The sequence below is a fragment of the Acomys minous genome (genome assembly GCF_964271855.1).
Source record: "Acomys minous genome assembly, chromosome: 1".
Lineage (NCBI taxonomy): Eukaryota > Metazoa > Chordata > Mammalia > Rodentia > Muridae > Acomys > Acomys minous.
The window spans coordinates 38,808,166-38,941,421 of NC_140483.1; the positions used below are offsets into that span (position 1 = coordinate 38,808,166).

Genomic DNA, 133,256 nt, shown 5'->3' on the forward strand with positions numbered 1-133,256 from the left:
GCCTGTGACCACACACACACATAACTCTGCTTCTTGGGTCAGTCTCTTTCTATCCCTTTAAGTGTGTGTAATACTGTGGTCGTGGAGGCGCCATCCATCTCAAACAGGGTTTTTGGTATGCTTTGGACTGGAAAGGCACCTTGCAAATTCCGTGTCACACTCAGTGCTGTGTGGAACAGTTTACTGTGATGGTCAATAGCTGGGTTTCAGTCAGACCCAAGTTCAGATCCAAGGCCTCACCTTTGCCTCCATGCCTTAGCCACAGGAAGCCTCGGTCTTAGCATCTGTAGCAGGGATAGCGGTGGGGCCTGGGACATGATGAAGAGTGTTTAGAAAACACTATCATCTCATGGGTCAATATAACCTGAAGAGAGTAGGTCATTTCTTTCTCCATGATTACTGCGTGTGTGTGTGTGTGTGTGTACACGTTGCATGCATGTAGAAGTCAGAGGCTGACTTTAGGTGTCTTCCTCTCTACCCTCTCTCTCTCTCTCTCTCTTTTTTTTTTTTTTTTTTTTTTTTTTTTTTTTGAGGTTGGGCTTTTCACTGAGCCTATAATTTACCAGCTTAGATAGACTGGCTGGCTGGTGACTCCCAGCATGAATTACACGAATTACACTTACCTGCTATTGCACCTGACTCTTTACATGGTTTCTGGGGATGAACTGGGGTCCCCGTTTTTATCAAAAGAGCACCCACCAACTGAGCCATCTCCCCCCCCTCCCCCATGACCACTCCTGAAATGCAACTTTCTATGTCCGTCCCACGCTGTGCCACTCCACTGTTTTTCTTTTGTTCTTGTTTTGAGACAGAATTTCTTTGTGCAGCCCTGGCTCTCCTTGACTCCCTTTGTAGACCAGGCTGGCCTTGAATGTACAGACATCCGCCCGCCTCTGCCTTTCTGAGTGCTGGGATTACACTGGCCCAGCTACTGCACCATTACTTTAATAAAGGAAGTAAGTTTTAAACCCAACAACAGGGTAAACTGTCTTTCCAGCTCTTTCTCCTTTCCTTCCTTTCTTTCTTCTTAACTCTTCAGCTTAGGTGGTTGGAAAAGGGGTCATAAAAAGGGAGAGGTGATGGGGCATGGGGTGCATGCCTTTGATCCCAACACCAGCAGGGGTAGAGGCAGGCGGATCTCTGTGAGTTCAAGGCCAGCGGTTCTACAGTTCCAGTCTAGGCTAGCCAAGGCTACACAGAGAAACCCTGTCTCGAAAAACCAGCCAACCAAACAAACAAAAAGGGAGAGGGATGTTCTGATTCTAGAAGACAGCCAATTCCAGATACCAACTGCCAAAGCATAAACCAGAGCTGTCAGCACTCTTCCCCACTGTCCCAAGTGGGGCAGTGGTCGTAATAGAAGATGCAATCTCTGGGAGCAAATGTGTTGCTTCTCCTAGGTTCCTTGTATGTCTGCTGTGTGAGTGCTTACTTCCCTTGCTAGACAGATGACCTCCTTGGCTGCTTACTCACTTCCACATCCCCTGGTAGCATCCAGGCAGAGTGTTCAATAAACAGTTATTGACCACACAGAACAGTCAGCGGCAGCATCAAGAGAGCATTTGCTCTGTTTCCAAGAATAGAAGTGGATTTGCTTTGATCTTTTCATGTGACCGGGGACATCTCACAGGACCACAGACTTTCAGGGGTAAACAAGAGGCTTTGCCCCCTTGGGCAGCCCCACGTAGGTTTAAAGTGACCAAAGTCGGGCCCAGACAAGTCCAAGGACTGGACTGGGGAACTTTGAGTGCACCACGGAAGAAAAAGCAGAACCGACTCCTTTAACTGGTTTGCCCTCAGAAAAAGCGACTTATACTTTTAGAGAAGTTAAAAGAACAACCTGTTCCTCCACTTGGACTTTGCTATGTCTCTGTCCTTTATTCTTCCCTAAATTGCCACCCCACCTCCAAATTTCTGCCCCCTCCTAAAAGCAGGGAACTTTTCAGTCTAGGTCCACACAGTATCAAAGCCAATAGGGGCCCTGATGGCAAGCACTTTGAAGTGGAGGTTCTCACTGAGTGGAGTTCCTCTGTCGAGAGGGTTTGTGGAGTGGGAGAGCAATAGTGCAGGGCCAGACAAAATTTTCAGAAATAGCCCAGAGCTAAACACATTTCATCAGCGGTGTTCAGACACCTAAACTGATGTCTTTGTCTGGCTGGGCTTTCTTTGTGAATAATTCTTCTTCTTCTCCTTCTTCTCCTTCTTCTCCTTCTTCTTCTTCTCCTTCTTCTTCTTCTTCTTCTTCTTCTTCTTCTTCTTCTTGGTTTTTTGAGACAGGGGTTTCTCGGTGTAGCCTTGGCTGTCCTGCTCTCACTTTGTAAACTGGGAGAGCCTGGAACTTACAGTGATCCACCTGCCCCTGCCTCCCAAGTGCTGGGATTAAAGGTGACCACGATGCCAGGCCTAGTTCTTACTACTACTTTCTCTGCAAGCCTGAACCTGTTAGTCTGGTGTCATAAGAGTACAGCCTGCCCGGTTGCCTTGTACCCGCGATGCAAAGTTTAGCATATGGCTCCATTGAAGCCAAACCTTCAACTCCAACATGCCTCTGGGACGCGGGGTTTGCTGCAAGTGTGGCTGATTTCCACGGGAGAAAGCTGTAAACCAGGCTACGGAAATAACCATGGGGACTCGGTTGCAGTTACCCTGAAAACCCAACCCAGAATGTAACCTGTTTTGTTTCTTATAAACCCAAATTAACTCCGGCCAAAAGAACAGAGTATAACAGATGTCCAGTCAAGCCCAAACAAAGACTAAAGGGAGAACACTGGAAGCCGACCGCATTCCTGGACCCTGTAACATGTGCTTTTTTGGGGGAGGGAGGAGGAGGAAGTTGTATTAAGTCAGCTTTTCAAATTCCACTCCACACAAGGAAAGAAGGCAAGGTCAGCTTATACTTTGAACTTGATAACCTAAGACTGAGTGTGATAGGGAGTTTTCTTTCCATAGCTTGATACTTGATGCTCGTCAATTTTAGAAGCTCAATGTTGGAATGTCAACTAGCTCTCACCTGATCTGAGTTTTGTCAAATGCGCCCCATTTCTCACCCTGCACATTAGGGTGGAAGGTTTAGGTCTGCTTGAGCTCTCGCTCACATCTTACCTCTGCTAGGAAGTCACGTTGAAGGCTTTGGGAAGAGCAGGGCTCATGTGCCATAGAGTGGGAAAGCGAGTCCTATTGAGACCTCTGAGATCACAAGCACAGCTGTGGAACTGGACCCTCACGTCCGTCTGTCTATCCCACTTGTTTCTGGGCCATGACACACAAGTGATCTATTGCTGAGCTGTATTCCCAGCCCATTTCTTATTTTTCCCAGAGACATGGTTTCTCTGTGTAGGCCTGGCTGTCTTAAAACTCACTCAGTAGACCAGGATGGCCTCAAACTCAGAAAGATCCACCTGCCTCTGCCAAGTGGTGGGAAGACACTGTGTTGTCGCTGCCGCCACCTCCGCCTCCACCACCGGGCTTTGACAAAGATTAACTTTTCAGCAAGTTTTCACTTACAATAACCTGTTCTTAATTAATTTACTGTGTGTGTGTGTGTGTGTGTGTGTGTGTGTGTGTGTGTGAGATGAGGGGGCACACATGTGTGGTGCATGTGTGTCCGTGGTCACAACTTTTGGGAGTCAGTTTTTTCCTCCCACCATGGATTTGGGGACTAATGCTGTCAGGTTTGCACAGTGAATGCCTTTGCCCGCTGAGCCATCTCACTGGCCTGTACGTTTTTTGTTTTTTATTTCCCGGTGGATACATAGCTCTGTTTTTGTTCTCTAGATTGGCTGCTAGATGGTGTGGAACCTTTACTGAAGCTTACTTACAAGTTTAGGAAAGTTGCCCTGTGGTAGAAAAATTACTCAGATCAAAATGTGTCCTTCAGTTGGTACTTGTCTCAAAGGAACCCTCAGCTGGACCTACATATAGCCTTTTATCCCTCACCCCTGACCCCATTAGCTGGTTTGGATCCCTGTTTATTTCGTGTTTGTCAAATTTTAACTGGAAACACACAGCCCTGTGGTACGTGTTTTGGATTCTTGAGCAACATCTAGCCTGCTCCTGGACTTTTTCTCCCGTCTTCTCTCCTCCCCCATTTCTTTTAAAACTGGTTCTTGAGAGGCTTGTTTACTGGGACTGTAGCACTAAGTGCTTGGACAGGGTGATGGTGCCATACTGCCCTCTGGTGGGCACTTGGGAGAATGTCAAACAACTCCCCAGAAGGCTTGAGCGTGAAGGAGGCTCTTAACTTGTCTCTGTTACATATTATATATGATAATTTAATAGTGCCCAAGTGACGCCTACACTGGCTGTTGGAGAGACATTATTTTGGCATTATTGCCTGATTACTAGGAGTTTAATCATAAAACTAGCCTAAAGATACCCAGAAATGGTCACCAACTGTGCTTGCTCCTCACCCCACATCAGGTCGCAAGGAAGGTGAAGAGGAAAGGACTCTTTGCAAAATTAATTGAGAAGATCCTAGGAACCAAGAATAGAGGAGAAATGGGCTCAGACGCTTGGCTGTAAACAAGCCTTATCCTTACCCCTCACCTGGATCTGAGCCCAGAAACCTAAACCAAGCCAACAGTTGAGCGTATGCCAGACTTTACTCTCAGGAGGATAGGAGTTGGTCAGGGGTGCCACAGATATACGAGCCATGCCATCTTCTCTACCAGGATCTCTAGTTATCCCTTCATGTCCTCCGTCCTCCATCCTTCTCTTCAGTCCTTGCTTAATATTGGGGGGCCATTTTTTCTCCATTGCTATTAGGGAGGGACTAATATTATATTATATTATACTATATATTATTATATTATATTTCTCACTCCATAACCTGGGTGACACTGTCATAGACTGAGGTCGGACACAAGGCTTGAACTGATGGCTTCTCTCTTGCCTCCAGCAAGCGGACGTGCAGCAGAGCCAGCTTCCTAGAGTTTCCCCTAGAGAAGCACTTTATGATCGCAGTGACAATGGTGAGGACTGGCTAAGGGTGTGGCCCTGCGGGAGAGCAGGAGCAGGCTCAGGTCTAAACAACAACACAACCAAAGCACCAACACTGACATCAAAAGACTAAACACTTTGGGGGAAATCTGGGTTGTTGTTGTTGTTTTTTGCTTTGGTATGTTTTTGTTGTTGTTGTTGTTGTTGCTGCTGCTGCTGCTGTTGTTGTTTTCACTCTTCCCCAAGAGCAAAGAAGAGAGTAGGCCGTGACCAAGAAGATGACCTTAGGCTTTAGGATGGTCAGGAATGCCCAGAGGTGGGCAACGCCTCTTACCTGTGGAGCAACACAGTTAGAAGGAGGGAGAGAGGAAGGGGCGGGCCTCTGGTAACCAGGAGCTGTCACACAGATGGGAGACACACGGGGAATTATGAGGCTTGGACACAGCTAAGTCCTTGTTCTTCTGAGACCTACATGTTAGCTGGTGAGGGAAAAACACCCCGAGGGAGATTCTTTCAAAACCAGGACAAAGACAGATGTGTCAGCTGTTTAGGAAAAAATAAGGCAGATTTCCTGCAAGCGCCCCAGTGCTAGAACAAGAGCTCTGTTTGAGCTCTCAGAGAAAGCTGCCTTGTGGGTGTTCACTGCCTCCGGTGGCTGAAGGGGTTACAGCCTGTGTATCTAGTGACAGGCAGAATTGAGACTGTGGGATGGCTTCTTGTGAAATGCAAGGCAGAAAAGTTGCCCAAGGGTAATGCGTAATAAAGCCCATGTGTAAGGGGGTAAAGCTTGCTTTTGCTATAGTACTAAAACTCAGGTTTGGGAAGGTACCCAGCATGGGCATTCTATAAAAGCTTGGATAATGCAAATTTATGCTATTAAACTATTTTAAATTACTATGCAAAATTTGAAAGGAAGCCAATCATTAAGGGGGGGCAGTAAAAAAGAGAGATGAAATGTATTTATTAGTTCTAAGGTAGGATTTACCCCAGTTGGTCTCAGATTCAATATGTAACCAAGTATGAGCTTGAACTGTTGATCTTCCTGCCTCTATCTTGAGGGCTGAGATTGTTCGTGTGACCCACCATGCCTGCTTTTTGTGGCACTGGGAGTTGAACCCAGGGCTGCGGAAATGCTAAGCAAGCAGTCTGTCAACAGAGCTCAAATACCAGCCCACAAGAATATCCTCCCAACCTGTGCCATACCAACCTGTTATCCGAGCACTCAGGAAGCAGAGGCAGACAGACCCCTGAGTTTGAGGCCAGCCTGGTCTACAAATATATGGAGTGCCAGGCCACCCGGGGCAATGTCATGAGACCTTGGCTCAAAAATAAAATAATAAAAAGAATCAATCTGCTTTATCAGAATAAGACAACTGACTCCAGTTTCGAGCTGTGACACGTCTTTATTCACTCAGGTGAAAGCAATCAGTGGTGCCCACGAGAAACAGCTTTGCGTGCAGAATTCTGGGTTCTAGTGGAGGCTCTCACCCTAAAGCCACGCTGTTGCGTTCTCTTCCACCCGGCTTTACTTCCATGCTCATATTTTCCCCAGTCTTCTTCCCTCCCGTTCCTCAAGTTCCACCAGCATCCCTTTTGTCGAGGGTGGGGGGGATGCGGGGTGGGGGGGAGGCTGCGCTTTTCTCCTCAGCATCTACTGAAAGCTCAGAGACAGGAAGTGCAACAGCAAATCGGAACCAACCTCCACCAAGGAACAAAGAGTATAGACTAAAAGTGCTCAGGAGAGCCCGGAGGAGGAAGACGAGGGCCACATGTACCCAGATAGTCTAGGCCCTGTCACAGGAAGAGCTCGTTGGAAGGAGAAGAGCCTGCTCATCTTTGTCCTGCTGCTTTGCCTCCTGCAGCAGCTTGTAGAAGCTTCCCGAAGAGCTCTCGTGATACAGCGCTTCCTTGGGCCCCATCAGCCTCCAGCTGGGACTGTAGCAATGGTGCCAAAAGGAAGAGACGCCATAGATTCCCAACATGCACAAGGCGTCGGTCATCACATGCCAGCAGAAGAAGGTGGTGACAAACATGATGTCACTGATGTCATCATCCTCCCATGGGAAGCCAGAGACCGGTCTAAATAGGATAAAGCCTGCCTGAATCAGCCACGAGCCCATCACCAGGAACAGGAAGGTCTCTATCATCCAGAGGCAAACCGCCTCGGGGGCCCACAGCTCTGCCGTCAGCACCAGCAGCAGCAGGAACACCACCAGGATGAGGAGAGAGTGAACCTGCAGCTCCACCCCAGATGAATCTTTAACATGAGACACCAGCAGCAGTAGGAGCACGTAGACACCCAGGACCGTGGTAACTCTTTCTAGGACCACACACCTCTGCCGCAGGACGTTCTTGCTCGCCACTTCTATACAGCCGTCAAGGGTGAGGAGGGTGAACATGGTCAGGTGCTGCCACTCCTTGGGGTACATAAACCTTGGTGGCAGCCCTTCGGTCATAAACTTTAGCCCTTCCTCAACACAATTGACCTCATAAACTATCAAGAGGGAGCCAGCCACTATCTTCAGCCAGCCTGCGTGGGCTATTTGCCACAGCCTGGCCCATCTTCCCTTCTTAGAAAGGTAGGAAGGATACAGAAGAGAGTCATTGACTAGCACGGCTCTGGAGACTGTTACTGCTTGATACACTCCATAGAAGAGCAGAAACAAGCCTGGACATATATGGCCAATAAAGTCTCCCATGGAGCTACCAAAATGTAACAAAGTGCAAAACCTGGGCACACGCGCCTCAAGTTCTGGGCTGCGGGAAGGACTGCCTTCTACTTGGTTTTATCATCTCACTTTGCCCACTGCTTCCCCCACAGACAGGAAACGTTTCTTGAGTCAAGCCTACATGTTTGGCAGAACCATGGCCTCACTGTCCCGTTCCACTCTGGTGCACCGGGGACTGAGTGGGGGTTTCGGGGCCTTCTCCATAGCTCCTGAGCAGCTTTGGCTCATGCTTGGCCCCTGCCTCAGGTTCTCCTTCCTCTCCTCCCACCCGGTGCTCAGTGGAAAGGAAGTGGTGGGGTGGCCTGCAGTGGTATCTGCAGAAGGCCTGTCTGTGCTCGCTCATGCTCCCAAGTGTCTGCTAGTGTTGCCCAGACTTCAGTCTACTTGTAAAGATGGATGCCTTTGCTCTGGTCACAGGCATATAAGCATTTAGATATGAGACCATACATTGGTGTCCACCTGGCTTTTCTCATCTTCTGCAGTTGACAAATCTTGAGGACCACTCCCCTTCCTCTACCCTCCTTCACCTCTCCCTGGCTGCCACCGCCAAACCACCACCATCTTGGTGGCCTGTAGACAAACCTGCAGAAGTACATTTTGAGTTTTGGGGACTGTAGTGGTAAACCTGTGCCAGTAAAACTGACTGGAATGGTGGTTCCCAGAATTCCCCTCCCACCCCCCCACCCCCCATGGCTCCGAGCGAAGGTTGGCTACTAGTGGAGTTTTCATAAGAGTCTGAAGCCGGGAATGGACCGGAAGGCAAGTACACTGAAAAGAGTACAGTGCCAGGCACTACTGCCACCCACGTATCTTGGTAGACCTGTAGCTCCCCCAGACCCTGCTGCAGTCTGCCTGCCATCGAGTGACAATGCGGGTGACAGGCAGACGCTGGCTGCGGTTGATCTTGAGGGGTTTCAGGTTGTCCTTTCCTTCCTTACTGCCACTCTGTTGGTCTGAAATTACCTCAGGCCCACCACACAGCAGAGTAGCCGCAGCCTTCCCTAGGTTTCATCACCAGCTTCCACAAGTACACAAAGCCTGCCTTTTAAGAAGACATCCACTTCCTACAGCATTCTGTATTCCTCTGTTTCTATAACCTATTTCTAATGTGAGAAATTAAGGCACAGTTCCTATAATGTGGATAATATTGACAGAAGTGACCCCAGCAAGCGGGAATTAGCCATTTATAGTGTTCAGCTGCTTCGTTTCTCTCTGACACTGGTTAGTGGCCAGTGAGCATAGGCAGAGGGAATTGTGAGGAGCCAGGTACAGGAAGTGGAAAGTATGTGCATAGTCCAGGATTTATTGCAGAGGGTACGTGGAATAGGAGTGTCCCAGGGAACATAGGTGTCCTGAGGGAGAAGGAAATGCATCACAGAGCATGTATGGGGGGGGGGCTCACATTAATCATTTGCATAAGCATTTATCTCCACTCTCCCAGCCAGTGCAGACCAGAGGCTACAGCATCTGGGTGCTGGCAAGGAGGAAGGACATTTATACTCACATCACTCCTGAGCCTTCACTCCTATCCAAATACGACATTCCTTAACTTCTGGTGGAGTCACATCCTGATAAACCTACCAGAGCAGGAGTGAACCCTATCTCAAAACAAACAAACAAACAAACAAAATGTAAACCATACCAAACAAAAAAACAAAAACAAAATGGCTGGTGCCTAAGAAGCAACACCTAATATGGCCTTCACAAGCACCTGTGCTCATGTAGCTATATGCACACACACACACACACCCACACACACGCACACACATACTACAGAACATCATAGCCACAAAGAGCACTGTGGGTATCATTGTTTGACCCTGTGATTTCAAACTGACTAGAAACTGTCAGTTTACCCAATGTTGAAAAAAAAATTCCTACCTGTAGGAACCAGGTCCGACTGGGCTGCCTGCCTGTCTTGCTGTTTCATGTCCTGTTTCTAGCAGCTTCCGTGTCTGTGTTTATGTTGGTTAGCTAGTCATGTTTACTGCTCTGAGAATGCACTCCTCCCCTCCTTGGGACTTTTCCTCCTGTGTGCAATCACCTCTTGAGGGATTTCACCTGCGAGTGGCATTCCTGTTTTGCTGCCTATAAGAAGGCTCTTTGAACACTGAATAAATGTTGAAGCTGCTGCTGCTGCTGTTGCTCTCTTAGCATGAAGGACCCACTGTGTTAGTGTGTGTGTGTGTGTGTGTGTGTGTGTGTGTGTGTGTGTGTGTGTGTGTGTTTTAAATCCGCAGTCCTTCACCCTTGACTCGGTATCATGGTGGTGTGGGCACCACACCTACCCAGCCATTTTAAAGCAGGAAGGACCTCCAATCTGCTCTTTCTCAAGGTGGCTTAATGCCTGAAAGCTGAGCCATCCCCTAAACCCTTAAAGATGGCTATAACACAGATTGCTTCTGCCTGCCTGCTGAGAGCTTCCATAGGCTGGGGAAGTGAGTGTGAAGACAAATGGGGAAAATAAAGCTTCATTCTGCCTTCTTAGTGAACCTACCTTCCTTATTTGAATTTAAAATTGCTTACTGTGCAGTCATTGTAGAACAATCAAGGAACCTATATAAGCAAAAGGAACATTGCAAATTGCCCATAGGGTAACTCTTTTTTGTTTGTTTGTTTGTTTGTTTTTCAAGACAAGGTCTCTCTGTGTAGCCTTGACTGTCTTGGATTCACTTTGTAGATCAGGCTGGCCTCGAACTCACAGGGATCTGCCTGCCTCTGCCTCCCAAGTGCTGAGATTAAAGGCATGTGCCACCACCACCCGGCATAACTCTTTTTTGTTTGTTTGTTTGTTTGCTTGCTTATTTGTTTTTGTTTTTGTTTTCCAGCTCTTCTGGTTACAGGGAATTTCCTTCTCAATCAACTTTTCTTGTTTTCCTTTCAAAAACACAAAAACCACCTGTAATTTTTTTTAAGATTAATTTATTATTATGTATACAACCCTCTGCCTGCAGGTGCAGGCCAGAAGAGGGTGTCAAATCACATTATAGATGGTTGTGAGCCACCATGTGGTTGCTGGGAATTGAACTCAGGACCTCTGGAATAGCAGTCAGTGTTCTTAAGTTCCGAGCCATTTCTCCAGCCCCCACCTGTAATCTTAAAACCTGCTTGTAACCATTGCCACCAATGAGGTGATGAGGAAGTGGGCACAAACAAGTGGAAAATGCATTTGTATATTTGGAAGTCAGATTTTGGATTCTATTATTAGCTCTCTCTTGTATGTCTGACAGGGTCTGACTATGTAGCTCTGGCTAGCTTGGAACTCAATATGTAGACCAGGCTGGCCTTGAACTCACAGATATCTGCCTGCCTCTGCTTTCCACATGCTGAGATGAAAGAGGAGGAAGAGGACGAGGAGAAGGAGGAGGAGGAAGAGATGGTAGGTTGTACTTGATTTTCTGTAAAGTGGAAGTAAGGTACGGATGCTGCCATGTAGAGGTGAGCGGTCTTTTCTCCCTTTTGGTGAATTACCAAAACACCCAACCAATGGTAGACCCGAACCTGCAGCAGGAGGCCATTCAAAGGGAAAAAAATCGATAGTGACACAACTGAAATTAACCAGGGGGAGGTGACTCCCTGATTCTCTTCAGCTCTTGGATTCACCTTGGAAGAAGCACAGAGCTCATTGCTCTGAATGTCATCAAGGTCAGGTCAGGGCCTGTGGGGGTTAGGGTCCCACATAGCCCAGGCTTGCCTCAAACTCCAAATAGAACCAAGAATAGCCTTGAACTTCTGGTCCCTCTGGCTCCCTCCAGGGGGTCGGGATTGCAGGCGTGCACCACCAGGTTTATGTGGTGCTTCATAAATGTTAGGCAAGCACTCTACCAACTGAGCTACATGCCCAGACCTTAACGTTGCCTCTCATCTGCCAGGGCTGTGGTAAGATGGGAGCAGCTGTGAGCTGAGCATCAGCAGTCAGAGGAAGCAGCCCTGTCCTCACAGCAGTGAGAGGCTGGGCTGGAGCCTGCATGTATGCAGGGCACATTGTCCCTATAAGCTCCCATCTGGGGTGACAGGATCCCCCATTTTGGCCTAACGCCGAAGGACACATTCTACTTATTAACATATGAGCATCCTGCTCTCAGGACTTCAAAGAAAGACAGGATTTGTCCATCCCAAACTAGACCTGCCCACAGAAGTCCAAGCAAGCCAAGTGTGGTGAATGATTAGCAGGCCGTCCAGACAGCCCCACAGTCTGGGAACACAGAGTACCTGAAAACTTGTTCCGCTGGGGAAAATGCGGCTTAACCACAGGAACCTGCAAAGGTCTGCCGTGGTCTAGCTGCGCCACACTTAGACTCACCCCAGACCTAATGCTTCTACCAAAGGGTCTCCACTTCCTGAGAGACCCTCAAGTGGCCATTTATACGACATCACGAGTACAAGCAGGAGGGCCCTCAGGAATGATTGACTGATGGAACACGTGTGTGTGTGTGTGTGTGTGTGTGTGTGTGTGTGTGTGTGTGTGAAGAACTGGGTGGTATAGTTCTTACCCTCAGAGCTTACAATTCAGCTGAACGCACAATACAGTTCTACACATGAGCATACCTTAAGACCATGTAGGTTGCCTTTAGAATTCAACTATTTTAATTTTCTAAATATAAAAGCTAGAATTAGTGGGATATTATAATTGTTTTACTTTATTTTAAGTTTTAAAATTTGTTTTATACAATGTATTTTGATCATTTTCCCCCATCCCCCAACTCTTCCCAGATCTTCCTCACCTATCCAACTTCATGTTCATCTCTCTCTCTCTCTCTCTCTCTCTCTCTCTCTCTCTCTCTCCACAAACACAAACTCGGAGAACCCTGACTTCCCCTTTGCCAGCAGCAGGCATCAATTGCAAGTAGCCTCTTGGTTAGGGGTGCGACCTCCATGTCTGCTCTTCCTTCTCGGTGCTGTGGCCCCATCTGGCTTAAACATGTGAAGCTTCTGTGCATGCTGCCACACACAGTCTCTGTGAGTTCACATGTGCATCAGTCCTGCTGTGTCTGGAAGACTCTGTCACCATGGCATTATTCATCACCTCTGGGTCTTACAATCTTCCAGTCTCCTCTTCTGCCTAAATCCCCGAGCCTTGAGATGGAGGATTGATAAAGACATCCAAAATCCCCCACTCTCCACTCATGGTCCAGTTAGGGGGTCTCTGTGTTAATCCCCATCTACTGAAAAAAAATCCTCTCTGATGAGGATTGAGCAATGCACTGATCTATGGGTATAGCAATATGCCATGGGGCTATATTTAACATATATTTCATTGTATAACATTATTTCAACAAGTAATTTATATATACATTAAGAACTGGTTAATGTTAAGTTTCTGAATTCTGGTACTTCTACTTTATACTCTCCACACATCTCAACACAGGTGAGAGCTCAGGATTCCAGTCACATGTGTGCTCTCGTGTTGGTGAGCAATATGTATCCTTTGATGTCTGGCCAGACTGGGGACCCGATCACCCCAGACAGCAGCCGCGGAGGGTGGTGTGCCCTGCATACATGTCGGTTCCAGTCTCTCATTGTGAGGTTAGGGCTGCTGTCTATCTTCCTCCTCTGACCACGGATGCTCAGTTCACAGCTGCCAGGCACACCTCAGGAAATGAGGACAGGACAAGGGTAAGCTCTGGTACCCCATTTCATGTGGACCGTGGCCCTGAAAGATGAGAAGCAATATTAAGAGTGATTGCCATAACGGGCTGTACACATTTAGACAAAATAACACCCACGTTAAGTGAAATGTGTGTTTTAAATTAACAAGGCAGGGTATAGTGGTGCCAGCCTTTAAATCCAGCATGAACAAGGCAAAGGTGGGCAGATCTCCGTGAGTTTGAGGCCAGCCTGGTCTACATTGTGAGTTCCAGGACAACCAGGGCTACACAGAGAAACCTTGTCTCTGGAAAAACAAACAAAATGAAGAAACGAAAGTCCCTGATTTTTAGTTAGCAAACCCGAGGATGTAGCTGAACTGCCAGAGTGTGTGTCTAGCATGCTTGAAGGCTGTTCCTGTCCATGCATGAAAGTTCTGTCTTTAGCATCTCATCATCTGGGCATGGTGGCTCATGCCTCCACCAGCACTGGAGAAATAGAAGCAAGAGGATCCGAGGTTTAGCAGAGATCTTATCCTCTGCTACATCGCCAGGTCTAGGCCAGCATGGGCTACATAAGCCCCTGCCCCATGAAACAGCAATGACAAAAACAGCAGCCAATGTTTCAGTAAAAGGACCAGCTCATTGGAAAGGTAGACGCTTGGTCAGAAAGGGCATCTTGAGAACCGGACTATGTAAACTTAATGGATACTGGATTCTATTTTAACTTAACCCTTTTATGTTTAGGGGTATGTCATTATTATTTTAAAAAATTTTTTTGATTGCAATCCAGCATGCTACAAGGCCAAAAGACACCCAGGAAAAAAGAAGGCAAGAAAATGTAGGCTTGAGCGGTTCACAGGAGCACAGAGTCCTTCGACACCAGCACAGGGCCTGAGGCAGCCCTTCTGCTCACTTTTATTCTACGTGAGGCTTACTAACCTGTGAGGTTTTTAACTGCCGAACTGAGGCTCACAAGATGTGGGTCCCACTTCAAAAGGGTCCACAGCTTTGACTTTCCCCCAACACACCAGCTCAAAACTCTCTTTCCTCAGTGAGCCTGTCAGTCATTGCATAACCATGACTGAGGCGGTTTGGCCACCTCTAGCATTGATCTCAAGTACTTTCCAACTACTGTACTCCAACTGCTGCGACTTTGCTTTTACTTCCTGAAACTACAAGCCCTAGCCGCTCTCCCCCACACTGTTTCTCCCTGTGTCTGCATTATCCCCCACACAGCAGGATATAACAGGGTACACACCCTTACATTAGGACTTAATCTTTGCTCTTTTTTTTTTTCCCTTTTCAAGACAGGGTTTCTCTGGGTAACCTTGGCTGTCCTGGACTTGTTTTGCAGACCAGGATGGCCTCAAACTCACAGCAATCAGCCTGGCTCTGTCTCCTGAGTGCTGGGATCAAAGGCACGTGCCACCATGCCCGGCTAATCATTGCTCCTTTTGTACAGAATTATTTTGGCCATATTTAGGATATTGAAAAAAAAAAGCTTGATGTAAGCTAGTGTACGTATATATGTACATATGTATATATATATATATATATATATATATATATATATATATATATAGAGAGAGAGAGAGAGAGAGAGAGAGAGAGAGAGAGAGCTTACATGAAGCTTTATATATAAGTATATATATTTATATATACTTTTTTGAAGCAGGGTCTCTCTATTATCTAGCTCTGGCTGTCTTAGAACTCAACATGTAAACTGGATGGCCTCAAAAATCACAGAGACCCACATGTTGCTTCTCCCCAAGTGCCAGGATTATAGGAGTGTGCCACCATACCTAGCTAGCCTCAAACTTGTCATTCTCCTGTCTCAGCCCCCTGAACATTGAGATTACATGCAAGTACCCCTATGCCTAGCTTTCTCTTTTTATTCAATTTTTAAATTGCTTAAAAGCTAAAGTAAAATAAAATAAAAGAAGGAAAGAAAGAAAAAGAAAAGAGAAAAGAAAGAGAAATATCTTTAAATCACAAAGTAAGTAGTATATGTGTATTCCATAATTTTTATCAGCCTCTCAGTTCCCAAACTGAATCATGCTGTTCTAAAAAGTACTCAGTCACTGATGGTGGTGTTAGTAATGGGAAGACTATCAATGACACAATCCCAACATAGCAAAGCCTACTTGTGTTGCCATGGCAACACTCTGGAATTCTTTTCTATCAGATTTGGCACATCTTTTAACCGGTTAAATCTAGTTCTTCCTAAACTGCGGACATGGGATTTGTTACTGACTTACACTACTAGTCCCGACCCACGCCTGCGTGGCCCAGCATCACGTCGGAGGCCAGGGGACTTTCCAGGAGTCTAAATTCTTCAATGTGGGAACCCTAAACTTGAAATTCCTTGAGGGAAATACAGCCCCCTGTCTTCCAAAGAGTCTCAGTCCTTCCCGTGGGGTGGCTTGCTGCTGGGAAGCCCGTGCACAGGCAAGAGCAGTGTCCCCAAACCTCCCAGGGAGGGACACCGTGTGAGCCACCCAGGGAGTCTCTTGTTCAGAGCCAACTGATTAGTAACTGCTTATAAGAGCGATGCCCCAGGGCATGGGGGTGTAGATCAGTCGGTAAAGTGCTTGCATGGGGCTGATTTGATAAAAGGATCCAAACAAACCTGGTGTGATGATGCCTCCTTCCAGTCCCAGCTCTTGGAGGGGTGGAGGTAAGAGAATTTAAATTCAAGATCATCCTGAAACTGCTGTTTCAGGTAGGGGGGCACAGGAGGGAATACATGGAAACCCAAATATATAGTTGCTTGGAGAACATTTGATAACTACTTCTTACATAGGGAGAGTAATAAGACATCCCTGACCCTGTCTCAACCCTCCCTATCAAAAAAAAAAAAAAAAAAAAAGGTTATGCTCTGTTTCAACAATCCTCCCACACTCAGGAGGAAAGTGTGCATGCTGGGAAGAAGCTTGCAGGTTGTCTTAGAGCCACGCTGGCTGTGCCACGCAGGTCTCTATTCACGGCCATCACTTGTGATATAATTGTGCATCTCTGTTTCTCATTATATTGTTGATCCTTGCACACCAGAAAATAGCTTCTAAGGATTTCCTAAAAGATGAATTCATCACTCAGGCATTTTGATAGGCTGTCTGTGTGGAATATTTTAATTTATTAACCGTGTTTCCAAACGAGCCTCCACTGTGGGTTCACCTTTGTGAAATGTAGCTGTAAAAGGCAGCCTTCCTGACAGTGGCTCGTCAATCTTGTTGACGGCTCTTGCTTTTCAGGTAGGAAGCCCAGGAGGGACTACACAGAACCCCAAACGGTAGTTTGGAGAACATTTGATAAATCCTTCTTTCTTATATAGAAAGGGAAGAATAAAGACAAGGGGTCGTTGAGTAGCAGATAGAGCTGTTACCGTCTCTAGGCCCCAAGGGACATAGGACACAGGAGGGAGAAACTCCTGGTATGTGTGAGGATGGACTAGCAGGTTCAATGGTGGCTCTCAAACCGATAAGTCCTAAAACCCAAACATTGTATGCTTATCCTTTTCCTTAAAGCTCCCTTTCAGGTCTAGTTAAGAGTCTCAAAATGAGATCATCCTGGCTTTCTTGTGAGTCCTGAGTCCAATGGTAGGCATCCTCAGAAAATACAGAGGGACATTTAAGGCACAAAGACACATAGTGATAATACAAGGTAGAGATAGTGGCAGAAACCGGAGTGATATGTCTAGGAGCCAGGGTGTCAAAAATTGGCAGCAGCCACCAGAAGCTAGGAAAATGTGCCACAGAGTCTACTTTGGAGTCTCCTCCTTCATTGCAGAGTTCTAACACTCAGGGATGCCAGCGTTTGCTGCCTGGCTTGTGCGGTTTTCCCACCAGCACTGCGGCAGTGCAGTGGGGTCAAGTGAAAACGTCACAGCTGGTGTCATGGTGGCGGGACAAGATAGTCACATGCTGAGAATGCCCCTCCTTAGTCTCCTACTTATTTCTAGGCTCCTGTTGGGGCTCATTACCGCCAAAGGCCTGCCACAGGCTAGAGGATTGGGTAGCTCACCGGTGTGCTAGAGGGCCAGTCAGCCTGCTGGGAAGGTGGCTCTGCAGGACAAGCAGAGGATAAGCTGTGCAGCTCTGCTGTGTGGGGAGTAACCAGAAGCCCCAAGCTGTTTGGAGCAGTTTGGCTTTTTCATGTTTTCTCAGTTCCCCCAACTAAAGGCTGTTTTTTTGTTGTTGTTTTTTTTTTAACTCTAAGTGCCCAGGATTAAGTAATTAATCACAGAGTCACAGGCCGGGCGTGGTGGCGCACACCTTTAATCCCAGCACTTGGGAGGCAGAGGCAGGCGGATCGCTGCGAGTTCGAGGCCAGCCTGGTCTACAAAGGGAGTCCAGGACAGCCAAGACTACACAGAGAGACCCTGTCTCAAAACACCAAAACAAACAAACAAACAAAACAAAAAAAAACACAAAAAAAACCAAAATAATCACAGAGTCACTTTAGTTATAGGTTACAATTCAATTGTGTCATTATTTAAATAGAGGCGGTTTGCTATAGGATATGGTGAGTCAGATGACCACAATCACCAAAATACACACACACACACACACACACACACACACACACACACACTACATACACACATTGTCTCTTCTGACTGCCCTGCAGTATTCACCTTTTTTTGATAGGTGTTATGTCTTGGAGGTAAAATATTCTCTCTATGCTAAGATGTGATACCCAGTGATGCTATTTTGGGAATTGGTGACTTTGGAAAGTGGTGCCCAGCTGGAAGGAGTTGGCCACTGAAGGCACGGTACCTTTGCCCTTTGAAGGGTTTCTTTGTCCTGGCCTGCTCCTTTCTGTTCTCTGCTCTCTGGCTGCCATAAGGTAAACAGCCGCACTCTGCTCTCTATGATTTTACATTTTGCTTCGCAGTGGCTCAGATGCAAGGGAGCCAGATGCTCATGGACTAAAACCATGGCCCCAAGTAAACCTTCCTTCCTTTAGACTGTTTCTCCTCGGGTATCAGTCACAGGGGTGAAAAGTGTGGCTAACACACATGAAATGGGTGCCAGGACTGGGGTCCTTTCTGTGACTGCCTTCTCATGTGAAAAGAAGCATTTGAAGTTGTTTAAAAGAAGGGTTTGGAAGAATTTAAAGATAAGGGCTAGATAAGCATTAAAATGTACTTAGTTCAGCTTAATAGGTAATTCTATTAATTCTTGATTCTAGGTCATTTAGATCAGAAGACAAGAACACAGCTAAGAATGTGAGGCACTCATGGATTACATATGGGAATAAGGACTCTACTATAGATTTTCAAATATAGAGTTTCAAATATATCATAGAGGCCATGTATTTTACACTGTGGCAGGAAACTTGGCTATTTTTTGTATGTGCCCCATACCTTGCCTTTCAGGAGATGAGACTGATTTGCTTTTCTAGACCAGGTCTCATCTAGCCCAGGCTAGCCTTGACTTTACAATGTAGCCAAGGCCGGGATTAAAAGTGTTACCTGGCTTCTCTCCTTTTAAGTCTATAATTCTGGCTGGTGGTCATTTATTATTGAAACTTTCCCATGGAAACTGTTTTAGCAACCATTCTGCTGCACTCTGTTACATGCCTTGGTGTGTGCAGGTATTTCTGGAGTAGATATATTAGCGCTATCAGCTACAGACGGCAGGAATCTATCCTGGCTACTTTAAGAGAAAAGGACTTTATTAAAACAGACTAGTTAGCAGCATCATTGTGAGGGCTGGATAGGGTTAAGTATGAAAGTCCATTGTCTAGCACCTCACTGTTGAGTGGACCTAAGCTGCTTTCTCTGCTGGCCCCATGGACCACTTTGTACTATGGACAACCTCAAGAGGCTGCCACCTTTGTCTTTCCTGTGTGGCAGAACTGAAGTCCCGTGCAGATCCCGTTTCCTATAACGCTTACTTCTAGGTTGAAGTCTTGAGTAGATTGTATAAACAGATTGGTCATGGGCCTTTACGCTAGCTAAGACTATTCTATTAAGAATAACATTCTACCAATGTGTTCCTTTCCATCGCTCTGCCTGGATAGATACCTGACTGAACAGCCTGACAGAGGAAAGCTTTATTTTGGCTTATGGTTGCTCAGCTCACGTGCACAGGACATCACGGCGGTGGGAGCATACAGGGAAAGAAGGCGATTTCACAGCACGATGGACAGAAAACAGAACGTCAGACAGGAAGCAAGCTTGGACTGAACCTTCAGAAGATGGCACAGTTCTCTATTTTCTCCATTGAGGTTCCACCTCCTTAAAAAAATTCAGTCCCCGAAAAGAGTCATTTAAATGCATGAGCAGATACATCGCAGTCAAAGCAAACAAGTTCTTTTTCCTTTTTTTTTCTTTTTTCTTTTTCCTTTTGGTTTTGTTTTTGAGACAGTGCTTCTCTGTGTAGCCTTGGTAGTCCTGGAATGTAGACCAGGCTGGCCTCCAATTCACAGAAATCCACCTGCCTCTGCTGGGATTAAAGGTGTGCGATCCCAGCATGCATGATCCCAGCATGTGCCACCACGTCCGGCGCAAACAAGTTCTTAACCAGGAAAGTGGGCCTGGTGGTGTACAGCTGATCAAGAAATGGGACTGTTTACTCAAAAGATGTTTGTACTTAACATTGTGACATGCTGTCACACCGATTTTAAAAACTGTGGGCCAATTTCCATTGCTGCCTACACTATATGGCTTCCTTTCCCTACATCTTCTCCCATGATAAATATAATTTCTTTAGTATTTTGACTGTGTAATAGAAAAAAAAAACCCCAGAGATCTCAGTTTATTAAAATCTGTTTTCCAAAAAATAAATTATGCTAAAATTCTTAGCAAGGCCTGGTGATACAGGCCTGTAATATCAGTTGCTCCCGAGGCTGACGCAGGAAAATCATAAGTTAAGAAGACAAGCCCAGTAGAATGAGTGGAAGGCCAGTCTAGGCAACTTACTGAGACCCTAAGTGAGAAGCAGGGAGATTAAAAGTACTGGGCATTAAGGTGGACTCGGAGAGATGGCTTAGTGGCTAAGAACTTATTGGGCTCTTACAGAAGACCTGAGTTCATCTCTCTGCACCCACATCTGCCATGGGCATCTGCACTCAAGTGTACACAGCCCCATACAGGTATATACCCATTACACATTCTTAAAATAAACTGTGGAAACGAATGACTGAAAAAGCTGGGAGTGTACCCCAGTGGTGGAGTGCTCGCCTAACCTAACCTGCGCCAGGTCCAGGCCTGATCTTCCCCATCAGGGCAGCAAACAAAGGGGCCAGTGAAAATTGTCACTCTTATGACACATCTACTTGCATCTTTTTACCTTGTTTGTTTGTTTTGTTTTTCAAGACAGAGTTTCTCTATGTAGCCCTTTCTGTCCTGAAACTTGTTCTGTTAGACCAGGCTGGCCTTGAACTCACAACGATACGCCTGCCTCTGCTTCCTACGTGCTGGGATTAAAGGTGTGTGCCACCATCACCCAGGCTCTTTTTGTCTTTCTTAGGTTACCTTTCTGATTGTTAATGTTTGAACATATCTATGCATTTGGAGATTTTTTTTTTTTTTTTTTTTGGCCTGCTGTGTATGGTGTATGGTGCAAAGCATTTCTTCACAGTGCCCCTGGGATCTTTTTGGTTTGGTTTGGTTTTGAGACAGTGTCTCATTATATAGCATAAGTGCCCTCAAACTCACCATCTAACCCAGGCTGTCCTCAAGCTCACAAGCTTTTAGCTCTGTTTCCCAAGTGTTATAATTACAAACACTGTGCTACCAAACCCAGCTCTAACCATATCAAATTTAGATAATTTTTAAAAGTCTTTTTTATGGTTATTATATTTATTGTCAAGTGACATACATTTATCAAAATTCATACAATTTATTTTAAAATATATTTATCCTCTGACAGCATTACACGTGTGTATATAATGTATTTTGATTATAATCACACATCCTGACTCCATCTTATCCCCCCTCAACTGCCTCAGGACCCCTTTTCCTCTCCAACACATGCCCTCCGACAACACATCCCCTCTGACAACACAACTTCTCCGACTTTCAGTACACTTTTGGTAAGCCACCACATGTAATTTTGGCTGCTTGCATGCTCATCGTTATGGGGTTACTTACTGGAATATAAGAAATTTGCCAATGGCTGCCTTCCTGGAGAAAGATGACCCCTACTCCACCAGAAGCTGACTGCCAACAGCTCCTGAGCGATGGACAAGCCTGCCTCAGTGTCCCTTCCCTGTCCATTCTGTAATGTTGACTCCACCTTGGTCAGGTCTTCTGCAGGTAACCGCAGGTGCTATGGCCTCCTTAGGAAATGTGTAATCTTTCTTATTATTCAAGAAGACTTTTTCGTGCTTTCTATTATAACATAAATACTCTCCAGAACATATTTAGAGGCTGGTTGCTCGTTTTTAACCTTTTGACCTACCTAGCATTTACTTTGTGCATTTTTATGAGACAGTCATTGAGGCTGGATAGAAATGCACAGAAATTGTAAGGACATGAGGAGAGAGAGGAGCCACTCAGCCTGGGGGGCTGGCTGAAGCCTCCAGCCAGCTGACAGGAGTTCCAGAACAACTCACAACACTTGCACATACAGAGTTAACATTTCTTTCAGATGCTGATATTTTATGTTAAAATAGCAATGACATGAGTCTAATTGTATAAATACATGACCTTGGGTAGGGTCTTACTCTTCTTCCCCGATGTGCCTGGGAATTTCAAACTAAACAGCCTTGTGTACCCCCAAAAGATATCCTAACTTCCTGAATCTCTGCTGCTACTCAGATTTCTACCTCAGTTGTAATTCCATCAGGTACCCCTCCAGGACCACCCAGAGATAAAATAGCAGCTGCTGACCCCTACCCAAATCTTGTGTATGACCACTGGAGAAACACTGAGGAGTCCAAACCCTTACTTGGGTTGGTCTTACTCTGGGACAGCCATCTCTGAGAAGCCCACACCGTGCTCCTCTGTGTGGCTTGCTTACTTTCTTCCAAGGGTAGTTTTGTTGTTGTTTTTTTTCTTCCCTCCTAACCCTTGTGCGTAAGCCTATATTAATACATCTGCAATAAGATCTCTTACTCTGTTCATAAGCCGCCTGGCTCTCAAATTTGTTTCAGCACTAAAACCACGAGTCCTGGTTTGATCTGAGTTGAGGCCTCTGACCTCTAGGATGTCTCCCCGCTGCTGAGGGTGGCTAGTGGAGAACACTGCACATTCTTTAGGGCAGCGGTTCTCAGCCTTCCTAGCGCTGCGACCCTTTAATGTTGCATTCATGTTCATGTTGTGGGGATGCGTCCCCCCCCCCGAAACATAAAATTCTTTTCGTTGCTACTTCATAACTATAACTTTGCTACATCTGTCTTTTCTGATGGTCTTAGGCAACCCCTGTGAAAAGGGTATTTCAACCCCCGCCCCCTAGTAGGGTCATGACCCACAGACTGAGAACCACTGCTTTAGGGGTGCCTAGAATGATTTCATCATCCAACTTCTGCAAACTAGTGCCTTTGCCACCTGCTTTCTACCCACTCTGTTCTGTAAATCAGTCACAGATCCATTCTCAGCAAAGGAGCCACAACAGAAGGGCTCGAGTCATATACCCATCCCAGACCTGACCATAGGTCCTTGTGCAAATTCACCTGTTGGAGTCTTTGATTTTTTTTTCATGACCTTTATTGAAAGTCAACTTGGAACACCTCAAAGAAGTGCAGTAAATGGTAGTACAGTGGAGTGGAAGACATCCCAAGCAAATCAGTGGAATTCATTTTACACGTAAACAAGGAAACAAATGGGCCTCGTACTTACACTATTTGGGTTATATTTTGTGAAGAGAGTTCACAGAGCAGTCAGACATTACATTTCGAAAGGGAAGAAAGGAGGGCCCTGTAAATAAACTTTATGAAGCATAAACTACATAGAAAATAATGGTGCTGGGCATGGTGGCACACACCTTTAATCCCAACACTCGGGAGGCAGGCAAATCACTGTGAGTTTGAGGTCAGCCTGGTCTACAAAGTGAGTTCAGGACAGCCAAGGCTACACAGAGAAACCCTATCTTGAACAAAACAAAACAAAACAAAACAAAACTGTGACTAGAAACAGGTTTGGTTGTTTGGAAAAGACTCTCCCACATAAGGTTCTGGTGGAGTTGGTCATACAACTATCACTTAGCCACTTTGATTTGGCCTGATTGGGTTCAGGAATAAGAAATAGGACAGGAGTCCACGGAAGCCTTAAAAAACGAGTTATGAAAGAATTATTTATTTGTATTTGAAACAATGCTAATCTACCCACATTAAATTATACACATGGGATTCTTATAATTCCATCCAACTGGGGTAGTGAATTGTACAATATGTTAAGCTGTTTCCACACAGTATCCCCACTCTAGTTGGCCAACAGGGACACCCACTTCTGTCATTTCTGTTTGTGAGAAGTCTTTATTCCTTTGCTAACTTCGAGCAACATTAGTGGTAACACCCTGCTGAAACACCCTCTCCTCAGAGGTTTCCTGCCATTATCTTTCCACTATGGATAGTTCTGGTAGCCTGCTCATCTCAACCTTCTCCGGCCTTTGCCCTCCTCACTCCTCCTGACCTGCATAATACAGGCTATTTCACGTCCCCAGATCATCCTTTTATTGCCTCAACACTTATAGGGTCAATGACAAGCCTAATAGTTAGGAATAATCATCATTTTCCAGGGCCATTACCTTCACCAAGAAACAAAAAGTACATTGCAAGTGCATAAGGGAGCCCACAGGAGGAAGATGGAATGGTATGGGTGCCCAGGTATTCTAGGCTTGTTGTAGGGAGAGCTCTTTGAAAGAAGAGGCTGCTCATCTTTGTCCTGTTGCTTTGCCTCCTGCAGCAGCTTGTAGAAGCTTCCTGAAGAGCTCTCATGATATAGCGCTTCCTTGGACCCCAATCAGCCTCCAGCTGGGACTGTAGCAATGGTGCCAAAGGGAAGAGACGCCATAGATTCCCAACATACACAAGGCATTGACCATCACATGCCAGCAGAAGAAGGTGGTGACAAACGTGATGTCACTGATGTCATCATCTTTCCATGGATAGCCAGAGATCGGTCTAAATAGAATAAAGCCTGTGTGCATCAACCAGGAACCCATCATCAGGAACAGAAAGTTCTTCATCAGCTGGAGGCAAAAAGACCCATGGGCCCACAGCTCTGCCGTCAACACCAGCATCAGCAGGAATACCACTAGGATGAGCAGAGAGTGCACGTGCAGCTCTACCTTTGATGAGACCTGAACGTGAGACACCAGCAGCAGCAGGACCACGTAGATGCCCAGGACTGTGACACCTCTTTCTAGGACCAGACACCTCTGCCGCAGCACGTTCTTGCTCATGACATCTACACAGCCATCAAGGGTGAGGAGGATAAACATGGTGAGGTGCTGCCACTCTTGAGGGTACATAAACCTCGGAGGCATCTCTTTGTTAATCAACACCATGCCATCATCAAGACAGAAGACCACATAGAATGCTAGGAGGGAGCCAGTGACTATCTTCAGCCAGCCTCCATAGGATATCTTCCACAGCTTGGAACATCTCTTTTTGTTCTTGAGAAAGTATGAGAGAGATGCGGGAGAGTCATTGACTATCATGGCCTTAGAGACCACTGTTGCCTGATACAGTCCATAAAAGAAAATGTATAAGCCTGGGTAGAAATGGCCACCAAACTTTCCATTCCCCATGAAATTATGGGTCTGTTTGTATAAAAACTAAAGAATGGAACTCCAGGTTTCTCAGTCTTCCTCTCTCTCTCATGGGCCCATCAAGTTTTGGTTGTATACACGGAGATAATGGCTACCTATTTTTATCATCTCCTTCTGCCCACTTCTCTCTCCCACAGAATGGAAAGTTCTGGACAGGAGCCCTATGCTTCGGGCGAGGGGCGCCTCAGCATCTCATTCCCTTCTGGTACATGGTGAATTGGCTGTTTGCCGCCAAAGGAGGAGGCGTGAATGTTCCTGAGAGGGCACCTGTGGGATTGTGTGCTTGCATTAGCTCTGCTCTGGGGCCCTGCTGGAGACTCTACCAACCCGTGTCCCCTCCCCCATGGCTTGGCCTCTCCTGAGACTGATGTAGAGGTACCTGAGCATGGGGAACATCCGGGGAAAGACTGACTGACTCAGCCTGTGCGTACCCCTAAAGATTCCTGCTCATTTATTGGTCCATATACTGAAGGCAAATATTCGTAACTTTTGTTTTGCAAAGGCCTCTCTCCTCTCTGTGGCCCAGACTAGCCTCTAACTCCTGGTTTCCCTGCCCTAGTCTCTCCAGTGCTGGGATTACAGGTGTGCACCACCACAGCCAGACAATATTTGGGTTTGTGCTCACATAAGTAAATCTCCTCCTGAACTCCTACTTGGCATCTTCATTCTTTTGCAGCAGGAGACGTAAGGGCCACCAGGAGAGCTGCTCCCCTGCCCTTCAGCGTTTCTCAGCTGGATCATAGATGAACTCGCATAGCCAGCCTCTGAGGACAATTTTGGGGCACTGTGGTAGAATAGCTTAGTAAAAGGAAGATGCACATATCGTGGGACATGTAAGTCTTGTCAGCTCGGCTACTTATATTTTTAATGTGAATTAATGCCTCTCTTTAATTATAATTGTTTTGTGTCTAATACCTACTGTACCAGGCACTAAATGTCAGCTGGCTGTATACATGGAATTTCAACCAAGCCAAGAGTCTTTGTACTTTTTGTCTTGTTTTGTTTTTGAGATAGAGTCTCGGGCCGGCCTCAAACACCTGATCCCACTGCCTCTACCTCCTAAGTGCTGAGTCAACAGGTATGGACCACCATGCATTTGTGTGTGTGTGTATGTGTGTGTGTGTGTGTGTATGAATTAAGGTGTACAATCTATTATAACACACACACACACACATATGTAATGGCATAGTTACTGTAGCCACCAAGATAAGCTGCCCACCATCTCACATAGTCATATTTGTTTGTGGCTAAACCGCTAAAATCTACACTCAGCAAATTTCAACTGCACACTATACTATAATGAAATATGCTGTATATCAAAGCTCTAGCACTTATCCATCTCCCCTTATTGAAAGTCTGCAGCGTGACTGACATCTCCCTGTTTCTGAACCCTTCCCTCTGTCCCTGGTACCTGTCATTTGTTCTCTGCTTCTGTAAATTCAACACATAAAAAGATGCTTCTTCTAAGTGAGATAATACAGTATTTGCCTCTGTCTTGCTTATTTGACTTTAACACGGGGCATTCTGGGTTCATTTGTGTTGTTAAAGACTCTCCTAATTGGGGGCGGGGCTGAATACGATAGCACTTCTGTAAACTAAGCTTTAGCGTGTATAAGGCTTGATTCTATCTATGCCCCTCAGATTCAGGCATCCACTAAGAGCAGACCCCCATGGGCAAGGTGAAACTTATAGCAGGGAAATTCAGTCTCCTGATGCCCGGTAGTTCAGGCCTTCTTTTTCACCAGTGAAACTCACCTCCCTTATTCCATCGTAGCCTTGAATTTCTTTCTTTCTTTCTTTTTCTTTTCCCATTCAAGTGTGGTGTAGCCTAGTGAGCAAGCTGAAGGATTTTTCTCTCTTAAAAATTTTAAGCTGGGCATGGTGGCACATGCCTGTAATCCCAGTACTCAGGAGGCAGAGGTGGGTGGATCATTGTGAGTTCGAAGCCAGCATGGTCTACAAAGGGAGTTCAGGACAGCCAAGCCTACACAGAGAAACCTGTTTTGAAAAAACAAACAAACAAAAATGTTTATTGTTTTCAACTATATGTATGTATGCATGTCTTCTGAATGTGAATATGTGCATGTAAGTGGAGGTGCCCACAGAATCTAGAGACATTGGACCCCCTGGAGTTGGAGCTACAGAGGGTCATGAGACACCTGACATAGGCTCTGGGAACCACACTTGGGTCCTCTAGAAGAGGCTGCGCCATCTCTCCAGCTCTTTACTTAAACATACTATGTTGGGGGCTGTTCACACATGTTACAATGCACATGTGGGCCTCCGTGGGTAACTTGCAGTCTCCTTCAACCACATTGATCCCAGAGATTCAGCACTCAGCCAGGCTTGCCAGTCAGCGCCTTTATCTAGTGTAGTGGCTTTCAACCAGTGGGTCTCAACTCCTTCAGCAACCTACCATCTCCAAATAGATTCACACTGTGACTTCTAACAGTATCAAAATTACAGTTATAATATAGTGACAAAAATGATTTTATGGTGGTGGTGGGGATCACCACAACATGTATTAAAGGGCTGAAGCATTAGGAAGGTTGAAAACCCCAGAATTCAAGTGGACTGCCTTGCAGACTCCCAGGATTCCTTTTGTATATTGGTTGACTACATCCTTTCCCTTTCACAGTTACATGTATCCCCACAGCTGAGTTCCTGCCCACAGAATATGAGTGATCTATATTACTGTCTGGCCTCACTTTCCTTTCCTTTAGCTTTATACAAAGCACCTCAGAGTTAGATGCTGAGCTCATCACGTCTGACAAACAAATGTGAATAAAAGCTCTTAGTGGGCCAGGCATGGTGGTGCAAGCCTTTAATGCCAGCACTCAGGAGGCAGAGGCAGGCTGATCTCTATGAGTTAGAGGTCATCCTGGTCTACAAAGTGAGTCCAGGACAGCCGAAGCTATGCAGAGAAACCCTGTATTTAAAAAAAAAAAAATCTCTTCTTTGCATTGTTGAGGAGTGAAAATTATCACCAAATTAAACTCTACTCCTAAGTTCTCCTAACTAGCAGATGTTTTTCTTACATTTTTAAAAGATTCTGTTTCTTTACCATAGAAAAGTAAGCGTTTTGACTTCTGTGTTCTCTGAGTGAGAAGGAGTGTACTTCTGTTTTGTTTTGTTTTGTTTTTGTTTTGTTTTGTAGCTGCATCTCACTGTCCAGGCTAGTCTAGATGTCACGGGGTAGACCAGGCTGCCTTCATCTTCCAGATCGAAGAGATCCACCTTCTTTGCCCTTTGAGCTCTGGGATTAAAGTTGCCACATGCCCAGCTATATAAGTGAGTATTCTTAAGTGTCCTTATGGAACAAAAAATGGAGAGAGAATAAAATGTAGTGTTTATAACTCCCCACAAGTTTTTGTTTTTAGCCAATGAAAAGATATTAAGAAAAACCTCACTGGGCAGTGGTGGCACACGCCTTTGATCCGAGCACTCTGGGAGGCAGAGGCAGGGGGAATCTCTGTGTGTTCGAAGCCAGTCTGATCTACAAAATGAGCCCAGGACAGCCGAGGCCACACAGAGACCCCCTGTCTGGAAAAAACAAAAACCAGCAGCAACAACAACAAACAAACAAGCAAAAGAAAACCGCATGATCATAAATAGCCGAAAGAAAAACAAAACAAAACAAAACGCTCCAAAGGGTGCTTGTCCAGATAGAAGAGGAACAAAAGGAATCTATAACGTCTCCTTGGCTCTTGTCTTTGTTCTGGGAAACCCTGAGCTACTCTTGGTGAAACTGGCCCCTTGTGGTCTGTGCTTCCACTGTTTTCCATGAACAGAGAGCCAGATCACCCTTCAGAGTGTCCCAGTTCTAGCTGAGACAGGCTGTAATGTGAGGAGTGGCAATGGCACTTCTTGTGCCCTGGGGCTGTAGGTCTAGGGCCACAATGAATATAGGGGCAGAATCAGATAGCATCCATCTCTTAAGCGCCACTTCCATCTCCTAACTTCCTGAAGCCTGGGATGAGGGTGTCAACAGTCCAGAGGAGGAGAACAGAACATTCTCCACGACACCAGAAGTTCAAGGTTGAAAGCAGCACGTATGCAGAACAAGTAACCCCACAGAAGGTTCCGTTTGTGAAATGCAGCCCTGCGCATTGGCTTAACATCAAGGCTGTGTACTGCTCATTAAGACATGAGCATCCTGATCGGGACTTTGAGTCACTCATCCCAAACCAGACACAGCCCACAGAAGCTGAGAAGGAAGCCAACCATGGTAAATGATTAGTAGAATGGCCAGACAGCTCCAGGGGCTGGGATGCTGACGACGTGGAAGTTATTTTGAGGGGAAAACCAGCCTGACCACAGAAGTTCATGGAGGCTCTTCTCTCGAACTTGCCTCCCACATCTGAAGGTCTCCCATATTTCTGAGTAGCCCAGGCATAGCCAATGACATTTTTCTGACTCCATTAGGTGAAAGAATGGGGTGAGGGAGTCCCTCAGAATTCAGTTCAAATGACTTTATTAACTGCAATGACAGATGCTTGTCCTCACAAAGCCTAAATAAAACACACACACACACACACACACACACACACACACACACACACACACATAAATGTACATTAAGACTTCAGAGTTAGGGAATAGCAAGCCAGGTGTGGTGGCTCATATGTGTAATCCCAGCACTTGAGAGGCTGAGGCAGAAGGACTTGCATAAATTTCAGGACATCTTGAGCTACACAATAAGGTTTAGGCCTGCATAGAAAACAAAACAACACCACCAAAACCAAAGCAAAACCAGGAAGAGGAGGACAATCACAGCGTGTCGTGGGTGCTGTCTAGAATACATTTTAAGAGTATTTCTCAGGCCAGAGTTAATCATGGGAGAGACACAAGGTCAGAATCACCGCCAGATGTGCATGCAAAACTGATTACTTGGGGTCGTTGTAGCATAAGGTAGCTCTGTCTTCCAGTCTGCCTTTGGTGGCTTGGCTTGCCATCATTAGCATCACCGCGGTCATCAGGGTTTCATCTGGAAATTGTTCCAGTGGCAGGAAGACAGGCTGTGTGGCCAAGGCTTGGTGAGGGACCCATGGGTGACATTTGATGAGGACTCTAAGCCGAGATTTTTCTGAACAAAGGGATGATAAATGTCTTGTCTACTATTCTAGAACCCTCTCCCTCCAGTCTGTTTGTGTACCTCAAGAGTCAGTGCTTATGGAGAGCAGTGATGGTCTTCACTCTGTGCTTCCACTTGGGTTTGCCAGTGAGAGGAATGGGCAGGACTCTGGTAAACAGAAAACAAGTGGGCCTGACGCAGCCTTTGCCTGGAGCCCCTCCATACTGGTCCCTGGTAGGTTGGCTCTTTCATGTACAGAGAAGGCCATAGCTCCAGCAGGAGGCCAGCTCCCATAGCTTGAGCTGCCCACTTCCCTGGTCACCAGGTAGATGTAGTTACTAGCCACTCACCATGAGTGCTTTTAGCAGCCAGACCAGCATGCCTAAATGGTTCTTTAGTTAATGTTTTTAATACTTTTGCCCCATCGGAATTATCAGCAGATAATACAATAGTAGCTATCTAGAGTGGCCTCAGGAGTGACCCTCAAGAGAGAATTCTGGGACGAGGTCAGGGTTATTATTGCTGTGATGAAACACCATGATCAAAGCAACCTGGGGAAGAATGGGTTAATTCATCTTATGCTTCCACAGCACAGTTAATTTCAAAGGAAGTTAGGACGGGAACTCAAACAGGAAAGAAAACTGGAGGCAGGAGCTGACGCAGAGGCCTTGGAGAAACGCTGCTTGGTGGCTTGCTTGCTATGCTTGTGTTCTTTTCGTTCTTTCTTTTTTGATTTTTTTCAAGACCAGGTTTCTGTATGTAGGCTTGGCTGTCTTGGACTTGCTTTGTGGACCAGGCTAGCCTTGAACTCACAGAGATCCACCTGCCTCTGCCTTCCAGAGTGCTGGGATTACAAGCATGAGCTACCTACCATGCTCGCCTTCAGCCTGTTAGAGAACCCAGGACCACCAGCCCAGAGATGGCACCACCCACAATGGGCTCGCTAGTTAAGAAAATGCCCTACAGCCACGTCTTATGAAGGCATCTTCTCAACTGAGGCTCTCTTCTCTGTGATGACTCTAGCTTTCAAGTTGACTTAAAACTAGCCATTTATCGTCCCTCGTATATCTGAGAAATACACATATAATCTTCTCAGAGAAAAGTGAGACTTTTAACTTTTAGCACACAGTGACATCACAATTCCCCAGTAGGCTGCGACACTTGAGTTGAGTTGAAAATGAGAGGGCTGAGGGCTGAGAGAGGAAATGACTCTGGCAACAGTGATTACAAACATTTGGTATCAGCTTCTCCTGTCCGGCCTCGTGCTATCCAATATGGGTACACACGAAGTGACACTATTTACATTAAAACTAATTAAAAATCAAATAAAACGTACGAGGAAGGGGGGGTGAGTTGGAACAAAGTATAACGATACTTATGTATAAAAGTGTCACCATGAAACCCATTACTTTGCACTTTAACCTAAAACATTTATTTGGAGCTGGTGAGATGGCTCGGCAGATAAAGCACCTGCTATGCAAAGCCGACGGCCAAGTTCAATCCCTGGGACCCGCGCAGAAAGGCCAGAAGTAACTCTGGAAAGTTGTCCTCTGACTTTCACACTCAAGTAAATAAAAAAATAATAATTTAAATGTGAAAAAAATACAAAATTCAGTTGCCTTAGTGACAATCAAATGGTCAAGTGAGCATCATGCTACAGCACAGCATAGACACACAACGTCTTTATTTTTGCAGAGAGTTATGCTGGGAAATGCAGTCCAAGACAGTGCATGGAGCAAGGAGACAACGTGAAAGCCTCAAACATACAACTTCGAAGATGAGAATGATCCCAAAGGAATTGCTCACTTCTCTTTTGTTTGTTTTTGTTTTTGTTTTTCTAGACAGGGTTTCTCCATGTAACAGAGCCCTGGCTGCCTTGGGCTTGTTTTGTGAACCAGGCTGGCTTTGAACTCAGAGATCTGGCTATCTCTGCCTCCCAAGCCCTGGGATTAAAGGTGTGTGCCACTATGCCCAGCTGGAATTGCTCACTTGTAGTTAGTCATACGACAGATATGGTAAAGAATAATGTCATGTTATATGGGGTATATACAACAGATCCAATTAAGTGTTTGTCTCTGTCAGTCTCTCTCTTTTGGGGGTGTGGGAGAGTTTCAAGACAGGGTTTCACTGTGTAGCCTTGGCTGTCCTCGACTCACTTTGTAGACCAGTCTGGCCTCGAACTCACAGCAATCCACCAGCCTCTACCTCTTGAGTGCTGGGATTAAAGGCATGCGCCACCACACCCGGCGCCTCTGTCAGTCTCTTAAAGTTAAGTCAAGGGTATTGGTGGGAGAAGAAAGAAGATTTTTCCTGCCCTCCCCTACACACACCCTACACACACAATTTTAAAATATTTTAAACAATGAGATTAAATAAAAAATTATGCCTCACTGTCCCCCCTAAATTGGAGGGACAGCACAAAACACAGCCATTACTAGTTAGTGTCTTTGCTGTCACTGAGAAAGACTGAACTATTCTTAGACACCCCAAGAATCAATGGAGAGAGATGGTGAGTTGTGCCTACTCCGGGAGTCTACCCATATGCTAGAATCCCACCCTTATCACAGCAGCTCTGTAAAGACCACTCAGCAAAACCCTTGGCATACCAGAAGAATTCTGGGAGTGGTGACTGGCATCAACATTAAGCATATTAGCCCAAGCCCAGGATGCTGGACATGACCATTTTCACACAAATTCCCCAAGCAGGAGAGCTGTGGAGCTTCTTGAAAACTCATACTGTCTCTGTGAAGAGACAGTCCTCAGTGTGCCAGCATCCCCTAGTCCACTGAAGATGCAGCCTGTGTGTGACAGAGGGTCTGAGATTTAACCAGGTGCGCAACTGACTGACTTTATGCTTGCAACTTTTGCCCTATTTTTTTTTTTTTTTTACCTGTTTCGTCTTCAGTGGCTGCATTAGGAAGACCTGGCCTTAATGAAATATTCAGTCCCGGCCCCTTTTCATGTTCCAAATTAACTTTAATGAGCAAACAAAGAGAGATCAAGAGGACCCGGCTGGGACTTGGGGGAGCTTTGAAGCAGACGCCAGGATGGGGTAGATGCCCTCTGGCAATCGACCAGCGTTTGCTTTTGATGACAGCAAAAACCCTCAGATCTCCTCCATCTGAGCTGCAAACAAGGGGCTGTGTGGTACCAGAATACCAGGACTTCATCTTTTGCAATGCCCTCTGTGTGCCGCACTCAGCAAACAAAGGTCAAACATCTGCTGCAAGCAAGGTCTTGATCTGGTGCTCCAACTGAGCGCAGGAGGTAGTAAGTACCTGATGATGAAGACATGGTGTCAGCTCTCAAGAATCGCATGATCAGGAGAGGCAATAGGATGTACACAAATAGCAACGCGGTCCTCCCCAGGAATAGGGGGCTATAGTAGATCATAAAAGAGATTCAAGCTTCCATCAGACAGAGGAAAGCACAGATGCTCCCACTTTAGGGGGACTGGTCTATGTAGGAAGTCAGAGGGGCAGCTACCTTTTAGGAATACAAAATCGGAGGCAATGTGCCAGGTGAAATGCACTGCCTCAGAAGTCCAGAGAATGTTCTGTGAACAATGAATGGTACCTCCCTGATTTCCTCCTTCCTTGCATTTTGGTATGTGTGTGTGTGTGTGCGTGTGCATGTGCGTGTGCGTGTGCGTGTGTGTGTGTGTGTGTGTGTGTGTATTGGAGCCAGGGTCTTGCTCCATAGCTCAGGTTGGCCACAAGCTCGTTATCTTCCTACTTCCAAGTACAGAGATCATGCGTGTGTACCACCTGGCTCTATGCGTAGTTTCAAAATATTTTGACATAAATGTATACGGTATATGCCCGTGTGACGTATGTGCATGTGTACACATGTGCAGAGGTCAGAGAACGATCTTCTATGCTAGTCTAACTACTCTCTTTCATTCCTGTGAGGCAGGGGCTCTCCCTGGAGTTGCCTGGCAGGTAGCAGTCCCCAGCAACCCTTCTGTGACCTCTACCACCACCACCATAGCATTAGGGTTGCAGGTGCTCGGGTAGCCATGCTTGGCTTTTTGGATGGGTTCTGGGGATTTGAACTCCGCTCCACTTACTTATACAGCAAGTGCACTTACCCACTGTGCAGTCTCTCAAGTTCTTTATGTTTTTATGGGTAACTTTGCTCGGTCGTGCTTACCTTTGGTTTCCTCATAAGAAAGATGGGGCTAGGTCTATCTTTATTGTAAAGATCAGGTGATGTGTAGCATAATAGCTAAACTCAGAGGATATTGATAACAAAAAGTAAACAAGCAGTGGTGTGTGTGTGTGTATGGTGTGTATGTGTGTGTATGGTGTGTATGTGTGTGTGTGGTGTGTATGTGTGTGTGTACGTGTGTATGTGTATGTGTGTGTGGGTGTGTATGTAATTAGGTGCTACTAGTAGAGAAAGAAATCAAGGAGGGCCTTCAAGATGAGAAATTACTCCAGAATTTTGAGCTATAAAATCACTTAATAAGATGAAATTTTAAATAAAATCATTGCGAGTGCTGTGTTTTAAAATGCTTTTAGCAGCTAGAGAGATGGCTTGGTGGTTTAGAGCACTGGTTACAGAAGACCCAGGTTTGGTTCCTGGTGTTGACATGGTGGCTCACACCCATCCATAACTCCAGTTCAAGGAGAGCCAATGCCCTTTTCTGGCCTCCTCAGGCACTGGGCATCCAGGGGGTGCATAGATACACTGCATACACATAAGATTTCTAAAAATATAAAAAATTACATATATATATATTTTTTTTTTCCACAGGCTTTTGGTGAGCCAGAAAGAAAACAGGGAGATCAGTTGGGAGCTGTTGGCAATTAATTATCTAGAAGGGAACCGTTGCGGGGAAGGGGAAGACAAGTACCAAGATGAGGGAGATGAGGAAGGAGAGTGTTCAGATTCTGTGTGGTTTTGAAGGCAACGTCAAAAAGACAAGCAGCTCAGTCGGCTGTTTGGCATGGGTGACAGAGCACAATAAAGGGAATGGCGAAGCCTTTAGGGCAAGAGATGGAAAGATGAATCTGCATTTTTTTTTTAAGATGGAAAAAGAAGTAGTATGATTTGGGAGGTTACAATGTAAACCCATCCATATGAGATATTTTAAGTCAATTCAGGTTTTGATAGCAAGCTGCCATAAATGCCTGGGACTTGGGAATAGGCTAAGACAAGGCTAGACCTTGGGGAGGTAACCTATACTTCTCATGAGTCTGTCTTTGTTAGGTTTTGGCTTTTTGAGGCAGGAGCTTGCCATATAGGCCATGCTGGCTTCAAACTTGCTTCTAACTTCCAGTCTGTGTTTCATACTAGGATTACAGATGTGTGAGACCACAACTGGCTCTGGAGATTTTCAAGGAAGCAGTTGTCTAGAACCCTAAAAGAATAAACCTTTTATTTTTACCCTGTTTGCAAGTGGAAAATTAGCCTGATGCAGTCTTGTGCGTGTTTGTAGTCGACAAGAGGCTCCTAGTTCACAAGCTGCAAACTTTATGCCAATAGCAGAAAACAGAGCACCCTCACTTTTCTGCCCCACTCCCGAGCCTCAGTTCTCAGGGACAGTGTGAAGAGCATCAGAAGACGCTTAGCCACACAAGAGGCTGGCCTTTAGGAAGGAACCCCAACCTTAGCAACACCGGGTCTTCTGCAATAGCCAAGCAGCATGCTACCTTCTGCTCTGAGAGGTCACAGACCCAAAGCTGTTTGCCTTTTAATCATCATTGAAAGAAAGTTCATACCTAAGCCAGTCAGTATGGATTAGAACCCATAAAAAGTGCCTTGAGCCAAGCACTTGGGTAGCAGAGGCAGGCAGAGCTTTGTGAGTTCAAGGCCAGCTTGATCTACAGAGCTAGGTCTAAGCCAGCCAGGGCAACTTAGTGAGGTTTTATGTCACAAAATAAAATGTTTTAGTTGGGCATGGTGGCACATGCCTTTAACCCCAGCACTCGGGAGCAGAAGCAGGTGGTTATTTGACTCAGGCATTTGTAGCCATCGCTAATCCATGTGCACAAAATATACTAGAGTTAAAAGTAGTGTGAGCTGCCTAACATGGGTGCTGGGAGTCGAACTCAGGTCCTCTGCATGCGCAGCAAGCACTCTCAACCAAGCACTCTCTACACCTCCCTGCCCAGTTCTTTTACTTTTAAACTTCATGCCCCCATTCACAGTGCAAACTGGAGCGGCAGGGGGAGGGTGGTGGTGAAGGGGGGAGTGCAGCTGGAGTGTACCCTTCTGGAGGAGGACAAAAAGGCACATGATATCTTTATCATGGTTTCGTAAGCATCTTCGTCTTCAGTTTTCATGACGTCCTAGTGACTACGAATTAGCACTCAAAGATCTGGCTGCTTTTACCTCCCAAGCTGGGATTAAAGGTGTGCGCCACCACACCTGAATTAGCACTCTTTTTAAATAGGTGCTGACTACCACATTCAGATCACCTATGTTGCTTTCCAGGTTTATGTAGTTTTAAAAAAAAAAATCAGGAATTGAACTTCGTGGTCCAGCCATGCTGTCAGCGTGCACAGAAGGCACAGGCCAGTGTTAGATGGGAGACGGAGTACACGGAGAAAGGACAAATGAAAAGGTGCCCCTAATGGACTCTTTAAGTTAGATGTTAAATAGTAGGACATTTGAGGGGAAATACAGTTCTATGCTTCCGTGATCTGGTGGGTCATTTTCAGGAAAGTGCACAGAAGACGAAGAACGTCCAAAAAGAACAGAAGGCCGCCCTTACACACCTCAGTGCTCCTAAGTTGTAAGGATGAAACCTGTGCAGATGACCACATAACTTACAAACGGTCCACAGTGTTAACCATTTGCCCAGATGATTCATTTCTAAGACTATGGAAAACTGTAAGAAGCATACTAATTGAAGAATAGGGTTAAAATTGACAGCAGGAAGAGTTAGGTAGTATACTGACAAAAGATTGAAAAACTCTAAACATGACTAAACGTTTGGGATTTCATGGAGATAATCACAGAACACCCCCCCCCACACACACACACACAGACACATACACACATAGACATACGCAGAGAGAGACACACACGGACACACAGAGACAGACACACACACAGAGACAGACACACACAGACAGACCACACCACACACACACACACACACACACACACACACACACACACACACACACTGTCCTGCTCCCCCTCACTGCTGGTCCATCCCTGTGTCCATTCCAAATAATGGAATAGGACAAGTGAGTGAGACAGAAGGAACCGACATTAAACTAGATCCAACATACTTTATTAAAGGTGGCAGGGAAGGGGTACAGCACTTGCCTGGCATTCAGGAAGCCCCAGTACTGCCAGGAATTACTAGTGGAGGGGCTGGAGAGATGGCTTAGCAGTAAGAGCACTTGCTGCTCTTTGAGAGGACCCCAGGTTGGGGCGCAGCACCCACATCAGATGGCATACAGCTGCCTGTAATTCCAGATCCAGGAAATCTGGCGCCACCATCCTGGTCTCCATGGGTGACCACCTACCTGCTTAGATTCGGCGCACAGACACCTGTAGACACAAACACAGAAAATAAATCTTTTTAGAAACAGTGGCAGAGATTTCCAAATAACATTTTAGCAACACTTTCCTTGAAACTGAATTAAATTTAAGGAAAAAGAAAAAGACGGCCTTTCGCCTTTATTCTATCTCCGATCTAGTCTTTTGAGCAATTTGGTGGCAGGTAAGTTGGCTTTCCCATCACTAAGAAGCTTGCTCAGAGGGCGAGCCGAAAGGGAAGCCCTCCAAGTCACGGTCCATCGTCTTCCACGTTGATGCAAGTGGAGAGCGCTCAAGACTTTGAAGTAGCAGGCGCACACACACTTCCTTTTCCTTTTGTGAGAAATCACACGAGCAGATTAACTCCTGCTCGAAGTGATGTTGACAAGAGAGAGAAGGTCTCCTAAGTCATGATCATTAACAGATTCCAGGGTTCAACCGATACAATCAAGACGGCTCCCATGCTGACTCCGGAAGCTTGGACATTTTGTTCTCGGTTTCTTTAGTCTCTCTTTCCAAGAGAGGAGGCTGAGACATCCCTTCCAGATGACCTGGGACTCAGTAGCTATGTGTCATTCTTCTCTGACTCCCTGAGTACTGATGGTCAATGGAGGAAACATGGGAAGAACCTCGGCCCCCAGAAGTAGCTCTTTCCCATAGCCCCTGCCCTGAGAAGGAAGAAGAGACCCATATAAATGTGAAGACTGTCCCAAGCCCAGGATCTCCATCCTCCCTAGAACACAAGAGCCTCTTAGGTCCCACGCCAAGGACCTATGCTGAGCTAACCTGCCGCCTTCCCCTCCTTCAGGAAAAGACATGCTAGACTGGAAAAAAAAAAAGACAGTGAGAAAATTTGTTTTTAGTCAAAATCAAAAGAAAACTCCAACCCTCATATGATAAACTATTAAATAGTACTGATAATTAGATGTCAATCTTCTGGGTTGATTCCAGGGCAAGCCAGGAATCATGGGAATTTAATGTTAGTATGGGAACAGGATTCCTACATAAAGGCTGGATTTGGAAGCGTGGGCCTCTCAGCATGAAAAAGACTACAGAAACCCATGGGTTCACAAAAGACAAGGAAGCTGCTCCCTGCTAGGTCAAGAAAGAAATTGAAACAAGGCTGTGATTATAGCTCACTTGGGTAGTTTGCTTACCCAGCATGCATGAAGCCATGGGTTCCATCCGCAGCACTACAAAAAAAAAAAAAAAAAAAAAAAAAAAATCCAGCACAGTGACACACACCTATATTCTAGCACTGTAGAGGTGGAGGAGGATGAGGATCAGACGTTCAAAGCCATCCTTGGAAACATCGAAAGATCAAAGAGGGGGGACCAAGGAACAAACAAAGCAGGCTTCCGAGAGATCTGGAACATCTCCAAAATCATGGTATCCAAGTGTAGGCAATGCAAAAACTCCTACCAGTGATGTAAGTCTGACGCCAGATTGGTAAAGTTTTGGGAGTGCCTTGCAAGAGCAGAGGACGCTCCCAGATGGCAAGGCATCCTCGGTTGCAGTGGGTTTCCGATGCATTTGCTACGGCTGTTATAACAAGATACAAAAGGCTGAGTGACTTAAACAATAGGAAGTCTTACTGTTAGTTCTAGAGGCAAAGAGTAAGAGAGCAAGGCCTCAGCACACTGACTCCCGAAGGCCATAGAAATACAACATAGATTGTTTGCTGGTCCACGTGTGTGCTGTATGTATGTACAAATCCCCTGCCTTCCTCACTTTCTCTCTCTCTGGTTTTTTGAGACAGGGTTTCTCTGTGTAATGTTAACTGTCCTGGAACTCACTGTGTAGACCAGGCTGGCCTCGAACTCACAGAGATGTACCTGCCTCTGCCTCTTAAGTACTGGAATCAAAGATGTGTGCCACCACTGCCCAGCCCAAAAGTTATACTGGATCAGGGCCACGCCCTACCCCAGTAGGGCCTCAACTTAAGAAAACAAAAATCATATCTGTAACAATCTCTTTTTTTCCATGTAAGATTATCTTCTGTAGTATTAGAGCCTTCAGTCTATGAGTATACAAGTCACCCCATAACAGAGTGATGAGGAGGCTCAGCTGGAAAAGAAAAGAAACTCCCCAGTCATGAAATACAGTAATCTGTCCAGGGCAAGTCTCTGGCACTCAGGCTCAGACTCAGTTTCCCCAGCTGTTATGGAGAGGGAGCACCCTTCTCTTAATGCAGTTGTTACCAAGGTCAGACTTCATAAGAGCCTCACGAGCTCCTTGCAAACTGTGGCATACCATGCAATGTTTTAATTTTAAATTTAGTTCACTCAAAATAATAATTTCTACTACTTCAGCGTTGTGATAACCCTACATATTATGGCAGGGAAGGGCCTCCCCTGGTCAGTCATGTGATTTCCCTCACTGGTGAGGAGTTCAGGAATGGTGCAAAACGAAGACTCTATCAGAGAAATTGCAGGGGTAGTTTGCAACAGGGCCTCTGAGTAAGGCCTGCCCCTATCATATCATATATAATATATATTTTATATATATGTTGCATTATATCATATATATATGAAGAAATATGCATCTATATAAAGACAGCCACAGGTATGTAAAGTAAAGCTGAGAGGGTATGGTATCTCAAAGCTTGGCCATCTTGAAACTCGCAATCTAAAGACAAAGGCCAGTAAGAGCAGCTGAGAGAAAAATTAGAAATGACATGGGTCCTAATCACTTCTTCCTCCAGATTAGCCAGCTCAGATGGTGTGTTTTCTCTAGAACTCGTGTTAAGTTAAAGTAAATGTTTGTTTTGTGTAAAAATAAATAAATAAGTAAATTCTTGCTGGTTGATGGTGGTGTATGCCTTTGCCTTTGATCCCAGCACTCAGGAGGCACAGGCAGGCAGATCTGTTAGTTCGAGACCAGCTTGGCCTACAAAGTGAGTTCCAGGACAGCCAGGCCTTCACAGAGAAACCCTGTCTCAAAAACAAAAAAAAACAAAACAAAAACAAAAAAAAACAACGAAAAACAAAAAACAAAACAAAAAACCAACATGGAATAAAATAGTAAAAGAGCCAGGTGGTGGCAGCGGCGGTGCACGCCTTTAATCCCAGCACTTGGGAGGCAGAGGCAAGTGGGCCCCTGTGAGTTCGAGGCCAGCCTGGTTTATAAAATTAGGGGAGACTGCACCATGGCCCTGGACCCCTGGTTCTCCACATACAATTCTACTTGTCAAATTGCCCAAGAACTTGCCGAGAAGATTCAACAACGAAATCAATGTGAAAGAAGAGGTGAAAAGACACCTAAGCTTGCCTTGACAATCAGAACTTTGCTGAAGAATCTGAAGAAGAAATCGACGTTTTGAAGGACTTACTGCTAAGAGCTGTATCAACACGTCAGACGTATCCACCTAAACACTTCCGCCTTTTCTGGAGTGGGAGGAGAAGCAGTCTTACGTAAGAGACAAGGCATCTGGGCCGCCCAGATTTTCCCACGGCTCAAGGAGGACTTGGTCTCGACACTTTGAGCTTGCATTCTGTCTTAAGTCTGTTCACTGTTCTACAGTGACTGTGCTGGCAAGGGAAGACTTACCTAAGGAATGAATCTGTCCGGGTGTAACCTTGGCAGGCAGGAAGCTAATGCTTTCAGTCAGTGCTCTGTCTGTGCAGCTGCCCACTGCTCTGTCTCCTGCCGTGAGGATGGCTAGCTGCTGCTCCAGCCACAAGGACTTCCATGATAATCCTGAGCAGAGATTCCCTGCTGGACTTTCAGAACGTTTCCCCCGCCTTGAGACAGAGTCTCGGTAGCCCAAGCTGGACTCGAACTCACTTTGTAGCCAAGGAAGGTTTGATCCTTAGCCCTCGCCTGAGAACTCAGATGAAGGCACACTCCAGTGCGCCCAGTTTTGTGTGGCGCTGGGGATGGAACCCAGGGCCTCGTGCATCCCAGCCAAAGGCTCAGGAATGTGTCAGCCCTCGGGATGGCTGGTAATCGTTTTCACTTCGTAAAATTTCAGCTGCAGACTAGTGAGATAGGACTTTGCCTACTCGATTCTCTTAGGGACACAGATAAAAGTCCCTAGTTTGGGAGTTTTGGGGGTGAAGAGTGTGTTGGGGTTTTGTTAAGGCAAGTTGGTCGTCTTAACCTCTTTTGAGTTGTCAAGCACTCAAGCTTTTTTTTTTTAAGCTATGTGTGATTGTACACACCTGTAATTCCAGTACTGAAGAGTGAGGCAAGATAGAGCATTAAAGGCCAACCTAGGCTACAGAGGGAGCTTGAGGCTACCCTGAGCTACATAATTAGGCACCCTACCCCACCCCACCCCCGTCTCAAAACAAACATTTAAAAAAGAAATCCACAATGTGACCTGTTACCAAACTAATTCTTCAAACCTAGTTTATATTGAGTTGAAAATTGATCCCACATATTTGCGGTTTTGTTTTTTTTTTTTTTTTTTTAATTGTCTATGATTTAGGCCAAAGATCTGACTTTTAATATCAGGAAACCGTGTGTCCTGGCTTTGAATGTAGGGAAATGTAGAAATACAGCTTAAAAAAAAAATTGAAGGTGTTTCAGAAGTTTGTTGTCTCCTGAATAAACCCTTTTACATTAGCAGGAAATTCAGCATGATTTAGTTGCATGGTTTTCCAAGTGTTCAATTATTAATCTACTAAGGTTTCAAATAAAAGTCTAATTTTAGTAAAAAAAATAAAATAAAATAAAGTTAGTCCAGGACAGCCAAGAACAAAATTCCCCAACCCAGTGCAATCAGGTTTTCCTATTATTTCCCAACATCGTCCACAATGAGTTATTTCATAGATTTGTGTGGAACGAACAAAGTATTTCCTATAAAGTGTTTAGCTTTGTGAAATGTTAGAATTGTTAATAAAACACTTTATTGTGGAAATTTTCTTAGCTTGTTTACTAATAAGTTTCTGACTCTTCCCCAAAATGTACATCAGAACACTTGGCCAGAACATTCTGTTTCCAAACAAACACTGTGGGTAGGTTTTTTTTTTCTTTTTAATTTTTATGAATAAAAGGGATATATTTGCTCCCTAGATGGTTAATAACCAACATATCATTAGCCAACAGAGTTCCCCCAAGAAGTAACTTCAGTGGATGCCCCCAAGCAAACACTGCCCTTGTGATATGGGTGGAGACCGTGTCCCACAAAAGAATGTTATAATTTTGACACTTGTAAGTGAATTTAAAGAAAATGCAAGTGCTTTGAAAAAGAGAAAAATGGCAGACCTTCCCAAAATTGTCTAGATGATGCCAGAACTCTAGGCTGTCAGGGTTGGACGGGACACATGCTCCCAAGCAAGCGTTCCTTTCCCATATTTTTTCACTACTTTTCTACTTTCTCTAGAGCCAACTTCTCTTCTGATCTGTATGAGAGGAAACCTTCTCCACATAGGCTGTTTAGGCTGCCTGGAAGCCACGTGGATCCTGCACCCACATCTTACCACATCCTCAGAGTTGCTGCCAGGGACCGGATGGCCTGGCACGAGATCTGAGACTTGGTACCCTTTGCTGATTGCAAACATTAGCCCCTTCTCCCTGAGGGGTCACTGAGGGTGAGGATCTGGGAGGCCCCTCCTCATCCCCACACTGAACAGCAACCAGCCAGGAAGTCAGGTGACAAGGGACTTATATAAGTCAGTGCCAAGGATATATGGGACCTACCGGTTGGGCAGTCCTGCCTATGCCAGATAGACATTTGGGAGCTCTTGAAAAACTTTTGTCCTATTCTGACAATGTGATCTGTTGGGTGTTGCCCCTGCACCCTCCCCCAATGACCCTTAACACCAGAAATCGCCTACCTTTACTGACCCCCATGCAACCAAATGCTCGTCTATTCAAATCCAATTTCAACGCAAATGCTGACTACGTTATAAGGATTATCCTAACCCCTCTCATCAGAAGTAATCCCATTTGTTTGTTGGATTGGCACCACCACCATCATAAAATTTAAATAAAGACCACTTGTGTTAAATATAAACCAATGGTTTTCAAATGTCTCACACACCTGAGTCAAACAGAGAACTAACTTGGTCAAACACAGATTTGGGTTCAGTGGGTCTGTGATTCTACATATCCCTCTTCCCCTGGGTGATATTGACACTGGGAGGTCTGTGGACCACTTTGCGTGGTGACGCTACAGCTTTTGAGTTCCTTAAAAGGCAGGTGGAATGTCTTCTGTATCTACTACCTGCTTTCAACACAGGGCCGGCTGATAGCAGGTGGCTCACACATCTTTGCTGAGTAGCAATGGAGAGGCCAAGGCTTCCGGGATGTCTCTTTTAAGTGAAAAATATAAGAATTGGACAGTCTCAGAGTGTTCTTACAGCTGAGACGGCAGAAAGTCAGACTGTGGGGGCTGGATGAGGTTCACAAGAGCAAGGATAAAATTTTAAACAAAATCGGCATGGTTACTTGACAGATCCAGAAACCCTACTAAATTGCTGGTCTTAGACTGTAAACAAGGCCGACTTATTAGTCAACACTGAAGTCTGCTTTTCCAGTAGCTGAACACTCATGACTGCTTAGGAAAGTCCCTGACTCCTATACCTATCACATTTTCCTCCTCCTCAAACCCTGGGTCAAGGTTATTACTGTTAAAAAATAATTTGTAGGTGGTCACCACTGAGGTTAGTGGTTTGGTCTGAGCTAGTACAACAGGCCCAACAGACCAAGACAAAATGGAGTCAACTGAAGCTGAAGTTCCATGCTATCACTCTGTCTGATATCCCAAGCGCTCTGGAGAGATAGTTGTCAGTTTAAGCTGACATGATAATGAAGCTTACAAAGAAAGTGACCACGAAATGACTATATATATATATATATATATATATATATATATATATATATATATTTGTTGTTGTTGTTGTTGTTCTATTTCTGCTGTCCTCAGCCCTTTTGTTTGCTCCGTTCTACTTTATAGAATGAGATGTTCCCTGATTCTAGACTTGTGAAATCTGACTGAGATGCTTAAATTCATTTTCATTTTGTCCCTTTGATTGTGTGGGTAACTTGGCCTCACACTGCCTTGGGACATAGATGAATGGATGGCCCTGTGGAAGAATTACAGCAGATGAAGGAACAGCTTCAGAAGTTGTCTCTCCTGCAAAAGGAGCTCACTTCTGTGGTACAGACTTTATTTTTCTCCCGAGCAAAGCACTCATGCTTGGGCAGCACCAGGTGAAGTCTGATAATGTCTTGCCTTTTAAGTACCTGTGTATCTAGGCTGCTGTTAGGCAGCTTCCTGCCTCACTTCGATTTGCATGTATCTGTTCTGTCCTGAGAACTACACTATGAGGTATTTTATGGTGGAGACCATGTGTTCGTATCTGATGATGTACTTATTCATCATCCATGCTCACCTCCAGACTTAGAGCCCATGAGGATAAACACACACTAAAGATTTCCCAGGTAATCAACGGGCATGGAATGGCGAGACAAAGGCAATGATAGTTTGCACAGGGAAGTGCCCTGTTCAGCTGAGAGGAGGTGGAGCTTACGCTGAGCTTTGAAGGACAAGTGAGGAAGCAGAGCAGGATGAGCTGGGGACAGAAAGAAGCAAGCTGACCTAAAACTTCAGACACACGTGCAAAGGGACTGGAAATGAGACCAGGCCAAAGCGCCAGGCCTTGAAAGTTACTCAAGTATGGATCTTACCTGTTAAGCCATGGGATGCCACGGGAGAATTCAAATCTGTCGCTTTCTTTCCTCAAAGCTCACCTGACTGCAATAGAGAGAGAGGAGTAAAGGGGGCTTTGAGAGATGTTTTAGTAACACAGAGTTGCTGGTGCCGAAGCTAGGGAAGTTGAGTGAAGATGAAGTAGACAAAACTGACTGGAAAGTTATTTGGGAAGAAAAACACATTGATTAATAGGCTGTGAAGAGTGGTGCAGGACGGTGCCTGCCACTCAATGTACCACATAGGTACGTCAAGAGTCCAAGGGTAGCCACTGAGGAGCAAGACTGAAGTGAAAAAAGAAATTAAAAAAAAAAAAGTGACTAGTGAGCTGTCAACACATTCCTCAAATCAATATTGGCTAAATTGATCCCATTCAAGCAACGAAAGGCACTAACTTCTGTTCTTCAACTGGGGATGTTGCTCAGTGGTTAGAGCACTTGCTTATCATGTGGCAAGCAACGGGGATAGGGGTAGGTAGGAGGTAAATTAAATTCTGGTTATTATGCTTCTTTCTTCAATACATTACATATGGATGAATAAAATAAAAATAGAAAGCCTGTTGCAAATGACATAGCAACAGCTGATGCTCCAGAACAAAATGCATTTTGATATTTTGAGGGAGAAGCTCTCTTTCTCTCTCTTTCTTGCTTTAAAGTAGACTTATCAGGTATTAACTCTTGCCTACATATGAGTATTGCTTAGGTTTCTTTCTGTAAAAGTAAACTTTTATGTGCCCGATGCAATTGTCATCTCAGAGGTTTACTGATGAATCAGCTCACCCTTTATAGCTCTTTCTGAACTCTGGCTGGCTGGTTCAACTCAGCTGTTCTGGCTCAAACTACTCTCTCCAAGCTGAGTGGTTTAGACTGGCTTCTCAGTTTCTGACGGAATTGTTCTGTTTGGCCTCAAATTAACTCTAGCAATATGTTCTAATCTTCTGGCTGCTTCTCATTCTCTGGCTTGTTCTGTCTTCACTTCAACCTGTCTCTGTAAAACTCTCCCAGTAAAACTGCCTCTGAACTGAATTCCACTGCACCATCTCTCAACCGACTCTCAACTGACTGCCTTCTGCGTGACAGGTGTCGGTGGCCAACTGATTCTCTCTTCACTGCTCTCTTAAGTTTCTTTTTCCGGTCATGAGAGCAGAGCATATCCCATTCTGTCACTCTTTCTCTGACTCCAATTATACATCACTTTCAAGCATGGCTGCTTCCTTCTACAAACTAACCTTCCCTACATTGTTTGGGATTAAAAGTGTGTACGAAGGGCGTGTCTGCATTCCAGGCATACGGTACTGCAATCCAGGACACATCTGCACTCCAGCCAGATCACATAGAGCTAGTAGGTCCTTGGAAGTGATCTCTCATCAAAGCAGCCATGTTGCTGGATTAAAATTCCTCGACATCTTTCTAATTAAAAAATGAATAGATATAAAATAATATTTCTAGAATGTATATAAACTATACAGTTGTAATCCTATCCATACTATCACATTCCCCACTAACTCTAAGAACAGGAAAGTCTTTGTCTTCAAAGTCTTTGTTTCCCTTTCAAATCTCTCATTCCCCACCTCCCCTTAGAGGTGACTGTGTCCTTGTTATTTATCTTTGTACGGTTTTTAAACTTTACATATGGAATCACACAGGGTACAAAAGAAAGACAAAAGTACCTCACAAAGGAAGTGCATTTTATTCTTTGAAGATGGTATGACTTTATTAAATCATTGAAAATTAGGACAGTGATAATCCAACAAGAGGATTAATATAAAGATCAATATAAAAACATAGCTTTTCATATCAGCAATGATTACCAAATAAAATAAATTATTCTCTCTCTCTCTCTCCCTCCCCCCCCTCTCTCTTGACACAGAGTTTCCTCTGTGTAGCCCTGGCTGTCCTGGAACTCACTCTGTAATCCAGGCTGGGCTTGAACTCAGAGATCTACCTGCCACTGCTCGGCTAAAATAGAACATTCTTTACAGCAACAAAACATAGTTTATCAACTGATAAACCGAAAGGGAAAGCAGTGGAATTTTTTGTGAAACAAAACTTGAAGCCTCCCAAGCTCCCTCCCTCTCCCATATTTGGTTGGCTGTCATGAAGGGTAACATTCTAAATAAATGTTTGCTTTATAAGAGAAACTATTTCACAGCAAACTCACACTAAGTCTTTACCTTATAGGATTTCATGCATGCTAGGTAAGCATTGTGTCCACTGAGTGACAGCCCCAGCCCTCAGTAAGGAATCTCAAGGAACATACACTGTAGTGTATCTTTATTCTGTGAGTTTAGAGCTATCACGATCAGAAGTTTGTGTCCCTTAAAATTCATGTATTGCAAGAGCGAGACTGTCAACGATCTGTCACAGAAGAGGGAGGACTCGTGAGGCCTCACCCCTGAGAACTACAGGGGTTACAGATTGATGATGGAGGAAGAGACCTTTTCTTCAATGTACTAACCACTGGTAGGTGCCATTGGATCACATCCACCAGAAAGCATGAAAGGAGAGATGAGGCCAGCTAGGAAAAGGGAGATTAGCTCAAGTGAGAGGAAGCTGGAAGAGAGTGATGGAGTTAACATGACTGAAATAGTATGTGCATGCACAAAGATGTTATCATGAAACCTGTTGCTATTGACAAATAATTTGTGCTAATAACACATTTTTTGGAAAATGCATGTGTTGGTACAAGATGAGATTAGGAACTGAGGTTCTCTGGGGGAGGTGATTAGGTCATGAGGGCAAAACCTTTTAATAAATGGTATAGTCACCCTAATTAAAGAGACTCTGGAGAACAGGATTGCTGCTCAGAAGATATGAGGACACAGTGAGAAAGTGCTGTTTGTGAGAAAGCATGCCTCACTAGGTACTGAATCTTCTGTCATCTTCACCTTGAACATCCAGCCTCCAGAAATTAAATATTCTCTGTTGTTTATAAGCCAAAAATGGTCTAATAATTAGTGCTATTCATAGTATTTTGCACCCTGAATGAACCAAGACAGGAAGAAGTCGAGGAAGGTAGCAAAGGAACCAAGGTCAGATGGACAGAGAGACAGGGGGCCCAAGTCATAGTATCTGAGAATAGTTGATACCCAAGCATTGAGTTGGAGACATACTGATTTCATTGTTTGTCAGTGGTTAGCTGGTTATCAGTGAACCAGAGCAGAGGACAAGAACGGAAACCATGACACCCACCCCACCCTAAGTTTGGGTTTTCTCCAAAACCATTTCCCTTCTTCGAGTGGATGCACTGGGGTGGGTAGAGGTTATAAGTAAGCTTTGGAGAGCTCCCACCATGCTCTGGAGCCCTGTGTGAATAGCCATTTGCTTTTGCTTCTGCCTTTGGTCACATCTACCTTGGGATCCATGGGAGGGTTTGAGGGGCATCTGTTCCCAGGCCTGTCCTTATTCCTCTATGGACTTTATCAGGCAGGACTTCTCTCCAGGGCCATAGTATGCAACTCCCCTGTCCAATACCCGCCGCACCGTCCTTGGAGCAAAGGAGGATGGGCAAGGTTACGGCAAATGTATTATATCGGCTTTCTGAAGATACTGAGTTCTTGCATCTTAGTAGCCCAGGAGTTGAATAGCATTCATTGGCACTTGATACTCATCAGCAAGAAGTATCACCAGAGAAACTTCATGTACCGTAAGCAGTGGCAGCATCTTACTCTCTACCTGTCCTTCTTTCTGAGTGGGTGTACAGATGTGGTCAGCCAGAACCTGCTGCCCAAGAGGTGTGTGGTTCTGGAGCAAGGCGCCCAAGCGTTGAGCATGTGTCTGTTTTTGCCCCTGATGGTGTCTCATATGCAGGACACAGAAGGAGTGGAGCTACAGACTCACTTGCTGCTCATCCAGGCCATGATTTTGCTGACCCTCGTGGTGACTGTAGAGCTGTGGGTGCCCAATGTGCTGCTGGTCTGGATGCTGAAGGCCTTTCTGTACCTTGTCACAGGCTCCTGGCTGATACAGATAGGCTTCATGCTGTACAAACCAATCTCTGGCTATAAATGGATGGACGATGACCAAAATGACATAGCATTTGCCACCACTTTCTTCTGCTGGCACGTGGCCTCCAACGCTCTCTTGATGATCTGGATCTATGGTTTCTCCACTTTGTGGTATTGTTACCTTGGTGCTGATGCCTGAACCTGGACTCGTCCAAGTGGTTTCATATTGCCTGCACACTCTAAGGACATCTGGATGCCAAGTCATGAGAGAGGAGCTGCCAGAAAGGAGGATCAGACATCCTTTAGAGGTGCTCCATCTTGAGGCAGTAGACTGTAGAGGGATGGACATATCTTTTCTCCCCTCTGGCTTCTCTTCATCTAATTTGCTGATGGACTCAGATGAAAGAGGAATGAAACAAGGGAGGCACACAGCTATGACCTTCACTCTTAGCTCCCCACAATCCTCTCCCATTCCCACCTCCAACCACAGCACCTGCTTGGCCTGCACCTCTTTGCACCCTTCCCTCCTCCCCCATGAGAACACAACACATTTACTAAACCCTGCCTTTGGAACTTTTCATTGCTATCTTTTACTTTGTCCCGCAGAACATTAACCAGAAGTCACGTTTAGCACATCATAATCCAGCCATCATAATAAACATCTTCTCGTCTCTTGTGCTTGACTTCTGTGATGTTCATTCCAAATCTAGGCTGTCTCTTTGGCTACGTGAAGCTCAGAACTGTCCCTGGTTCTTTCCTCTGACCACTCTGTGGTTTGTCTGACTCAAAGTCAGACCCCTGTGAACAGTGCCTTCCTTTGCAGGGTCTGGTATAATGCATCAAGCCCCTACACATGGGAGAAGGCCTCAGGGGCCTCTCCAAGAAGTCAGGCTCACTTAGGCATCTCATCCCATTGCTCTGGACTCATCTCAGTAAGTTTCCAAATAGTCCATTTGCCCAGCCCCAGCCCTCTATGGTTCCATGGATAATATTGAGTGGATTACTTGTTCAGCCTCACAGCAGTCCTGTTGGTGAATGTCACTGTTGGTGAATGTCACTGAAAGTGCCAAAGCAGCTTAGTACTAAGTTCCATCATGCTATAGCTGGGTGCCAAGGGACTGAAATCCCAGTTGATCTAAAGCACTGGTTGTGGGGGTGGTGGTGAGGGATATGGTAGGAATGCCATCTGCCACACTGATGGAGAGTACAACATCTAATTGGGACAAAGTGGACTTGGAGCAAGGCTTCCAAAAGTCATCCTATTTATTATTGATTGAATGGCTGGCTGGCTGGCTGGCTGGCTGGTTGGCTATTCTAGTTTCTAGAAGAACTAGATGTGTCCTCTGTTTCTGATCCATTCTTTCTGATTAATTTCTTGTTTGGAAGTCAAGGTGTATCAGCAGTAAGTTGCTTTCTGGTGGTCAGGAACCCTCATCCTCTGGTTTGGGGGCCTTGTGAGAAGTCTAAGCCATTGCCAAGAGGGAAGTTGGATTTCCAGAGCCACTTAGGTGCAGTCAACCACATCTTTGCATGTGCTCAGACATCTAGCTCATGGCCAACAAGCCACAGTGGCTTGTCCTGCATCAGTAGAGTCATTAAGCCAAAATGCTCCTCTCCAGTGGAGGAGAGGGGGGCCTGGTGTGGAAGTGAGGGATGCCTCAGACTTAACTCAGCTTCCACGCTTCCACATAGTCCTAGGGACACTGGGGTACTACAGTGTCCTAAAAGGATTTTTCCAAGTTGTCACAGCTAAGTCCAAGTCCCTTTTTGCTCCTTCACATCATGGATGTCTTTGAGCCTTGTGCTTTATCAAGTGTCTTGAGTTTGGGGTGCTAGGTTCAGAACCCACTTTTCTTCCACACATTTTCCTATTGATGTAGCACAATTCGTATTTCTGCCCCACTGGACATCACTCCTTTAGAGAAAGAGCAACTTTTGAAGTCAGAAATAATGGTACATCCTTGTAGTTCCAGCACTTGGGCGGCAGAAGCGAGATGCTTCCATGATCAAGGGGCAGCCTGGACCACACAGCTAGACATGGTGGTAATGTACTGTACCACCTAGTACTGTGCTGTAATCCTAGTACCTGGGGAAGTGAATGAGAGAGAATCAGGCTACATGAAACAGAGCCCCAAAGCAACAACAAAACAAGTAACCATTTGAGCTATGTAGTGAGTCCTATTTAAGGGGGGTTAGGGGTATAGCTTAGTGGCAGAGCACTTGCCTAGCATGTACAAGGCCCCAGGTTCAAACTCTAGCATTACACAAAAGCATTTTTAATTTTTCTCATTTAAAATAAACTTTTTTCATTGATTATAATTTGATCTCACCACACACATACATAATTGAAAGATCTCATGGACTGAATTCTGTACATACTCATGTCTCAGAGTTATTTTAAGATGATATCTTTGGCCAAACAGACAGGAGACACCAAAACCAGTTCATGCTTAGATGTGTCCAACACTGAATCCTTTGGTAAATACTGACAAGCAATACTCTTGTAGCAGATTACTGCTTCCAGATCCTTTGTCTCAACACATAACTTCTATGTAAGGTAATAAACTTCAAGGCCACAAAAAATTCTACTTGGTGCCTGATAAGGTTGAGGGATTAATAGGTAGGTTTGCTATTTGATTGACAGGGATATTCCTTTCATTTAAATTTTATTATTTTTATTATTCTTTTTTTTTAAATACCTTTTTATTAATTTATACATATTACATCTCAGTTGTTAGCCCATCCCATGTATCCTCCCACTCCTCCCTTCCTCCCACTTCCCCCCTACTCCCCTCCCCTCCCCTAAGTCTGTGTCTGAGGGGGACCTCCTCCCCCTGAATATGCTCATACGGTATCGAGTCTCTCCTTGGTGACCTATTATCTTTCCTCTGAGTGCCACCAGGCATCTCCGTCCAAGGGACATGTTCAAATATGGGGCACCAGAGTTTGTGTGAAAGTTAGATCTCCTTCTCCACTCAACAGTGGAGAATGTCCATCGGCTAGTCCGGGTAGGGGTTCAAGGTTTTTACTGCCTATTTTTTCCTTGGCTGTTGCCACAGTTTGCGGAGGGCCCCAGGGCCCAGACTCGCCTGTAGTTTTCCAGGACCCACTGGGTCCTTCCATTTCCTCTTTCTCCCAGGCTTCTCACACCTAAAGTTTCAATAGGATGTCCTCCCCTCTTACCCACTATTCTGGTAGGTACAGTTTTTCATGGGGACGTACACCTTGGACTAGTGTCTCGATATAAGTGAGTATATACCATTTAGCTCTTTTTGCTTCTGTGTGAACTCACTCATTATGACAATTTCTAGTTCAATCCATTTGTCCACAAATTTTGGAAATTCCTTGTTTTTAATAGCTGAGTAGTATTCCATAGTGTAAATGTACCACAGTTTCTTTATCCATTCTTCTATAGAGGGACACGTAGGTTGTTTCCAAGTTCTGGCTATTATGAATAAGGCAGCTATGAACATGGTTGAGCATATGTCCCTGTTGTGTAGTAGTACATCCTCTGGGTATATTCCAAGGAGTGGAATAGCTGGGTCTTGAGGAAGCCCTATTCCCATTTTTCTGAGAAAGCACCAGATAGCTTTCCAAAGTGGTTGTACTAGTTTGCATTCCCACCAGCAATGCAGGAGTGTTCCTCTTTCTCCACACCCTCGCCAGCATGAGGTGTCAGTTGAGTTATTGATCTTAGCCATTCTGATGGGTGTAAGATGGAATCTCAGTGTCGTTTTGATTTGCATTTCTCTGATGACTAAGGAGGTCGAGCATTTCTTTAAGTGTTTCTCAGCCATTTGATATTCCTCTGTTGAGAATTCTCTGTTTAGCTCTGCGCCCCATTTCTCTATTGGGTTATTTGGTTTGGTGGTGTTTAATTTCTTAAGTTCTTTATATATTTTGGATATTAGACCTTTGTCAGATGAAGAGTCGGTGAAGATCTTTTCCCAGTCTGTAGGCTGTCGCTTTGTTCTCTTGACAGTGTCACCTGCCTTACAGAAGCTTCTCAGCCTCATGAGGTCCCATTTATTAATTGTTGATGTTAAGGCCTGGGCTGTTGGTGTTCTGTTCAGGAAGTTGTCTCCTGTGCCTATGAGTTCCAGACTCTTCCCCACTTTTTCCTCTAATTGGGTTAATTATTTTTATTATTCTTAATATGTCTAAGTGTGTGCATATAAGTGCAGGTGCCTGAGGATACTGGAGATATCAGAGGCCCTGGAGTTGTAAGCCACCTGACGTAGGTACTGGGGACTGAACTTGGGTCCTTTGGAAGAGCACTAAGTGCTCTTCACCACTGAGCCATCTCCCCAGTTCTGGCTGTGCTTTCTATACTCCTCTTGTCACAGTTGCTAAGAGCACCAATGAATGCTAATCTACGTTGACAGTAAAACTCTAAATTACAGGTTTCAGAAGAACGGCATAATGTTTGTCATCTTCCACCAGAGGGCACCATCTTCACGTGAGCTGGAAAGACGTGTGCTCTCCAGTTGGGATTAACCTACCTATTTTTAAAAAGAGACAGGAGAAAGTCAGGAAAAACACATAAGCAAATGTGAAAACATCCAGAAACATGGTGTTGATTTGTTTCACTATATATGTGTGGACACAAATAAGCACAAAATCCTACTGATGAGCTGTGTGTGTGTGTGTGTGTGTGTGTGTGTGTGTGTGTGTGTGTGTGTAACCTCCTCTTGGTCATTTAGTCTCTGACAATCCCTTATAACTTGTATTAAAAATAATGGGATGAGTTTTTAAGAAGAAGAAAAAAATCCATCATGCTGTGGACAGCAGAGGGAATCATTGCTTTCCTCTTTTAGTAGTAAGGGTTTGGACAAGTACATCTATCCTAGATGCAGAAGCCACTGGCGCAAACCTAGACTATTTCATCTTAGAGAAGAGGTACCAAGATCAATGCCAGTAGCCATGACTACTCAGCACAGTGAGCTCGTGGTAGTAACACAGTGGGGAGACATGCCGGGAGAACATGCAGTAGCTGAAAACTGGCTCTGATTTCCATGGAAAGGTGGAGCTGACTGCTCAAAGACAAAAATCACGATTATAATAAGAAAAGGCTATGCAGTGTAGAAATGAGAATGATTCAACACAAGTATTATTTCAGTGGTGACTGACGATGGCGGGGGAGAATGGCACAAGTGACCCAATAAAATCATTGCAGAGAATATAGCTCTGTGGTGGGAGATAATTTTGACTGTTCTTTTCTTTGGTGCATCCAAAACATATTGGAAAGTTTCTGAAAGATGGAGTGCTCAGTAAATATATGTTGAATGGGTAGACTGACAAATAAGAAGCTAGCACAAGCAATCCTAGAAGAGGAGGCCAGAACCAGGACCTCCATCCAGTTTACAGCCTTGACTCTGACTTTAAATAGAAATAATATTTCCCTTATGCAGAAGGCTTTCAATATCTTTTCATGCATTTGTTATGAATTCTCTTCCTAATATCTGCTGATGACTTCCTGTCACTTCCAGGAAAAGTGTGCACTGGGGTAAGAAGATGCCCAGAAGTTTTGAGAAGTGTAGGAACCTGTAAGGAACCACACCTGGGAAGTATCTGAGCTGAGAGGTAAACTCGGCCTTATTTGCCTGATGACAATAGTTGCCCAGGATACTTGCAAATCAAATAGGCTGCTGGGTCTCATCTCAACACATAATCAAGATTGCCAGGGAAAAGCTGTGGTGATGATGAGTGAGAAGAGAGAGCAGAAACCAGTCAGGTAGCGAAGGACCCTGAGGCAACAGTCCTAGGACTGTCCTTGCCAGAGGGAGGCCAGCATTGCCAGAAGAGGGTTCTGCCTCCACATTCCTTGAGATCTTTTCTTCCAAGTAAGCATTTCTGCCTAGAGGCTAAATTTCGGGGTAGGACTGAACCCCAGCCTGGATACCAATCCCTCTGGTATCCAGTTTTAGATCTTCATAGGGAAAATGGGTTATATCCACTCCCAAATTTCAACCTGTCATATGAATGATTTTTAGAGTTTCCTCCTCAGAAGGGGGATAACACAGTAGCCATGACCAAGGGCTCCATTGAGGCCATTAAAGCAAAGCTACTGACTCCTGGTCAAAAAGAACCCAAGTTCTATCTTTGGCCCTGGGTAGAGTCCTAACATTGCAAGCTACACCAAACACAGGAGTTAGTAAAGCTGTGCGTGTCAATCACCCAGCAGAGACCTCCCCTCAGGAAGGCTGAGTCTCCCTTAGCCATGTTAAAACCATAGGAGGAATAATTAGCCCTTAATGAGATTATGTACTTCTCCTTCCCAATACAGTTGTGTAATTCTTTCCCCTCCTTTCTGTCTCTTTGCTTTGGATGCTGGCCAAAGCCCATGAATGCTTTCTTTGGTCCTTTAGTCTTTTTCTTTAAAACAAAACATTGTTTTTATTTATTTGTACAGTACTTTATTTATTTATACAATGTTCTGTCTGCACGTATGCCTGCGGGCCAGAAGAGGGCATCAAATCTCATTATAGATGGTTGTGAGCCACCATGTGGCTGGTGGGAATTGAAGTCAGGACCACTGGAAGAACTGCCAGGTTTCTTAACCATCTCTCCAGGCCCCTTTGGTCTTTTTCATTCTCTCCCTGCAGCTACCTCACGTTTGCTGTGTAGCTATTTGTTGAGCCTCCACACCAAACTCAAAAAAGGTGTGGCTTTCTCTCCTCCTCTTCTCCATCCCCCGCCTCCTGGCTCCTCCAGCTTACAACAATGTCTGAACTGTGCTTTTTTGTTTAAGCACTAACAAACTTGTCGCTGAGCTTCCTCCTGTGTTTGGTCTTCAATTCTTTTACTAGTGAGACTAAGAACCCTGAGGGGGGGTTCCAGTTTCCTTGGTAACGTGTGGTATCCTGGGGGACTATTTCTGGCAATAGTAACTTATGTTTTTAATTTTAAAAAGAAAGTTGTATACATCTTCCTGTGTCTCCAGGGATATGTGGAAGGCAGAGGTCATGCTTCAGTGCTTCGTCTGGAGCTTAGACTGGGTCTTAGTATGTCGCCTCAGCTGGCCTGGAACTGTGAGCTGCCAGCCCTTTTACATTCTTGGAATTTCTCTTAGGGTTGATACTGAAAAATGCTATTCTCAGGCGTTTGGGAGACATTCTTGGTTATATCCTTGATGTATAGAGGCCTCATGGTCTTTCATTGTAATGTCCACTTCCTATCAGAAACAGACAGTGAGAGGGAAACAAAAGTTGTTTTGTTGTTTTGTTTGTCAAGACAGGGTTTCTCTGTGTAACAGCCCTGGCTGTCCTAGACTCACTCTATAGGCCAGGCTGGCCTTGAACTCACAGAGATCCACCTGCTTCTGCCTCCTGAGTGCTGGGATTAAAGGTATGTGTCACCAGAACAAAGAATTGATGAACACCAAGTGCCCGATGAACTTTCAGATGTGGAAATTCAAGACTTCGGAAACTTGATGCTTTAAGTCAGAGCTTCTCAACCTGTGGATCCCGACCCCTTTGGAGAGCTGAACAACCCTTTCACAGGGATCGTATATCAGACATCCTGCACATCAGATATTGACATTATGATCCATAACAGTGGCAAGATTACAGATACGAAGCAGCAACGAAAATAATTTTATGGTGGGAGGTGGTCACCACAACATGAGGAACTGTGTCAAAGGGTGGCAGCGTTGGGAAGGTTGGGGACCACTGCTCTTAGTGGACTGGTTATCCAGGAGAAACATTTTAGGAAGGATGCAAGCCAAGTTCAGCAATGTGACCATATTCAGCTGACGGGAGGAGATAAGACAGACTCGGGAAGAAGTTTCCAATGCACACACGAGTATGGACCAAGTATAGGATGGGTCTGGTTTCTTCAAGGGGATCCCAGAGATGAAGAAAGATAGATTTACCTTCACACTGAGGTCCGCCCGCGCCGGAGATGAGTCAAACGGAACGGAATTGGGAATGGAACAGTGGAGTGTGCTCGCGTTCTGTTCTGTTCTGTGGTAGGAAGAGCATGGCAACATGAGCAACGCTGGTGAGTCTCTGGGCCTTCCTGGTGAACATCAGTTGAGCCATTCAGGGGCACCTCCTGGGACTTCGGTGTCATTCCTGGGCTTGGTTTTCCTGTCCTCTTTCCTTCTTCCCCACTCCTGACATCACACCCGGAAGGACAGGACAGGAAGGCTTTGATCCTAAGCCTAAAACAAGAGGGAGGAAGTCAACTTTAGGTCCAGTCATCTGTGCCTTACCTCCTCCTGGGAGGAGACCCCATATGAGGCTCAGGATTAGCCAGAGATTTCTTTTGTTGTCAAATTTATATTGCTAAGGTGTGAGGTGACCGCAGTTGTAAGTCTGAAGGCAGAAAGGGGGGGAGGGGGGCTGGAAAAACAGGAATGCGGAAACGTCAGGGTTGAGAAGAGTCTGTCTTGCCTGTGGCAATGAACTAGGAAACCTGTGCCAAGCCTCACTTTCCTGCACTCAGATGGCTTCCATTACATTCTCATCCAATAAACATCTGCTTAATTAATAGAAATGATTAGTATAAAGTTTGAAAAACAGAAGAACCGAAAATTGTATTAGTGTGTGTGTGTGAGTGAGTGAGCGAGCACACGCTCACATTCATGTCAGGTCACATGTATAGAAGTCCAAGTGAAAACTTCTGGGAACCATTTTTTGCCTTTTACCTTGGGGCAGCATCTTTCTTGTTTCTGCTAATGAACTGTGGATCCCAGGCTGGCTGGTCCAGGAGCTCTGCCAGATACTCTTGTCTCTTCCTTCATCTCTCCCCGATGCTCTGGGATCATTGATGGGTGTTACCACACCCAGATTTTACGTGAGTTCTGGGGATTGAGCTTGGGCTTTCAGGCTTATGAAGCACTTTTACCAGGTGAGCCATTTTCCCAGCCAAAACCAGATTAATGACCATCTAATGGCGGGGGCAGAATTCATTCACAGGGCTGGAGAAATACCTCTGCAGTTGAGAGCATATACTGGCATTCCAGAGGACTTGAATTGATTCCCAGCACCTATATAACCCTAGTGTCAGGGAATCTGAGTCCCTTTCTAGCCTCCACGGACACCTATATATCATAGCATGTGTGTGCACATGTGTGCAAATCCACACAAATAAGTGCTTTTTAAAAATCACACATCTGTGGCAGATCTTAAAAAAAAAAAAAACCAAGTACTTTTCGTGTCTGAGAGTATAAGGATGAAAAGATCAATGCCCGGTGCCCTAGTGCTCAGTTTGGTGAGAAACTTGCATACATAAATGGAGAAAAATAAGGTTTACTGCCTGTAATAATAATGGTGCAGCAGGAAGTGAGCCCTTGTACCACTGTGGTAGATTCTGTAGGAAGATTACATGTAAGCCAGTTCTTTTTATTCTCTCTCTCTCTCTCTCTCTCTCTCTCTCTCTCTCTCTCTCTCTCTCTCCCTCCCTCCCTCTTTCTTTCTTTCTTTCTTTCTTTCTTTCTTTCTGTTTTTCATGGCAGGGTTTCTCTGTGTAGCCTTAGATGTTCTGGATTCACTTTGTAGAACAGGCTGGCCTCGAACTCACAGAGATACAGTTGCCTCAGCCTCCCAAGTGGCGTGTGCCACTGCTAAGCAAGTTCTCCATGGCAGCTGATACTTTGGGAAGCCATTTGGGTTGAGAGGGTATTTTGAGCAGTGAGAATCTGGAACAAACCCAAGGAGGCTTGAAGTGTTTCTGCAGCATGCTCAGGAGGCGACAGTGGCTTGGTTTGGGCTTTTAAATGGAGTGTGGAAACATGGCGGGAGGCAAACAGCACGTAAAACACCCCGAGAGACCACGCCAAGGAGTTTGTATTTCATTCTGTAGGACACTGAGGAGGCTTCGAGGGGGTTTAACAGTAGTAATGCTAACATGCTCTGGTGACTGTGTGAGGGTCTTTGGGGGACGACCCTGGAACTAGGGAGACCATTTAATAAACTGAGGTAATAAACAGAGAGATGGTGGAGCATCTCTCCACCATGAGAGGACTCTGAATGGAGAAGAGAGAGAAGATGCCAGAAATACGCAAAAGAGGAGAAGCCACACAGCACGGACTACTTCTGTGGGGGATGGGGGATGGGGCAGCAGGACAGACTGAGGCACAGGAAGAGAGAGAGGAGAGAGAGTTTCTCGAGTTAGATGATTAATTTAATGCTCAGTGGAGTATTTAAACTAGATGACTGGGTTAAGAGCTGGAGTTACAGCACAGCCAGTAGAGGGCATGCCTCACATGCATGGAGCTCAGAGTTCAATCCCCAGCATCCTACAAAGAGGACATGCTCACCCCAGAGGATGGTGCCACGCCCCTGCACACAGGGAAAGCACTAACCGGACTCAGCTGGTTACTAAGAACAACAACAAGAAGGGAGACATGAAGTTGGGAGATGGAGAAGGGGAATTGGAGGGAGGTAGTGGTAGATGGACATGATCAAAATGCATTGTACAAATGTATGGAGTTTTCACAACAAAAGTACTGCTTTAAAAAGTAATTTAAGCACACGCCTATAACCCCAGCACTGAAGAGGACCAGAGCTTCAAGGTCATCCTCAGGTTGCAATGTAAACTTTGAACCAGCGTGGGATACATGAGACTCTGCAGGAAAAAAAAAATAAAGAAGAAATAGGATAAAATAAAATAAGACAAAAAGAAGAGAGAAAAAGAAAACAAAACAGAAAAAGGAAAAGAAACGCTGAGCCAAAAGGGAGACACACCCAGCCTGAAAATACAGGCCCCATAATAATGTGTGTCGTAAATTAAACAAACTAGGGAATTCTCCTGAAAATCAAAGAAGGCCTAGTGAGTGACACAGGCCAACACTCGTGAAGTGTACGTTGCTCGGGAAAAGATGGCTGTCGAGATAGAAGAGTCGATGCCAGGTCCACTGCACACGCCATATTTGACTAGGTTTCTACTTCTGTCAGGCAAAGACAAGCATCATCTGGTATTAGTCATGGGAAATGCCAGAGGCCGCTACTCAGTTTGTATTTTTGTTTGTTTGTTTGGTTGGTTGGTTGGTTGGTTTTCTTCAAGACAGGGTTTCTCTGTGTAGCCCCATCTGTCCTGAAACTCACTCTGTAGCTCAGGCTGGTCTTAGACTCAGAGACCCTCCTGCCTCTGTCTCTGAGTGCTGGGATTAAAGGCCTGTTTCACCATGCCTAGCTATTTTGTTTTTACACTTATTTTAATTATGATTACTATTACTATTGTTTTATTATTGGGGAGAAGATCTTGTATAGCCTAAGCTGACCTCAAACTTGTTACGTATTTTCCTGTACTTGTTTATTAATTTCCTCTTTAAAGGCCTCTTTCATCTTCATAAGATTAGATTTAAGGTGGTTTTCTTGCACTTGAGCTGTGTTAGAGTATCTAGGGTTTGTTGTAGTAGAGGATAGCTGGGCTCCAGTGGTGCCATATTGCCCTGGGTTTTGTTGAGTGTGCTCTTACGCTGGCCTTTAGCCATCTGGTTGTCCCTGGTGTTGGCAGACTTGGATGTCCCTGATGGTAATAGCCCTCTGGGATTGCAGGCAAGGAATTGTGGGAAAGGTCTCACCTGATAGTCACTGATGGCTGCCACCTGTGGGGTTGCAGGTAGAGCTGGGGCCTGGGGCCTGGGGTGCAGAGGGCATGGGGCAGCCCTCACTGCCACAAACTTGCTTTGAACTTCTGATTCTCTTGCCTCCACTCCCTAAGAGTTGGGATTAGAAGCATGCAACATCATGCTTGGTTTATGCATGTCTGGGGATTGAACCCAGAACTTCATGTACTACCAGGCAAGCACTCTCCCAGCTGAGCCACGTCTTCAGCTCTTATGTTATCAAAACTGTGTTACACTGACATCAATTTTACTCGTCAGATGCTTAAGGATGCCGAGACAAGGGCCTAATTTGGGCTATTGATGCACTGATTAGTTCACTAAACTTCGATATCTAACGAGCATACATAAACCCTGGCATGGTGGTCCACACCCATAATCTGAGCACTTGAGAAGCTGAGGCAGGAAAATTATTGAGTGTTATTTTAATAATAATTAGTATATATTGTTATTATTACTATTATTAATATTGGGGTTTTGGGGACAGGGTTTCTCTGTATAGCCCTGGCTGTCTCAGAACTCAGAGACCAGGCTGACTTCAAACTCAGAGATTCACCTGCCTCTGCCTCTGCCTCCCAAGTGCTGGGATTAAAGGCATGAGCCATGACTGGCCAGATGATTATTATTATTTGAGGCCACTCTGAGCTATATAGTAAATTCTAGGCCAGCCTGAGCTAGATTGCAAGACTTTGCCTCAAAAATCAATTAATCAACCAACCAATCAATAGTTTAAACAATGAATTGGAACAAACTTAAAGGGATCATCTAGCCTCGTGCTGGGCTTTATGACATTTATCATGTATTTTATTATTTCACCGTTTTTGTTTATTCTGTGTGCTGCACACATGTGTCGGTCAGAGGACGATTCGCAGGAATGAGTCTCCCTCCACGGCCTCAGACGATCAGGGTTGGTGGCCAGTGCCGCTGCCCACTGAGCTGTCTCATCAGCCCACATTTAGCATCCATTATCTTCTGACTCGTTTGAGCAAAACAATGATCAAATTTGAGCCGAGGAACAAATGACTCACAGGTCCAAGTCAGTATCCAAGAAAGCTGGAGTGCTCAGCTCAGACTATCCAGGGGAAATTCCATTGGAACACACACACACACATTCTTCCTTTGTCTTCTGAAAGGCAACAGATTAAGGAAGGCAGAGGTAACACTGTCATGTGCCAGCCCTCAAAGTCAGCCCTGAGTCAGGAAACACTCATGTCACATGCTTGCACATAGGCAGCCCCACCCCGGGAAGCACTTATGGTGCTTGGGTTAATGGGGCAGCTCCAGGCAATGAGAGAGGACGTGGGTAGAAAAGAGGTGAGCATGAGAGATGGAGGTGAGCAGACGGCTGGGGGCGGGGCTCTGAAAGGCTGGAGTCCTGTAAGGGGATTTAGACAAATTCCATTACTTTGCAGAGGGAAGAATGCCCACAAAAACAAGGTAAAGGCAATGCGCATTAAAAAACAAAAACAAAACAACAACAAAACCCTCTTGGTTCTTATCTCTTCATAAACAGAATAGGCTCCTGTGTAAGGTAGTGAGTTCCCCACAGGTAGGAGTATGGAAGAGAGTAACAGTGAGGAGGGACACAAGGTCAGATCTGAAGGCCACTATGCTGAGACTGTCTCATCTGCCCATAGGCTTAGTTTTTTTCCCCATCAGACACAACCCCATCATGGTCTCTTTTGTTTTCTTTTCTCTATACGCAGAAATAATCGCTTCTACAAACCTTATAATTCTTTTGGAGGATGAAAACTTTGCTGACTTTTTCAACACATTTCTTTCTCTCCCGGTAAGCATTCTCAGGCCTGAATCCAAATGTTCCACCAGCGTGCCTAAGTGTCTGGTTTGTTCTGTTAATTTCCTTTTCAAATTGAGAAATTTTTTTTTCTGTTTTTAAATTTCTTTATTATGTTTAGTTAGTGTGTTGGGTGGGTGGGTGGGTGTGGTGGGCATGTGGGTGTGTCTGTCTGTCTGTCTGACTGACTGTCACAGTGTATGTGTAGAGGTCAAAATAAAACTTGTAAGAGTCAGCTCCCTCCCGCCATCCTGTGAGACGCAAGGATCAAAATCAGGTCATGAGACTAGGTGAATAGCAACTTTGCCTGCTGAGCCACCTTGGCGTCCCTGAAATTTAATTTGAGTAAGTAAACAGGAACTAGAATCCGTTCTCAAGCTTCCAAGAACTTCTCAATGAAATCCTAAATGCAAAAGCGTACCTTTCTTATCCAGAACCATCCTGTGCCTCTGCCTCTGCCCCCGGGGCTCAGGAGCGACCTTAAGACATGTTAATTATCCAGTTCACTGATAGTTCGTGTGATGTTATGTAGTTCATGATAATGTTCTAGAAACAATAGTACGAGAGGGTGACATTTCAGCCAGGGATACAGGTAGATATAAAGCTATTTCTAAGGGGTGGGGCAAGCGCAGCCCAAGATGGCCGCTCTCTGCTACTCCTTAAGCTCTGTGAGAAATGGCCAGTGGATAAGACCAAATGGGGCGGGGACTTGGGTGCTTACCCTTGGCAGCGGGTAGCACAGGGCTTTCGGGAGAGAGAGACCACCCAGCTTGCAGAACCTGAGGCCTGTGATCAGGTGTAGGAAAGCTTAGCACGACTGAATCCAAACTACTATAAACACAAGTACCCACAACCCAGAGACACCAATTTTAGTGGCCTGTCCGTGGAAGAGTACAAGCTGATCCTGTCCACAGACACTCTGGAAGAGTTTCAGGAGATGAGTAAGAGCATGTGGAAGACACTACCTGCAAGTTTGCAGCCACAAGGCCAGAGGAAAAGCCTAAAGCTTGGGCTGGGGTCTTGTCCCGCCCATGTACCTCATCTCCTGATACTCATCAGTAAAAATGCCTACCTTTCCCTCCAAAAAACCAAAACAAAACGAACAAAAAAAAAAAAAGCTATTTCTAGTTAGAAAAAGGATTAGACCTTTATTTTCTAAGTCCACAAAAAGGTAAATATAGCAATATTGGTAGATGTATTCTACTCTCAAGGGTCTTAGCTTTTACACACAGCAAGAGGACCCCCAGGTTATCAACTTAATGTTCTTGTGCAGGGTAAGCTGTTAAAGTGGAAAATGTCGTTTGACATTTCAAAGCTGAGGAGCCTCTCTTTCCTCATGGCTGAAGATGAACCTTACTATATGCATGAAGGCTCCTTTTACATTAGCAGGCTTTGTTGTCATTGTCTTGTTTTGTGTTGTGTTTGTTTGATTTTTAGCTTTCTGGACTAGTTGCTTTTCTATTGCTGTGATAAAACCCCATGACCAAGGCAACTTAATAAAGAAAAAGTTTATTTTGGCTTATGGTTCCAAAGAGATTCAAGTTCATCACAAGTTCATGATGGTAAAGCAGAGGCAGCAGGTGGCAAAGCATTGTGGGTGGCTAGGGAAGATGCTGAGGGCTCACGTCATGAACCACAAAGACAGAACAGAGAGGGGGCGGGGCAAGTGAGCCAGCCGTAAAGCCCACATCCAGTGACACACTTCCTTCAACAAGACCACACCATCTAAGCCTACCCAAACAGGGCCACCACCCGGAGACCAAATATTCAAATGCAGACTTTTGGTTACTTCGTTGGGTTCTTTTTTCTACCTCCCCACACCACCCCATCCCTTCCGACTTCCCTAACACTAGGTAGGAAAGAAAGAAAGTTAGAGGGGAAAGGGGGCATCAGCATCGTTAGACTACTTCCTGCTGAGTAGGGGCTTCGAGTTCCTTGGGGCAAGTATGATTGATCTTCATTGTCAGGATATCTCCAGCCAGCAGCAGCAGCAGGAGGGGAAGCAGCTGCCAAGCCTCTCAGAGCTCTGGCAGTTTTACACCCTCTCCAGAGTTCCCTAGAATTCCAAATGTAAACTATTTGCCCCTGGCAAAATCACGCTCCTGCTAGAGCACGAGACTAACTATAGTCAGCTACTGTGGACAGTCTGAAGCAGCCCATATCCCACACCTGGAATTAAAGCGAAAACATAACATTTCTATGTTCTTAAAAAAAAAAAAACAAAAAACAAAAAACAAAATTCTCACTGCATTCAAACATCTGAGTCTATGAAGGCTATTTTGTTTTTTTTTACATTTTTTTTCTTTTTTCCCCTGAGACAGGGTTTCTTTGTGTAGTCTTGGCTGACCTAGACTCACACCAATCCACCTGCCTCTGCCTGCTGAGTGCTGGGATTATAGGCGTGTGCCACTGAACCTGGCTGAGACTGCATTTTAATCACAACATTTCTCCCTTCCTTTTCCTCCTTTCAAACCCTTCCATATACCCTTGCCCAACTTCCTTCAAATTCATGGCCTCTTATTTCTTATGAATTGTTTTTTGCACATGTGTATTTGAATATTCATAAATACAACCTGTTCAGTCCATAAAATGATACTTGTATGCATATTTTCGGGGCTGATCATTTGGCACTGGACAACCAATTGGTGCGCTCTTCTCCGGAAAGGACTGCCTCTCTCAGTCCCATGGTCACTCAGTTGTCTACAGTTCTTTGTGTGGGTTGAAGGCTGGTGGACTTCTTGTCCAGCTTGGCATGTCCATTGTCATTTTCCTTGTACAGTTCACATTCAGGCAGTTGTTGGTGAGACTTTGTGAGTAGGACTTCAGATATCACAAGGAGACTCAGTCTCACAGAAAAGTCCTTCATCCTCTGGCTCTTACACTCTTTCTGCCCCCTCTTCCACAATGCTCCCTGAGCCTTAGGCGTGGGAGTGTTTAGTAGCTCTATCAGCTAGCATGGGGTTTTTGGAGATATTCTTATTCAAATCACATTTTCCTTTACAGGTCTTTGGTCAGACACCATTTTATAACGTTGAGAATTCACAATGGAGCTTATGGCCAGAAATACCTTATGACTTGGTAAGATTCTTTGTGTGTTTTGTTTTTCAAGACAGGGTTTTTCTTGGCTGTCCTGGACTCACTTTGTAGACCAGCTTGGCCTTGAACTCACAGAGATGCACCTGCCTCTGCCTCCCAAGTGCACCACCACTGCCTGGCCTTGGTAAGATTCTTAATGGCAAAAGATTCAGGGCAGAGGACAGGGGTGGTTATCTGAAGAATTTAGAGATGGGGAGAAAGAAGATGACTAGAGGGTGGCCATGGAAGAAGATGTAAGACAGGTGAGTAGGAGTAGCAAAGCCAGGGAGACAGTTCACAGTCTTAGGTACCTGAGTACAAGTAATTGCTGCTAAATTCTTTCTTTATATTCTAGTCAACAGTAAGGAAATTTCTCATGTCTGTTGTGATTGTTCAGTAGTAGATGCTTGCACCCCTCTGCTGAGAAATCTGAGATCACCCAGCTAAGCAAGAAAGAATGTAAAGTGTAGTTGGCATAGTGTGAGGCAGGAAACTGGGGCCATGGCTGTGATCAGATATGAGCTACAGATACTGACCAAGGCCAAATGCCTCTTCTCAAAGCATGCCTTTCTCTTCTCCTTTTCCATTATGTGGACTTAGATCTGACAGTGGCTTTCTGTGCTACAGTAGAGGTGGGTGTTACTGGAGAGATCACTCTAAGACAGTGGTTCTCAGCCCCCCCCCCCATCCCTGTGACCCTTTAATACAGTTCCTAATGTTGTGGTGGCCCCCAACCATCACATTATTTTCTTTTTTTCTTTCTTTCTTTCTTTCTTTTTTTTTTTTTTTTTTTTTTTTTTTTTTTTTTTTTTTTGGTTTTTCGAGACAGGGTTTCTCTGTGTAGCCTTGACTATCCTGGACTCGCTTTGTAGACCAGGCTGGCCTCGAACTCACAGCGATCCGCCTGCCTCTGCCTCCCGAGTGCTGGGATTAAAGGCGTGCGCCACCACGCCCGGCCATCACATTATTTTCATTGCTACTTTATAACTGTAATTCTGCTTCTGTTATGAACTGTAATGTAAAATACCTGCACTTTCCAATGGTCTTAGGCAACTCCTGTGAAAGGTTTGACCCGCAGGTGAGAACCACTGCTCTAAGACAGCAAGAGTTTGTTTCTCTGTGGCTTCTAGAGATTTATTTTAATTACTGTATTTGGTTTCTTCTCCACTTACACTCAAAACTTCACTTTTTTTTTTTTAATCTCTCTCTGGTGGATTATCTCTCAGGGTGCCCTCCTCTCCTCTAAATGGTGCTATGTTTATGTTTTTCTTATGTGTATTTTGTGTAGTTGTTGAAAGAAGAGCCTGCTATGTAGCTTAACTAGGCTAGAGTTCTGAATTCTCCTGCCAGGAGCTGGGATTAGAGTTATGTACCATCACACTCAGGGTTTTTTTTGGGGGGGGGGTTGTTTGTTTGTTTTTTTGAGGGGGTTGCATCTTTTCATACATGTGCAGTTGACATAGGTTGGGGGTTTTATGAGAAGTTATTTTGGAAAAAAAAAAAAAGGCAAGTTAGTAGAGCTTTCCCTGACATCACAGAATAAGACTTTTGCTCCTTCTTTTTCTGTCAAACAAAACTTAGCTGTTTTCTTACATCCATTTGGGAATAAGGAAAACTTTCTGGGGACACGGGTTTTGTTGTTGTTTGGTTGGTTATTTTTGATTGTGTGTGTGTTAATTTTTTTTATTTCTAACTTAACAACCTTCATCTTGGGGAACCTCAGCTCAAGTCTCCACTCCCCTTAGGTACAACTTTTAATCAGCACACTTCTCCTTCCAGCCAGGTATTACAAATGCATCATGACTTCACACCCTTTCCCATGCTGCATTTCTTAACCACCGAGCCACCTCTCCAGGTCCCTTTTGCTGCATTTCTTACGGGTTCAGTTCCATTCATCTTTCTCTTATTTTGTTTGAACTCTAGATTTCCAAGTACAAAGGATTATTGACCTGGTTGGAAAAATACCGGCTACCTTTCTTCTGCAAAACAAACTTGTGTTTCTATTACATCCTCTGCCAGGAACTCATCAGCTTTATTAAGTCCCCGGAAGGAGGTAAGCGTAGGTGTGAAAGCGTGCGGAGCACTACGGGAAGCCATACCGCGTAATGATCCTATGCTCATCAGTTCTGTGGTGTGATACAAATACGGCCTGCATTAGAAGAAATGTGGAAGAAGCCCAACATCCTTTGCATTAAGCGGTGACACCACTAGCTTCCATAAGCATCCACCTTCATATGCATTTACCCACACATAGATACTTGCATATACATAATCAAAAATGTTTTTTTAAAAAAAGATAATCTTTTAAAAAGATAATTGTGAAGAGAATGTAATCTTGCTTTAGTCTGGGCCCAAGGTGAAAACAGTCTTGGGATGCTTGATCCCACTGAGACGTTGTCTCTACAAACTGATAAACATCTTAGAATAGACTCAGAGGAAGGAAGGATCAGTCCAAGACAAAAGACAGGGGTCCATGATTCCAGCTGGGGTATTGTATTGCAGAAATGACCACTGATTGGGCAGAAGACAGACCAGGGAAGAGAGGAGAAGAAGGAGGCCATCATAGGTTAGGTGGGGGAGAAGCACATGGCTGGTGTGGATGGAGGATTTGACCCAGATGAAGAACATTAACAAGTATTTGGGATTATGGATGGGAGGTAGCTTGATAGAAATTATTAGAAGCAGATGGCATGGGATTGAAGCACCTGCCCCACTATGGGAAGTAGTTTAGGGGATTAATATCTGATCTGCCCCAGGTTAACTAAGGCTATTTTAAAATATAACAGGTGTCTGTGTCATGATTCATTGCTAGTGGGTTAGAAAACACTGCTGTAGTAATAATTATGGCATAATAATAATTATTATTATATTATATAATTATATATAATATATTATATGTAATATATTATATTATAAAAATAATAATAATTATTATTTTTTATTATTATTACTACTACTACTACTAATTACTGGTAAATTAACCACAACAGATAATTCTCTTAGGGAAGAAAGAAAAAACTGGAGGATAGTGTCAGGATGTGACATACTGTCTTGAGGAATAGCACAGCTATTACCAGCATGGACTTAGCAGCCTCAGCTACTTGCTCTAGACCTGCTCAATACTGACCCTGGCATCAACTATAGTTGGAAGAAGGGCTCATGAGGCCTTACCCCTTACCACTAAACTATTGACTATTGAAAGATTATGGGAAAGGAAGAGATTGTCTTGAGTTGTGTAACCACTGCTGAACTCACCGGACTCCAAACTTGTGGTCACAGAGATGCTTGTGGTTAACTACAAGGGGTCACAAAACAAGACAAGTAGACAGAAATGTGAAAAAGAGATCTATAGAAGGGCTGGAGAGATGGCTCAGCAGTTAAGACCACTGGCTGCTCTTCCACAGGTCCTGAGTTCAATTCCCAACACCCATATGGTGGCTCACAACCATCTATACCCTCTAATGCCCTCTACAGGTAAGCAGATAGAGCAGACAAATACATAAAAAATTAAAAAAAAAAAAAGAGAGAGATCTATAGAAAAGGGAAGTGGAGGCAGAGGTGAGAGGGGAATAAAAGAGTGGAGGTGAGAGTAATCAGTATGCAGTATGTACATGTATGAAATTATCAAAAAGTAAGTTTAATCTGTAATAATAATAATTCTTTCAGATGTGCGTGATTGAAAGTGAGTGGATGGAGCCCTTCTGGTGCCACCATAGTTATGACCCAAACCTAAATATTGAGAGAGGCTCCAGGTAGCTAGCTCTTTATTGTTTTTTGGACACTGATCTTAGGAGCAGTTGTGAGGACAATACTGGACCTGGAAGCAGAAATGGAGTCTGTGTAAGTTGGGCAGTGATGGCACACGCCTGTGATTCCAGCCCTCAGGAGGCAGAGGCAGGTGGATCACTATGAGTTTGAGGCTAGCCTGATCTACAAAATGAGTCCAGGACAGCCAAGATAACACAGAGAAATGCTGTCTCAAAACACACATGGCGGGGGGGGGGGGGGGGGAGAGAAGGAAAGAAAAAGAAAGGGAGTCTGTGACCTTTGAAATGGGATTATGAACTTTACCTGGAGGGACGGACTTTGTTGGACCATTCTCAAGAGGACAAGAGGACCTCCACCGAGATGTGATACAGAAAGCCTTTAGGGCCTGGATGTTATTGGAAAAAAAAATACAGGAAGACCAGAACACCGAAGATGGATTCAACAATTCAAGAGAAATTAAGACGTCAAATGGAGAAAAGATTATGTGAACGCAATGAAGATAGTCAATGGGGAGAGAAATCCAGTTGTGTTCTAGATCCTCTTGTCAACAACAACAACAACAAAATCCTTGTGGAGTAAAACAGTGTAAGAAGGAAGGTGTGTGGAGGTGTACTCAACGTTCATTTGTTCCTAAGTGTTCCTAAGTGTCACATATTAGAATGGTCACAAACCAGATGAGAGTGTCATGAGTATGAGGAGGAACTATAAACGCAAGGGACGTGGAAACAGCCTTAGTTCTTTCCAGGGACTTCTGAAGCATGAGAAGACTGACACTGGAGGAAAACTATCGATGCAAGCAATGTAGAAACACCTTCAGCGTACATATCCGTGTCCAAAAGTCATCAAAGAAACTATGCTAGCAGGAAACCTTCTGTGCCTGGGTCACGTGACACACAGCAGAGCAGGATCACATAAGTACCTCTGCAGGAGCACTTGCACCTTTCAGTCATGAAGGAAGTTGCAGTGGGAAAAATACTTTATATATGTAAGAAATGTGAGAATGCCTTTGCTTATCCCTTTCCCCCTCAGAACTTTGAAGAGAATCACTGGAAAGAAACCTTGTGAATGTGAGCGATGCAGGGAAAGAATTCACTTGTTCCATTTCCTTCTGACACCAAGGGGAAAAAAACAAAAGCCATAATGAAGAGAGAACCTATGAGTGAAGAAATTCCCTTATTCCAGGTTCTCACCTCTATCAACAGAGCCACAACAGAGAAAATTCCCTATATACGTAAACAATGTGAAAAGCCTTTGGTAACCACACTTAATTTCCCATACCTGTGGTGGTTTGAATGAAATTGGCCCCCAGAGTCTCATGTGTTTGCATGTTTGGTCCCCAGTTAAACTACTTACTGTTCAGAAAGATTAGGAGGTGTGGAGTGGGTATGGCCTTGTTGGAGGAGGTGTGTCCCTGGGAGAGGGCTTTGAAGTTTCAAAAGCCTACACCAGGCCTAGTGTGGCTTTCCCGATGGACCAGTGCCTGGCTGTGTGCCACCAGTGCTCCCCTTCATGGTGACAACGGAGTGTGCCTCTGAAACTGTAAGCAAGCTCCTAATTAAATGCTATTTAAAATAAGAGTTGTCTTCTTGGTCATGGTGTCTCTTCTTAGGAATAGAACAGTGCCTACCACAATGCTATGGAAGGATTCCCACTGGATTCAAACACTCCGTGTGTGTAAGCATGGAGGTAAAGCCTTTAACAAGCTGCAGTTGCTATTGATACCATGAAAAGATTCACAGAGGAGAGAAGTGCTGTGTGGAATGCATTGTGGGAAAGCCTTCACTCACCACAGTTGCCTTAGGTGCCACCAAAAGATTCACAATGGTGAGAAACCCTATATACATAAACAATGCAAGAAAACATTCATCCTTCCCAATGTTCTTCAATGTCATAGAGCGATTCAGCGTTGGGAAACGCTGAGTGTTAACTAATGTGGGAAAGCCTTAACTATCACAGGTCAAGTCCACGAAAAGCTTCACAGTGGAGAAAAACCTTAGGGTGTATGAGATGCGGGAAAGCCTTCCATCCTTTGAATGAATTGTGAACATATGAATCTGAGTATATTAAAGATCAACCATATGGGCGTAAGCAGTGTGGGAGAGCCTTCCTCTTGTCTAGTTCCCTTTGAAAATATGTAAAAAGTCACAACCGAGAGAATCTCTAAATATACAATGTAAGTAGGCCCCATTATCACAACATATTTATAGAGACATGACAATGCATAACGACAAAAACTCCTATCAACATAAAACATTCAGGGCAGTCTCTAGTTAACTCAGTTTGAATGCAAATATGAAAGAGTAGACTGTGGTAAGAAATGGAGATGTACAGGTCTTTAAGCCCACAGATGTGCTACACACTGAGTCAGAGCTGTGCAAAAGTGAGAAAGAAACGTGTCCATTATGTCAAACAGCTCATAGATTTAAAGAAAATCTTTCTGTAGCGGAATAGTATCAACATAAGTAATACAAAGAACATTATGCAGCATAGTTTGTGTAGAATGTTCTAGAAATAACATAACCCGCAATAAATGTTATAAAAAAAACTTTAAATATATTGCTTGTCAGTCACTCATTTCTAAGGTAAATCTCTGGACTATGCAGCCTAATTTCATTCTTGAAAATAAATGTTGAAGTAAGGCAGTTTTATAAGTGGAATAAAAATGCCAAACACACTGAGAGACATTATTTTTATGTACCTTTTAAGTGCTTGTGCCTAAAGGACATTTGATTGGGCTCATGTGATAAGTAAGCACTTATCTTTTAAAAATTTTTTTATTTAATTAATTTATTCAGATTAGCAATTATGCTTTATATATGTACTTTGCCTTTTCAGATCAAATGATATTATCATTAGCTTTTGCAATTGCTACTATTGGATTATCATTTTTTCATAGAATATATATTATATATTTATTATGAATATATAATAAGATAATGTTTATACTATAAACATATAATAACTAATAATAAATTAATAGTATATTTAGGAGTTTGTTAGCTGTTTCATACACTATATGAATTAACATATTGTCTTAGGGTTTCTATAAAAAACAAGTTAGGGAGGAAAGGGTTTATTTGGCTTACACATTCACATTGATGATCAACTCCAAAGGAAATCAGGACAAGAACTCAAATAGGGCAAGAACCTGGAGGCAAGAGTTGATGGAGAGGCCATGGAGGGGTGCTGCTTACTGGACTGCTTGCCAATTCTTGCTCTGCCTGTTTTCTTATAGAACCCAGGACAACCAGCCCAGGGATGGCACCACCCACAATGGGTTGGGCCCTGCTCTATTGATCACTAATTGAGAAAATGCATTACAACTGGATCTTATGGAGGCATTTCCTCAACTGAGGCTCCTTTCTCTCTGATAACTCTGGCTTGGGTCAAGTTGATACAAAACCAGCCAGCACATATATGTTCATGAATTACATTCAAGTTTACAAGGTTTTTTAGAGAAATAAAGGTGAATGAATGAAAAATATTACATACAAATAGAAGCTAAAAGAGAGCTGGAGTGGCTAGAATAAAATCAGACAAAACAAACTTTATATCAGAAAAAAGAGACACATAAGGACATTATATTCAATGCATGCAAAGTCCAAAATATCAAGATGATGTAATAACTACACACCTTTACTTCTCTCTTGGAGACCATCAAATATATGAAGCAAAATTTTACATAGCTAAACACAGAGGCTGATAGCCCATCTACAACTGAACCACCCTGGATGCCAAACCTCACCTGGTCTCAGAGGCTATGAAACACCCAAGGTCCTTGGTCCTTCTCAAACTGTTCCAAGGATTTAACAAGATTACTTAAAAATTCATTCTATGAAGACAGTATTACCCTGATACATAAGCCAGACAAAGCTGTGAGAAAAAACCCCAGCTCAGTGACCTTTATCAATATTGGTACAAAAATCCACAATAAAATAACAAGCTACCCGAATTTGGCGTGATGATGAGAGGCTTCTGCACTGTGAGCAAAGAGAACTTATTCATGGAAGACAAGGGTGGGTCTGTGTGGAAAAATAATCACTTTAGCATCCCACAATAACAGAATGAGATAAGATTCCCATGACCAGTATTCCTAGTCAGCAGAGTAGTGGAAGTCTTTACCAGAGCAATTAAGAAAAGAAAGATTTTGTTTCTAGAAGGTAATACAAAGCCAAACATAAAATTATTCACTGTTCACATGATACGATGTTTTATGTTTAAAAAAATCTCTAATGTTTATGCAAAATTTCCTGTTAGAACTAATGAGTGAATTCTGTAAAATAGTAGGGTATAAAGTCACACAAAAATCAGTTGCAATTATATACACTCACCATAAACAATTGAAAAAGAAATGACAAAACAATTTATAAGAATATTAAAAATGACAAAGCATTAAATTTTTAGGAATTAATTTATCCCTATGGGTGAAATACTTGCACAATGAAAATTACAAAACTTTTAAGAGATAACCTAAGGAATAAATAAATATAATCACCTCCCATTTTCATAGATTGAAAAACAATATTGCTAAGACATCAGTACTCCTTAAAAACCACAGATTCCCAAAATCTCTTTAAAAATCCCAATAGCATCTTTTACTGAAAAAGGAAAGTCAGTTCTAAAATTCATATAGCATCTCAATGGATCCTGAGTAGCTATAATAATTTTGAAATTAGAAAGAATGGAGGTCTCATACATCCTTGGTTTTTTCGAGACAGGGTTTCTCTGTGTAGCCTTGGCTGTGCTGAACTCATTTTGTAGACCAAGCTGGCCTCAAACTCACAGTGATCTACCTGTCTCTGCCTCTTGAGTGCTGGGATTACAGGTGTGTGCCGTTGTGCCTGGCATGAGAAGAGTGCCAAAATTACTTTGTGGGGTGAAAGAACAGTCTCCCATTAGGCAATGCTAAATGCTGGGCAAATGGCCTAGTCAGCAAGATGCTTGCCTTACAAGTGGGAGGGCCTGAGTTTAATCACAGAAACATGTAAGCCAGCTGGGCACAGTGGTACATGCTTGTAATCCTAGTCCTGGGGAGGTGGATGCAGGTGGGTCTCTGAGGGACTCTGTTCAGTCAGCCTGTCCTAGTAGGTAAGTGCCAGCCCAGGGAAAGATCCTGTCTCAAAATCACAAGGTGGATAGTGTCTGAAGAGCGGTACCAAAGGTTGTCCTCTGGCCTCTGCATGCACATGTGTATACACAAATGTGTGCACACCTGGGCATATACACAGAGAGTAAAAGAAAATGAGACACTGGGACAAATACATAAGAAGGAAGTTGGACCTATATAAAACTTGGTAGATAACTAACAAAAATCAAAGACCTAATATTCTATCTAAAACTATAAAACCAACAGAAAGTACAGGCCCAGGGGTGCACATCATTGGATTTGGCAGTGACTTCTTGGCTGTGGAATCAGTGACAGAGTTAATGACAGAAAGTTGAAATATATATATATATACAGCCTTAAAATTTAGACTTCAAAAGATATTATCAACAGAGGAAAAAGGAGCAGCATAGAGTAGAAAAAATATTTAAAAGTGGCATAATTTGGTAGAGGACTGAGACCCATAATATATTATATATATTTCTACATGGTGGACATTGAAAAGACCGTTCTACATGAACTAAGTAATTAGAAAAGAAAAAAACACTCCATTTATACAAGATGCTGAGTCAAAAACAAAAAAATCACAAAAACCAGAAGTGCCTTGGTACCTGCCAGGAGCTGGGGGGACTGAGAAGCGCAGAGTGACTGCTTAGTGGTTACGGTTTTGATTTTTACAGGAAGAAAAAAAAAAACGTTTAAGCTAAATGGTGATTTTAGTTGCATGTTACAAATGTATTTTATGTGACTGAAAGGTACTCTTAAATAGTTAAAATAGTCATTTTTGTTAAATATATTTTAATGCAATAAAAATGGGAAAATGGGGATGGAGAGATGGCTCAGAGGTTAAGAGCACTGGCTGTTCTTCCAAAGGTCCTGAGTTCAATTCCCAACAACCACATGATGGCTTATAACCATATAATGAGATCCGGTGCTCTCTACCGGCAAACATGTAGGCAGAATACTGTATAAATAATAAATAAACAAATCTACTCTTTTAACGGGAAAATGTAATTCAGAACAGACACACATCTGCTAAATGCCTGTCTCCCCTAACCCCTGCATGCCACACACACACACAATATCTACCCACACACCCCAATACTTCCTGTCTCTGTACAAATCCAGCACCCCTGCACCCTTAGGGGCTTACAGACCAGTCTCCCTCTTATCTTGGACCTCATCTCGTCTCCTCACCCCCAGTCACTCTATTCTAGCCTCACTGACTGAGCCAGCAGCTCATCAAGCATGCCAGACGCCTTCCTGCTGCTCTGTTCTGCACTAGCTCAGCCTCGGGTGCTCTCCACCAGATAGCCACAGGCCTCACCTGCTCACCTTCGCAAACATTCGTGCAAATCTCAGCCTCCAGAAGGCTATCCTAATGATCCCATGGAATCCTGTTCATTCTGCTCACCTAGAATTCCCGGCATGCTTTATTTTGCTCTACCATGTTCTAGCAGTTCTTTCTGTCTTACTAACCAATGTGCGCATCATACATATTTATGGCACGTCCCTTTCACAGGAGCGTAAATCCTCAGGACGGGGGGGGGGGGGGGGGGGGGGACGGGACGGGGGGGGGGACGGGGGGACGGGGGGACGGGGGGACTTTTGCTTGATATTGCAAGCATCTGGGCTAGGGCTTGGCATCTAGTGGTCATTTTAAATCAATATTTGTTGAATGAATGAACAACATTTTTGTATAGGGTTGAATTGACAACCTTTGGCTCACTAGCCAAAGAAAGCTACGTTCAGGGACATCTGTGAGATTCAAATGGATCTTAAGGACAATGCCATTATCAGGTGGAGGCTGCAGTGGGGAAGAGGGTATTTTTGAGCTATGGATTATACCCATACATGGAGGCACCCAATAAGGCCCCGACACTGACCACAGGGCCCAGCGACTAGTTTCAAAAGCACCACAGTCAGGACCCCCATTCATCTAGCTGACTTACACTGAATGTATGGCGCTCCGGTTGTGCGCAAGGCTGAGAAGGGGGAGGGGAGGAGTCACGCGCCCTCTCTCACGGACTTTTTCTGACAGCTAAGATGATGAGATGGAAAGTGGCGGACCAGTGGCTTCTGGAGAAATGCATCGCTGGGGTCAGAGGGATATGGCGGTTCTGCTCCTACCTCACCGGCAGTGCGGGTCAGTTTCTGAAGCTCTTCCTGAAGTCTGAAAGCTCTTAATAGTTTCCAGGGTGTTGGAATCCCAGATGGCAGTCATGTGATTCTGTGGAAAATCTAGGATATGCTTAATAGTGCAGCTTGGGTGAAAGCCTTGGGAAACTGGGATCCATAAGATAAGTTACAGAAATAGCAATCCAACCCCTTTTATTCATCCATGTAACAGTATTTGTTAACCGTCTCTATGTAATAACCACTGTGCTAGTCGGATGGAATATAAAGATGCACAAGGCCATAAGTTCCTGCTTCTTAAATCTTCCACAATGGTAGGAAGCAGACATGGAGCCTGTGGTGACAGAGTACTGCTTCCTATTCTATTAGGTCCAGTAGTGTCAGGGTGCTGAGAGGCTGTTGGCCCAGGATGACACTCCAGCCCAGTACGGAAAAGAATTCTTTCCCCCAAGGAAAAGAATTTTTCCCTTCTTTTCCTAACAACACGACAGCCCATGGTTTGTACTGCCATAGTTTTCCCTAAAGTAACTTTGTTTTTTAAAAGCAAAAGCAAAGAAGGACATGAAGGACACTTTCCCATTGAGAACCTTTCCCTCTGCCTCCCATCCTCACACACTAGAGACCTTGTGGAGACACTCTGTGTAGCCTTGGCTGTCCTGGACACACTTTGTAGACTAGGATGGTCTCGAACTCACAGCGATTCACTTGCCTCTGCCTCCCGAGTGTTGGGCTTAAAGGTACGTGCCAACACGCCCGGCTCAGGGAGACATGTCTTAACTGGAAGTAGGCTAGTGATGGATGGTGTTTGGTGCAGCAGAGCAAGCCTTGGGAAGGCATGAGCAGCCGCACAACGATTCATTCACCAAAAGGGGCGGGACTAGAGTACAGCTCTGACTCTATCTCTCCTGCCTGACTTGTAGGTGAAGAGTTGCTGGACTTCTGGATCCTTGCCGAGAAGATCCTGAGCATAGATGAGACAGACTTGTACATGAGAGACTACTACCTGTCCCTCTTGCTCGTGCTCAAGGCCACTCATCTGCAGGAAGGCTCCAGAGTAGTGACTCTCTGCAACATGAACATCAGTAAGGATCACAGAGGGTGTGTGAAATGGAGTTCCTGTGGGATGGAATCAGCAAAAGTCACTCTGGTATCTGGTGAACACCCCCCCCCCCCATCTTTTGCTTTCCACGCTGGTACCCTTCTCCATCTACTCAGTATCAGGGTGCAAGTGGAAGTCATAGCCCGTAGCAGAAAAAAAAGGGTTGAAAGACACCAGCCGTGCTTAGGGTGGAGCTCATTGCCTTCCTGAGATACAGCTGGCCAGTGCAGGTTGCCTAGAAGAATAAGAATTGAGACAGGATCGCTGAGAAATCACTGTGTCTTCTGAGTTTGCCTAGCTTTGCTGTATTTTTTTTTCAAAAGATGTATTTATTTTTAAAGATGTATTTATTATGTATACAGTGTTTGCCTGCAGGCCAGAAGAGGGCACCAGATCTCATGACAAATGGTTGTGAGCCACCATGTGGTGGCTGGGAATTGAACTCAGGACCTTTGGGAAAGCAAGCAGCCAGTGCTCTTAGCCTCTGAGCCATCTCTCCAGGCGCCCCCCTCCCCACTTTGCTGTATTTTTATATAAATGAAATCCTTTAGAACAAATAGCAGTTGGGCCCAAGGCAGTACTTGTGACCGCCCTTTGCAAGCAAAGAATGTCTTAAATATTGAAAGAGTTCAACAGAAATTATTTGTAGTTTAAAGAGCTTAAGATAATTTCCTGTTTGGCCTACTGTCTGAGACATTGTCTACTCTCTCCAGACTATTGGGTTCATCCCTCTTAGGCACTTCCAACCCATTAGCACTATGTTCCAGAAGATATGCTGTCTGAGACTAGCTGTATTCTTCTCACTCCTAAGAATAATTAAAAATTGATAACATCATCTGGGTGTGGGTGCATATGCCTGTAATCCCAACATTGGGAGGTAGAGATGGGAGGATCACAAGGGTCATCTTGGCTACATAATGAGAGTAGCCTGTGCTCTAGGAGATACTTAAAAAGCCCCATACTATTAAATCCAGGGCTAGCAATGGCTGGCTATTATTTGAGGGCTTTGATTCCTTGGGATTATCCATTCTAATTTTTTTTTTTTTGGTTATTGTTTAAAATCATGAGCCCTAGTTTCATTTATATAATCTTGGTTTTATTTTTACCACATTTTCTTGTATCTTTTGCTTTTGTTTATAATACATTCTTTTAAAAAATGTGCTCAAGAAAGTCCACAAACTGTGTTGTCTCCATTGGGAAGAAAAAAAAAGTAATGAGAGAAAAGCAGTTACTGTCTACTAAGTAGACATCAAAGGCATGCCACAGCCAGGTGTGGTGGCACACATCTTTTACCCCAGCACTTGGGAGGCAGAGGCAGGCACATTACTGTGAGTTCGAGGCCAGCCTGGTCTACAAAGTGAGTTCCAGGACAGCCAGAGCTGTTACACAGAGAAACCCTGTCTTGGAAAAAAAAAAAAAGCTTGCCACTGGGTTCTTCTTGCTTTTACCTTGAGGACTTCACTCAGAATGAGCAACATGCTATACATAAAGACATTTAGAAAGCCTCCAGCCTCCTGCTCACCATCCCCACCACTTCATCCTTGGCCTTTCTCTCTTCTTTCAGAATCCCTCCTGAACCTCTCCATCTGGCACCCCAACCAGTCCACTACCCGAAGGGAGATCCTAAGCCACATGCAGAAGATGGCTCTGTTCAAAATCCAGAGCTACTGGCTCCCCAACTTTTACAACCATGCCAAGACGGCAATGGCCAGTGAGGAAGCATGCCACGGCCTGATGCAGGAGTACGAGACTCGCCTATGCAGCGTTTGCTGCACGCATGCAGGGGGCCTCCCTCTAAACATGAGCATCAAGAAATCCCACTGCTCCCAAAAGAAGTATTCAAGCAGGAAGGCCAAGAAGAAGATGTGGCAGCTGACTGATCCTATCTTGTCCATGGAAATAGACTCTAAGCCAGAAGCCTCCACAAATGCCCAAGAAGAGGCGAGTCTTCTAGAAAAGGTAGTTTTACAGACGCCTTCCCTGGGGGGAGGAGATTCCTCAGAGGAGACAATAATCCATGTTTTGAACAAGGATACTCAGTGGGCCAAGAAACCCACTGTGAAGAAGAAACCGAAGATCCAATTCCACATGGAGGGCCTCTTTGAGACAAAGTTCTCCACCCACCTGAGAGCTTCCACCCCCATCATCAACCACCCTGCCCCACTGGCAGTCAAGAAGTCCCTCAAGCGAAGCCTCTCCTTTGGGTACACTCACTGGGCCCTGTGCGCTGACGCCTGCGCAGGGAGTCCCTTCCGGTTTCACCTGAAGAAAATGAATTTGAAGGTGGAAGTCCACCTCCTGGACCTTTGGCAGGACCTGCAGCATTTCCTCGGTGTTCTGATGAATAACAGGAAGAACGGGAATGCGCTCTTTCGCCACATGCTTGGTAACAGAATCTGCGAGCTCTACTTGAATGAGCAGATCGGACCGCCGTTACCACTCAAACCTCAGATCGTCCAGGGCCTGAAGAAGCTTCTGCCATCTGGGGATGTGAACCCCTGGATCCCCAAAGCCCAGATGGAGATCTGCAAGGTAGGCCCCATGTCTCAAAGAAATGAGTTAGCATCTGGCAGATTAGCTCAAGACTGATTTTTAAAAAAAAAAAAAATGGTGTCTGGTCCTCTCGACTCACCTTGTTGAAGGGAGAATTGTCCACGCAAACCTTCACACGTTGGGGATCTGGCTAATCTTCTAAGGTAAAAGTACAATGGATTCATGTGTGGTCAGTAGCCATCTCCCATTCCTTTTCATGCCTTCCTCTGGTGCACCCTTCCCAAACCACACAGCTCAGAGCATCTTCCTGAAGTCTTTAAGAACTCTGCACTAGACATTACGAAGCAAGGGCCTGTCATTCGAATTTTGTTTCCGCTGCTGTGACAAAACACCCTGATAGAAGGCCACACGGGAGGAAAATGTTTGCTTGGCTTACCGTTTTAGGTTGCAGTTTCCTGTTTCAGGAAAGTCAAGATGGGGACTTAGAACCTCCCATCCACAGTCAAGAGCCAGAGAGGACAGTTGTACCCATGCTGCCTGCTTGCTTTCAGGAGCTTTCCGCACCTCCAGTTAGCCAGCCTAGAGGACCCCACTCCTGGAATTTATTCTTTGACCAGGCCCAGAGCTCACAGACAGAGGTTACAGCATGGCTTCTGCCACGTGCCTCCGCCTCTGTGGATCTTCCTTAGAACAGCAGTATATCAGAGAGTACCCATCGTCCTCCACTAAGCCCTTTCTCTACTCTGTGCCTTTGCCTAAGCACCTCCTACTGCCCAGAATGCCCTTTCTTTGCCTTCCCTCTGTCAAACCCCTACTTATACTGGAAGGTGCAAACTTGAAGTTTTCTTGCCTTTGGAAACTCCTCTTGGGTTTTCCTGACTCAACCACATACAACAGTTCCCTTCTCTCTCTTCCGGGAGAACTCTGCCTACGTGTCTGTCACCCATGTGCCACATATGCCACACTGCTGCTCACCCTGCTGGGAGGTGAGCCCCTTGGAACAGGTCTGAGGCCAGCAATTTGGACAGCGCCCGGCACATGGGAGGCATGTGGAGAATATTTGCCAAGTAAAGAATGTGGGCGGATAAATTCAGCTTAGGTTTTGTTTGCCCGCTCCTCCCAAGCGGGAGGTGTGAGAGCAGAGTTGACTGGTTTTCATAGCCATTTTTGGAGAACCAAAGCTAGAGCTCCGGGAAGACACTTAAATGCTCTGAGTTACTTTGCCCTTTCAAAGAACTTTTCATTGCCATTTTCTGATGCTTACGGAGAGGTTTTGAGAGCTGCTGTATTAAAAACAAAACAGAAAAACAACAACAAAGAAGGACTGCCCACTGAATGTTGCAGCACTAGATCTCCCACTGTGGGAAGTCAGACTCTGGGTGGGTTGGCCACAGTCACTCTGCTGTGTGGGGTGGCCACAGGGAGCTTCGGCCAGCTGAGGGCCTGTCCCCTAATGCCCGCGCTGTGCTTGCGTTCCAGGTGCTCAGCCCCTGGTATGACGAGTTCCTGAGTGAAGAGGACTACTGGTTCCTCGTCTTCACAGTAGGAGGGACTTTGGGTTGTGGAGGACACAGGAGGGATGGGGGAAATACTTCTGTGTTAGAGGCTCAAAGGAAATGAAATTAAGACTGTTTTCCTGGAGACAACTGGAGATGGGTGCATTCCTTGATGTTTAAAGACTATAAACTTAAGGGCTTGGAGGGCCGGCTCAGAGATTTGGAGTGCTTGCTGTTACTTCCGGCGGACTCAAGTTCCCAACACTCACATTGAATAGCCCATGACTATGTATAACTCCAGCTCAGAAGTTTCTGAGGCCTTCTTCTGAACCTCTCTCTCTCTCTCTCTCTCTCTCTCTCTCTCTCTCTCTCTCTCTCTCTCTTTCATGTGTGTGTGTGTGTGTGTGTGTGTGTGTGTGTGTGTGTGTGTTTGTGAGAGATTGAGAGAGAGGGAGAGGGACAAAGGAAGGGGGAGGGAGAAAGAGAGGAGGAGGGAGGGAGAGAGAGAAATTATTATTATTATTTTTAGCATGTAAAAACAAAGAGTGTTTGTTCTGCAAAAACAGCTTGCATGCAGAGGTCAGCCAACCATACAAAATGGCGGCATCTGAGAAATTACTTTTTTTTTTTTTAAGAATATAAAACTTTCAAGGAAAAAGACTTGGTACATATTTAACTCTAAGGAAGTTATATTCCTGTAGATTTCTCAGAGAAAATAAAATACATTGGGAGGATGTAGCATATAAAGGTGCAATAACTCCAAAGACTTATCAGACTACGTCTATGTGACCAGGATCCGTGGGGGACTGAGTTCCCACAAATCGCTTGCTTCTGCCTGACTCCTGCCACCATTGTTCTCTCTCCCTTCTACTCCCAATTCCTTTCAGACTCAAACGCGGTTCATCAAAGCCCGATGGCATAAAAGAGAACCTACAAGCAAAGAAGAGTATATTTTTCTTTATAAAAGGATTCAGGAATCTCTAACATTAAGCCAGGGCTTGGCTAACATGCAGGAAATGGATTCTATGCAGTGGAAAAAAGTGGCGACTCAGAACCTGAGACAGAATGGGTCTCTTCAGGTAGAAAAGACAACCCCGGTGTTCTTAACAGGTAAAGGCAGTCACTTTATTATTGTTGTTGTTATTGCTATTTAGGTTTTTTTTTTCAAGACAGGGTTTCTCTGTGTAACAGCCTTGGCTTTCTTAGACTCGCTCTGTAGACCAGGCTGGCCTCAAACTCATAGAGATCCACCTGCCTCTGCCTCCCGAGTGCTGGGATTAAAGGTGTGCGCCACCACGCCCGGCAAATCATTATGTTTAGGGGACTAAGAAAATAAAACCCATTATATCAGCAAGCACTTATTATGAGTCAGCGCTGTGCACTGTGAAGGTTCCCTCACTTGATCTTCAAAATAACACATCAAACCAGCTCCAGACAACTAAAAACCAACGCCCGGATGATGTCACCCTTCAAGGTCACACTGAGAATGACCATCAGGATCTGAATCCAGGCACACTGACTGTGGTCTCTACTGGCTCTGGAAGCCAGGGCACTGAAGTTGGAAAACTTCTGCCCACCAAAACCATCCCCGCAGTTAGCATGCCACACTCCATGCCATGCATCTGATGCTCGATGCCACCACACGTCTTGCAGAGGCAGCTCCACGGGGTCTCTAACTTTGCTCCAGGTTTCCCTGCAGACTCCAGCCACACAGCCATACTGGATGATCTGTGGAACTCCACATGAACTCTGCACAAGCAGATATACTTTTTTTTTTTTTTTACTATTTTAATTTTTTTTCAAGACAAGGTTTTTCTGGGTAGCTGTGGCTGTCCTGGACTGTCTTTGTAGCCCAGGCAGGTCTCAAGCTTACATAGAGCCTCCTGCCTCTGCCTCCCAGAGTGCTGGGATTACAGGCGTGCGCCACCATGCCTGGCTGCAGATACACTTCTAAACCCCAAGAACCCAGCCCAGTGAGGCAAAAGCTGCTTTCTGCTTCACATCTCTTGCTATTGTGGCCTTATTGTCACACCATACTGCGACTGTGAAGTTAACTCTGCTCAGTTCACCACATGTTACTAGGATTAATATGTGGCAGCTTTTAGAAAAAGAAAGCAAGCCTACATCCAAAGAACAAGGATTTACAATTACTGGTGGTATCTTTGAGGCATGGGCTATTTCACACTAGACAGCAAGGAGAAAGGATCATATCCCAAACTACAAGTTTTGTGCATACTCTACAGTAGAAATAGATGTTATGGTTTAAAAAAACGTAGGGGGGGTATAAGACTTAAAACACTGAAGTCAGAAGCACTAAAGGATGAGAGACAGTGGTGCTTGCAGTTGGGTGTGAGGTGGCCACTGGACCTGAGAAGAGCTGAATGGCTTTAAGAAGCTAAGGCTAGTGCTGACAGACTGACTGACTAGCTCACAAGAGGCCTTTTCTCATTAGGACACCCACGCTAGGCAATGTTGCTTCTTTACACACTCATGCTTTTAACACGGTGCTTCTAAGGGAGCTGACTGCAATAGACTAAGCTTTAAGGGCGGATTCTGAGGAGCCCAATCCATCTCAGGAAGAGACACCCCCCCCCCGCCCCCACCGGTCATTCTGTAGGACAAAGAGATTGCCAAGAACGCTGCAGCTGCTTCTTGGTAGCTGTGAGAAGAAAGAGAGCTCAGAATGTTAATGGCATTTGAGACACCCTGCAAGGTTAAGGTAGCCACACCAGCTGGTAACTAATGTCCAGGAGGGTCAAGAATTAACAAAGCCGGAGATCTCAGTCTAATCAACAGCAAGACATCTGCAAGGTCAGAGATGGTAATGCTCTTGCTTCAAGTTAATTTGTTAAGACCTTTCTTATTTGGGGATCTGAATTTTTGAGCTTATTTCAGAACTAGCTGCTCACATACCAGGATGGTGTAGGGCTTTTGAGAGTGATCAGACTTGGCCAAGTGACCAACAGCTTAGCAGATAGCCAAGGTCAATTACTAAAAAAATAAAAAAATAAAAAAATAAAAAATAAAAAATAAAAAAAAGCCAGAGTCAGAGGTGGATAAGGAAGGCGTCAACCATCCCTAACTGAGAGACACATGAACCAAGAATAACTAGCTCCCTGGTTGCAGCAGGGGCACATACATGCATAGGAAATGCAGGCCCTCCACCAGCTCAGCCCCTAACCCAGAAAACTAAACAACCTCAGTAGAGACTACCTCAGCCTTTGTTCATTTTTTATTATTGCCCTCCAAAAGCCTTGGACAGAGAAAAGCTAGCCGTTTCCCCACACTTGAGACTTCCTTTCTTACTCTCAAAAGTTCTACTCACTTTTATTCAATGTTTTACTTTCTTTTAATAATTCTTAATACAGCCTTATTCTAGCTGGGCTGTGGTGGTGCACACCTTTAATGCCAGCACTTGGGCGGCAGGGCAGAGGAAGGTGGATCTCTGGGAGTTCGAGGCCAGCCTGGTCTATAGAGTGAGTTCCAGGACAGCCAGAGCTACAAAGAAATCCTATCTCAAAAAACCTAAGTAACAACTAAAAAAACTAACACCTTATTCTGCTTTGCTTACTTCCTAGAGTCTGTGTCTTTAATATTCATTGGCATGAAACAATGAGCCATTAATCCAGGTTGGTCTTGGAAGACTGCTCAGTCAGTACCAAGTATCCTTGGTCCTTGAGTCGTGCACAACTGGACCATGAAAGGTCCTGTTATTCTCAAAAACAAGAAAAATCCTAACAAATTATTTACTATGTGTGAAAAAAAAATTAAAGCAATAGCTGAGTATTTGGATGATTGTTTCTAAGGGATCAAAGGCATTTGCATGAATGAGTTACTTCTTATATTGAATTAACAATTGTTCCTTCGAGGGCATATCTCTGTACTAGCTGAGAAAGGGAAACCCACACACATGTTCTGGAGTGGAGAGGAATCTGTGTTTTCTTGGTTCTAATTTAACTTAGACAGTTGTATTCTTTAGACACTATTGCCTGAGTCAATACTATGTTAAAGGCATTCTCTTCAAGAAAGGTGCTGGATATTGAACCTTAGAATGGACACCTAAACACTGCCTCTGGTTTTCCTTCACAGACTTTAGTAAAATGACCTTTGAGGAGCTTTCCTACAAGAACCCAAAGTTGGCCATAGAAAAGATCAGTGAAGACTACAAAATATACTGTGAAAGGGCACCTCAAAAAGGCAAGTATTTAAGGTTAGAGGGAAGGCAAGTGTTTGGCTTTTGTTGGTTTGTTTTTGTTGTTGTTGTCTTTCAAATCTAAGAATTTTCAAATTGTAGAGACCTAAGTCAAAAGAGGACCCATACCTTGTTTGTAAGGAGATAATACCCCAGAGGTAACCACCGTTTGTTCCCACTCCTACAAAGTCCTGGAGGGTGTAGTGCAAATAAAAGGCAATTATAAATTGAAGGTGGTAACAATTAAGACAATTCACTTTTCTTTTATTATTTAACAGACATTTTAAATAATGTGACTTCATCTTCCTGCCAAGTTTTCCTGGAGTTAAAGACCTTTGTTGTTTCTTTCTGGAGTCAAGGATTTGCGGAGGAATATTAGGATGGATGTTTTGAGTGAGGAAGGCCTTGAGGCTTTCTCAACACAACTCTCCAGATATCAGGGGAAACTCAGAAGTTACAATGGCCATTTAGAGTTGTCCCTCATTGAGGGCAGGTACCTGGGCCTTGGTACTGCCACCTTGACCCGGATGGAATGGGTCAGGGGTCTGGGCACAGATATAACTTTGGGCCATTTAGTTTCCTTTGGTTCCCGTAACAGAGGGAGCAGTGAGCTACCAATGGCCAGTACTGTTGGGAAGATGAGAGCTTTGACGCTAAGGGGAAGATTCAAGCAGCACCCTTTGTGCCCACTTGCTTCTTACAGAAATTCCATCGTGTCTTGGAGCAGCCTCTCCGGAGACTGGGTTGGTTTCATGGAGAACTTATCCTAGAAAGGGAATTGCACCGTTGCAATGTATATGGACAGGAAGGCTTCTCCCCTCTGCTCCCCATGCTGGGCTCCCCTCACACTCAGCTGGCACTTCTGCTGGTCTTGAGGAGCTTAGCAGGCTGGGCAGAACGACCTAGACTCTCACCCCCAATTTATATGACACCCCCCATTGTCATGAGTTCTCTTGCTGTTGCTGTTTTTGCTTGATGATGTATCATCAACATTGGGCTGAGGAGTGCCAAAGAGTGACAAGAAAATTGTCCCTTTACCCTAATATTCCCAAATGCTGGGCCCACTCTAGTTTTCTCCTTTTTCTATACTTAGGCTCTCCTTCTCTGATGATGAGAAACCTGATTCCTATCGTCATAAATTTATTTACTTTTTTATAACCCTGTCATGTGGCTAATCTGTCTTCATCAGCATCCCTTTGATCTCACAAATGCCCTTTACCCTCTCCTGGTCTTATGTGTGTTGCTCCAGAACCTCCATGCAAGAGCAACTCTGTACTTTGCTAGAACTCCACAGTCACCTTCAGGCTGGTCCTTTAAAGAAAAACTCTCATCCCGCATCCCCCACCTCTCTGTCTCTGTCTCTGTGTCTGTCTCTCTCTCTCTCTCATTGACCTGAACCAGCAGGAATAAGGGACATAGACTGCCAAGTGTTGAGTGGAAGTACCAGGGTTGAGAAAGAAAGAAGACAAGATATACAGACAAAAGCAACAGCTGGGACCAGGAGGTCTTGCATAAGCTGACGATTTATGCCAAGCAAGTTTATTAAGAACTATAGCATTATATATACTATTTGCAGGGGGCGGGGAAAGACAGGGTCAGCAAAGAGCTGTCAGACAATGTTAGCTAAGAGAATCCACGATACCTCAGACACAGCTGCCTAAGGATTGAGAATCACAGTCCAGGGGCATGAATTGGATCCCCAGAAACCACAACCTTGACTCCTACGAGGGACCAGCTCCAGCCGAAGGCCAGCCTTTGTCCTTTCATGGGGGCCTCTGAGAAAGTCTTTGGTGTGTCTGGCTCTCCACATCTAATGGTTTGTGGCAGGCCATCATGGCGTGTATTCACTCTTCCTGCCACTTAGGCTCTGACCACCACCCTTAACCTGGCTATCCCCTCATGGGGCTGTATTCCTCATCCTTGTTAGGGGCCTTGTCCATTCCCTGTATGGGTTCTCTCCTCATCTTCCTTGGACTTTCTTACTAAACGTATGATCACACCTTAACATGGATGCTTCAGCTAGCTCAGGTTCTGACACCTCATGCAGGCTCACAGCCAAGGGGATTATCATTGCCATTCTACGTAGGCCTGTTGGCTTAGGCAGAATCTTGTTCCATGTCAGCTTGCTAGCTTTCCTTTGTGAAAATGGGCATTCTTTCTCAGTCCACTTGGGCTCCTCTCACAGGACCTGCCTTTGGTGATGCACCCCCTTTTTCTGCTTCAGGTGTGGATTCTCCAGCTAAGTAGCCCTTCTTTTCCTGTGAGGGATCCTCCGTTCACCTTGGTTGGGCTTCTCAGCTCAGTGGAAGGAAGCCATTTATAGGGAAGTTGTCTTACTCTGCTAGGTGTCTGGTATCCCACTGGGTCACTGTGGCTCATTCCTCTTTTTGGTGCTAGCATTTATCTACCTTTTTCTTTATTTTAGTCCTAATGATTTTATAATTTAATTGTTAAGACTATGGAGCCAGGGATGGAGAGATGGCAGAAGGGTTAAGAGCACTTGCTGCTCTTGCAGAGGACCCGGATTCTGTTCCCAGCACCCATACGGCCTCTCACAACTGTAACTCCAGTTCCAATGGATCTGACACCCTCTTCTGGTCCCCATGGGCACTGCACACACATGGTGCACATACATCCATTCAGGAAAAAACACTCATACAAGTAAATATAAATAAATAAATTGTTTGTTAAAAAGAATACAAAGCCATAACTTAAGTTTTAAGAGTTTCACTGGTATCAGTTATTATTTTAGGATACGATATCTGTTCTGATTTTATTACCTTAACTGGAAGCATAAATAGTGTTCTAGGTAATTCCAATTGGTCATTCTTACTGCCCCAGCACCCCCTTAGACCAAAGATATGATGTGGTAAGTCTGTTGATTTCAAAACCACCCCCATTTACAAGTAAACATTTTAGGGGCTGAAGAAGTGACTTGTATAGATCCATGGACCTGTGCTAGAACTTCATCTCAATCCTACCACTAATAAGCATCCTCTTTAATGACCTTCCGGGATGACATTCCAGATATCTCCGCAACGGTGCTGACTGGCATCACCGTTCTACAAGTGTTTTAGTTTCCTTCCCAGCTGTCATGAGAAAATATCTGACTGAGCAGCTCTAGAGGAGAAAGGGTTTATTTGGCTTTCAATCCGGGTAGAACCAAAGCAGGAACGTGAGGAACAAGTCATGTCTGCTGTCTGTGAGTAAAGAGTGTTCCTTGTTCTTTTACTTTTTGAAGGGATGTGCAGCTTCTTAAGCTTCGTGCCTTTAGAAAATTGCCAACATCATAAGAAAAAAATATAGTGTAGGAAGTTTTCTATTTTTTTTCAAGTCCTGAGCATTGCTTTGTGCTCAGTGTGGCTTAAACACTGAAAAGTGTCATTTAAGTATCCTCTTACCATTTTAAACATCTTTTTCTAATGTTCATGTTTTGACTGAGTTCCTTACAGGTTTATTTATGACTTTGAATTATATTTTGTCCTAGTCCAACATTGTGTTTGTTCTTAGGAAAGGTTGTTGTTTATAGAGCTTGGTGGGTTTTCTTCTTCTTTTATATCAACTCTTCTATAGTCTGAATTTTCTTTTCTTTTATTTTTTTCTTGGCTTTTCAAGACAGGGTTTCTCTGTGTAGCCTTGGATGCCCTGGAATCGCTTTGTAGACCAGGCTGGCCTGGAACGCACAGAGATCCACCTGCCTCTGCCTCCAGAGGGCTGGGATTAAAGGCGCGCATCACTACACCTGGCAATTTTTTTTTCCAATAAATTTAGTTGCATTTATTTAGAACTAATGTGGATATCTATTGCTTTCAATAATTTTTATATGCTTCCTATCACAGAAATATTATCAAATCACTAGATCATGTCCTTATTTCAAGTAATAAGATGACCCTATGCCTGCCCTTGATGATTTATTCAGTGTTTTTCCTCTGTAAAATTAAAGAATCTTAGATAGTCAAGGTTAGCTTCAAATTCACTTTGTAACCAACAATGACTTTGAACTTCAGATCTCCTGCCTCCACATTGCAAATTACAGGCAAGGACATCATGTTGTGCTGGGGATTGAACCCAGAGCTTCATGAATGCTAGGCAAGAACTCTGTCAACTAAACGACATCTCAAACCCTCAAAGGGTTTTGATAATGGTGAGATCTATAGAATTTATTATTTTTCAAAAACACTTCAATGCATTTCTTAGAATAATTTTTCTAAAGTGCATCACAGGGTAAGGCACCTATTCTGAACTGTGTGAGTTGCCAGAACACCCTTGCAACAGAATCCATATTCTTGGAAAGAAATGGTTTTAATTAAAGCAAGAAGTTGAATGGAGCCTCTTTAAGTTGAGGTCAACAATCAGAAAGTTTGACGATTACAAAGTAAAACTTCCAAATGGAAAACAGAAGTGTTTCCAAGAGGACAGCCAAAGTGTCAACAAAGATAGAATGCCATATGCATTGTGGCTGAATTAAAGAATCAGACTGGAAGGCAGGTGACGTCTCATCTTCACTAATGTACCAAGAAGTACAGTGGAATTGGTCATAACGGTCTCTTAGGAAGGTGGGCTCTAGGACTGATGGCCAACATGCATAGCTAACACACCTTGACTGGATGTCAGCATCCAGTTATCCAATGGCCTGACACAGTAGTGACTAACGCCTGATAAATGCCCCTTCTTATTCTTTCTTTATAAAATATTGTTACCTAACTTTGTGGTCTTTCTCAGATATCACAGTGGAAATTGTCAAGCAAGCAAAATATACACACTCACAAAGGAAGCCGTCCTTTGTTAAAAGATCTGTCATAAGAAAGCCTTCCATAAGACCCAGGTAAGATGGGAGAATCTGGCCACAACAACATCTCTAGGAACAGAGTTTTGTATGGAGTTTCCTAGACTTTTTTCTTTCTTTTCTTTTCTTTTTCTTTTTTTCTTTTTTGATTTTTTAACACAGACCTTTTCTATAGATCATAACCATATGAACAAGACACTCTGCATGTTAAATGCTGTGTAGCATATATTACAAAATAACTTCTTAAAATTTAAACTATAAGCCAGTTGTGGTGGTACATGCCTGTAATCCCAATACGTGGAAGGCAGAGGCAGGCAGATCTCTGTGAGTTCAAGACCAGCCTGGTCTACAAAGCAAGTCCGGGACAGCCAAAGCTACACAGAGAACTCTGTCTCAAACAAACAAGCAGACAAACAAACAAACAAACTTTCAACTATCATAGACAACTTTAAATATATATATATATATATATATATATATATATATATATATATTATACATATATGTATGTATACATGCTTGTTGATGGGCCCAATCTTGTGCAGGTGGGTCACTACTGATATTGTGGGTGCACAGGTGCAACAGTCATGCTATGTTCAAAGGACAGCACTCCCTCCCATTCTTTCTGCCTTCTCTTCTGAGATGTTCCCTGAGCCTTGGAGAGGGTTGATATAGATGTTCCATTTCGGGCTGAGCACTCAACAATCACTTATTCTGAACACTTTGACCAATTATGAGACACCACATTAGGGTGTCACGATCATGGACACCCTTCTGTGTTAGCCTGCAGGGATCTGCTGCCCTCCACACTGTAGGTGAAGCATATTTTATTTAACCCTTTCTCTAGGCATTTACATTGTTTCTTTTTGTTGTTGTTGTTGTTGTTGTTGCTGTAAATAGCACATGCACTCAATAGATCAATACTCATCTAAGGGCTTTAGGTTCCATCCTGTATCCTCCAGTCTCTTACTCCGTGTTCCTCCACTTTCCAAACAGTCTAAGAGTCAGTCTCTTCTGGGAGAAGATTCTGTGGCCTTCCCTGTAGAGGCAGCATCTGTCTTTCTCTCCACTTCTTAGCAGAAATTCCACTTAGAGATAAAAAAGCTCTCCAAGTGTTACATGCGCTATAGGTCCCTGCTCTGAGACTGCATCTCCAGAGACCACCAGTACCATGTGCTACTTTCTAGTGCTTTATCCTTTCGGTAGGCTTCGTTCTTTCTTGACTCTTATTTTCTCTTGGGCCAGTTTATTCATTTTACTCCATTTTTGTCTAATTGCTAGCTCCATGAAAAGTTCGTCTCTAGATTATGAAATCATAATAGTATATAAAGAAGACAGTCAAATCTTTAGAAAAATATCTTGTATAGGAAAAAAATGCCTTCAGAAATACTAGTTACTGTACCATTCACAAGTGGTTGCGAATCTTCTGTCTGTCCCGAACAGTCTGGATAAATCTTCCTCCCTTTGGCTAATGGAAACTGTTTCCTGACAGGCAGTCCCCTATTCCTCCTGATGTTCTAGTCTGGGCTAGTCATGGTGCTCTACTCAGACTACAGAGATACTTCCAAGTTAGTTGAACATGACTTATGATCACAGCTCAGGTCAGAGACAGCACAGTAGCAATCCTTCTAAGCGTGTCTCTAGCCCTCATTCAGTGTGAGTTATTATTGACCATATGCTGTGTCTTGGACATTCTAATGATATAGAAGATAATGGTATAATAGAATGCATACATACTAATAAGACAGCTCTCATCCTTTTCTATTTGTTGTTTGTTTGTTTGTTTGTCTTAGTTTTCGAGACAGGGTCTCTCTGTGTTGGCCTTGGCTGTCCTGGACTCGCTTTGTAGACCAGGCTGGCCTCAAACTCACAGAAGTCCGCCTGCCTCTGCCTCCCAAGTGCTGGGATTAAAGGCACGCACCACCACGCCCAGCTTTTTTTAGTTTTTGTTTTTTCAAGACAGGGTCTCATTATGTAGCCCTGGCTGTCCTGGAACTCACTGTGTAGACTAAGCTGGCCTTGAACACACAGAGATTTGCCTGCCTCTGCTTCTAAAGTCCTGGGATTAAAGGTGTGTGCCACCACACCCAAATAAAACAAGGATGGGACCCAGTTAGCTATTTCGCTTGGCTTCCCAGAAGGCCTTAAAACTCTAATTAAAAATGAAAAGAATGGGGCCTTGAGAGACGGCGTAGCGGCTAAGGGACTTTGTTGCTTTTGTAGAAGACCTGAGTTCAGTTCCTGGTACCTGTATGATGCTCACAACCACTAGTTTCAAGGCCCTAACACCTTATTCTGGCCTTTACAGGTACCAGATATACACGTGTTATCCAAACAATCAGGCAAAAAGCCCATACATATAAAGCAACAATAAATACATCTTTAATTTTTTTTTTAATTTTTGTGGTGGATAAGTGCATAAAATGCATTCAATAGTAAAAGTACAAAATGCACTGTGAAGCCCCTCAGCTTCTGTCTTGAATTACTACTTGAACTGTGTTATGCATTCTTTGAGCCTGGTTAATTTCAATGTGTGATTTTTTTTTTCTTTAATTTACACCCTTTTTACTATAAAGTTTAAAGTAAAATAAAAATAATGTAAAATACTTAAGAAAAGGCAGAGCAGGTGCCTTGTGAAAACACCCTGTGGGGAGCAGTGCTCTCAAGAATTACTCCTGTAAATCAGGAGTTAAAGAAAACAAACTAGGGGATTAAAAAAACAAAAAAGCAAATAAAACCATCAACAGCAACCGCCTGTGGTGAGAGAAGAATGAGGGTGTACCCCAACTCCAGGGTTATTGCAAAGTCATACAAAACAAAACCAGGAGAGCACAGGCAGGCGGCAGAAAGAAACTGGTTCCGAGGTGGCTTCTATTTGGACTTATCAAAAACATCTAAGAGATTATTCAGCAAAGTAAATGAAACTGTGTTTAAAGACTTGAAGGAACATGTGAGAGCAATCAGGAATCAACTAAAGAAAAATCAACAATGAGGCCAATTATAAAAACAAGGAGGATCTGGCATAGAGAAGCCTAACAGCTGCGTGGAAAGCCTGCTAGACACAATCAGCAGACTTCACCCGAAAGAAGAGCCAGGGAGCTGGAAGATGGCTCAGTATACATTATCTGGTCTGGAGGACCAGGATCCACACAGTAGAAGGAGCCAACTCCCTGTACTTATCCTTTAGCCTCCATATGTGTACCAGGAAACACACAACACAGACAGAAAGACAGACATGGACACACAGACATACAAGCACACAAAAATAAATAAGTGCCATTTAATTTTTGTTTAAAATCAGGATTGAAAACCAGAACCGTACAAACATCGAGATTGTCAGGAAATACAAGGTCCAAAGTCAACAGCTTAATGTAATAAACTCCTAGAAATGTCCAGATTTCTAAAAAGCCGACTCAAAGACAAGTTGAAAGAGTGGGTAAATCCTTAGAGACAACAACAAAATCGGGGGTGGGGGGGTGGGGGGGTGGGGGGAAAGCAGTCAGAAAATTTGGGTCTCCTTCAAGCAGCATCAAAAAAGTAGTGTTTTTGTCAAGTGTAATGGTGCACACCTTTAATCTCAGCACTTGGGAGGCAGAAGCAGGCAGATCTCTGTGAGTTCAAGGCCAGCCTGGTCCATGAAGCAATTTCCAGGATAGCCAGGGATAGACAGTTAAGCCCGGTCTCAAAAATGAAAAAAAAAAAAAGATGTTTAATACTGTAATTTTTTATATAGCATAGCATGGGCAGTGGCACTGGAGCATTCCCATAGATATTTAAAGCAAAGACAGTACCAACATTACAATGGCTCTTTGAGGAAATAGAAGAAACCCTTAGAAACTCTTACTTATCCTATGAGGCCGCTGTCATCCTAACTCCCAAAACAGAGGCATCATAAAAACTGCTTCCCTTTTCATATAGACACACACAGCCTTAACAAATGGCAAACTCAAACCAGTATCAGCAACAACCAAAGTATCGTGTAGCGTAAACCATTGGAATTTATCTAAGGAACACATGATACAGTTAACATCCAAAAATCAAAATAATATTCTGTATTAGTTGGGCTTCCCTAGAATGACAGAGCCAAAAGAATGAGCATATATGGTAGAAGAACTTTTTTCCCCCCAAGACTGTCTTATACAACATAGTCCAGCAGTGGCCATCTCACACTGGAGCAGTTGAGAACCCAGCAGTTGCTCAGTTCATGAGGCTGTGTACCTCAGGAGTCCCAGTCTGGTGTTGAAGACCTGGAAAGTTATTCACTGGTCCTCAATTGTAAACCTGAAAAAGCTAATTCTAATATCAATGCAAAAATGCAGCAGCAAGTGGATAGAGGAACTTGCCAGCGAGCCTGGCAAGGTAGGCAAAAACAAATTTTTTCTCTTTCATTTCCCCTTTACCTGGGCTGACAATGAAAAGTACCACCTGTATTTAGGATAGGCCTTGCCACATCAAATCATCTGATCCAGAAAACCTCTCACAGGAGGGTCCACGCGGCTACCTTTCTTTTTAGTCCGTTCCAGATCCAGTCAATTCGATGACAAGATTACCCACCATGAATGTCATATTTAAAAAATGAAGTAGAAAACTTACATGATTATCGCAATTGATACAGCCTCTTATGCCAATCAGTCATAATTTTTTAAAAACTTTCAAAATGAAAATAGAATAAAGCTAACTCATCCTGATAACCGATATCTATCAAAAACCTATTGCTATTATCTAATACCAAAGCATACGTGTACATAAAGGAGATGGGTAAAGTGGTCAAAAGCTGGTTACATGAAGAGAGCTTTGAATAATAACTGTGACGTCAGATGAGATTAAATGTGCCCTTAAAACTGGAGAGCGAGCAGCTAAAGATACAGCTGCACCATGCCCATGGAGATGAAACCCCACAGGGAGCACAGCCTACTCAGGAAAGACTGTGAGAGAAAAGCGAAGAGGACTGTCAGTGAAACATTAGTTGATTCCCTTCCAGGAGCAGCCAGGTGTGGTGGGGGCGTGCCTCGCTCAGGCATAGAGGCTATCCTGTGACTCGGGGGTGTGTGGCGGGCGTTGGGGGTGAGGTGGGGAGAGGGGGGCTGTTCTGCTTCCTACTCAGAGCAGTCTCCGCGGTCAGTGTCCTGTCCCTTCTCCTAGCAACGCAATGCTCTGTTTTCCAGGAACATCACAGAGGTCCTCCTAAACATGCCACACCTTGAGTACTTCAAGGATTTCCTCAAAGACCGGAAGGCTGAAAGCCCGTTGCAGTTCCTGATAGCCGTACAGAAGATCATGATGGAGACCAATGAAAAGGCATACAAGACAGCCTTGGAAAATATAAGCAAGACGTACTTCCACGGCAAGATCCCTGCCGGTGTGCCTCTTTTTCTCCTGATTCTTGCTTCGGTTTCTTGGAGGAGAAAAAGTGTGGAAAATAACCCGACTCCATAAAAACCTCTAGAGAGGGCAGAAGAGGGGAAGAGCCACATGGGATTAATAATGAGCAGCCTGTGGGGACGAGTGCCAAGATCAGTATTAAGCCCAAAGCCATAAAATAGTGAAAGGAGCCACGCATGAGATGCATTCATAAACACACTCATTCCTTTCACTTACTGTCGGAAATCGAACCTTAATTTCTGTAAAGCAGGAATTAAATAGCTTTCTAAACAAACAAGAAAAATGTACAACACGTTGAAATTAACTAACTTATTCATTTAGTTGATTTTTAATGAAAATTCCAATTACCTAATCATCAAATCGACTGACATGATGCTAGCTATAAGCAAGTGCATGGTACATCCCCCAGCCACGAGGAGTTGAGCTGAGTGGAAAATGGTCTATCTGACCACCACTCATAAATGTTGTCTTGTTTTCCTGTCTAAAGTGGCGGTGAACTTGGCCCATGGAAATACATCTTAGCTGGAGGTTGCAAGTAGAGTATTACCTCGTAACTCTAGCAAAAAGGGGTGAGCACAGCGCCCCCTAAAGTTGTAGAACTGAGCTTCCTGCCTGTCACAGGGAGCAGGCGGAGTTTACGTAGGCAGGAAGGGGCTCACGTGTATAGTGGTTTTCACTTGTTTGTTTGCTTGGTTTAGTTTCGTTTATCCAAGACAAGCTTCTAAATACAAAAATAGGAAAGCTTCAAAAATAACAAGTCTCTCTAGTTCATTTGTTTGTTTGTTTTGAAACAGGGTCTTGCCACATATTCCAGGCTGGCGTGAAACTCACCTGTGTAGCCCAGACTGGCTGGCCTTAAACGCCCAAACTTCCTTCCTGCCAAGTGCTAGGATGTACAGACACGCCCACGCTCAGCAAGCCAGCTCGTAGGTGCAGTTCAAATGCCGTAGCAATAAGCTCAGAATCACCAACATTGCCTTGAGGCTGCATTAATGCAGTTATGGATAAGATGTTATAAAACATTTCCCCTTGGTGTAACTTAGACAAGAGGGGACCCAGACTTGAATTGTCTACTTTTATCCCTGTGTCTTGCACCGTCCTCTGTCTGTGGGCCAAATCTGAACCGGTGCCTGCCTCAAGGCTGTCTTGCGAATCTGTGCCTGTGTCTGTGTGTTCCTGTGTATGGCCCTGGCAAAGGGCTCTGTTCTTTGCTACTGAACAGCACAGACACCACACCACATGGGGGAAGGAATGGGGCACTGTACAGAAGCCTTTAACAGACTCTGATTCCAACTGACCCCAGCCAACCCAGATAACAAATCTATTAAGCAATATCCATACAGTGCTCCAACATTTATTGTGGACATTCATTTTATAAAAGCTGGTTTGGTCCTATTTTTTTGTCCTCAGCAAATGATGATCACAGCATACGTAGGCACATAAATTCATCTTGAGACAGGGGCATGGGAGAGTATACAATTGAAAGTTGCTACTACGAATTTGCTTCAGTTGTAAAAATTCATTACATGGGAAATTTAAGGCAAGGAAGGTTGGTTGTTACATTGTTCTTGTCAAGGTGGGTTAGACAGCCCAAGTGTATAGCAGCAGCAATCTTAAACCATAAGTGACCTCAAGGGACATTGTTAACTCTGGCTGTGAGGTCCACCCAAAACTCCTGTCTTTTAGAATGTAAGAGATATTTTTATCACAATGGGTTGCCTTATCTAAGAACTATTTATTTGCTGAGTTTCAGGATGAAGTCTATACATCGTTCTGGAGGGTCTCAAAGAGAAAAGAGCACCCTGTGCACCTCTGATATGTTTTCAAATCTCATTGACAAACCCGCTGTCTCTGGGCACAAGGAGTGCCGAGATGTGCTCAGCACTGATATGGGTATCTTGGACTCTCCTTCTGCATCCAGTAATTTTGTTTTGTTCCTTTCCTCCTGAGCCTCTTTCTAAACTGAAAACTTCACCTCAGCTACAGAAAAGAATTTATATTAAGATTTTATTTCCTTTTAACTTTCATCTTTGAAATAGGACTAAGGACAGTATTTTGTCTGAAAAACAAAACAAACCAAAACAAACAAGCAAACAAAACAATTCCCCATAATATTTGAAATAGTCTTTGGAGATTTGCAAATTGTGAGGCCGGAGTGAGAACAGAGGGTCATGGGACTCTCACGTGAAACCACCAAGCAAAAGCAAAAGACAGAAATGACTGACTCTCTCTCTCCCTCTCTCTCTCTCTCTCTCTCTCTTTAGAAGAAATGCTGCAGTGTGATGCTCCTCTTATCAAAGAAATTATTAACACGCGTCACATCACCACCACCGCATTGCTGATGCTCCAGAGTTACGTCATGAAATCTTTGGAAGAGAAGTGGTGAGCGTGCTCAGAGAGGGCAGGGCTCCTTCTGGAGTTGCTTCCTCACAAAGTACTGCCGGAGTCCTCCTCCAAAAGAAACACCAAACTTACTTTGAAATCTCCTGCCTGCCTGTGTTTGCAACACACACACACACACACACACACACACACACACACCCCACCCAAACACAGGCACATATATACAAATATAGACACACACATACACAAACACAAATACACACATACACAAGCACACACACACACACACACACACACACACACAAGCACACACATATACAAACTGAGGAAGACTACAGTGTTGAGAAGGAAAGACAGGCTGACTTTATATAAGAATTGAGCTAGCGGTAGGAGTGCTTTTGAGGGTCTCGCCATCCCCACTGTAAGTCGGGTGGGAGCTGACTTGGAGCAAGGCTACCTTGTGATGTCTCATGCGCCCTTGTTTTGTCCTCTTTGACAATTCTCAATCTGCTTCCTGGTAGGTTTAAAGAATACCAAGACATGTTCCCACCACGTCCTGTGGAGATGGACATTGAAACACAAATTGCCCCTAGGAAGCCCTCAAAGTCAGCAATGCACATACAGGAATTTCAGGTCAGTGAGGAGGGAGAGGGAAGGACATCACAGACGGGAGAGCCATTGTCCACGTACTCTCCGCTGGACAAAAGAGTACCCCCCCCCAACTTGATACTGTCACTGAAAGAATTACACTTGCGTGCGGGAGTCGTGTTGTAACACCCATTTTAGGGAAGTTCCTTTCTGCTCCGCCTCCCTTTGGCACCAACTAAGTGATAGGCACAAGGGTGAGATACAGGGAGAGGGTGAAACTGCCAGTGTTCTTGCTGGTCGCGCTTATTCAAAGGGTGTGGCTTGGCCACCAGGCCAAATGGTTTTGCTAATCTTTCTGCACTGAGATTAGATTGATTAGACTGGATTGCACCCCCAGTCACTGGCAGCAGCGTATGCAGTATGACAAAGGGTAGGCCTGGAACAAGTGTCCCACAGAACAGCAAATCCCAAAAAGACAATGCCAACAGTTGGCACTGAGAATGCCCATATCCTTCTCCCAAACACAAATATCCCTCTTACCCTTTGCCCTATACAATAGAGGAATGGTACTCAGAGAAATCTTTTCATGTGGTTTGAGGAAGCATACATGCTCCTTTAAGGAACCTCATGTTCAGTTTGAGGTGGTTAGACAGAAAACATTGAGCCCAGTCCTATCAGATTCCAAAGATCTAGTTAAGATGTATCTGAAAGTAAGATTTAAGCCCAATACTGTAAACATGAAAATGTGCTGTTTCCACCCCCTCTCCACTCTCTCTGTTTTTGAGCCAAATCTGGCAGGGCACTGTGGATGGTGAATATTTGAAAGAACATGTGTGCGGAACCAGTTAGCTTTGTTGTAATTTCAGCCTTTCCAAGTCAGATAAAAGGAAACCAAAGTGTTCTTACTCCCTGCTGTGGGCCACACAGTGTGTTAGACACACACACACACACACACACACACACACACACACACACACACACACACACACACACACACACGCTCACCACAGCCCTGAAGGCTGATGTTTTCATCTTACGAAGAGACACAGATCAAGTAAATTGACCCAAATTACACATCTATAGAGAAGCTAGGCTCTTCCTTAGAAGTTTCTAGCCTCTAAATCCAGTGCATTTTATTACTTCACCAGGGGCTCTCTAAAGCCAGGTTTGCATTGGCCTCCCCTCTCCGAGGACCAGGGTAGAGGAATGAGTGAGCATTCTCATCAAAAAGATGCTTTTTAGCTCAATGTATCAAATTTCCTGGAGGCAAATGAACCAGAGGCTGCCTCCCAGTACCTATTAAAGGAAAGCAGACATGGACACATTTTTCTTGTGCATGGGAGGGGGCAAGGGTGTGAGAACGGGGACCTGTAAATTTGTCTTAATGGTTAGAAGCAGGCTCACTCCTTGGCTCTGTTCCTTTACCGCTTTAAGATCTGCTGAGCCATCATTTCCTCCTTGTGAGCAGCAACAGGTCCTCCGTTCCTTCCTTCTGGTGATGAGTGCTGACTTCTGCCACTGAAAGGCGGTGGGTGTGGTAGAAGGAGTTTAAGGAAGTGGTTCCGTGATGGTTGGAGCTAGACTCTTCAATCACTTAATCCGAGGCGGACTCATCCTTGAAACGGGAGCTCAAGAGGATCCCTGTGTAGGGATGAGGACCTTAACTGTGACAGACGGCAGGTCTGTGGTACACAACAGGTTCTCAGTGACCAGGGGCCGCGCTAATGCAGCCCTCTTCCTTCCCCCAGAGGAAAGGGTGGATGAAGATGATCGGCTTCATCAAGAGTTTTTGCAAGTACCGCAGACTCATGACAAATCCCAAGATGCGGCAACAGTTTATAGATTTCATCCACCTGGAAATGTACAACAATAAAGAGAGTGAGTCACTTCCCCGCCAGGATAGTCAGCCCCCTGCCCTGGGAGCTCAGGCTACTTGCTTTGAGCCAGGCCTGCATCAGCCACAGTGACTAAGAACAGCAGGGCTTGGGTGCCCAGGACTGCCTGGACTGTGGCGTTTCTCAAAGAGCCAGCAAGTGTGGAACATAACAAAGGCACTTCAGCGGCCTCACATTTTAAATATAACATTATTTTTTTTATTCCCTGAGAATTTTATATATGTGTTCATTGTATAATTTTGGGTGTTTTTTGTTTGTTTTTCATTGTTGTTGATTGGGGGTTTGGGGGGATTTTTTATTTTGGTTTTGTTTTGTTTTGTTTTGTTTTGAGACAGGGTTTTCTGTGTAGTCTTGGCTGTCCTGAACACACTTTGTAGACCAGGCTGGCCTCGAACTCATAGAGATCTGCCTGGCCCTTCCCCCTCTGAATGCTGGGATTAAAGGCATGTGTAAAAGTAACTTTTTTATTCTCACAACTCAGTTGTTGTCCGTAAGGCTTTCTCACTCCTGCTAACCTAGGCCTAGACCTGGAAGCTTCTAGCCTCCATACAATCTAAACTAGGCCTAGAATATTTTTAGCCTTTGAGACTTAACTGCTTAATAAGTTTGCCCTTGTTCTTTCTGAGCTCTGGGCTCAGAGCTCTGGTTCAACTCAGCTGTTCTGCCTCAAACTCTTCTCAAAGCTGACTTACTCTGGCTTCTCTCTCAGCTCGGAATTGCTCTGCTCTGCCTCAAACTAACTCAGCAATCTGCTCTAATCTGCTCTGGCTTCTTCTCATTTTCTGGTCTGTTCCATCTCTGCAACCGTCTCTCTATTACTATCCTGGAAAAACTGCGCCCTCTCTCTGAAAACCTGCCTCTGAAGTAGCTTCCCCTTTCCTCTCTTCTCATGAGAGTTGGGCGTATCCTATTCTGCCACATCGTCTCTGATTCATCACCTTTTCTGCCACTCAATTAGACATCATTTTCATGCATGGGTGCTTTCCTCTACAAACTAATTTTACCTTCATTTGGGATTAAAGGCATGTACCACCATACTTGGATCTCATCTTTTCTTTACCTGATACTCGCTCTATACCAGGCTGGCCTTGAACTCAGATCTGTTTGCCTCTCTCTCCTAGATTAAAGGCGTATTTGTATTTCAGCTGGATCACATGGACCTAGAAGGTCTTTGGATGTGATCTCTTGTTAGAATAGCCATGTTCTGAATTAACATTCTTCTACAGGCATGTGCCACTGCACCCAGCACGTACAATATTTTGACCATTAGCCTCTTGTTAATTCCTCTCAGACACACTCCCCCTTCTGTACCCCTCCCAACTTTATGCATTTTGTGTTTTTACAACCCACCACATCAAATCTGTGTAGCTGATATCTTCACAAATGTGAGGCCATCCACTATAGCACTGCCCTCTCACCAAGGACTCACTCTTTATGAAATGGCTTCATAGTGTTGTTTACTGTAGTCTTTAAAAATATATTTAAATGTTTCCTGGCTATATAATCAATACATGCTATTAATAGAGGCAGCAAAATTACAAGAACATGTAGGATACAAATGGAAATCATCAGAGATAACACCACCAATGCTTTAAAGCATATGTTCTGATTATATATACACACACATATATGTCTCTATATAAATTATATCTAACATATATAGTCTCCGTACTTTCCGTTTATTACTTACCATTTTCCTTAATATAGATTAAACATCACTTTCTGTCAGTACTCATTTATCTTGCCTAGCTTTTGACTGGCACAAAGTGTCCATTGAATTGACTTATTCAACCGCTTCTAATTCCATCGTTCATGACCGTTGCCGAGAATGCTTTAGGGTGCGCACTTCACCAGGTGCTGAGACGTCAACGGGAAATATACAAACAAGGCTCGACCCGTCTGATCTACAGGTTTTCTCCATAACTCTCTGTAAAGTGCCCACCACATGCCTTCTGCTCAGAGTCCCACCCTGTTGTTGCCTGTCAGTCTACCCATCCAAGGTGTGAACAGCTCTCTCAGATAACTGTCTAACCCCCAGCCATCCACCTCAGTGGCCCCTGAAGCCTACACCTGAAAACTTTGATTCTCTGCTTCAGCTTTCTAGTCTCTCTCCTTTGACCAAACTTCTCCTGCGTTCTGACGTTTGTTGCTTCTTGAATTTCCTCCCAGATGACCTAACCCGTGATTCTTCCCTGATAAGCCTTGAGTTTGCTCTTGCCCACAACTACCCTCCCATATGCAGTTGTCACTGTCTCTTCAGGGAGCCTGTGGATTAGCTTGCTCACACCCATGGTCGTTGCTAATTAGGCAAGTGCCACGAAGACATCCTGTGACACTCCATTGCTCCTGTGATCAATTAGTCAATTATCTTTTGATATGAGTGTTGTCACACACCTGAGCAGATACCCCCGTCAGCAGCCATTCAAGTCTGAGTAAGAAAGCTGCGCTAGACATAGGGTGTGGCGCTCTCAGTAGGTACAAACGTGAGTCCTCGGTGGGCAAGCCCAGCGCGAAGGTTTAGGACCCCTGAGAGATGCTTGGTCAAACCAGATTGTAACTCCTTGTTTCTCTGCTAGATTTCTCCGCGTCCCCCACCACCACATCTGCGCGTCAGACTCCTGTACTCCCTGGTACCCGGGGCATGGAACAGGAAAATGGGGACCTAGTCCTTGTAAAACGCCGGATATTTGGCCACAGAATTATCACTATCAACTTCGCTATCAACGATCTTTTTTTCTTTTCTGAAATGGAAAAGTAAGTTCTCATCTTCCTTCCCTCTTGTGGCTTTCACGCTGTACCACTTCTCAGCCGGGGCTGAGGAGAAGTAGGAACCTAAGATCCCATGGGGTGGGGTGGGAGGAAGCTGGGCCCAGCAATGCTCATCTGGAACCCTAGCGCTGAGAAGACGGAGGACAGAGGTGTCACAGGGCTTGCTGGCTAAGCACCCTAGCCCAAGGTGAGCTCCAGGTTCAGTGAGAGACTGCACCAAAAACTAAGGCAGAGGGTGGTCAAGGAAGTCACTAGACATTGATCTCTGACCTACACACACACACACACACACACACACACACACACACACACACACACGAGCGCGCGCGCGCGCGGACACCTCCTAGCAAAAGGTGGCTTGGCATATCAAAGCCACAGTAATTGAATGTGAGAAACACAGCAGTTTAGCTCTGCCTGAGAAGATCGTCCTGAAAACCTCCTGGACTTCAGTGACCCTCACAGTTTCTATCCTTCTGTGGGCTCTAAGGGTCTCTTCAGTGTCCTGGAGGTCCCACAGCTATAATGCACTTACTTACTGCCAGGAAGTGGATTTTTCTCTATTTAAAAATATGAAAGAGGTTGTCTCACGTAACACCCATGGGCTAATAATTCTTCACAGTGTGTGTGTGTGTGTGTCTAGGTTAAGTAGATATTTTTAGGTCAGATGGGCTAATGCATATTCATTTATTTGCCAAACCTCAACCTACTAATAGGCTTATACATGTTTCTTGTATCAACTCTAAGTTATGCTCCAAATACTGTCAACCAACTCTAATTCCATTTTTTTTTTCTTTTTTAAAGTGGAACAAGGCCTTGGCCTTTAAAGGCCAGGCTTACAACCAAAAAGGTAAAAGTGGAACCCAACACGTTAAAAAAAAAATCACTCCGAAGCAACTTAAGGTTTCTGGATTTTGTTAGTTTGTTCATGTATGTGTTTTGTAGGGGCAGGATCCTACCCAGGGCCACACCCATGTAAGACCGAAGCTGAAGAGATGAGCTATGGTCCTGGCCAAATCCTGTCTTTCATTCTCGCTTTTTCAGTGATTTAAAGTTCTTTGCAGTACCTAACTGAACAAGTTGTTTGCTTGTTTGTCTTTGTTTTTAAAGTCTAATACATATCTTTGTTGCACTATTTCAAAGAGTCCTCCCTCTCTTCTCCCTCTTTTTTTAAATTTTATTTATTTATTACATATACAGTCTTCTACCTGCATATAACTCCTTACGCCAGAAGAGGGCGCCAGATCTCATTATAGATGGTTGCTGGGAACTGAACTCAAGACTTTTTACTCTTAACCTCTGAGCCATCTCTCCAGCCCCCTCTTCTTCCTCTTAGGTGGATCTGACTATACAGTCTAGGCTGAACTAAAGATGCCCCGGTCTCTTCATCCCTAGATTGTAATTACAGGCATATACCAGCATGCCTTGCTCTAGTTTATTTTTATAGAAAGAAGAAAATTTGTTTTCCTTATTAGATTTTAGATTCTCCTCTGTCGTATGAATGAGTTAAAACATAGAGTAAAAAGCACAACAGAGAAAAATATTTGGAAAAAAAAATTAGTAACTCCTAGAAAACACCTCCACTGGGAGAAGTGTAAGAGTGAGCTAAGGCTAGCCCACCAGTCTAGGCTTATCATGCCAGGGACATCAGTTAATTTGATTCTCAGAAATGTAGATGCCCAGTATTCTCACATCAGGGGAAGTTTGACCCATTGCACTCCATGGAGGGACTTAGCTCAGTCCTAAACATGTTCACCGACCGTCCGTCTTCTCCTTACCGAGCACAGCCCCCATCTTTCTAGACATCCATCTCTATCAGCCCCAGACTAAGAATGTAGACAAGACACACATAAAAGGTGGCAAAGTCTCTTGTGATGACAGGTCCTAGGTAAAACTGGGCACAGGAAACACAATTACACACCTGTGAGTCCTTAAGCATGGAGTCTTGGCCCTGGAGCTCACCTGGACCAGCTGTGTCAGAGTCCCAAACAGGGTCCCAAGGGGGAAGGATCAGAGATGAAAAAGAAATAAAGAGATAATGAAAGGAAAGACCAAAACATGGGCTCAGGAGGGCTGCAAAGGCTGACCTGAGCCAGCAACTTTATTAACAGCACAGCTCTTTTTTTTATTCCCCTCAAATGGGGAAGCGAAAAAGAAAAAAATGTCAGCAGAGATTGTCAGACAATAGCATAACAGGGCGCTCAGCATATCTCGGTTCTCTTTAGCAGGGTGCATTCTGGGATAGCTAACAAAGCAGTTCACAGCTCTCAGTGTCTGGACCATTGAACTACATACAAAAAGGGGACATGTCAAGCACCAGTTCCTGGATTATGCCCTCCCACGCCCGAGGCCCTGGTGCCAGTCCATAGCCAGCCTTGTCTGGTAGGTCTCTGGCTAGGTGAGGGGTTAAAAGTCCACATCTCATTATCAGATCCTCGCAGGAGTCTCCAATCCAAGCAAGACCATCCCATGGAGACAAGAGACAGGCTGAACTTGGAAAGATGAGTGGGGCTAACAAGATAGCAAGGTTGTTAAGGGAAGTCATGGGACATGGAGGAAGAGCAGCCAGCCCACAGCTACCTCTGCTGCTGCTCCCACTGTCCCCCACCCCCACCCCATCCTCTCTGCTTTCTTGAAAACTATTTCAAGCCAGGTGTGGTGGCGCACACCTTTAATCCCAGCACTTGGGAGGCAGAGGCAGGCGGATTGCTGTGAGTTCAAGGCCAGCCTGGTGTATAAAGAGAGTCCAGGGCAGTTACACAGAGAAACCCTGTCTCGAAAAACAAACAAAACAAAATAGAAAGAAAAAAAAAAAGGGAAAGAAAGAAAGAAAACAATGTACACAAACTAGTTGGTAGAGAATTGGTTCTCAACCTGTGGGTCACAACCCCCTACAGGAATTGTGTATCTGATATCCTGCATATTGGATATTTACACCACATATTACAATAGCAAAATTAGTTATGAAGTAGCAACATAATTCCACAGTTTGGGGTCCATAAAATTCAACAACATGAAGAATTATATTACAGGGTTCCAGCATTAGGAAGGTTGACAACTACTGTTGTAGAGCACCCAGAGACGCCAATAAAAAAAATCATGAAATCAATTGTTCCTCTCCTGCTGAGAATGCTAAGGTGGCTCCCCTGTCACCACTGAGATTCAGTCTCCGCCATTGCCTAAGGTGTTCCACATGAAAGGACTCCGACTTCACCTCAGGGCTGGCCTCCAGCCAGGGCAGAAGGGCGAAGAGCAGGAGAGCCCTCATGTTCTTGAATTAGTTATGAATGAGATCTTCGGCAGGATATGAGGAGGCTGTGGGATGCAGGAGTGGAGGTAGGGATTGTGATGAAGAGATGCCCTAGACAGAGAACTTGGCATGTGACCTGGCATGTGGGCTGTGCTCAGTTTTTGCTAGCGGAAGAATTGAGATTGAGTGAATGAAATCAACGCTCTGGCTCAGAACCGGTCTGACCTTCGCTTGTTGGAAATAGGTCTGAGTGAGGCACCCTGTCCAGCACCTGCTTTTGCCTTCTCTCTTATGTCTGCCTCTTTTGTAGATTTAATGACCTGGTGAGTTCGGCTCAGATGCTGCAGATCAACAGAGCATACACTGAAAATGACATCGTCCTGATGCGGTCTAAACTTAATATTATTGTAAAGCTCTACCTGACTTCCGATGTCCCTCCGAAGCTGAGGGTAAGACATCCCCAGCTACACTGTGACCCTTTCCCCGATAAAAACCCTAAAGTTAGGTCCTGGGTCAACAAGGTGACCTTTGCCTAGCAAAACCACAAGAAACTGTGCCTTCTAGAGAGGTGGTGTTTTGGGGAGTGTTAGGTGTCAAGAGAAGTCGTTTCCCCTCCCTGGGGCTTCTGACAGTGACATGCTCGCACCCTACGGGTAGGTGAACATCTCCGAGTCTCAGAAGGATATCATCTTTGCTGCCATCGCAGACGGCCACCTAGACCGGACCATCTTCCATGGCGCTATTATGTCCATCTTCCCTGTCATCATGTACTTCTGGAAAAGGTACTTATATCCTCTTACACACTGACCACCAAGGCAAATGACTCTCTGTCTTCCTGTGCCCCATAGTTTCCAGTTTTGTGAGGAACTGAGATGGCGGCTCTGTCTCTACCCACTGAACTCCACCATCCTGCACTGAGATAAAGGAGGGGACGGTCCAGGAGGAGCCACTCCTTCTCTTGTGCTTTCTTGGCTCAGGGACATCTGATGAACTAAGCCCAGACTTCCCCCACTAAGCACGAGATAGACCGTAGTTCCTGGGAGACTAAGTTTATCAAGGGAGGAACTATTTACAATAAAGAACCTCACAGGCCTCTCTTACTCCTCTTTCCCTCTCCCTCTCCCTCTCTCTCTCTCTCTTCCTCTTCCTCTCTCTGGGGGCACCCCTTCTCCCTTTCCTACTCCCCTTATGCTCATTTAATAAACTCCGTATAACATAAAAAAAAAAAAAAGAACCTCATGGAGGGGGCAGGCCAGAGCAGTTTACCATTCTTTCCAATCCAATCACCCCACTGTTGGCTGTTTCTTAACAATTAAACTTTGTTATACAACCCAACTAGCTTACACAAGAGGGAAAAAGGGTTAAAGGGAAAAAAGAGTGAACTTTCCGGTATCTGTTCCACGGGCCAAAATTCAAAACGGTAGATAAAACACAACCTGTACCCCTGGTTCACAACCTGTCCTGCCATGAGTTGTGCTCAGAGTCTGACTTGAGATGTCTCAGCTGATGTCAAGTTTTCTGAGAGCCCTCTTCTGTGTCTCCCCTGTGCTGTGCATGGTCGGTGACACAATAGTTGGCAAAAAATATTCCTACAGAAGCCTGATGGGAATGCTTATATTGTGACTCTGGTTACTAGATTTACTTTTTTCTTTAAAAAAAAAAAAAAGCAGCTTTCCACATCAGGCCACTTAGAGCCAACCACCTACCACCTACAACTCTAGCTATAGGGGATGTGACTCCCTCTTCTGCTCCCTTTGTGAGCATTGTATGCATGTGGTGCACATGCAGGCCAACAGGTACACATGCATACACATGAGTAAAAATACATTTTTTTTTTTAGGCAGGGTAGCACATGCCTTTAATCCCAGTACTCGGCGAGACAGAGGTAGGTTGGTCTCTGTGAGTTCAAAGCCAGCCTGGTCTACAAAGTAAGTTCCAGGACAGCCAAGGCTACAAAAAAGAATCCCTGTCTTGGAAAAAAATACATTTTTTTAAAAATGTGTCCTTTGTTAAAATGAAGGTACAGGTTTCTGTGACATCAGAATCTATACCCTATAAAGACATGGCTGCCTAAACATTAACTGAGCAAGGACACCAACAGACGTGCTAAAGTGAACAAGGGAAAGCCCACGTAGCTGCAGGCCCACAATAAGAACTACAGGCAACTAAGAAATACTCAGAGTGGGAGTATTAGTCTTTCCCGGAGAAGAGATCACCAACATCAATTTTCCAGGTATCTAGTACCAGATCCTCAGCCCCAGAAACATACATACAAGTACCATTATACAGAACGGGCAAATTATATTTAGTAATATGTGTGTATATACATGTGTGTATATGTGTGCATGTAACCACAATTAATAAATTAAAAAAAAACAGGTCATGAGTTTGGAAGAAAGCAAAGGGTGTTTGGAGGAAGGAAAGGGCAGGGAGAAATGATGTATTGTTATCTCAAAAATTAAAAAAAAATGTTAAAAATAAATTAATAGGAACTGGAACAATTATTTAGTGATTAAGAGCACTGGCTGATCTTCCAGAGGACCTGGGTTCAGTTCCCAGCACCCACATGGCAGCTCACAACCATTTGTAATTAGAATTCCAGAGGACCTGATGCCCTATTCTGGCCTTATGCACACACCTGGTGCACACATACAGGGAGGCAAAACACCCCTGCCCACAAAATAAGAATAACGTATTTAACAAATAGTTACCAGGGTTGCTTACCAGTCACTCACTTTCATTGTCCAATCCCCCAAGGCAAGTTACTTCAGTCAAAACTTTAAAAAGCAAGCACAAAATCTTGATTTAAGCTGAACAATGAGAACTTTTGGCTATCACTTGTTATCTAGAACCTCATTCTGCTTCTATCAAGGGCTTCATAGAAATTCATCCTGAGTTGTTCAAGGGGTCAGAAACATCTAGAAAATATATGCTTCTTGTTTGCTCGGTGCTCAGCTTCCCTACCCCCACTGCGGACTCAGGAAGATTGGACTTTGTGGATGCTTATATACTTATTGACATTTACATTGTGCAAAGCTGTGGTGATGTGTTTCATCACAAAACCACACTCAGCATCATGAGAAGAAGATGGGGATGAAGTATCGTTATCCCTGTTTCACATGTGAGGGAATTTAGGTTCAGAATTATTAAGGGGCTAGGCATGGTGGTGCACACCTTTAATCCCAGCACTCAGGAGACAAAGGCAGGTGGACCTCTGTGAGTTTAAGGCCAGCCTGGTCTACAAAGAGAGTTCCAGGACAGCCAAGGCTATTTCACAGAGAAACCCTGTCTGGCCGGCAGGGGGGGGGCGGGGGGACGACACTAGGCTAGAATCACTTAGAAAGCAATTAACTCAGGATTCTACAATGCATCTTTGTATATTGGAGCAAAGCAACTGAAATGGAATAGTCTTGCTTTTGAGCAGCAGGTAGATGGGGGCAGACAAGAACCATACCCCTGCCTACCTCAAGCCAAGGAAGCTCAAGTGCACGCAATTAAACCTAATCTAACTAATCAAGGAGTCCTGGGAGGAAGGAACCAAAGAGGAAGTGATGCATGTTTCACAATCCTTGGGGAAGCAACATCTCTCAAGTGACAGTAAGTACACAAGGTCTGAGGAACCAGTTATCTAGCAGGGCAAGGCCTGCTGGGATCAAAGAAAGGATCAGGGCTCTCAGGAAGGGGAGTATGGCAACCCAGCTGGCTACCCTGGATGACTTAGTAGGAGATTGGACAGAGGTTATATAGACTGACGTTCAAATGGGCACAGCTAATTATACCCCAGACATGGGCAGAGTGCCTCTTCACAGACCCCATTGACTGTGCTTCCAGAAGGAACCACATCACGTTCAGATCAGTCCTTCACCGGAGCGAAGCCTGGACAAGGAGAATGTTCCTTGGATAGACAGCTCTCCCAGGGCAGTGTACCATACTTCTCTCTGTCCAACCCCCCACAGTCTGGGATGACTGGTCCCGCCCAAGCTGTTGTTCCTTCCAGCCCTTGTGTGTGACTGTGTGACATTCTTCCCACAGGTTTTGTGCTTGGAAGGCAAAACGCTCTTACGTAGAGTACAGGGGGAAGAAGTTTAAAGATGGAAGAAGTCCCCCCAAGTCTACATACAAGTACCCACCATGGAGTGGTGGTAAGTCCACTCTAGGCCCATGGTCCCATTTCTCCAGCCAGAGACGTAATGAAGAGAGAACACAGGTCTGAAGAGCTAAGTCTAAGACCTAAAGGGCACAAGGGAAGTAGCTAGTGTAGTGGTCATCACCTTAAGTTAGTGGCCTCTGAGAAATAGTAACACTAGTGCTGAAGTGTGTGGTGTTAGTGACAAGGACTGTGACCCAGAGCAAACCTAGTAGGGGATCTGGGGATGCTTCTGGATGCTGAGCACCTGGCAGTGGTTACTTCTTTGGCTGCTGTTTAAGAGGCTCCCATCTGACTAACACCGTGGAAACCTTACCATTCAATGAAGTGTTTATTTTGTAGTGATAAGTGAGAAAACTAGATACACAATGATAAATATATGTGTTTTCATGCATACACATATACACACATATGCATACAGTTTTAGGAAAATGTAGAAGTTAAGATTAAAGTATTGGTAGGATTATATCTAGGTGCTCTGATTATTAGTGAGATATATTTTTAATAGGCTATGTTTATAGAACATATATTTATAAAACATATGTGTATGTGTGTGAGTGTGTGATGGTTTGAATGAGACCGGCCCCCATAAGTTCATATTTTTGAGTTCTTGGTGCCCAATCTGTGAAATTGTTTGTTTGGGAAGACTCAGAAGATGTGGCCTTGTTGGAGGAGGTATTTCACTAGGGAGTGGGTTTTGAGGCTTCAAAAGATTTGCACCATTTTCAGAGTGCCCTCTGTCTCATGGTAGAGGATCAAGATGTGAGCTCCCAGTGATTCCTTGACCCTGCTATCATAGGCACTAACTCACTGAAGCCGTAAGCATAATTAAACACTTTTATAAATTGCCCTGGTCATGGTGTTTTAGCACAGCAACAGAAAAGCAATACAAACACAAAGGTGCACACACACACACACACACACACACACAGAGAGAGAGAGAGAGAGAGAGAGAGAGAGAGAGAGAGAGAGTTCTACCTCATTGGCTTCTTATCCACAGGTAGTGTCTTATTGGCACAAATTCATTATGCTGATTAGACCATTTTTTTAACTTGACGCAAGCTAGAGTCATCAGAGAAGAGGAAACCTCAATTGAGAAAATTCCTCTATTGGATTACCTTTAGGCATGTCTGTAGAGCATTTTCTAGATTAATGATTGATTTCAAAGTGCACACTACACTAGGGACAGTGCCACTCCTGGGCAGGTGTCCTGGGGTGTATAAGAAAGCACGCTGAGTAAGCCATGGAAGGCCAATAAGCACCATCCCTCCATGGTCTGTGCTTCGATTTTTGCCTCCAGGCTCCTGCCCTGAGTTCCTGCCCCAGCTTCCTTTCATGATGGATTGTAAGTTATAAGATGAAATAGACCCCTTTCTTCCCAAGGTGCTTTGGTCATGGAAATTTAATGTTGGAGCTAAGTCTTGTGCCAGAAGAGAAAAGGAGACCAAAGGGACGCCTGGTCTGGGTTGAGGTAAAGAGGGGGAGTGCCTTTATGGCAAGGACCCACCCAATTAAGATGGTAACTCATGAAAGGAAAAGGCCTAGATGCCTCTAAAAAGTACCAAGGGAAAGCTTCTGCAAAGTTATTCAAGCAGGGGAAAGAGAGTGGAGGCCATTAGGCATCATCGGAAAGGACTCGGAGCTCTATCAGGAACTGCACTGGGAGCCATTTGTATGATGCTCTGACCAAGAATATGGTTTCCTTCTACCCTTGTCCAGAGAATTTGAATGAAGTTGGATTTAAAGACAGTGGATTGGTTTGTAGGAGAGAGGAGGTTTCAAGATGAGAGACCATTCAGACAGGTGCTTAGAAAACAGCTGTAGTTGTTAAAGAGGGGCCAAAGAGAGCTGCACTGAGACAGCAGGAAAGGTGTCCTTTGGGCAGAACCCCACACATCAAAGGCTCTAAACTTGTGAGTGCAGGCTTGTTTCAAAGGAGAGCGGAAGATGATGCAATTGTGGTCCTAGGGGATCAGACTTTATCCAAGCAGGCAGCAAAATTTAGGAATTTCAACCATATAGTAATATGGATATATTGGAGGCATGAAAGACACAGTATTGAGAGGGGCATGTAGCCTTATTCCACTGTTTCAGAGATCAGCTAAGGCCAGTCAAGGTTTTTCAAAATGAGAGTCCCTTCACGGAGGCATTGAGAGGCTACTGTGTTAAGATGTGAAAGTGGAATTTAAGTTGCTGCGGAGACTCTAAGATACTGGATGCCAGAACTGTGGCATGTCAGGGAGATCTGTGGAAGGGTAGAGCTGTCCTAACAAAGAGGTTATGTGCCCTGAAGATGGCAGAGCTGAAGTCGGGGACCTGCTTAACCCCTTTGGAGCCCAGTCAAGTTTATCACAAGCCCCAGATGCCAAATATGGAATTGCAGGATTTGGTGTTCCCCCTGCTGGATTTTGGGTTGGCTTTGTTCTCATCACTTTTTGCTATGACTCAATTCTTCAACTGTGTTTGTGTTTGTGTTTGTGTTTGTTTATCAAGACAGGATTTCTCTGTGTAGTTCTGGCCCTGGCTATCCTGGAACTCACTCTGTACACCACGCTTCCCATGAACTAAAAGATCCTCCTGCCTCTATCATGGTGTGTGACACTATGCCCAGCTCCAGTTCTTCAGTTTTGAAGAAGGAAGGTTTATTATGTGCTATTTTATATTGCAAGTATGTTCTTTGTTTTCATTTTCATTTTATGCAAGTGAATCTTTTGCACCGCTGTATGTATGTATGTATATATACACACATATACATATATGTGTATATATGCATATATATACATATATGTGTGTGTTTATACATATATGTGTGTGTGCCACGTATATGTCTTGTGCCCAAGGAGTAAAGAACAGTTACCAGAGCTGCTAAAACTTCAGTTACAAACAGTAGTGAGCTGCCATGTGGGTGCTAGGAACTGAACCAGGTCCTCTGCAAGAGAAGAGCTAAGAGTGCTCTTATCTGTGAAGCCATCTCTCCAGACTCTGTTTTTGTTACTTGATTGTTTGTTCATTTGTGTATGTTTTTATAGAAGGTCAACAGTTAAGACTTCGGAATCTTAAAGTTTGGAAATTTTAATGACTATGGGAACTTTTGATGTCGAGCCAAACACAATGTACTACAAGGCAGTCGTGAGCCAATGGGCACAAGGACTAGGTTATGGCTTAACGTTGATGTTCTTGAAGCCGGTAAGATGGCTCAGTTGGTAAAGATGCCTGATGACCTGAGTTTGTTCCCTGGAACCCACAAAGTGGAAGGAGATAACTGACTTCTGCAAGTGTGCTGTGGCACGTACGTACATACATACATACATACATACATACATACATACATACATAAAAATGTAATTTTTTTTGTAACATGATATGTCTGGATGTCAAGTTGACAATGCATAGAGTGTGACTGTTAGTATTAATTGTCAACTTGACAGAATCTTCTGTCACCTGAGAGACAAGCCTCTAAGCATGTGTGTGGAGGAGCATCTTGATTACATTAATTCAAGGAGAATACCCGCCCACTGAGGGTGGCACCATTCCCCAACTGAGATCCTAGACTGGATAAATGGAGAAGTGGAGCTGGGCAAAACATTCACTCATGGCTCCCTGTTTTCTAATTGTGGGTGCGTCCTGACCAGTTGCTTCAGGTTTCTGCCACCTTAACTGCGCTGCCGTGATTGGCTTCTACTCTTGATGTATAAACCCTTTCTCCCTTGAGTAGATTTTTTTTCTAGGTGCTTTATCATAGCAAAAGAAAAAGCAACTAAGGCATCGGTGGTCAAATACCTGGCAACAAGCAACTCAAAAGAAGGGTTTCGTTTTGCCTAAGTTTCAAGGAGAAAAACAACCCATCTTGGAGGGGACCGTCAGCAGAAGTGTGAAGTGGCCACATCGCATCATCATCAGGAAGCAGCGAGAGAAGAATGCCAGCTCTCAGCTCACTTCCTCTTTCTTACTCAGTCCAGGGTCCTAGCCCATGGGTCTTTCCCCATGGACTAAACATCTCTGAAAACACCTTCACAGAAACACACAGGAACATGTTTCCTAGATGCTTAGGAAGCCAATCAAATTGACAACGAATATTAACTATGGGAGACAGAGTGGAAACCGAGGTAGGAAATGGTGTGAATGAAAAGGAAGAAGTGGGCAGGCAGGGCAAGCAAAGAATTCTCCTGTACAGGAGTGGCCCCGAGACCACATGCCTTAGCGGTAGGTGAAGAGCTCCCCACCTCTGTTGTAGTTCTTAGAACAGGACTCCAGAGAAATAAGCTCCAATCTCATTTGGTAGCCAACATAAAGAAGAAGGCAACAGAAGACTCGGTATTATGATGTCAGGGTCCCAAGCCTGGAGAGTCACATGATCTGAGGAGCCCTGAGATCTGCTTCCTATTCTCAGCCCTAGAGGCCTGATCACAGATACAAAGGTTTGGCTATCAACAATGTTCTGCCATTGACATTCTATAACCTGAGGATGTTAAACAGGAGTGTCGTCTTTACTCGAGAAGATTTGTTGTTGTTGTTGTTGTTGTTGTTGTTGCTGTTGTTGTTTTGTTTCACAGATGCTATCGATTTTTAATGTGCTTTCTTCTTTCCTCCCAGGTGAACATACTGTCTTAAGGTTCACCTTGCTCAGAGGTACCGAATGGTTTCGACCTCAGCATCCCCGGGATATAGCGGCCAATTCAATCCAAAACTGTGAGTTGGAGCTTCACCCATTGCAAAAGGTCCCTGGCTAACTAGAGAATGGTTCTGAGACCAAATTAGCCCATTCTCTTATTAATTATCAGGAGACTAAGCTCCTCCAATGGAAATGAATTGCTCAACCAAATTGACAACAGCCTGTGGGTAGGAGAGATGGGTAAGAAGAGCTCTATAGGCTCTGCGCCCTTGCCTGAACAATTTTGTCTTGGTTCATTTGTAGCTCCTTGAAGGTACATAAGCCCCTCTGTCTCTGATCATTTCAGGCATCACATGCAGTCTTTAGTAAGAGAGCACCAAAAGCTTTCTCCTTACACAGAGTCCACCTGCTGCTTGGAAGGGCATCTTCATCCCATCCCTCCTGCTTTCTGGAGACCCCCACTGAGCTTCTCACTACTGTAACAATTCCCCTGGTCCTGGCCTCCCATATTGAGAGCACAGTATATGCATTTCTTCCCTATCTTCTACATCAAGGAGTCAGCTTCACACTTGCCTTTTTTCACACACAGCCTCTCCCAATAGGTCTTATTATTAGCTTTCGTTATTATTAGCTTTTACTTGGCAAAAAAAAATTTGGCTGCTGCTTTTCTGTATCTCTAAAGCATGAAATGTCAAGATGAATGTGAATCTAGTGTGTATCTTGTCTGATCTTTACTTCCATGGGTTTATATGACAGACATTGTAGCCTCTGTAACCATATGAAAGATCTTCCAAGGGAAAAAAATGAATCATACAAACCAGGATTCCTATACCCTCTCACAGCATCAGAGCATACCTTCACTTGCCCAGCCCTTCCCTGGAATGTGAAAGCAGGCAACTTTGCATCTAAAAATTTCTTACTGCAAAAGTAGAAGTGAATGCAATGCACCCTTTCTATACTAATAATAAATTTCAAACCTAATGGCAACTGATTGATTTGAACCACACACATGGCCATTAACTATTTTATGAAATGTATGTATTTATACAGAATGAAGATATCTCTAAATTTACATCCTTATAGCTGGCAAATAAAAAATATTACTGGGCTAGAGAGATGGCTTGGTGAGTAAGAACATGTACTGCTCTTGCAGAGGATCTGAGTTCAATTTCCCAGCGTCCATATCAGGTAGCTCGTATAATTTCAGCTGCAAAACAATCTGACACCTCTGTAGGCTCCTGCTCTGACATGGTGCACACACACACACACACACACACACACACACACACACACACAGAGAGAGAGAGAGAGAGAGACAGACAGACAGACAGAGACAGAGAGACAGAGAGAGAGAGAGAGAGAGAGAGAGAGGGAGAGAGAGAGAGAGAGAGAGAGAGAGAGAGAATAATAAGCATAAATTTAATTACAGCACGCAGGAGGCAGAAGCAGGCAGATCTCTGTGAGTTCAAGTCCAGCCTGGTCTACTTAGTAAGTTCCAGGACATCAAGGGCTTCATACAGAAACTCTCAAAAAGAAGAGAAAAAGAGGAGAAGAATCTTTAAAATTTTAGAAAAAAAATATTTCTAATTCCACTCATTCATAAACATTCTTTTTTTTCACTTCTAAGAATGCCAGCATATTTTTGTTGTTGTTGTTTATTGTTATTGTTGTTGTTTTGAAGCAGGGTTTCTTTGTATAGCCTTGGCTGTTCTGGACTCACTTTGTAGACCAGGCTGGCCTTGAACTCACAGAGATCTCCATCTCTGATTCTGAGTTTTGGGATTACAGGTATGTGCCACTGTGCTCACCTTACCAGTATATTTATTAAGCAACTAAATAGAGTTTAGGGGCCTTTACATGGGTTACAATGCTGTTACAACAAGGTACCCCTTGGTATTCAGAAAAGCAAAGCAAAGTATTTCCAAAACACATAACATAGTGTGGTGATTTGAATAAGAATGATTCCCCCATGGGCCCATGTATTTGAATGCCTAGTTATCAGGAAGTGGCACTATTTGAAAGGATTAGAAGGATTAAGAGGTGTGGACTTGTTGGAGGAAATATGTCACTGGGGGTGGGCTTTGAGGTTTCAAAAGCCCATGCCAGGTCCATTGTCTCTTTTTCTGGCTGCTGCCTTCTGATCAAGATGTAAAGCTCTCAGCTACTGCTTCAGCACCATGCGTATCTACCTGCCGCCTTGATGATCATAAGGCTTTCTAAGACTGTGAGCAAGGCCCCAATTAAATGCTTTCTTTTATAAGTTACCTCAACCATGGTGTCTCCTCATAAGTAAGTAAGTAAGTAAGATACATGATGCTTAGTTGATGTCTATAATAATTAAAAGTATCACTCTGTGCTCTTAGTTTTTCCATAGGTCACAACTCAAAAATGTGGTGCATAATCGGTTAACTAAAAATCTTTCCTCAAAACGACAAGAAAATAATCTAGTTTAGAAATAAATGTGAAAAAGAAGCCAAGAATGTATCTGACCTGTTCACATCTATTCAATATTCTGGTAGAGTACTGCAGAAGCAGGGTATGCAGTGTGCTGTGCATTCTGACTTTTTTGTTTGTATCTGTCTTAAGCTTCTTCTAGCAACCTCACCCAGCCAATCCGAACTGCCGGCTCGGTAGTGCATTTGAGCTCTTCTGCCCTGAGGTAGGTATGAGCTGAGTGTTCCGACTACATACACAGTGCGTGACAGGATGAACTTCCCAGAGTCCTGCTCCATGCTCTGACACTACCCTTGCATGTAGGACCAAGTGAAGCTTAGTATACCCCAAGTCCCAGCAACCAGGGGAAGAATAACTCTCTGCGGGGGGAGGTGTTTTTGCTCACTTTCAGATAGGACAAGCATTTCAAAGTATTTTCATTCTGGTCATGCCAGCATTTTGTGTAATTTTAGTTATTTTATTTTATGGTTTATCGCCCTCTCCCTATGTATGTGTACATGTATGCATATACGTGTGCACAGGCACACATGCACATTTGTGGGTACACATGTGGAGGTCAGAGGTCAACACTAGGTGTCTTCCTTGGTCACTTTCCACCTTTTTTTTTAAGTAGCTTTTTTCATTGTATTTGGAGTCTCCAGTTCAGCTAAACCAGCTGTCCAATGAATCTTAGAGATTACTCTGTCTCTGCCTACCCAGGGATGGGATTCCACGCACACACCATCACGCTTGGCTTTTGACGTGGATGCTCAGAACCCAAACTCAGGGCTTCATGCTTGTTCAGCAAGCATTTTGCCAACTGAACCCTCTCCCCAGCCTTGCCCTGCTCCCCCTTTATCTCTTCTTTTAGACCAAAAATGCCCTACATCCAAAAAAAGAAAAGAAGTAATCAAGTCAGGGCCAGATCAGAAGCAAACCATCCCTTAGCAGCCTCCTAACACTGACAGAATCCTTTTTGGTCAGAAATGAAGTGTCTTGGCACCATCCTGAAAGAGCAAAGAGAATTGGGCATCCCATACAAAGCAATACCAGACTCCAGCAGGTAAGATATGGACAGAGAGTGTGAGAGACAGCCCCTGGGACCTCTAAGAGATTGGGGGCCTGTGAGTTTGTGGACCAGCTCGTCTGACCTAGGCTTAAGATATTACTCTACAGTTCCGTAGCCTTGCACAAATCCTTGCTCCAGGTTGCTGAGAAATCTCAATGATAGGTGGTCAGATAGAGATGTCACCAAGTACCACAGGAAGTGAGGTTCCACAGGAAGTGAGGTTCCACAGGAAGTGAGGTTCCACAGGAAGTGAAGTGCTGTTACTCTGAGCTCCATTTGCACAATGACTCCTGTCCGTTATTTAAGAAAATCTTGACTTTTAGGCAAGTGCTCTGAGCAAGTAAATGACTTTCTGAGTGGACCACTTCTGGTTCTTTGTCACGTCCTCACCCCGTGGTAAACACTTCTGCAAATTTCCGTGTGCGGAAACAGTTGCTCTTCCCTGAGCTATGAAATCTATTAGTTGTTTTTTAAACCAAAGCACCCAAACAATGGCCTTTGCTTTAGAGTAACTAGACTTTTTTTTTAAATGTCTATTTTTAAAAAGTCAGGAGTAAAATGACGGGATTTTATAAACAGTCCCTCAGTTGAAAGGAACTGAACAGCTAGCTCAATGTATCTGCAGATTACAGGATACAGAGCTACAGAGCTTACTAGAGAATCCTTGCCAATGCCCACAGGTGTGTCCTGTACTGACAGCTTTCATGCTAGACTCCCAAAGGATGAGCTATGCTATAATGTTACAACAGGGCTTATGTGACCCTGAGACTGGAGCTGTCTGGTGAGGCTCAAGTCACAGCAGGTAGGGAAAGACAGCAGGGACATTTGTCCTCAGAGGAGGTCAGAGATAGGCTAGAGTACCTCAAGATCTGTGTCCATCCCCTCCTCACCTCCCCTGCAAGACACCCCGGCTAAAGCAGGAACTCAGCACAAGAAAGGCTCCGAAGGAAGGAAAGAAGCACTCCTTGCCTCACAAGGCTGAAGTTTAAGAACAAGACCTTAACTCATAACAAGACTCATGACAATGAAACAGAATTATAATTCATTTTTATGTATATTGTATTTATTATCATTTATTCACATTGCATCCCCGTTGTTATCCCCTCGCTCTTATCTTCCCACTTCCGCCCTCCCTCCCTCTTCTGCCCTCCTCGCATCCTGTCCCTTAGACCTCTGATGGGGGAGGGGGAGCGCATCCTATCCCACTGTCTGGTCACAGCCTATTAGGTCTCATCAGGATAGCCTACATCCCCTTCCTCTGTGTACCTGAAAGGCCATCTTGCCAAGGGGCAGTGAGCAAATCATTGGCACCAGAGTGCATGTCAGAGGGTCAGCAAAAGTCCCCTCGCCCTCCCCATGTGGAGAATCAGCTGTCCATTGCCTGCATCTGAACATGGGGCCTTGGCTCTCTGCATGCATCGTCCTTGGTTGGTGCACCAGTTGGTGCAGGCCCCCTGTGCCCAGATCCACAGGCCTTGATGGTCTCTCAGCGGAGCTCCTGCTTCCTCCCTGACCTTCCATCCCTGCACTCTTCCCTACAACCCCCAGAGCTCCACCCAGACTCCAGTCTCGGTATCTGTCCCTATAATTCTTAAGAACTGGGTAAAAATTAAGACCCCAGGCAAGGAATAAAGAAGTGCCTGGTTACTGGGATTGAGATCTGAAGGAAGAACTTTAAAAAAAAAAAAAAAAGAGCAAGAGGCCAGCACATGAGACCAGAGAGGATTTGAGGCTAGCCACAGGGTGGCTGATGAGAATCTAGTAAATGTATCTTTGGGGACACACTAAACGCCCTCCAGGTACATTAAGATGTGGCTGAGTGCCTACATATTGGCAGTAGGTGAGTCTCACTCAAGGAAACGAAAGGTAGCTATATTCATTTGAGAGCAATCTTCGGCCGGTTTTCTCACTGATCATTAACAAAAGGATAAGCAGGCGTTTGTCCCTTGCCCCTTATAGGTGTGTGCTGTATAATCTGTAGGACAAAGGACACGTCCTGCTTTTCAATACCTGACACAGTGACACATTCATAGTTTCTCCATTAAAAAAAAAGTACCAAATACATGGGTAAATGAATTGGGCATACTGCTGGGAACGTAATAGAGAACGCTTTTGCTTTTCCTGATCTGTTACTGGAAAATCAGATCAATAATCAGTTACAGTCGTGATGACCACGGCAAAGAGGAAATGAGTGTTTCTTTAGTGAATATCTTCTATATTCCAATAATTCTTGGTGCTTTATGAAGTTTTAATTTTTTTAGGAAGTTAATACAGCCCAATCAGAGTAAGGGGTGATCAAAAGAGACAGAAAGAAGGAAGGAAGGCAAGAGAGACTGGAGGATGTGCCCTCACCTTCAGAGAAGCCTCTGCAGGTACACACATCAGAGAGTGACACGAGGAACGTGAAGACGTCCGTCCCTCATTTCCACTGGATCCAGATGTTTCCTCAAGAGGGATTGGCTTGTGTGTACAGCACCTTGGGGTGCCAGCCCTCACCCCTATACAGTAATCAGGGCTGAAAAAATAAAGGATATGCCCTATTTACTATCTTACATTCTCACTTACATGTTGAAGCTGAAGTAGACAAGCTCACAGAAATAAGGGATAAGGTATAGATTACCAAAAGCCTGGGAGGTCGGGGTGGCTCAAGATGGTTAGCAGAAGGAACAGGCACGCTGTTGGGTAGAAAGAAGAAAGCCCACATGTTTATAACGCAGTATGGTAACTATGATAGAAAACAATACATCTCTATATAATAGAAAGAAATTTGAGTGTCCCCAACAAAGAAATAAATATCTGAAGACATGGACATGATGATGACCTGATACAGACAGTACATATTTTGTATGAGAGTTGAAATGCCATACTGTGCCCCACAAACACATATAATTACAATCAATTCGGGGGGGGGGGGGGGGGAAACTGGGCTAAGTATGTTCAGTCGCAGAGTCCTTGCTTAGTGTATTCAATCCCTAGCGCCCTTCTCGTTTTGTTTAAAAACACACACACACACACACACACACACACACACACAGAATACCTAGTGTGGTGGTTAATCCCATCTGCTTGATTACATTGAGAGCAACCTTAGAGACCACTAAGTCGTCTGCTTCTGTATCTGTCTGATGGCTTTCCCAGCCACCAGGAGATCCCGAGGGCTCTGACCTAATGAGTGAGTCGATCCACTGATGACTCCGTAACGGGGTAGATTACTGGGAGGTAGTAAAAGGTAGAAGGTGGGTGGGTGGGTGGGTAGGTCATTTGGAGGCATAGCTTTCCCTGGCCCCTTCTTGTTCTCCCTCTCTCCACTTCCTTCTAACATGAGTTGAGGAGCCTTCCCCACCACACACGGCCACCATCATGAAGCCCTGCCCAAACTGGGCCAAGTAACCATGAACTGAACTCCTTAAAACTGTGAGGCAGGATAAACAATGCCCCTTTAAATTGTTCTCAGATAGTCTTTTACCACTATGATGGATGAAACCTAGAAACCTGGATAAATAGGAATTGCATATAATCAATGAATAATTTTTAGCATAAGCATATCTAAGTGCTGTATGAAAAAAAATTAGCCTTACTAAAAGAATTACTTTTTTTGTTTAATATTCAGATTTAATTTAGTGACCTATATAATAGATTTCTCAACCCTCCAAAAATAGCATGGGCCTGAGAGGTTTTTTTTTTGTTGTTGTTTTTGTTTTGTTTTTTTGTTTTTTTGGGTTTTTTGGGGGGGGGGCCTGAGAGTTTTGATCCCTAACACTGGAGCTGGAACTGGGGTGGGTTGCTCAACAAGGAAGGTTCCTCTTCGGTGAAGGGAATTTCTCTTCTCCAGTCCTGTGCCCTGAGGCATTGCTCTGGACTTTCCAGGAGTGATGGAGAACTACAAGTGCTGAAAATCTGTAGGTAAAGTGAGGCTATGAGTAAAGAGGTGGGCTCACCTGCGCTGCAGGACGGTCACTGGCGAGGACTGGTTCCTGTAGAGATGGGTGGCTGTGCTGGGTGTTAGTCTAAATGAGCACTTGATGGCCTCATTTGACAATTCTAAGTCCATTGCGATACTGCGTATAGCCACGATCTGTCTGAAAATTCAGGAACTCACTCATGTGCCGAGAACCGGAAACCTATGTAGGGTCAGCGGAAGTGGGGAAGGACAAAGGTCACAAGGAAACGTGGATGACCCCAGGCCAGGTAGTAAAAGGACCATTTGCAAAGGCCCAAGAAAGAACTGTTGTCCTAACAGCATTTGCACTGTGTCAACATTTTAGCATCTTACAATTTTGAATCTGCCTGTCCATGAACATGGGATAACTTGCTGTTTTGATTTCCTAGTTTCCCCCTATGTACTTCTTACTCATGTACTTTAGTATTTATAACTAAGCAGTTCATTCGGGGAGGAGTTAACACACTACAGGCAAATTATTGTAGAGCCCGTGAAAAGCCATTCAGCAAACCAAGCAGATGAGTGCAGGAAAGAAAGCATCCTGGGAAATCTCAGGCTTGCCATCTTATTCTGTGTTTGGAGGAGCATGTTATATGTTGAATGCTTTTTACCTGCCATATGGCTATGGGTACTGGGTTAGGAGCAGCCAGGAGAACTCTTGCTGAGTTCTATTTAGCTAAGATGGAAAGTAAGGGTAGCATTCGGCCACTGCACAGGGCAGCCATTACTGTGGGCTGGTCAGGTCAGTGCCCAGTTGCTGCTGAAGAAAGAGCAAAGAAATTAGAGGTTACAACTCGCAAAGGATAGGCATCTGCCTCCCTCCCTCTCTCACACTTTCTCATCAGCCTGAGGACACTTAGTCTATCATTTTGTGTGACTGAAAGGAAACAGACAAAACCAGATCATTTCACAATCTGTGGCATGCAAAGAATTTGAATCCCTGCAAGAGTGAGAAACAACCTGTAGTTGAAGCAGCTGGGGATAGAGATGCTCCTGCCTAGGAGCAAAGGTTCATGAAATTCCAATGCAGGAGCTGTCCCGCTCACGAGACTGGGATTGAGACTGGGACTGCCACTGTGGAACTGTTAGATATTTTGAAAACTTCCAAACTCCCCTCCATGAGAGTCTTGTCTGCCTACATGGTGAGATTCTGCAACATGATAGAAGGTGACCTTCCTCTGGTATGAAATGTATCTGAGAGAACTAGTGATATTGCAGTTTAGTAGGGCAGTGGTTCTCAACCCGTGGGTCATGACCTTTGGGGAAGATTCAAGGACCTTTTCACAGGGGTCACATTTCAGATATCCTGCATAGCAGACATTTATATTTGATTCGATTCATAACAGTAGGAAGAGTACAGTAATGAAGTAGGAACAAAATTATGTTATGGTTGGGGTCACCACAACATGAGGAATTGTATTAAAGGGTCGCAGCAGAAGGAAGGCTGAGAACCACTGGACTAGGGCCTTAGAGAACACCTACACAATCCCTACCGGATCCAAGGAAATGTCCCCTTGTAGGCTGAATTAGCCTAAGCATGAGAAAGGAGTGGCCAAATCAAAGGTCTGACTGGGAAATGTAGTCCATAGAACATCACTGAGAGAGACCACAGCATTGCTTGGAAACTCAACACACAGTGAGCCATCCATGTTCAGGGCTTTCAAGGACTGAATATAACTCATTTTTACAGCTAGAATTATAAAAAGTAAAAATGACACACTCCCTCCTGGGTGGTATGCCCTCTCCAGGGGTGTGGCCACCATTAAGTTTCCATGAGCTAGTAAAAAACCCCAACACCCATACAAGACCAACAGCTCTACCTAGACTCACTAGGTTATTAAAGAGGTACACATGATAGTAGGAGGGAGTGTACTGGGAAGAAGAAAGATCTTAGGAGGGAGAGTGGAATAATAAGTGGGAATGGGAAATGAATATGATCAAAATATATTATGTACATGTATGAAATTGTTAAGAAATAAATTAGAAATTATTTTTCAAAAAAAAAAAAAAACGGTATGTCCCTTTTCTCTGTCTCCTTAGCCCAGTTGTTGAGTGAGACATTTAAGATGCAGTCAAGGCTGTTTGTTAGCCTGAGGGAAAGGAAATGTGCTCAGGACAGAGGGCATAGTGTCACACAGTCTGATAAGAAAAAAAAATGAGCAAATAAAAATGGCAAAGAAATGAGTCAGTTAGGATATCGAGAAAGCAGATGGTCTATTGTTTGTTTCATGCCCGTGCCACCCGAGAAAAGAGAAGGAAACCAAGTAACATCTTGGCAGTTTCATGTAAGAAATCTGAACAACTTCTCTTTCCCTTTTCTTCTTCTGGCACTCACTGCTGGCTCTGAGGATAAATCTCCTCATCCTCTGTGACTGGAGATGAAATAGAAGTCACCCCCAAAATAAGGGCCATAGAGATGACCAGAAATCAGCATATCTCTGTTGTCTGACTCCTCAAAAACACAGGGAAGTTCATCCAAATAAGCCAAACATTATCGCACTGAAGAGAACCCCTCACTCCATATTTGGTGCCAATCTCACCCTGAAAAACTCCCTGGGAATGGCTCATCTTGTGAGAAAGACATTGCAGAACTCTGAGGCTGGGAAGGGGGAGAGATGGGCTTGGACTCAAAGCTCAGGTAGTAAGGGCAATACAGACCCTGTTAGCGCTACAGCCTCTAGGGTAAATACCAGGTTCTGGAAGCTGTCAGGCAGGCATGTAGAGATTGGAGGGACTGTAAAAGAATGGCAGGAAGTTGAGATTTTATGGCATGCCCAGTACCTTCAATAGTTCTGGGTGAATTGTATACAAAATTTCCAATCCAACTAGCACTTGGAGATTAACTATAGACTTGCAAAAACAGTTTGTGCTTACCTAGGAGGGAAGGCAGTGGGCATTCTGGGCATGACTTGGTGTCCTGTCACTGGTTACAGCATGATGGCTTGAATCAGACCTCATCCTTCTCCCATTCCCTTCTGCCTCTGTATCACTGATGTCATGCCAAGCGATGGGGACTCATGGGGGACTGCACTCGTGGGAGACTCATGGGAGACTATACATGACAATATGAGCTGTCAACTCCAACAAAGTTCTGGAACTCAGAAGTCAGACCAACATGAGATTCCTAGGGCTGGTCTGGTTGGATAAGAACCACTTGGCTCAAGGCATGGTGCAAGATAAAATACAACCCTTCCCCATCTTCCTTGTGGTAAAGGATGGCTAGGGTTCTGTTGGGCTCCTGGGTTATTAGTAGGCTTTCATTATTCATTAGACCTATACCTAGTGTATTTGCTAAGAACGGAGCTACATGGAACTGGTATAGATCCCAAGCAAGAAGCATCTGGAAACACCAAGGTGCAGGCTCTTGGCATTCCTCTGCCATGAAGTGACTCATCAACAGTGATCATATGAAGTGGGTTCTCTAGCAAAAGTAAGGACAAAAACTACCACTAGGTTCTTGGTCACAGCTCTGAAAAGGAACAGAGAACAGACACATCCTCCAAAACAGCATTTGTTTTTGTTTTTGCTCTTAAAGCAATATCCTGAACCACTAACCATGACTTTACCCATCATGATGTGAACTGTCCTTCCAAAAGGTGTGCTCAGGAGCCTAGCTAATAACCCTCAGCCCTCGACATTGCACACTCCAACTCAAAATAGCACCTTGCGTATTAAAAACAACGCAATATATATTTTAACAGCTCATTGACTATATAGAACTACAGCCTGTTTTTGGCCCTTTTACCTATGAAACTACCTACTGGGTCCCTAGGTGACTATCTTGCAAATCTTCAAACTCTTGAACGCAAGAGGAGGTGGCCAGTCCATCCCTGAGTCAGGTAAAAGAAGGAATCACTTGGCAGCCCAAGACTCCTCTACCTGAATCAAGGTACCCCTCCCCAAGCAAAGCAATGGCCACTTCACCCTAACAGCTTTCTGGCAGTTCCTTAGTAAGCACGCTTACTCTTAGAGCCCATCTCAAAACTAGAGGTAATGGGCTGGTCCAGCCTGGACTAGTTTGGTGTGTGGTCCTTTGAGGGAATTTGGTGGTTCTGGTTTTGTTTCTTTAGATGGGTCCCACTAGAACCCACTTTTAAATCAGGCCATCCTCAAAAATCACATAGATGGCTGGGTGTGGTGGTGCACGCCTTTAATGCCAGCACTCAGGAGGCAGAGGCAGGAGGATCACTGTGAGTTCGAGGCCAGCCTGGTCTACAAAGTGAGTCTAGGACAGGCAGGGCTACACAGGGAAACCTTGTCTCAAAAAACAAACAAACAGAAAATTACAGAGATGTGCCTGCCTCTTCTTCCCAAATGCCGTCATGCCCTCTCTCTCTCTCTCTCAGTGAACGTTTAGGGGAACTCCCTATCCACTGTCTCATGCCCGTGCAGGACTTGGAATGCATGTCAACAAAATCAGTTGCATTGTGACAGCAATGGCTATTAATAAACTTTAACGTACACAAATACAGCTACTGGCCTCATCCAAGTTTCTAGACAAAGAGAAGTCACCAGGGCACCCATTTCATAGAGCGTGTTGCCCAGAACTGGGTTCAAACACATGCTGTGCTAGGGCAGTCTTGCCTCCCATACAGCTCTGCAGTAGTAAGGTTGGTGGAGAGAGAGAACAGCTTGCAAAGCAACAGATGTGGGCCCTGAAGCAAACCCATCTTGGTCAGATGGACTGAAGTCCTTGGGGGCAGGTATTAATACATGTAAATGCCCACACAATTGACACGCCTTCTTCCCTTTATGAGCACATAGGGGCCCTGATGCCTGCCCCCTAAGACTGACTATCTCCTAGATGTACATCTTGATACTGTCCAGACAGCACGGATACACAGAGTGTATGTCTGTCTCATGTTATAAACATCAAATGCATGGTAAAGGATAATTCAAAGGGCACACAAGATAGATTAGCTATTTCTTGGCACAGTGTAAGGAGTCACTAGTCCTTCAGATTTGGTCCCCCAAGGAACCTGACAGGACTCTAGACCTGTCATTATGATGAATGCCCTGAGTAGGCTAAAATAAATACTGTGGTACTACAGTGAGCCTCTTGGTCTATCATCCCACTTTGCCTTTAGTTCAGGGAATCGTTTATGGGTTTTCCCCTGTTTGCCAGCATATGTGATGTACTTCCTAATATCTGATGCCAGATGCTGTTCATTACATTGTCTAAAGTCGATGCCACCAGGCTTGGTTTTGTTTAAGCATTCGTTTTCCCATCTGCAGCTGTAGTCCTCTGCTGCTTTTCTTTTCTTTTTTTTAGATATTTATTTATTTATTTATTATGTACACAGTGCTCTGCTTACATGTACACCTGCAGGCAAGAAGAGGGCATCATATCACATTACAGATGGCCGTGAGCCACCATGTGGTTGCCGGGAACTGAAGTCAGGACCTTTGGAAAAGCAGACAGTGCTCTTAACCTCTGAGCCATCTCTCCAGCCCCCTCTGCTGCTTTTCTTAATCTTCAGATCTGTGCTGCTCAGGTCTGAGGTGCTCCTCTTCATGAAGGGCAGCCTTTTTTTATACCGGAAGTCATGATTTTCAGGTCCAGCATACGTAGAATGATTACTAATATTTAATAATGAGTCACATAGTTATTAGTGTGACAGTAACTCTGTGTAGCCTTGGCTCTCCTAGACTCACTTTGTAGACCAGGCTGGCCTTGAACTCACAGTGATCCACCTGCCTCTGCCTCCCGAGGCACGGGCCACCACGCCCGGCATGGCAGTCACTCTTTAGCCAGCTGTTTCCCCGAACAACGGCATAAGGAGACCATGAGTTGTTTATTTAGGCTTGAGCACAATACTGAGCAACTATTATTCCATCCTAAACCTCCAAGCTGGCCTAGCTTCCTTTCAGCCACAATGCACATTATACTTGCATTTGCAATCCTCTGGTTAACTTCTCCCAACCCTTCCTAGACCTCTCCTCGTGGCTCAATATCCTCACTTCTTCTCTCTGTCTCTCCTCCCCTTGCTGGACCCAGATGTTCCACCCTATTCTCTGTACTGCTCAGTACTGGCTGGTTGGTGTTTTATGGACAGAACAGAGAACAAATGGTGGGCATGTTTACAAAAACTTGAGACAGGAGATACTTATAAGAAACATTACAATCCCATGTCCAGATTGAACACAGATAGTGGGGTACAGAAATCAGCATTTGAATGAACAAGGTAAACTTTACACAATACACAAAATATTATGCCAAAATTTCTCCCTTTAAGTCCAATAAAAGGCTCTTTTCCTTTCAATAATAAACTAATATACAAAAATAATAATTATGATACAATTATGGAAACTATTAGGTAAGTTTTACATTCACAATGTTCAGTCCAAATGCATTTGGCAACTTAGGAGAAAGTATTCTACCATCTATTCTATCTTGGTGTGTTTAGAGTTCTGTACCTAAATTAATTCATCTTTACTAGTATTACCTATCTAAAAACATCTTCTTAGATCCCAAACAACTTAACCTAATTGTAAAACTATAACTGTTTAGTCTTCAGTCCCATCAGAGACTTGAGAAAGAAATAAACTCTTACAGTCCCCAATACCAAGTAGTGAAAATAATCCCCCACAAAACAAACACCACTGCCCTGAAAACAGACGTTAATAAACCATATATCAAAATCAGAGCAAGTTCTATAGATAAAATGAAAAAAATCCGGGAACCAAAAAACCCAAATGTTTTAGCAAAGTTCTATAGATGATTAGAGGCCATAATTAAAGGTACTTATAAATTATATTGAAATTGAAGGAATGGTGATTATTGGAGATGATAGCACCATTATCTCTCCAAAATCTTGGCCTCCAGATTGGCCACTTCAAGAGGTGGCGCACGCGTAATCTCAGCACTCAGGGAGGCAGAGGCAGGCTGATCTCTGTGAGTTCCAGGCCAGCCTGATCTACAAAGTGAATCCAGAATAGTCAAAGCTACACAGAGAAATCTTGTCTTGAAACACAAACAAACAAACAAAGAGGTAGACATCCAATTTCAAGGAGTTAGAACTTTATTCCAGATAAAATAAAGTATCAAATGACTTAACTGTACAGATCCTGAAGGTCAAATAGGAAAATTAAGTCCATGCATGGCTAATAGAGCCATAAACCTATGGGGAAGAGATCTGTTACAACAGTGGAAAACACATATTAACATCCCTCCAACGTCAGAGGCAAGACACAAAACAGGTGATACTCCTGATTTTAAAAAATTAAATTAATTAAAAAACATTATCAAAGACAGTTACAGACTGTCCAGGCTGTCCATAAGCAAGACACAGCAGAAGATGACACTTCGACTTTACACTGGGGAGCCACTGCTGATAAAACACCAACAACCTTACCACTAAAGTGGTTGATTGACCACCATATTTGGACTGAACAATGGTCTATGACAAAGGAAAAATTACAGGTACAAGAACAGCTAGAGGCTCAATATCTAGAAGGCTCGACCAGCCTTTGAAATTCTCCTATGTTTGTCATTAAAAAGAAATCTGGGAAATGGAGGATGTTGACAGATCTCAGAGCAATTAATAAAATTATTCAGCTGGCAAGATGTGAAGAGGATGGTACCTGGTGCCTGAGCACAGGTAACCACCCACGAGTTAGAATTAAGGATAGTACAAATGGGGTATTTTAAGTTATAAGCTGGTCAGAGAAGAATCTCGCTATATGGCCTAGGTATTTGTATAGTATTTTTGAGTCTCTTGTGTCATCGTTCTGGGAGCTTGGGGATGGGAAGAAAAATCACCCACTTCAGGAATAGAAGTAGAGGCCAAAAGGTGGTTGTACACGATGCTGCTACAGAAGGAGTGAAGGGAACAAATTTTTCAGTTATGTGTGACCCTCTGAGGAGTGAGAAACTTCCTACAATGTGAACTCAAGGAAAGTAGGCATGAGGCCTTGTTTCCTGCCTCCTCCCTCCTCCCTGTGGTCTCCCTAAAAACAAATGCGAGTGTCTCACTTCCATGCTAAAGACCCTTCCAGAGTTTACCCTGTTGCTCTCAGATGAAACTCAAAGTCTTTTGCCCAGTAAGGCCACAGAGGACCTGCTTCCTACCTCCTTCATCCACTGTACTAGTCTCCAGTCAGTCCAAAGCGTGTTCTGCACCATAAATCTTCTGCCACGAAGGCATCCACCCTCTTCTACTCTGCCCCGCTGAAGTCTGTTCACGGAGAAGCCAGAGCAATTCTCTCTTAAAATTTAAATGGATCATGCCACGCCTTGCTCTCAGTTCTCCAAGAATTCTTATCCTGAATCATAGAAGTCCAAACTCTCTGTTTCCTTTCCTCCCTGCTGTGGGCGTCTCGTAGATGGCCTCTCTATTTGGTTCACCACACCTTCATATTCCACGAGCAGGTCGGGTGTGAACGTGGCCCAGGACCTTTCAACTTGCTGTTTCCTTTCCTCAATCCTTCAATATCTCTGCATGTGATTCTGTTGCTTCCTTCGGGTTTCTGCTTAGTTAGCTCCCTGTGATGCAGCTCGGCTAATACCCGACCCCTCTCTATGCTGATTAACTTCCTTCCTACACATTATTCACATCTAGCAAGCTGTATCTTTACTAGCACATCTTTATACTGTATCTTTATTACCACATCCAACCCAGCCCCACACCTAGCCAGGTTTTATGAGCTCAGTGATTAGGACCTGATTTGCCTCCTGTGGTATGTCTATTATTTGGACAGCAAGGGCAGAATAGCTCTGTTCTGTAGATGATTCATAACATAATTCTCTACTTCCTCGGTTGCCCAGCCACTGAGGCCCCAACATATCAGAAGCAAACCTTCCACCTGTGTGAGTCACTATCACTTGATCTATGTTTTAAAAGGCAAGAAAAACAAAACAGAAAACAAGACGTGGATAACCTCCGTGTTATAAAATATGCCCCAGGAGGGGGAAAAAGGCACATACTTGAAACTCAGAAGATAAGAGAGCCTTGTATATCTGGCTCATTCACGAGCTCTGAGGATTGAACTCAAGTCCTGACGCTTGCGTAGCAAGCACTTTGACCCACTGAGCCATCTTCCCAGCTTGTCCTTTTCACATTTTCAAAGCACAAGAGATAGCTCTGTATGTAGAGCCTTACCTTCTATTTTGTTTAAGAGGTGGGGTTTGTTCGCCTCTGTGTACCCCAGGCTAGCCAGCCTCCTAGCCTGTGGTAGTTCTCCTGTCTCTGCTCCGATCTTGCCATAGAAGAGCCAGGATTACGGTCACATGCTACTAAGCACATCTTTCCTTAAAAAATGTACCCCTGGATGTGTTGTCGTTTCTAGACATTTTCTGATAGAATCTTTAGTTGTGTATAACATTATATCATCTGTAAACAGGGATAATTTAACTACTTTTCCTATCTGCATCCCTTTGGTTTGCTTCATTCGCCTCACTGTTCCAGCTAGTGCTTTGAGCACACTATTGATTACAGGTGGGGATTACAGGTGGGGATTGTCAACAGCCCCCCCCCCAAGTAATTTATTTAGTTTATATGCATTAGTGTGAATGTGTCAGATCCCTTACAAGTGGAGTTAGACAGTTGTGAGCTGCCATGTGGGAGCTGGGAATTGAACCTGGGTCCTTTGGAAGAGCAGACAGTACTCTTAACCACTGAGCCATCTCTCCAGCCCCAGTACCCCCTGTCTCTTTCCTGAGCTCAGTGGGATTGCTTCAAGCTTTTCTCTATCTAGGATGATGTTGGCTGTGGGTTTCTCTATATTGCTTTTATTACATTGAAATATGCCTCCCGTGGTCCCTAAACGTTGTTCCCTACATTCTCTGGGACTTTTATCATGCAGGCATGTTGGATTCTATCAAAGACTTTCTCTGCTTCTATTGAGATGACCGTGTGGCTTTTTGTCTTTAAGTCCATTCGTGTGGTTTATTATATGTATTCACTTACATATGTTGACCCATCCCTGCATTTCAGGGATAAATCCAACCTGGTCATGGTGGAAGATCTTTTGGATGTGTCAGTGCTCTGTTTGCAACCATTTTGCTGAGAATTTTTGAATTTACATTCACCAGAAATATTGGTGTAGTTTTCTTCTTTTGTTGTGTCTTTACATGGTTTTGGTATTAGAGTGATAATAGAAGGATTTTCAGAGTGTCCCTTCTGTCACCGACATGACTGCCTGAACATGAGCTGGCAAGA

The 133,256-nt window shown here is 44.3% G+C and overlaps 3 protein-coding genes and 1 pseudogene across 9 annotated transcripts; 3 read left to right on the forward strand and 1 right to left on the reverse strand.

Annotated features, from left to right (window-relative positions):
* Positions 1–6,722: 6,722 nt before the first annotated feature.
* Positions 6,723–25,909, reverse strand: TEDDM1 (transmembrane epididymal protein 1; the record flags this gene model as incomplete). Of its 2 annotated transcripts, XM_084775195.1 has the most annotated exons (2): positions 6,723–7,252; positions 24,561–25,909. In XM_084775195.1, 2 exons carry the CDS (start codon positions 24,952–24,954, stop codon positions 6,723–6,725), a joined length of 924 nt encoding a protein of 307 aa, XP_084631321.1. The 2 variants fall into 2 exon arrangements, with proteins under 2 accessions (XP_084631321.1, XP_084631320.1); XM_084775194.1 differs by lacking the exon at positions 24,561–25,909 and having other exon boundaries at positions 6,723–7,637.
* A 21,517-nt stretch (positions 25,910–47,426) lies between these two features.
* Positions 47,427–50,351, forward strand: LOC311597577 (transmembrane epididymal protein 1A-like). The gene has a single exon (XM_084781809.1). The coding sequence runs from the start codon at positions 48,572–48,574 to the stop codon at positions 49,352–49,354; it is 783 nt and encodes a 260-aa protein (XP_084637935.1). The 5' UTR covers positions 47,427–48,571; the 3' UTR covers positions 49,355–50,351.
* A 6,288-nt stretch (positions 50,352–56,639) lies between these two features.
* RGSL1 (regulator of G protein signaling like 1) lies at positions 56,640–121,687 on the forward strand. Of its 5 annotated transcripts, none has more exons than XM_084768705.1 (23): positions 56,640–57,156; positions 62,434–62,516; positions 65,526–65,600; positions 67,521–67,650; positions 76,511–76,615; positions 77,526–77,687; positions 79,269–80,236; positions 81,677–81,739; positions 82,581–82,803; positions 85,783–85,890; positions 90,608–90,710; positions 95,837–96,030; positions 98,321–98,435; positions 98,918–99,029; positions 100,733–100,862; positions 103,456–103,633; positions 107,206–107,344; positions 107,553–107,677; positions 110,928–111,037; positions 115,636–115,731; positions 118,241–118,313; positions 119,072–119,150; positions 120,059–120,153. In XM_084768705.1, the coding sequence occupies exons 1-23, from the start codon at positions 57,144–57,146 to the stop codon at positions 120,143–120,145; spliced, it is 3,471 nt and encodes a 1,156-aa protein (XP_084624831.1). In that variant the 5' UTR covers positions 56,640–57,143; the 3' UTR covers positions 120,146–120,153. The 5 variants fall into 5 exon arrangements, 3 of the variants coding, with proteins under 3 accessions (XP_084624831.1, XP_084624830.1, XP_084624832.1); XR_014776702.1 differs by lacking the exon at positions 120,059–120,153 and adding an exon at positions 121,418–121,687 and having other exon boundaries at positions 56,641–57,156; positions 98,318–98,435; positions 118,959–119,150; XR_014776703.1 differs by having other exon boundaries at positions 56,641–57,156; positions 98,318–98,435; positions 118,959–119,150; positions 120,059–120,123.
* LOC311596832 (ubiquinol-cytochrome c reductase complex assembly factor 2-like) lies at positions 63,010–63,584 on the forward strand (annotated as a pseudogene). Its single transcript has 2 exons — positions 63,010–63,045; positions 63,187–63,584. The product of its transcript is annotated as a ubiquinol-cytochrome c reductase complex assembly factor 2-like (transcript).
* Positions 121,688–133,256: the final 11,569 nt, after the last annotated feature.

Excerpts from the sequence above, each read along its gene's own strand:
- LOC311597577 (XM_084781809.1), top strand. The coding sequence starts at position 48,572 with ATGGGAGGGTTTGAGGGGCATCTGTTCCCAGGCCTGTCCTTATTCCTC.
- RGSL1 (XM_084768704.1), top strand. Across the intron at positions 99,030-100,732 it reads TGCACATACAGGAATTTCAG|AGGAAAGGGTGGATGAAGAT; the intron begins GTCAGTGAGGAG and ends TCCTTCCCCCAG. Across the intron at positions 100,863-103,455 it reads AATGTACAACAATAAAGAGA|ATTTCTCCGCGTCCCCCACC; the intron begins GTGAGTCACTTC and ends TTTCTCTGCTAG.